Source organism: Periplaneta americana, chromosome 14 (genome assembly GCF_040183065.1).
Source record: "Periplaneta americana isolate PAMFEO1 chromosome 14, P.americana_PAMFEO1_priV1, whole genome shotgun sequence".
NCBI classification, from domain to species: Eukaryota; Metazoa; Arthropoda; class Insecta; order Blattodea; family Blattidae; genus Periplaneta; species Periplaneta americana.
This window is the reverse complement of record NC_091130.1, coordinates 14,942,222-15,045,773: the sequence shown is the minus strand read 5'-3', so window position 1 is coordinate 15,045,773 and position 103,552 is coordinate 14,942,222. Positions and strand designations below refer to the sequence as shown.

The 103,552-nt window shown below is 35.9% G+C and overlaps 1 protein-coding gene across 2 annotated transcripts; it reads left to right on the top strand.

Moving 5' to 3' along the window:
• Positions 1 to 13,766: 13,766 nt before the first annotated feature.
• LOC138713172 (methyl farnesoate epoxidase-like) lies at positions 13,767 to 93,145 on the top strand. 2 transcript variants are annotated; one of them, XM_069845042.1, is made up of 8 exons: positions 13,767 to 14,211; positions 53,700 to 53,954; positions 60,066 to 60,484; positions 76,637 to 76,751; positions 80,173 to 80,353; positions 81,771 to 81,888; positions 83,885 to 84,026; positions 88,801 to 93,145. In XM_069845042.1, exons 1-8 carry the CDS (start codon positions 14,088 to 14,090, stop codon positions 89,001 to 89,003), a joined length of 1,557 nt encoding a protein of 518 aa, XP_069701143.1. In that variant the 5' UTR covers positions 13,767 to 14,087; the 3' UTR covers positions 89,004 to 93,145. The 2 variants fall into 2 exon arrangements, with proteins under 2 accessions (XP_069701143.1, XP_069701144.1); XM_069845043.1 differs by lacking the exon at positions 13,767 to 14,211 and adding an exon at positions 36,813 to 36,993.
• Positions 93,146 to 103,552: the final 10,407 nt, after the last annotated feature.

The following is a 103,552-nucleotide window of genomic DNA, read 5'->3' as shown; positions in this document are numbered from 1 at the left end:
GGAAGCTATTTTGAGGTTCAATAAAAACGAATTTATATTGTGATTTTAATTTAGCACATCTACCTTCCTTAATTGTAAACAGAAAATTTACCATACCACTCCTATGAAATTAGTGTACGTAGTCTACGATTGTGTTACTTCGTCTCTTAAGTAGTAGATAAATACAATAATTCAGTACTCAACTGTAGTATTAAAATACAGACAAATAGAATGTGACGGGTGTCATACATGACATTATGTTTAATTATAATGTATAATTGCGAAAATAGGAATATACTAAGTTAAATATAGTAAACATAACCTATAACATGACATAACATACATATGTAGTGGCAGGGCATTGGAGACCACTAAAATTAGACAGAAAAGGGCAACTGGTACAGTAAACATAACCTATAATTTCAACGTATCTAAAGTATTCGTGCGGTGCAACTGAAAATTATTGAATCGTGCATAAATGAATATACAAGAATTTCGCAATATTTAATCGAAATGAAGGCAGGTATTACACATACGAACAACGTAATTTTCACACCAAAAATAATATTACACCTTAACTCGCAAAGAATTATGTCTGAAGTGTCCCCTCATCATTTTTTTAAATTTTATTAATGCAATTACACTGCATTTTAGAGAAATATATGTTACTGTTTATGCATTCCAATTAATTTATATGGTTGAAACGCCGCCCTTCGTGATCGGGTTAAGCGAGTCACATGGTCTGCCTTACGGCCTGTATTAGATCACGATGGCAGTGACACAGTCAATTGTTCCTAGTACTCACAGCGCTCCAAGAGGCTAGCAACTATCGTGAGAAATGCAACTCGTTGGCAAAAAATCATCCCAAGCTTCGTGACTGTATATAGTAGACTGTGGTATTAGTACATTGCTTCACAGCTAGAATATGAAACAAGTCAAAAAAACTTAATAAGCCTACTGCTATAAAGTCTTAATTTATAATAACAGTCTACTTGAAATACACACAGAAGATGTTTACAATATAGTCTACTAGTACAACACACAGTTTTAGTATCAATTTCATGAAGCGTTGTTGAATGTCATGAATTCACCTTCAGAATAGAAGGCGTGAGAAATTAGGTACTTCTTTAATTTGGCCCTAAATAATCTTATGTTTTGAGTTTAATTTTTATATCGATAGGGAGGCTATTAAAAATTTTTACTGCTATATAACTCATTCCTTGTAGATATGCATCCTGTGCCATCTTGTTGCCTCCTGTTGCCAAGGTGTTAAATGCATTCAATATAGTGGCTTCCTTCCCTGCCCAGTTTTTGTTTGACTTTCGTTCACATTTGATCTTATTCCTTTTCCATTCTTCTTCATTTCACTTTCTTTTTCCTTTCACTTCACCTTCAGAATGACTGCTTTCAGTAAACATCTCGCAGTCGGCCATTTCCCCAGAATCAGTTGACTGATGCGATGCGATAGTGTTGTGGAAATCAGAAACAGTCCAACTCCATGGAGTAAGTTGTTTTTTGATCTCCATGAAATATTTACTCGCTTGTAGATCACTAGATACCTTCGGATTTGGATGTTTTATGTTGTATATGGATAGCATGGTAGGTTTTAAATATTTTCCCATCATAAACGCAAAAATGACAAAAAAATGGAGTTAGGTGGGTTTTGACTTTCGTGATTCAATTTGCAATGAATCCCATGTCATATTATTTGCTTCTTTATTTCAAGGTAAGTGAATATAACCTAACCTCAGTGTTCGTTTAATTTCCAAGTTAATTAGATATAAACTGTAAGCGAAATTGATCATTACTGTAATAATAATAATAATAATAATAATAATAATAATAATAATAATAATAATAATAATAATAATAATAATAATAATGATAATGATAATAATAATAATAGTAATAATAATAATAGTAGTAATAGTAATAATAATAATAATAGTAATAATAATAGTAATAATAATAATAGTAATAATAATAATAGTAATAATAACAATATTATTATTATTATTATTATTATTATTATTATTATTATTATTATTATTATTATTTTCATCTGTAAATTAAGAAGGAAAATTTAATTTTTTTGATTGGTAAATGTTGGTACAGCATAATGGAATTTGAAAAAACAGACTGATTTGTAGGGACCGGATATTTATGTAATTACATATTATATTCCTTTTAACCTAACCGTATATAAATAACAAATCTTTGCGAATCTTGTAATTACCATTAATATATTAAAATTTGATATTACATAAATCTACATATTTAGGGATACTACTCATTTTTACTTCTCAAAAAAAAAAAAAAACTTCTGCCGGGGAAGTTTACTATTTGAAATACACAGATTTAAAAAACCTTTTTACCTACCTAAGAAAGGGTATATTTCGGGACGAAACATAATGTCCTCACCCCATACCGTCCACTGTAAATATGAGTGAACAAAAGGCAACCTTTCTCATACAAATACCTTGTATTGTAAAAAATCCCTCAGAAAGTAGCGTTGCCTTCATGCGGTGAAGTGGGACGAGGACGACATGATTTGTCTCGATCTATAAATTGTTCTGCACACGTCTTAACAAGCCTTCCCATGCCATTTGCAACCTTACCCACCCTCTTCCTAATCCTTCCAGAGAAAACCCGTGTCAAGTCTGACATGAGCCGCAATAAAGTAGACGACTTTAGAAAAGAAACTGTAAAGGAACAAACTGGAAAGATGTTGAAAGATTAAAATAAACAGCTTTTCAGGTTATTGCTTGACATTTTTACTTTAAATTTGGTAGACCTATACGGAAATGAGATTTTCCGAGTAATTAGAAAGTATGGTTCTCGGCTGGAATAATCCTACCCTTCTGAATAAGACAAGAATGCCACTTTTCAAACAACAGTTTGTAAATGCCTATTGTTTGAGGTTTAGTAGGTACGGTACTTTGTTTCTTACAGGGAGCAGCTAAAATGCATGTGTCCCACATCTCCTCTTATTTTCTCCTAATCCAGTAAAGCGAAACAGTGCTTGCAGTACTGTTGTGTCATTCATTTCAGTCAGTTCTCTAGTTTTAATACTTACAGTATAAAGTGCAAGTGAGTTTATCTACTGCTTTTAACTAACTAAAATGGCCCCTGTATCTTCAATCCTAACGACAAAAATAAAATCATGGATTGCAATGGACGAAGGTTTCACTACAGATGGAAAAATAGTAATGTGTCAAATGTGCGGTAAAAAAGTCGGGTGCTCTATGAAATCACAACTGGAGAGTTTTACCTATCATATACCTGCCAGATATTGTTATTAAATATTTTATGATTTTACATATTTTGGTACATATTCAGCTTATTTTTCTTACATAAATATGTACATATTTCACACCTTGATATTACATAAAAATCCGGACCCTATTGATTTGTTTCATCTTACAAGATACATTCGCGAAATGCCTGACTGATAGTGGTATAAAATCAAATACGATGGAAAGTTCAGCTGTAATCAGTGTTTATGGTACCAATTGTAGCTGCCCGTACTGGTAATTATAGAATCTTTATGAGCCTACTTAGATATTAATATATTAATGAATACGGAAGGAAACTCAGCTATAAATAATGATTATTCTCCAAATTTTAGCTGTTCTTGCATATAATTGAACATGTTTGTGGGTGTTGATGTAGAAATCCGTGAAGCACAAATGGTAAACGACAATAAGCACATTGGATGAATGATGCATTTCTGTAGTTGGGAGTTGGACAACCCGAATCTTGAGTGTCCCAGATAACATTGGTAGGAGCTTCAAAGGCATTGTATTTACCTGGAAAAGTAGCTTTCTTCCAGGCACGCTTAATCACGTTAGTGAACATAGGGGCACTGAACTGATTATAGATAAGCGCAAGGAGGTTGATGATAGCGTTAAGGCTCTGGAGGTCAACAACAATGTTGTCGAGTAAAGCTTTCTCACAAAAACGTTTGGTGAACGAGGTCAACAACAATGTTGTCGAGTAAAGCTTTCTCACAAAAACGTTTGGTGAACGAGGTCAACAACAATGTTGTCGAGTAAAGCTTTCTCACAAAAACGTTTGGTGAACGAGGTCAACAACAATGTTGTCGAGTAAAGCTTTCTCACAAAAACGTTTGGTGAACGAGGTCAATAACAATGTTGTCGAGTAAAGCTTTCTCACAAAAGCTTTTGGTGAACGAGGTCAACAACAATGTTGTCGAGTAAAGCTTTCTCACAAAAACGTTTGGTGAACGAGGTCAACAACAATGTTGTCGAGTAAAGCTTTCTCACAATAACGTTTGGTGAACGAGGTCAACAACAATGTTGTCGAGTAAAGCTTTCTCACAAAAACGTTTGGTGAACGAGGTCAACAACAATGTTGTCGAGTAAAGCTTTCTCACAAAAGCTTTTGGTGAACGAGGTCAACAACAATGTTGTCGAGTAAACTTTCTCACAAAAACGTTTGGTGAACGAGGTCAACAACAATGTTGTCGAGTAAAGCTTTCTCACAATAACGTTTGGTGAACGAGGTCAACAACAATGTTGTCGAGTAAAGCTTTCTCACAAAAACGTTTGGTGAACGAGGTCAACAACAATGTTGTCGAGTAAAGCTTTCTCACAAAAACGTATGGTGAACGAGGTCAACAACAATGTTGTCGAGTAAAGCTTTCTCACAAAAACGTTTGGTGAACGAGGTCAACAACAATGTTGTCGAGTAAAGCTTTCTCACAAAAACGTTTGGTGAACGAGGTCAACAACAATGTTGTCGAGTAAAGCTTTCTCACAAAAACGTTTGGTGAACGAGGTCAACAACAATGTTGTCGAGTAAAGCTTTCTCACAAAAACGTTTGGTGAACGAGGTCAACAACAATGTTGTCGAGTAAAGCTTTCTCACAAAAACGTTTGGTGAACGAGGTCAACAACAATGTTGTCGAGTAAACTTTCTCACAAAAACGTTTGGTGAACGAGGTCAACAACAATGTTGTCGTGTAAAGCTTTCTCACAAAAACGTTTGGTGAACGAGGTCAACAACAATGTTGTCGATTAAAGCTTTCTCACAAAAACGTTTGGTGAACGAGGTCAAAACAATGTTGTCGAGTAAAGCTTTCTCACAAAAACGTTTGGTGAACGAGGTCAATAACAATGTTGTCGAGTAAAGCTTTCTCACAAAAACGTTTGCTGAACGAGGTCAACAACAATGTTGTCGAGTAAAGCTTTCTCACAAAAACGTTTGGTGAACGAGGTCAATAACAATGTTGTCGAGTAAACTTTCTCACAAAAACGTTTGGTGAACGAGGTCAACAACAATGTTGTCGAGTAAACTTTCTCACAAAAACGTTTGGTGAACGAGGTCAATAACAATGTTGTCGAGTAAAGCTTTCTCACAAAAACGTTTGCTGAACGAGGTCAATAACAATGTTGTCGAGTAAACTTTCTCACAAAAACGTTTGGTGAACGAGGTCAACAACAATGTTGCCGAGTAAAGCTTTCTCACAAAAACGTTTGGTGAACGAGGTCAACAACAATGTTGTCGAGTAAAGCTTTCTCACAAAAACGTTTGGTGAACGAGGTCAACAACAATGTTGTCGAGTAAAGCTTTCTCACAAAAACGTTTGGTGAACGAGGTCAACAACAATGTTGTCGAGTAAAGCTTTCTCACAAAAACGTATGGTGAACGAGGTCAACAACAATGTTGTCGAGTAAAGCTTTCTCACAAAAACGTTTGGTGAACGAGGTCAAAACAATGTTGTCGAGTAAACTTTCTCACAAAAACGTTTGGTGAACGAGGTCAACAACAATGTTGTCGAGTAAAGCTTTCTCACAAAAACGTTTGGTGAACGAGGTCAACAACAATGTTGTCGAGTAAACTTTCTCACAAAAACGTTTGGTGAACGAGGTCAACAACAATGTTGTCGTGTAAAGCTTTCTCACAAAAACGTTTGGTGAACGAGGTCAACAACAATGTTGTCGTGTAAAGCTTTCTCACAAAAACGTTTGCTGAACGAGGTCAACAACAATGTTGTCGAGTAAAGCTTTCTCACAATAACGTTTGGTGAACGAGGTCAACAACAATGTTGTCGAGTAAAGCATTCTCACAAAAACGTTTGCTGAACGAGGTCAACAACAATGTTGTCGAGTAAAGCTTTCTCACAAAAACGTTTGGTGAACGAGGTCAACAACAATGTTGTCGAGTAAAGCTTTCTCACAAAAACGTTTGGTGAACGAGGTCAACAACAATGTTGTCGAGTAAAGCTTTCTCACAAAAACGTTTGCTGAACGAGGTCAACAACAATGTTGTCGAGTAAAGCTTTCTCACAAAAACGTTTGGTGAACGAGGTCAACAACAATGTTGTCGAGTAAAGCTTTCTCACAAAAACGTTTGGTGAACGAGGTCAACAACAATGTTGTCGAGTAAAGCTTTCTCACAAAAACGTTTGCTGAACGAGGTCAACAACAATGTTGTCGAGTAAAGCTTTCTCACAAAAACGTTTGCTGAACGAGGTCAACAACAATGTTGTCGAGTAAAGCTTTCTCACAAAAACGTTTGCTGAACGAGGTCAACAACAATGTTGTCGAGTAAAGCTTTCTCACAAAAACGTTTGGTGAACGAGGTCAACAACAATGTTGTCGAGTAAAGCTTTCTCACAAAAACGTTTGCTGAACGAGGTCAACAACAATGTTGTCGAGTAAAGCTTTCTCACAAAAACGTTTGGTGAACGAGGTCAACAACAATGTTGTCGAGTAAAGCTTTCTCACAAAAACGTATGGTGAACGAGGTCAACAACAATGTTGTCGAGTAAAGCTTTCTCACAAAAACGTTTGGTGAACGAGGTCAAAACAATGTTGTCGAGTAAACTTTCTCACAAAAACGTTTGGTGAACGAGGTCAACAACAATGTTGTCGAGTAAAGCTTTCTCACAAAAACGTTTGGTGAACGAGGTCAACAACAATGTTGTCGAGTAAACTTTCTCACAAAAACGTTTGGTGAACGAGGTCAACAACAATGTTGTCGTGTAAAGCTTTCTCACAAAAACGTTTGGTGAACGAGGTCAACAACAATGTTGTCGAATAAAGCTTCCTCACAAAAACGTTTGGTGAACGAGGTCAACAACAATGTTGTCGTGTAAAGCTTTCTCACAAAAACGTTTGGTGAACGAGGTCAATAACAATGTTGTCGAGTAAACTTTCTCACAAAAACGTTTGGTGAACGAGGTCAACAACAATGTTGTCGAGTAAAGCTTTCTCACAAAAACGTTTGGTGAACGAGGTCAACAACAATGTTGTCGAGTAAAGCTTTCTCATAAAAACGTTTGGTGAACGAGGTCAAAACAATGTTGTCGAGTAAAGCTTTCTCACAAAAACGTTTGGTGAACGAGGTCAATAACAATGTTGTCGAGTAAAGCTTTCTCACAAAAACGTTTGGTGAACGAGGTCAACAACAATGTTGTCGAATAAAGCTTCCTCACAAAAACGTTTGGTGAACGAGGTCAACAACAATGTTGTCGTGTAAAGCTTTCTCACAAAAACGTTTGGTGAACGAGGTCAACAACAATGTTGTCGAGTAAACTTTCTCACAAAAACGTTTGGTGAACGAGGTCAACAACAATGTTGTCGTGTAAAGCTTTCTCACAAAAACGTTTGGTGAACGAGGTCAACAACAATGTTGTCGAGTAAACTTTCTCACAAAAACGTTTGGTGAAAGAGGTCAACAACAATGTTGTCGAGTAAACTTTCTCACAAAAACGTTTGGTGAACGAGGTCAACAACAATGTTGTCGAGTAAACTTTCTCACAAAAACGTTTGGTGAACGAGGTCAACAACAATGTTGTCGAGTAAACTTTCTCACAAAAACGTTTGGTGAAAGAGGTCAACAACAATGTTGTCGAGTAAAGCTTTCTCACAAAAACATTTGGCGAACTTTTTCCATTGACGAAAAAAGTATACATCCAACGGTTGAACAAGGGAAGTTGCAACAGGTGGAGTGGTTGTTACCTGTATGTGTTTATCCGAAATTACAAACAGCAAATGCAATTGCAGAAATCTCAATCTCTGCTTGTGATCGAGAATGTTTGTAAGCTACAATGTGTGTAACTTTGCGTCTAACAATCTTGTGAACTGTCTTGAAATTCCAAACCCAGGTTGACCCATTTTGAGATCAAACACTATTTGGTACCCGTGTGCAACAGAACATGGTCCAACCTCCTAACATAATATATATAACTTGTTGAAAATCAGGCAAAGTGTAGGGCCAAACGAGTATTTTTGGACAATGCGGGATAACTGTCTCTTTCCCAATTTTGGAACAAAATGTCTGGTTCTTGATTCATTTTCATTCCATCAACAAAAGCTGTTCGTAATTCCGGATAAACACATACTGGTAAAAACCATTCCATCTGGTGCAACTTCCCTTGTTCAACCGTTGGATATACCTTTATTTATTTATTTTTTTTTCGTTTTTGTAAGAGAGTTTTACTCGATAACATCGATATTGACCTCCAGACGCGTAACGCTATCATCAACCTCCTTACACTTATCCATAATCAGTTCAGGGCCCCATATTCACTTACTTTCTTACTTACTTACTGGCTTTTAAGGAACCCGGAGGTTCATTGCCTCGCTCACATAAACCCGCCATTGGTCCCAATCCTGAGCAAGATTAATCCAGTCTCTATCATCATATCCCACCTCCCTCAAATCCATTTTAATATTATCTTCCCATCTACGTCTCGGCCTCCCTAAAAGTCTTTTTCCCTCCGGTCTCCCAACTAACACTCTATATGCATTTCTGGATTCGCCCATACGTGCCACATGCCCTGCCCATCTCAAACGCTGGATTTAATATTCCTAATTATGTCAGATGAAGAATACAATGCGTGCAGTTCTGTGTTGTGTAACTTCCTCCATTCTCCTGTAACTTCATTCCACTTAGCCCCAAATATTTTCCCAGGCACCTTATTCTCAAACACCCTTAACCTATGTTCCTCTCTCAAAGTGAGAGTCCAAGTTTCACAACCATAAAGAACAACCGGTAATATAACTGTTTTATAAATTCTAACTTTCAGATTTTTTGACAGCAGACTGGATGACAAAAGCTTCTGAACCGAACAATAACACGCATTTCTCATATTTATTCTGTGTTTAATTTCCTCCCGAGTATCATTTATATTTGTTACTGTTGCTCCAGGTACTTGAATTTTTCCAAATCTTCAAAGGATAAATTTCCAATTTTTAAATTTCCATTTCGTACAATATTTTCGTCACGAGACATAATCATATACTTTTTTCTTTTCGGGATTTACTTCCAAACCTATCTCTTTACTTGCTTCAAGTAAAATTCCCGTATTTTCCCAATCGCTTGTGGATTTTCTCCTAACATATTCACATCATCCGCATAAGCAAGAATCTGATGTAACCAGTTCAATTCCAAACCCTCTCAGTTATCCTGGACTTTCCTAATGGCATATTCTAGAGCAAAGTTAAAAAGTAAAGGTGATAGTGCATCTCCTTGCTTTAGCCCGTAGTGAATTGGATTAATCATGCTTGGAAGAAAGCTACTTTTTCAGTTAAATGTGATGCCTTTGAATCTCCTACCAATGTTATCTGGGACATTGAAGATTCGAGTTGCTCCACTCCTAACTGCAGAAATGCATCATTCATCCAATGTGCTTATTGCAGTTTACATTTCTGCTTAACGGATTTCTACATCAACACTTCAAACATGTTTATGTAAGGACAGCTAAAATTAATAGAATAATCAATATTTATAGCTGAGTTTTCTTCCGTATTCATTAATATACAAATATCTAACTAGGCTCATAAACATTCTATAATTACCAGTACGGGCAGCTACAATTGGTAGCCTACCGTAAACACTGATTACAGCTGTACTTTTCATCGTATTTGTTTTATACCATTATCAGTTAGGCACTTTGCGTATGTACCTTGTTAGAATAGTAGTTATTTATGGTACATGTGAGGTAAGCGTATCTTTATTGCGCGAGTGAAAAGATTTACGCAAGAAGCGTGAAGCGAGCTTGAATTACACGAGCGCAATGAAGATCACGCTCACAATAGTGCCGTACGTAATTTTATCCATGACCATAACAAAAAATTCTGTTTTATAAAAGAAAATATGTTGAAAATAAGTCCTCATATAAACCAGCGCCATCTTCAGTTACAAACCGGAGCATGAGTAAGTTTGGCAACGCTGAGTGGAGGCAGGCGGAGGCGAAATAAAGGCATGACGTTTGACGTTTTAGTGCTTTGATTTCGTTGTCACATGTACATTTTCGACATTAATTGATTCAAAACTAACTGCATATGATCAAGATTTAGTGCATTGATGTACTTAATTTATTACGGAATCCGAAATGGCATTTTATTTAATAATAATAATGCGCACAAATTGTGCATAATTGAGAGTCACTTAGATTTGAACAAAGTTAATGACTGATAGCTGCCGATTCCCAAAGACTAGGATATGGTATCTATCACATGTTTTGTTGCATAAGACACACACGCAGTTGTCATCTGGTTCGTGGAAAGACTGATTTCTGCATATCTTGTGGTGGTATCCATGAACCGCCAGCGATGTCACGAAGTGGCGGAGCTTCTGGTTCGTGTCTGACCAGGTCCGGTTTATCATGGCCTCCGTTATGTAGAAGTCCTCCCAGATGTCTTCCCTCTTCCTTTTCCTCTCGTCTAGTGCTTTCTTCCAGTTGGAAGTGGAGGGCAGATCGAGTTTTGTTCTGATTTCTCCTATCAAGAAGGTCTCTTGGGCGAGCACGTACACCAGCCTGGATAGAGTGTGTTTTGATACTCCTAATGCAGCCTTCAAGAAGCGAGCCTTCACGTTCTCCAGGGTATGGAGGTCTTTCGTGCGCAGTTTGTCCCAAGTTAGGTCTAGTCCGTATGTAAGTATGGGGACTATCTTGGTGGAAGATGATCATCGCTATTTTCAGAGATAGCTTGGTTAGTTCTCTGATGTCATGAATGGCTTTTGTGGCTGCTGTAGCTCTTTGCTTGGTGTGTACCCTGAATGAATTTGTTGTGGTCTGTAGTGTCAGTCCGAGGTATTTGACCTGGTTTACGGTTTGTAGAGGTTCTTGTTTCAGAAAGATTTTGTCTTCTTGGGATATCTTCCCCCCCTTTCCTGAATATCATGTGCTCGGTTTTCTGCACGTTTATCTCCAGCTCATTTTGGTCAGCCCAATTTTCCAGCGCGTAGGTTGCTTTTTGGAGTTCGCTCCTGTCATGAGATCCCAGTACCATGTCGTCGGCATAGATATAGATCTTGACCTCTGTAGATTCTTCTCTTATTGATTTTACGACGTCGTGGGTGGCGATGTTAAATAATAGAGGGATAATAATAATGGCATTTTATTTGAGTTTCAGAATACCGCGTAAGTACTTGTGTACAGCCACTTATAACTTACAAAAATTAAAATCAGACGTGTTTTTATTGATAGTACAAGGGAAAATAAATAAATAAATACTTAAAGAAATGTTACTTGTACCAAAAATAAATAAAATAACGACATACTTTCGGAATATCCTATTCCAATCAATTAACCATTATGTGGCTAGTAAATTGACAATGTTTTGTCGCTTTACGTTGTTTCACCTCTGACGTGAAACGTCTAGGATATCATATACATTGTAATTTCATGTGATTATCTGTTGTGCTTTTCTATAAATATTTCAGATGCCCAGGAAGCCAGTCCCCCCCCCTCACAAAATATAATTGTTTTAATACGAGTATATGTACTTTATAAAGTACAAAGTAAGCAAAGAAAATAATATTGATGTATTATCATCATCATCGGCAAGCTGATAACAATCAATAACTTAGGAATTACACGTCTTATCTTAAGGGGAGAGGATGATAGGGCCTATTTTTTGGTGAAAAATGAGTAAATTAAAAAAAAAAACCTTTAAAATGCTCTGTGATATGTGTGGAATGCACAGCATAATATTTTGTGGGTATTTGTGCCCTTATCGATCGGATGTTGAGACGCCATTGTTAAACTTCCTGCGTTATGGATTTTTAAATCACTCGCCCCATTTTATTGTTGTTTCCGGTAAATTAAATTTTCAAAAAAAAAAATCTTTAAAATACTCTTTGATATGTGTGGAATTCATTGCATAACACTTCATGGGTATTTGTGCCCTTATCGGATGTTGAGACGCCATTGTTAAACTTCCTGCGTTATGGATTTTTAAATCACTCGCCCCATTTTATTGTTGTTTCCAGTAAACTGAATTTCCAAAAAAAAAAAAAAAAAAAAAAAAAAATCTTTAAAATACTCTTTGATATGTGTGGAATGCATTGCATAACACTTCATGGGTATTTGTGCCCTTATCGGATGTTGAGGCGCCATTTTTAAACTTCCTGCGCTATGGATTTTTAAATCACACGCCCGCTTTTATTGGTTTCCAGTAACTTCATTTTTTTTTTGCTACATTGCCAGACAAAAATGGATATAATATCTGAACTATTAAAGATAGATGCATGAAATTTAGAACACACATTCTTTAGACTATTATGAAACTTTTATCTGTAACAGAATTTTGTTAATAGATTTCATTTTAAAACTACGTCCGTTTGTTTGCAAGAAAGGAATTAAGAAAAGTGTTATTAAATTTTAATTGTTTATTTTACAAACGTAGGGACTAATTTCAAAATTCTATTACAGGCAGATTGTAGAGCATGCTTTTGCAAGTACATTTCAAAACACTGGATCAATCTACCTTTAAAAATGGTTTAGATATATCGGTTTTAGTAAAATACTGCATTGGGTATATTTTTTTCAAATCTGGGCATCCAAATATATATTTTTTCAAAATATTTATTTTTGGTTGAGTTGCTACAGCTATGAGCTCTCTACATACAAAAAAAAATAATATTTTACACCAAATAGGAAAAAGTTTTAAAAAACACCATCCTCTCCCCTTAAATCTGTTCATGGATAAATTATTATTATGATCAAGATGCAAGACAAGCAACTCAGTGCGACCAAGCGTTGAGTCGTATCCAAAGTTGATAATAATAATTGAAGAGTCCACTGCAAGAATGATGGATGTCACTTTCTTGTCGAAAATGAACCAAGACTGTCAAAGCATAGCTTAAGACATATAGAATGTACGTACAGAGTTATATGGCATTAACACTGATAGTCATTGTCCAGTAATGATCGGAAAATCACAGTTAAGCTTTGAGCGCTAAGCATTTCAAACTTTCAATTGCTTCTCCTGCAAAATGTATTCCAAATGACATGCATCAGTCTTGCAGTGGACTCTTCAATTTTATGTATGGTATTCTCTATCTAGAATTCTACCCCCCCCCCCCCTCATCAGAAATCTTAATTCGCACCCTGTAAGTTATATATAAAATATTAAATACCTACGTACATAAGTGCATGGACATTTTTCAAACGAGATTAGTTGCCTCATTACGTTAACACTTAACAAAATAATTTTAACACAGCCCCCCCTCCCTAAGGTAATGTTCTCGCCCCACCTCTGCCGCCACAGATTAAAAATCCTGCTGCCGTCCCTTATGTAGATCTTTACCTTCATCTGCGATTCCTTCCATTTCAATGGATTTTTTTTTAAATAACATGTTTGAAACTAAAAGTAGCCAACAATAAATAGATGACTGGTTTCAGTACTTTCCGCGTGACGTAGCTGTGAGCTGGACACACTACGTCATTATATGATAACGTCGGAACCAAGTTCACTTGTTTTATAAGCCCACCTACATTTAGCTTTGTCAAGAGAAAGATAGCTATTGTCTCTGAATACGGATCCGGCAAGTTGCTGTATTTGTCCTAACTAGAAACTCAAGACGAAGTGAAGTTTAAGTGACGATCTTGATCACCGTCCTTTGCAGCCTTCATAGCTTCAAAGTGTTGTGTATTGCCTTTCTTTTGCTCATTCGCGAACCACAATTTGATAACCGCAGCTTTTAGCTTCCAATGCATCCTCAAATTTAAGTGTCAGCAGAAAGTCGACCCCGATGTCATTTGGTGACCCGTACGAATAGTGAGGTCGCACGCGAATTACTGACTTCGTTAGCGAAATAAAAGAGATTTTTGCGGACAGCTTCAGAATATGGCCTGCCATCTATATAACCACGCGGGCGCCATGTTGACGGCGCTGCTACTCACGACTCTGGTCGCGCTGTGCGTGGCCATCTACCTACAAAAAAACAGGAAGCCCACAAACTTCCCGCCAGGTCAGTTACGTAGGGCACTGTTCCGCAACAAGGGGCTACGTGGAACTGTTACGTGAGAAAGTACAGTTTGGTGAATTATTTGAATAAAAAAATCCGTAGCACTAAATTTGCGGAGCACTGCTCTATTCAACAAAGTTCAATTCATTTCTTTAGTTTTATGTATTTATCCATTTAATATGATTATTTAGTAAATTAATCCTTAGACCATAATTTTGAAATGACTATTACACTCTTACTACGTCATACTACTTTTGACCAAAAAAACGGTACGAAAGGACGTATTTCAACCAATCATGGCTGCTTATCGCACAATTTTATCGCGTCCCTAGCATTTGTTTAATTTTATCGCGTCCCTAGCATTTGTTTCTTTGTTTGCCAACATTTGAAACTGCGCTGGTCTGGACGTCAATATATATATATACATATATATATATATATATATATATATATATATATATATATATATATATACACTGGTCAAAAAAAGTTAAGCATATTTCCAGTTTACCCAATAATACCTGATATTTATGTTTCTTTTGGTTTTATGTGGCACGTTTATGTTTACGAATTCAAACTCTTTCATTTGTTTTATTCTGCATCACTAGGTAACGTCCAAATCACGGCTAGTAAACAAAGTCTGTAATTCGAGCGAAGTTCAATCAGTGTCGTTTTGCGTCATAGTGCTTCATAGTGCAGTACAATGGCTCGGAACACCCTTACAATGGCAGACCGCATCAAAATCATCACTTTGATGGAACAAAACATGAGACAAGTTGATGTTGCTAACATCCTTCATGTGAATCACAGTATTGTCTCCAGACTGTGGAGAAAGTTCCAGGAAACCCAGTCAGTAGCAGATCGACCTCGCGAGGGCCGTCCACGCAAAACAACACCAGGTCAGGACCGGTATGTAAGGTTATCTGCACGTAGGAACCCTTTAGCCTCAGCTACAACTCTGCGCCATGACCTACGCGAAGCCACTGGTGTTGTTGTAAGTAGCCAAACTGTGCGCAATAGACTTCATGACATAGGGTTGTATGCTCGAAGACCACTCAAGACTCCAGCACTCCGTCCACATCACAGGGGTGCTCGTGCAAGATGGGCTAGAGCACATGAGAACTGGACACGAGACCAATGGACCAGAACATTATTCCCAGACGAAGTGAGAATGGGCCTACACCCTGACAACAACTCTATTCGCGTATGGAGACGAACAGGGGAACGAAATCATCCCTCAATGACCGTGGAACGTCACTAACAGTTTGGTGGTTCAATCTTGTTTTGGGCAGGTGTCATGTTTGGCCGCCGCACAGCACTGGTTTCAATAGAGGGAAACATGACTGCTGCCGTGTATGAGAACAACATCCTCCAACCCATAGTAAGTGGTTTTGCAGAGACTGTAGGAGAAGGGTTCACTCTACAGGACGATAATGCTCGGCCTCATCGTGCTCATAGTGTGCAGCGGTCAGTGGCGTAGCATGAAATTTTGAGTAGGGGAAGCTAACTCAAGTTGTCTTTCATGCAATATGAGAAAACGTATTACAAAAATACAGTCTTAAAATAAATAGTAGTCAATGTCAAGTCAGCAGTCGAAGATTGGTTGGAACATCGCAAGTAACACCAATAAGGCATGACCTCAAATGATACGTAGTAAAATATGATTTCACGGTTTACACATATCTCTAACAAATAGACACGTATACGTATAACATTAGCTCACTCCCTGTCATACTTAGAGAAATCACAATATTAGTATCATTACGTAAGTATGCGTCTGTCTTTTGGTTGTGTCCTTCATTGACAGCAAGGGAGTCGGTCATTTGTTTTTTAAATCACACTTTTGTTCGTAAGTCAGTTTTGATAATACAATTGTCCTAAAAAAATTCAAGTAAATTGGTGTCAGGAACTGTTATTTCGCTCATTATTTATTATATTAGCCACAATGCACACTAACACTTCAACTGAACATAACTAGACGAAAAGGGATAACTCGGAAACTACTTATTTTAAATGGTAAAGCTAGCTTCTTTGCGAGCCTTGCGACTAGGGTAGCTTAGGAAGGGATGGAAAATCTGCGGGGTGGATTACACAGAAGAAACCGGTCTGCTTGGAAGCTGGTGTGTGCAGGCTTCTTGTTTCCTGCTGCATCACAAATCATCCTGAGCTGCCGCATCACAATATTTAATGCGTAAATATAAATTCTATTAAAATTGATAAATAATTTTCTTCATAAACTGCAGGTTTATTATGAAATTATTATTAACTGGGGAAGCTAAGCTTTTTAGCTTACATTGACGCTACGCCACTGGCAGCGGTATCTGGTAGAACATGGGATCGGAAGAATGGATTGGCCAGCATGCTCACCGGATATGAACTGCATAGAGCATGCATGGAGCTTTCTCAGGAGAGCCATTTCCAATCATCCACATCACCCATTAACGATTCAAGAACTCAGGAATGCTGCCTTGGAAGAATGGGACAATTTGCCTCAGGAGAGCTTAGATGCGTTGGTACTGAGTATGCCCCGTCGCATACAAGAGTGCCTCAGGGTTCGTGGAGGACCAACACGTTATTAAACAGGGTACTGAAAGCACCATTTCCTTTTCTTTGATGATGTATGAATTTCAACTTCCCTTATCTTTTCCGTTGTTTCCAAACAATGCAACTTTTTCATTTTATATTGAGTCCATTGTTAATAAATAGCGTACTTCTACTTTTAAGTTTATTCTGTGGAACCAAGAAACCCAATTATAATTTATCTATTTTATTTTAATTAATAAAAACCGTTATATGGCTAATTATGCTTAACTTTTTTTGACCAGTGTATATATATATATATATATATAAAATTACAAACCACTCCAGTCGATGCACAGCAGTTTCAAATATGACTCGCATTGGCATTCAAGAATAATAATTAATAAAAATCACTCATCATACCTATGCATCTTCTGAAATCCGATTTACAAATAAATGAAGAGCACCATTCGGAAATCCTGAATAAGTTGAATACACCATGTAGGCCTAAATCAACGAGTTCCACTTCTATTACGCACACGTCCAATATAACATCAATTGAACCACCAACCACATTCAAATTTGAAAATTGTACATTCAATAATTATTCCTTTTAAAATTATTCATTCGAAAATTCTGAATAAGTTGAATACACCATGTAGGCCTAAATCAACGAGTTCCACTTCTATTACGCACACGTCCAATATAAGATCAATTGAACCACCAACCACATATAAATTTGAAAATTGTACATTCAATAATTATGCCTTTTAAAATTATTCATGTTTATTTTTTATGTCATCGTCGTTAATTAAAACTTTTCTAACACTTGTGTATATTAGTTAGGTTATGTTATAGCTTCTGCTATATGATATTATGGATAGTCACGTATCAGAGATTGTTTAATATTAAGATTTATTGAAAATCATCTGTCAAGTGACGTTGATTACTGGGATTCGGATAATTGAAGTGGAATGTTGCATTTTAATAAAAATGAAACTGAATCAACAAAGCCTTCTTGACTAGTAACATTGCCATCGTGTATAATAGATCGAGAACTTCTCGACGAGAAGGCATTGCTCACTACTGCCATTTAGCATGCATCTAGCGTAATATTTGTAATGTTGAGATGGTACAATAATACATTTGAAGACAGTTGTATTTTCGTAAGTCAATTAATATTTTACTGTATTGGAGTACTTCGTTACTTCTAATCTTTATATTCTTTCTTCTAATCGTGTAATAGTCAATTAAATCCCACTCGAGTTTTGATTTTCTCTAGATAAATCAAAACGTCTAGTGAGATTACTGTTGATAATATTCAGTTTCAGAGTCGCAAAATACTGAATTATTTCATTATATTCTAATACAAATAAATGAAGAAGACAGTATCTCTTTATACTGATGAGTTTATGTAGACACATAGATGCACGACAATATTGGACATATTCGATTAATGTCCATTTTTCAGTGCCACACAAGTTGCAGCCAACTTAACTAACTCAACATTCTACGTAAATATTAATTTTTTAGTCGTAAATAATTTTCTGTAGTGCGTAGAACTGGGAGTCCTGGGTTCGATCCCCGGAGCCGGAGCGAATTTTTCTCCATTAATAACCAATGGTAACTCAATATCGCAATGAACTTGAACCCTTTCGGTTTCCGAACCAAGACCTTTCGAGAGCGGACTCACTGATTTTCTATGAACTGGACACCATACTTCTGCGGTAGTGAATATATTCGCGGATGAGAAAGAATGATGCAAGTTAGACAAAGGTTGCGTGGTTATAAAATAATTACTATACTCAAAGTGAAAAAAGCACCATCACCAGTTTTTATGGAGATTATATCTAATTTATCAGTCGATAGTCTGAAATTTCAAGGCTACCATATTGGAGTTATTACATTCGAATTAGAAGAGTAGCTAAAAATATTACATAATATATTTAAGTATTAATTTTTAATCCTACAATCATTTGTATTTTGAAACAACCTGAAAAAATAAGATGTCGAATAGAAATTTTGGATGTACCGTGTGTAAGTTTACTACTAAGTCCACAATTTGAGACATCTGGCCGACATCTGCGGCTCACCACTAGGATCCAGAATACAAAGCAGAGATTAAATTAAAAATAAAATACAATATGATTTGCGGAGAGAATACGGAACAATGATAAATTTAAAAATAAAGTGCAATTTGATTTCGGAGAAACATGAGGTGAAAGTACAATGAAGAGTAATAAAATGAAGTAAAAAAAAAAATATGTTACGTAGTATTGTACAAGTGATTGTGTAAAATATCCAATGATAAGTTTATTTACTGTAAACGAAAGATACAGTTTTTAGAAATAGGCCTTTATGTTTTCATTAAATAGCATGATAAATTTATCATTAAAGAGAAGTGTTATATTTTTTAATTAGTTTCTGTAAAGTATTGTCATCCAGTCTGCTTTAAAAAAAAACTGAAAGTTAGAATTCATAAAACAGTTATATTACCGGTTGTTCTGTATGGTAGTGACTTTCAGAGAGAAACAGAAGTTAAGAGTGTTTGAGAATAAGGTGCTTAGAAAAATATTTGGCGCTAAGAGGGATAAAGTTATAGGAGAATGGAGAAAGTTACACAACGCAGAACTGCACGCATTGTATTCTTCACCTGACATAATTAGGAACATTAAATCCAGACGTTTGAGATGGGCAGGGAATGTAGAACGTATTGGAGAATCCAGAAATGCTTATAGAGTGTTAGTTGGAAAGCCGGGGAGAAAAAGACCTTTGGAGAGGCCGAGACGTAAATGGGAGGATAATATTAAAATGAATTTGAGGAAGGTGGGATATGATGGTAGGGACTAGATTAATCTTGCTCAGGATAGGGACCGATGGCGGGCCTGTGTGAGGGCGGCAATGAACCTCCGGGTTAAAAGCCGTAAGTAAGTAATTAAGTAAGTATATCTAATTTATCAGTCGCTTGTTTGAAATTTCAAGGCTACCATATTGAAGTTATTAGATTCAAATTAGAAGTGTAGCTAAAGATATTACGTCATAATATATTTAAGTATTAATTTTTAATCCTACAATCACTTATATTTTGAAACAACCTGAAAAAATAAGATGTCGAATAGAAATTTTGGATGTACCGTGTAAGTTTAGAAAATGTTTTGTAAGTTTATTTCTTGTAAACGAAAGATACAATTTTTAGGACTACGCCATTATGATTTCACTAAATAGCATGATAAATTTATCATTAAACAGACGTCTTATTTTTTTAAATTATTTTCTGTGAAGTATTGTTAGTAGGTGTATTATAGTAAAAAAAAAGTCTGAAAATGTAAGGGTATATCTGCGGAATAAATTAATTGTTAAGCACTAAAAATAATAGAATTTGTAAAATTGTTGAGAACCGTAGAAGTGGGTAAAGTCAATCAGTGGGTGTAAAATCGATTATTTGCGATTTTTATTGAAAATTATATATTTTCTCAGTTACTTGTTAAAATTTCGTTATGCTGACTTCATTGCCTGACATTGCAAATGTAAGCGAGAGGGACAACAAAAAGCCTGCGAATGCCAACAATGGGAACACTGTGTTATTACCGTTGAAGTGAAAATTGTTTATTCTCAACTTTTTCTCTTAAATGAAAACAAAGTCTTACAAACTCTAAATTATAGTCAGCAGTGAAAGGAGACAGGAAGTATACGTAAGTACTTTTCGTTGAGATTGTATCCTGAAATAATAGTTTTGCAGTTCGTAAATGTTAGTATTGAAACTTATTATTTTAAGAAAACTTATACCTTCGTAGGGTTAAGTCGATCATGCCATCGACCTACTCGAAACAGATAGGACCTGCAGGAAGAATAAACTGTTCACCGAAATACCTCCAACTAACACTTATAAACAGAAAAGTGTCATAGTATAGCTTATATTGATGGGATAGTGTGGAAAGAGGAATACGAAATTATGGTGAATTTCTTGCGTAAGAGAAGCACTGCCAAAGGAACATATTTTGTACACCCCTCTGTACCTGACTATGGGAACAACGTAGTTTCTAAAGTAACATTAGGAGGGGAAGATTTCAAATAACATCTGATATAAACCTAAGCAATGTTGAATTGCATTTTAGATTATAATTGAAGCGTGGTACTTCAATGTAACTTTTGAATTCTTAAATCTTTGTTTGTTGGTATGTGAAGTATTAAAATGTGTTTTTATGTTTTATAAGTTGGCAATCATAGTCACGATTGTACAGTGGAGACCTATAGGCCTAATTGTATCGAATAGTATGATCACAGTAACAAAAGATACACTATATAATGCTATAGGCATATATTGAAGATTATTATTGTTTTTACACCCCTTATAACAAATAAAATAGGCCTATATGTAATACACTTAATTTGTTTTTTAAAAACATAAACAGTGATCGACTTTACTCCGCAATATTTTAAAATCGATCTTAAACTAAAAATTCAACGGTGATCGACTTTAACCTATTTAAGGAGGTAGCTTCGATCACAAGTCAAATAAAAAAAAACAGTTTTTTTATAGATTGTAGTTCAATTCTTGTAACGTGCTTTCATAATTGAAGGATATGACGACAAAATGCTATTTTCTGAGGAACTTCGCTCCATTGCATAACCTCAATATCATTAAAAAATTGCAAAAATTTTGATCGACTTTACCCTCTTCTACGGAAACTAATAGATTGGAAAACGAACGATACGGCGATCACTAACTTCCTCAAGATCTCGAATTCAACTGCTTTAGCTCCACACTGTTCCCTTCATACTTTTGACATTACGCGTGAATTTAAAGAGATGAAATAACTTACTATCCAAACCCAAGTTACCGCAAACCATATTATTTTACATATTATTATAGAACACAATTTATTTCCGCGATATAACCTTCGTGTGGCGGCTTCACATTATAACGAATAACTGGCGATAATATTACTTATCCACACTGACACAAAAGATTAAAATATACATGCAATAATTTCAAACCTCAAGGGACACTGGGACTAAGTTCTGAAACTTTTAAAGTTTTTGATTAATTTCTTTCAAATTCGGTGAGATTGTTGTGTCTGTACGTTTAAATAACAGTACCAAATTTCATCAAGTTTCTTTCATTAGTTGCTTAGATATTAATTTTCACGTATTTTAATGACATTGAATTATGCGTAAATTCAAAACATCCCTGATGGCTTCATAATTGTTTTTGCTTTTTAAAAATCTTCTGTGAAGAGAGCTGGTTCATGAGATAAAATTTTTCTTTAATTTTTAGAAGTTAAAAATTCATATCGTGAAAAGTTTTCAGTGAAGAGCTGATACCATGCACAGCTTTGTATTATATTGTATTGTATTTATTAACATTCCATGGTATTCATACATGCTTACAGCTAGAATATGGAACAAGTCAAAAAACTTAATACTATTATAAAATCTTAATTTACAGTCACAGTCTAGATGAAATATCTACAGAAGAGGTTTACAATATAGTCTACTAGTACAACACATAGTTTTAGTATCAATTTCATGAAGTGTTATTGAATGTCATGAATTCACCTACAGAATAGAAGGCGTGAGAAAGTAGGTACTTCTTTAATTTGGCCCTAAATAATCTTATGTTTTGAGTTTCATTTTTTATATCGATAGGGAGGCTATTAAAAATTTTTACTGCCATATAACGCACTCCTTTTTGATAGCATGATAGACTTGCCGATGGAGTATGAAAGTCATTTTTGACGTGTATTTATACTATGAACTGTTGAATTAGTTACAAAGTTTTCACGATTACATAAAAGGAAGATTATTAATGAAAAGATATACTGACAAGCCATGGGCATTATTTGTAGTTTTTTGAAAATAGTCCTACACGATTCCCTAGATTTGGCACCTACTATTATTCTAATTACTCTTTTTTGCAATAGAAATATCCCTGTTACCATCTGTGGAATTTCCCCAGAATATTATTCCAAAACTCATTACGGTACCGAGTGGAAGTATGCAAAGTATATTGTTTTTAAGGTGTTGATATTTACTATCTTTTGCATAGATCTAATAGCAAAACAAGCTGAATTTAGTTTGGGGGTAATTTCTTTAATATGATTTTTCCAATTTAACACATTATCGATTTTTAAGCCAAGAAATTTGGTTGTTGTTGTTTCTAATAGGGATCTATTGTTAATTATTGCGCTAGAAATTTTCGACGTTGAATTTGGACAGGATTTAAATTGAATTATGTTAGTTTTGTTACAATTTAATACCAATTTATTGACTGAGAACCAGTCACATATTTTGAAGAGAATTTCCTCTGTTGAAGATTGGAATGTGTTGGCGTTTTTGGCTGTAATTACTATACTTGTGTCATCTGCAAATAATATGGGTGACCTGTGTATTGTAATATGCCGAGTATTCTTGCAAAGTTTCATGTAAATCAGAGCAAAATGGAAGTCGCTAGGAACTTTATTATTGACCAAAAACTTAATTTTCAGAAAATGCAATTTTCAGTGGTTGTAGAATTTTAAAAATGGTCGCCAGTCCTTTAAAAGTAGTAGTCGGGGTTAAATATAGGACGGAATATTAAACAAATGTATAAGATAATTTTTTATGTAAAAAACAAAAATATTCAATTTTACTATTTTGGCCGATAATTCAGTTCTAGTGTCTCTTAATTTCCAACAGTGCACGATTACTCGAATATGAATAGCATGTTTTTGCCTGCTGGAGACCCGATTCCAAATAAAATTTACTGCATACAAATTAAAATTATCACTACAAAAGAATTTCCCTTCTTGAACTAAGTAGAAACGTTTTTTTTCCCCCCCCGGAGATAGTTGTACACCGAATGAACAAAGGTCAGATATTTATTTTTCTCGAACTTCGAAATTGTTTCTGTTATAATAATAATAATAATAATAATAATAATAATAATAATAATAAGCCACAGGCGTAGCTCAGTCGACTGAGGCGCTTTCTACTCAGAATTTCGCTTGGGCGTGGGTTCAATTCCCGTTTACACTAATTACCTGGTTGGGATTTTTCCGAGGTTTTCCCCATCCGTAAGGCGAAAGTTAGGTAATTTAATGGCAAATCCTCGGCCTCATCTCGCTAAATACCAGTCGCTGTCACCAATCCCATCGACGCTAAATAGCCGAGTAGTTGATACAGGTCGTTAAATAAGCAATTAAATCATGATAATAATAATAATAATAATAATAACTACAACAATAACAATAACAATCGTCTAAAGAGACTGACACAAAAATTTAATGTTTTCAAGATTAATGTCATAACGTCATAACTAGAGCCCGGATGTTTAGCCATTTACAACAGTTAAAATATGCGGGAAAAAAGGCAATAGAAACGTAAAAAAGGCACAATAAATTTTGAAAAAGGCATTATAAATTTTAAAAAGACATAATATATTTTAGCGATAAATTTAAATTATATCAACGTAACTCACATTTTTACTCCGTAGCTGACACGTGCTGACTTATAAAATACTGTACTTTTTTCGTGATTAACTATCATTTCACAAACCTTACATAACAAAACTGTTCCATCGGTTGAAAACACATGGGCACTAAATTCACTAACGTAAGCATGGAGTTTACTCTTCAATGATTTACTGAATTTAGGCATTCTAGCTAACTGATCTTTTATACCTTCTGTCACCCGACAATAACAGACTGTTCCTCACTCAAATTTCTTTTTTCTGCTATAATAAATACGTGTACCACAAAATTGTAACAGTAAGATTTGAAAATATAAAAGCAAACAATTGGAAACTCTACGTGCCAGCTCGTATGAGAACGGACTTCATATTTAAAATTATAAAGCTGATTGTTGGTATCGTGAAGACATGACAATATTATATTTGTAACTGTGGATTGTCGATCATTATTCATATTACACCAATAGTGTTAAAGCACGATTATTAGCAGATTAAGCACCGAAATAAATTACTTTTATTTACTATTTGAGTAAAGTGAGTCATTGTTTCATATATTTAAATTTCATACACATTACAATTAATTAGAAAATTGCAAATAAACAAGAAATATTACTTTAAAATGACAAAAAAGGCATTTATTATTGAATAAGTAAGAAAAAGGAAAACACCTTAAAAAGGCAAAATAAAAATTGGTCCTATCACTTTGATTAACTCCAAATCACATTTATATCTGTGCAAATAACGATTTACTTCCAACCAGAAAAAGAGGCATTTTTGCCAAACATCTGGGTTCTAGTCAAGTAACTTTTTTCAAGGAAATTACTTCTCTTAAATTCAAGCATAACTTGGTAATCCAACACAGAGTGGAACACCAAAAAATCTGATTCTGAGACTTTTTATAAAAGGATATATAATTATAACTGATGTTTCAATAATAATAATAATAATAATAATAATAATAATAATAATAATAATAATAATACAATAACAATGTCTTGTTTATTTACTTATTTACCACATCTAGTCTTTGTTGGGAGGTGTCTTCTAAATGGCTCAATGATTTTTGAAAGCCTATAGAGCATTTGGAAGTTTCCTAGTACCCGGTACTGGTCACATAAGCTGTGAAGTCAGCGATTGTTGTATAATCATAAAAGATGTATATTTTCCCTGGACCAAAAATATATTACAAACTGACTAGAATCACATCTAGTAACAAACTATTAAAATTCTTTTCAGAAAGGAGCCACTGTGTAACAGAGGTCTGCATAGGACGTTTTCGTTCGAGCGGCAAGTAGTTCATAGCATAATCCGATAGGTAGCGTACATGCATGATGGGTAAAATTTTCAGGGGCGATAAATCCTCGAACGGTATAAGCCGAGCGTTAGACATTCGTTCTTGTTAAAGTGATGAACTGTGTAGTAACATCATAGATGTTTATCATTTCGAAACTTTGCAGTGTTTAACTAACCTCTCCATAGTACAACTATAAAACTTGCTTTAAAATATAATATAAATGTTGGAGGTAAATGTTCCCCCCCCCCCACAGGAATGATTTTGTTTTTGCCACATCTGATAGATGTTATTCGATGTAAATGTAATTATTATAAACGGAGAACACAATCACGATAATGCAAGAACTGTATCAAGTTTTCTAGTATAATAATAATAATAATAATAATAATAATAATAATAATAATAATAATAATAATAATAATAATTAGTGTATCAATCTTTGCGTCTGTAACAGTTGTGCAGCATGATTATTCGTTTCATTATATTTTCTGTGACGTTATCTCTGTACTAATATTGTTACCGCTATATCAATAACATTTTGTCGCAGTATATAGGCGGAACACTATGTATGTACCTATCATATTATATATGTGGTAAATCAAATATTGAATAATTATTAATTAGCAATAATAACTGTATATCGAAGTTTTTCATACTATTTTATTTATAACTTCATGTTCCTGTTTTGGTATGTTCCATTGACTGTTCCATTGAACGTTTGTCATAAACGCAGAAAATAAAGCCTTATTTTTACCGTGTGAGCAAAACATATGTGTATCTTATCTGTCGCCTTCCATACAAAATAAGACATGTCGGTGAGATGACTTTGTACTGTGCTCCTATTTATTACGAGCGTATCACGACCGATCGTATCTCACTCGAGGGTGCGACACTCAACCGAGTTCAAGCGAGGGATTTAACTCCAATGCAGCACTCTGTAAATATAAAAGCGACCTATGTAATGAGTACCGTGTACTAGGAAACTACCCAGCATTTTCCTCCTCGACCTCTCGCACATTATCTTAGTAATTAGTAGATTAATATGAGGTCTAATGTTAAAATGTATTTTGTCTGACAACAGGAAATTCATTGCTTTGACTAAACAGTTTACGATTCACGAGACCTAACCTAAAAATGTATTTTGTTTGTTCACGTCAGTGGCGGCTCCTGTGTATTTCTTAAGACGAGGAAAGAAGTTAACAGCACGAAATGACACCTTCTTGAATGAAACATGCTACAAATTAGCCTACATGCATACATGTAAGACCAGGCAGTGTTGGGGGTTGGCCTTCCCTTCTGTATAGCAATAATCTGTTCTTGTAAACCGAGTTTCCTACATTTTCCAAAATATATTATGTTTTCATTTCCATTCATTGTTGAATAATTGCACAAATTAATAATTACGAGGAAATTCATAACCTCACAGCATTTTTCGCACACTCTACAGCATCACACGTGTTAGAAGAGACTATAGCTACTAACACGTAACCGGAACCGTTTTACGGAAGTGAGAACGGGAAATAATCTGAGGAAAGCGAGAACACTGCACCCATCCATGTGGTCTGTGTTGCCACATGTACATTTTACAAGTTCAGTATCACATACTTTTGAAGAATGTCAGTTCTTGTAAAGTCATACTACCATTATTGTTCAAAGCTGCCGGTGACCGTTTAATTTTTATGTTAAAAATGATGTAGTTTGGAGTAAGTACTTTCAATTTCAAATATATTTGTACAAAACTGACAACTTGGCTGCTGCCCTGTCTAGTAGACAATGAATGGAAGTGAATTTCAGGGGCCAAAAGATATGCGATACTAACGTAGAACTACTTCCTCTTTGTTTTATATAAACCCGACTTTAACTTTCAAATATCCTCGAAAGTTTCAAACCATGAATAGTAGCTTATATAAAGTGCAATGAATAATACTTTTTTATTTGTAATTAAAAAAATTACATGGTGTCTTTCATAGCTTTACGTTAGAACTGTTTTTGTTGTGTCTCCTCCTAGATGTGTTATAGTCCGGTTGAATGCAACATCGTTAGATGGTAGCGGTAGCGAGCTTGCTGCACGACCAGTCGGTTTCTATTTCCTGCCCAAGAGCTGTTCAGAGGAGGATCTCCTCCCTAGCCATTCATTTACTTGCTTTAAAACTCTGCTTCTTTTTCTGGCCTCTAGTGCGCTGTTGTCTATGTGTGTTAACTGCAGTAAAGGAGGAAAGGATTGACTTTCCTCCACACAAACAATCTCGCATCTTTCTCACAGTTTTCTAGCAGCACATGAGCGCACGTCGTTTAAAACTCGATCAACCGAGGTTTTCTTTTAGCTATGAACTTAAAAATTATCGAATCTTCCTCGAATTTCAAAGCATATATATTTTTTTTTGTATTTAATTTCAAAAGAAGAAAAATGTGAGAAGGACGTTCTTCCTTTCCCTCCCCCGAGGAATCGCCACTGGTTCACATGAAATGACTAGTACGAATCACGAAAACAGAATAGGCATATTTTTAAATGTATTATCCTACTTAAGATACAAACTCCTAAGATGCTACCGTGCTATTTCCTCTCGTGGACATTTTAATAAAAATCTGAATATCCGCACTAAGGTTCACTGCACATACAAGATTCATACAGTCATCCCCACCATGTCTCTGGATCATAACAGAATGGAGATTGGCCAGAATGATATTAAGGTACTGGATAGCCTGAGCGTAAGGCTGTTGTGTATGAGTGAAGAAATTTTGTTATTACTCTTCAACTTCTGAACTCGAACACACAATATTACAGGTATATTTTGATTTTTAGATTATCTTTCTACCTCATATACTTGATTTTATAAAGATTTTCAAACCTAAAAGAATTAATTATATTTAAGTTTAAAAATTCATGGGTAATTTAGAAACATTTTTCTCAGAAACTACTGGGACTAGGCGACTGAAATTTTGCGTATTTCTATTTCATATGGTACTAAAGAAGTATTGCCACTTTCACATAGTTATCAAAATTATTGTGGATTTTACAGCTAAAAAGTATGAAAAAATATAGACCTATAATTTTTTAATAATTTTTTCAGGATGAAAAATAATTTTTATGTTCGACCATGCCGAAATGTAGTAATTATACACCTGTTAGCAGTCCTTTAATGCATGTCATTAAAGTACACCTATTCATTAAAGATCAGGTTTTCGATTATTCTCGAATATGCAATCGAAAGACAAGTATCGAAACGTCACGGAGGCTGGAAATCCAATACTGTCGCAGAAGGTTATGTTCTGTTACTATAATAATTAGCGTTAATTGTAAATAATATTCAAATAAATTCCATTTGTCATCTCGTTTTTCAATGTCGAATTCAATTTCAAGGTTATATCAAGACTAATGTTTACCTTACTCTCTAGATTATATCAAAGTCGTCGACATTCGTTTCCTGGAAAAAATCAATACTTTCGCGTCTGCGCACATCTCACAATTTATGATGTAGGCTATTGCACTCACATAACAATAACATGAATACTTATGAATAATTTCAAGTTAGAAATATGGTCGAGCATAAAAAGTCGTATGAAACTTGCCTGTAATGGTAATTAAGACGCTCGTATGAAAATTATGAAACTCGCTTGCGCTCGTTTCATAAAAATCCTCGCGTCTTAATTACTACCATTATAGGCTCGTTGCATAATGTACTATTATCTATTGAAAGAATATTCATCGTGTGATGAAAATGGCAGCAAATATAATCAACTGCATTGGAAATATGCTTGAATTTTTAGGAACCTGTAGTGCAAAGAGTTTATGAGAAAAATGTTCCTAAAATACCTATGTTTTTAACTTAAATTTAGGCCTACTTGATATTTTCAAGATTTAATTTTTTTATATAAAATTAAGTAGGCCTATATGAGGTAGAAAGATAATCTAAAAACCGAAATACACCTGCAAATATTGTGTGTACGCTGTAAAATTTGTAAAAGATTCAAAAGTTGAGGAGTAATAGCAAAATTTCTTCACTCATACGCAACAGCCATACTTTCAGACTACCCAGTGTCCTTAATGCCAATGATGGGAAAACGGAAAAACTCAGACAAAACCCCAAACTGCATCTTGTCCGACACAAGCATCACTATGGCCTTGCCGATGAAATATACCGGGTCTGACCGACGTTCAAACACAGTATTATTGATCATTTATAAATTCTGTTTATACTAGCTGGGATTTGAACCCGGTTCTCCAGCGTGGAAAGCCGATTTTCTTTCTGTTCGGCAAACGGTTCCCCTTGGCTGTCTATAGTGACTAGGATCAGTGTTGCCAACAGGTGTTCGGATAATCCCGCTAGATGGCTTTCGAAAACCCGCGATTTTCTAACAAATATCTCTAGATTTTAATGTATACTTATTATTCAATAATAATAATAATAATAATAATAATAATAATAATAATAATAATAATAATAATAATAATAATAATAATAGTCAAGATAGAGCAACCGCCCGCCAATGTAACGAATATTGCACGCTATTATCATTGCCAATGTGGCGCTATAAAGCAATTTTGAACACTTTTATCACAGACACAACATAATTAAATTCTTATTGCACGATATATGTTACCGTTAAAACCCAAAAATTCGACAAAACCAGTTTCAACTAGTAAAAACTAGTTTTAAAATATAGATAGAAAGCGAATTTTCGTAAGATCTAGAATCAGTGTCAGGTCAGGTTTGTTTTTTTTTTTTAACCAAACAAAAACCTAAACAAACCAAACCTAACCTGACACTGATTCTAGATCATACGAAAACACACTTTCTGTCTATCTTTATTTGCTTAAACTAGTTTTTACTAGTTGAAACTGGTTTTGACGGGTTTCGGGTTTTAACGGTAACATACATAATATGGAATTATCACTACATTAACACATCCATTATTTCACAGAACACACACTGAACGAATTAAATGTAATTATGAAAGCCGCTTATAATGCTAATATGAATTTCATTTCAGAAACTTTAAAGATTAAAAACCGCTAGTATTCCCGCTAAGAGGGGATAATATAATTTTACCCGCGAGACGGTTATCCAAAAAAAAGCTAGATTTAGCGGGAAAACCGCTGAATTGGCAACACTGACTAGGATAACAGTCAATGAGAGTCGAACTGTCGCACTGTGGGCGCGGGCTGGAGGTGCTGAGTTGACAACACGTGGCGACACTGATAACCTCATGGACCATGTCCAACCAGCAGCGACCACATGTGTGGCGAGGAGACACGAGGCCGCCTGTAGTTATGCAATCCGAGTTTCCTGTTTATAGTTCAGATGAGATTCCAAAAGTGGGGGGCGCTCCGTCCTGAAAGTGCATGAGCAAATTTCGAGAAAGGAAGCATGTTGTTGTTTGGAATGCCTTCTTACGTAGTTTGACAAAACATATTTTGTAATCTATTCCTTGTTCTAGTTAGCTTACAAACGCGAAAAACTACATAAAAATATACTTTTTTACCTTCCCAATTTTATAACATGAAACGCTTGTGTGCTTTATATTCAAGAAATCTGGTTACTCTTTCCGATAATACGTCATACCAGCGCCCTACGTCACGCAAGCAATAAGAGCTTCGCTGTTCCACTCAGGCTGGAATATGTACACAAAATAGTGATATACGTTACAAGAGCGGTATGTTGACGGTTTCATGTTCGAGGAAAAGATTGAAAAAGCGAAACGTAGTTGAGCTTTTTAATTTCCGAGAACATGAAAACAAACATACCGCTCGTGTATCGTACATTATTTTGTGCGAAGATCGTTTATTATATACCTGAAAGACGAATATCTAATTAGTTGCAATGAAATCTCCATCTTGGTTTTTGTTTAATGACGGCAACTTCGGAAAACCAAAATATCTTTCTTCAACATCGTTGCTATAAAATGTTTTCTGTGTTTACTATACTCCAGCAGGCCGTGATATACGTCTGTCTTTTTTTCCTCCAGTCTATAAATGCGAACTTAAAACAAACGGTAAGGTTATGTAATGATTTATTTTTCATTTTAATATTTTAACAATATCATTTATATAACATATTGCAGTAATAACATCGGCATCTGGAATCTTGTTGATTTTTTCACGGCTTCCTTAATGTTACTTGTATCAGGAATGCAATAAGTTTCGTGGAGTAGTAGACTTTACTTAATTTTTGCAAATATTTAAAAACAATAATTAACATTGCAATTTAGGTGAAATTGCGTGGTAAATTGCGTGTTAAACGTCTCTAAAAATAATATGTTAAAAGCCTAAAGCAGTAAAATGAATGTCGCGCTTAAGCGGTAAGAAGAGGGAAATTGTTATGTGTGTTACGTTGGGAATACTGAATGTGGTATTTCACACTTACCGCGTATTGGTTCTGTGCGTAAAACAAGCAAATACGCACGATTTCGCACAAAATAACATATTATTAAATACCTTACTATAATAATACCGGACAGCTAGCAGTTTTACGTGCGAACGACGATGGTGCTGCTACCTACCTGCAGGGATGGAGATACTCGCGAAACAAGCTGTAATCAACTGCATGTATATTGTTGCTGGGCTAGTTAATTTGTTAATAGTTTTATGAATTAGTACTAGTGTTAAAATGTCAGGGAGTATATGTGCTGTTTATAATTGAAGACCGTTTTTGCAAAACTTGCTAACTGGAAAATTTGCAAAACTGAGATTTTGATGGATTCCTTAACATAAGGCAGGCCTCTACATGATGTTAAAGGCGTCTTAGTAAAATTTGATAATTCCTCTTCATTGTAGTGTGTCAAAGTGTGATCGTTTTTCCAAAACTTACTTTCTGCTATGTGAGAGTTACAGCAAAATTTTGCTTACTACAGTGTTTTGTCTCTCCTGTAAAATTTAGTTTTTTTTTTTTTTTTTTTTTTTTTTTAGCAAGTTTTGCAAAAACGGTCCTCAATTGTAACAATTGCAGCATTACAAATTGCTCCAAATCGTACTTTCGATTTCCGAGAGTTCATAAAACGTAAGTCAACAACATTCTTTAGTAGGCCTAATTCCTTCGTCATTGTGTTGATAGAAAATTACAAATTAGTTTTTTTTATTTAGACCTAATAAATAAATAGAAGTTAAAATGTATTGGATTTTAAGGTTTTATCAAATTACGTTTTATTGTTGTCCACATACCTTTACTAATTATTACAAGCATCAGATTACTATCAATTTTATCTTTGCAGTTGTCAGCAATGCGTATATAAAACATTACTGTAAATTCATTCCTAATATCAGATTGATTTTGTCTAGGTAAACCAAAGAAAAAATATGTAACAATTAATTACGGAAAGTAATATGAAGTATGCAATATTTCTCATAATATGCAGCTGTGATATAAGATAATAATTTTACATTAAATATTATTCGACATTTCTTAAGTGTTTCATATATAATTCCACATTAACAATAGTCAGAATCTCGCTATGTTAATATTTGTATATGTGGACGTAATTCCATCCCTCTGCGCTAGATGTCAGATCCGTGATTTTTCGCACTCACGCCAATGCTACTAGTATACAGCTGTCCGGTATTATTATAGTAAGGTATTTGATATTATCTCCTTTAGCGTGAATTCGTTCAAATACACTTCAGACAGCGCCTGGTTCTTCACAAGACTAGGGAAATAATGTTTATTTTGCACCCTAATTTTTCCTTGAATATAGGTATCTTATTTATAGATTAGTTATAATAACAATAGATCTATAAACTGACAGAAAAATCAACAAACAAGACAGAAAAACGAAGGAAAACAGAGTGGGGGTAATTTGTAAAGAGACGTCGTTGCACATCGGTCACTTTTACACAAAATCTCGAGTAGTTCTAGTATTTAAGCAATAATAAATGAAAGGTTCTTCTACTTACTGTTTATTATACTCTTACAGCATGCAGGTTCTATTTTATACATATTTTATTGCAATTTTCTATCCAAAGATCATTTAGAACAATGGATATTACTGATGTTATTATTTTCTGTATTTCTTAAAATAATGTTTATCTGCCATGTTAATTTTCATTTGTTTTCATTTACGTAAACAATAATGCACACTACTGCCAACACACAAAACATATATATCTTCGTACACAATCCACGCTATGTTCACGTTGGTTTCAAGTGATAAATCGAAGATGCTACATCACAGAAATGATTAATCGAAGTGCTACATCACAGAAGTGATTAATCGAAGATGCTACATCACAGAAGTGATTAATCGAAAGTGCTGCATCACAGAAGTGATTAATCGAAGGTGCTACATCACAGAAGTGATTAATCGAAGGTGCTACATCACAGAAGTGATTAATCGAAGGTGCTGCATCACGGAAGTGATTAATCGAAGTGCTACATCACAGAAGTGATTAATCGAAGTGCTACATCACAGAAGTGATTAATCGAAGATGCTACATCACAGAAGTGATTCATCGAAGTGCTACATCACAGAAGTGATTAATCGAAGGTGCTACATCACAGAAGTGATTAATCGAAGATGCTACATCACAGAAATGATTAATCGAAGTGCTACATCACAGAAATGATTAATCGAAGGTGCTACATCACATAAGTGATTAATCGAAGATGCCACATCACAGAAGTGATTAATCGAAGGTGCTACATCACAGAAGTGATTAATCGAAGTGCTACATCACAGAAGTGATTAATCGAAGGTGCTGCATCACAGAAGTGATTAATCGAAGTGCTACATCACAGAAGTGATTAATCGAAGTGCTACATCACAGAAGTGATTAATCGAAGATGCTACATCACAGAAGTGATTCATCGAAGTGCTACATCACAGAAGTGATTAATCGAAGGTGCTACATCACAGAAATGATTAATCGAAGATGCCACATCACAGAAGTGATTAATCGAAGTGCTACATCACAGAAGTGATTAATCGAAGGTGCTACATCACACAAGTGATTAATCGAAGGTGCTACATCACAGAAGTGATTAATCGAAGGTGCTACATCACAAAGTGATTAATCGAAGGTGCTACATCACAAAGTGATTAATCGAAGGTGCTACATCACAGAAGTGATTAATCGAAGATACTACATCACAGAGGTGAGTAATCGAAGATGCTACATCACATAAGTGATTAATCGAAGGTACTACATCACAGAAGTAATTAATCAAATATGCTTAAATTTTATAGGACCTGAAAGATCTAATTCATAGGATAGAACTTAAAATTGCCTATCTTGCTTGACATAATCTAAAAAGATCTAATTCGTTACACTTAGCCTATATACAGAGTGTCCCATAAGTCTAGAGCTTTATGGCCAAATCTCTTAAATACTGTTTCTTCTTGTTTTCAGGTGCGTCTGAAGCCAGACTGGTGTCATTAAGTATAGAGGAATGATACTGAAGCGATGGTGCTCGTTGCGTGAGGAAACTTGTCCGCTAGTCTGTTGACGTTCTGAGCAGTTTGTCTACCATGTCTCTCAGACTTTTTAATGAGATTTCCCACCCAGCTTTATTGTACTTTTGGAAGATTAAGAATATTTTCATTTTATTTATTTTTTGAAGGTAGTCTTATTCCAACCCTGTAATCGGCGCTCTTTCAGAGTGCAACCGATTTAATTCCAGGGTAAATTCCCTGTGACTGAGGCTGACAACAAACAGGATCGTTTGAATATCATTCCTCTTTACTTAACGACATCATCCTAGCTTCAAAAGTATCTGTAAAGAAAAAAAAAACAGTATTTCAGAGATTTGGCCTATGGTTTCAGACTTATGGGACCCTCTGTATATGTATTTTATTTATTTTAAAGTAACTGTGGAACTCGCTGAAATAGTATTTCCGTTCATTGCAGAGTAAGTGCCTTAATGTAGGCGACGTTCTTTGAAAGGAAAGCTCTACGATACTGCAACCATGGAGGGGACAACAGTTTGTAGAAATATCGAATTTTAAAAGGGGGCGCATGCCAGTTAGCCCTCACACGTGGCACAACCACGTGATCATGACATAGGCAAAGAATAGTCTATGTTCTCTCCACCCAAGGGCGATGCCATCTCAACGCCAGTCACTATACTACATTATCAGTGTTGCCAATTCAGCGGTTTTCCTGCTAAATCTAGCTTTTTTGGATAACCGTCCCGCGGAAAAAAATTAGTATGTTATCCCGCTTAGCGGGAATACTAGCGGATTTTAAGTTTTAAAGTTTCTGAAATGAAATTCATAATTACATTTAATTCGTTCAGTGTGTGTTTTGTGAAATAATGGATGTGTTAATGTAGTGATAATGCCATATATATGTTACTGTTAAAACCCGAAATCCATCAAAACCAGTTTTAACTAGTAAAAAACTAGTTTAAGCAAATAAAGATAGATAGAAAGTGAGTTTAGTTTGTTTAGGTTTTTGTTTGGTAAAAGCCTAAAAAAAAAAAAAAAACCTAAACAAAACAAACCAAACCAAACCTGTCATTGATCCTAGATATTACGAAAATTCGCTTTCTATCTAAATACATTTTAAAACTAATTTTTACAGTTGAAACTAGTTTTGTCGGACTTCGGGTTTTAACGGTAACATAGACAGTTCAATAAGAATTGAAGTATGTTGTGGCTGTGATAAAAGTGTTCAAAATTGTACCACATTGGGAATGATAAAAGTGAACAATATTCGTTATTTTGGCGGGTGGATGCTCTATCTTGTCCATTACTATTATTATTATTATTATTATTATTATTATTATTATTATTATTATTATTATTATTGAATAATAATAAGTACATCGTTATTGAATAATAATAAGTAAACATTAAAATTTAGAGATATTTGTTATAAAATCGCGGGTTTTTGAAAGCCATCTAGCGGGATTATATGAACAACTGATGGCAACACTGTACGTTACGCCGACGCTGTGTTTGGTTAATGCATGTAATGATGAATACTCTTGTTAAAATGAACAGTGACATTCGAATTATAGAGGAAAGCGGAAGAACGTAGAGAACTTTGACTTTTTCCATCACAAATACGACTTTGCTGTAGCCAGGATTCAAACCAGGGTCCACAGTCATTGTAAGCCAGTATTCTGCCAACGAATATGGCATGATACAACTTCAATAAAAAAATCAACAGAATACGAGATGCCATTAAAATCCAGTCTTGCTAATGACAGTTGTAGTTGATATGATTTCGCTAAACTAACTTAATTCACGACTGGTTGCGGTTCCAGCATTGTTGTGCACATGTACTGGAGGTCTCAGGGGTTACTTAATGTATCAGCAATTCTGCAGTTTATCCTAGCATGACCTCTGTGACAGAGTGTATAAGCTCTAACTGCTTAACTCGCATGTGAACTTTGCACTCAGTTTTCCCTATTTTCGTAACCCTAAACAATAAAAGAGCTCCCCTCAAACCGCGACATCACAAGTACGGAAACATCTTGTCGTGAGGGAGCAGCCATGTTGACCTTCATTCTACTCATCTCTACCTTCGTCCTGGTGGTCGCCACGTACATACAGAGATACGGCAAGCCCGCCAATTTCCCTCCAGGTTAGTCGGCATTTATTTTCACAACTGAAAGCTGTGTGTGTCAGTGGTGTAGCGTCAATGTAAGCTAAAAAGCTCAGCTTCCCCAGTTAATAATAATTTCATAATAAACCGGCAGTTTATGGAGAACAGTAATATACGTTACAAGAGCGGTATGTTGACGTTTTCATGTTCGAGGAAAAGATTGAAAAAGCGAAACGTAGTTGAGCTTTTTCAATTTCCGAGAACATGAAAACAAACATACCGCTCGTGTATCGTACATTATTTTGTGCGAAGATCGTTTATTACATACCTGAAAGACGAATTTCTAATTAGTTGCAATGAAATCTCCATCTTGGTTTCTGTTTAATGACGGCAACTTTAGAAAACAAAAATATCTATACTCCAGCAGGCCGTAATATACGTCTGTCTTTTTTTTCCCCCCCAGTCTATAAATGCGAACTTAAAACAAACGGTAAGGTTATGTAATGATTTATTTTTCATTTTAATATTTTAACAATATTATTTATATAACATATTGCAGTAATAACATCGGCATCTGGAGTCTTGTTGATTTTTTCACGGCTTCCTTAATGTTACTTGTATCAGGAATACAATAGATTTCGTGGAGTAGTAGACTTTACTTAATTTTTGCAAATATTTAAAAACAATAATTAACATTGCAATTTAAGTGAAATTGTAGTGGTAAGTTTGCAATTTATAATTATTACTATGTTAAACGTCTCTAAAAATAATATGTTAAAAGCCTAAAGCAGTAAAATGAATGTCGAGCTTAAGCGGTAAGAAGAGGGAAATTGTTATGTGTGTTACGTTGGGAATACTGAATGTGGTATTTCACACTTACCGCGTATTGGTTCTGTGCGGAAAACAAGCAAATACGCACGATCTCGCACAAAATTATTTATTAATTTTAATAGAAATTATATTTACGCGGTAAATATTGTGATGCGGCAGCTCAGGATGATTTGTGATGCAGCAGTAAACAAGAAGCCTGCACACACCAGCTTCCAAGCAAACTGGTTTGTTCAGTGTAATCCACCCCGCTGATTTTCCATCCCTTTCTAACTAAACTACACTGGTCGCAAGGCTCGCAAGAAGCTAGCTTTAACATTTAAAATAAGTAGTTTCCGAGTTATCCCTTTTCGTCAATTGTGTTCAGTTGAAGTGTTAGTGTGCATTGTGGCTGATATAATAAATAATGAGTGAAATAACACTTCCTGACACTAATTTACTTGAATTTTTTTAGGACAATTGTATTATCAAGACTGACTTACGAACAAAAGTGTGATTTAAAAAACAAATGACCGACTCCCTTGCTGTCAATGAAGGATACAACCAAAAGACAGACGCATACTTACGTAATGATACTAATATTGTGATTTCTCTAAGTATGACAGGGAGTGAGCTAATGTTATAAGTATACGTGTCTATTTGTTAAGAGATATGTGTAAACCGTGAAATCGTATTTTATTACGTATCATTTGAGGTCATGCCTTATTGGTGTTACTTACGATGTTCCAACCAATCTTCGACTGTTGACTTGACATTGACTACTATTTATTTTAAGACTGTATTTTTGTAATACGTTTTCTCATATTGCATGAAAGACAACTTGAGTTAGCTTCCCCTGCTCAAAATTTCATGCTACGCCACTGGTGTGTGCAGGGTTGCCAGATTGTACGATTTTCCCATATTCTTACCATTTTTTTACCTTAAAATATGTTTTCCGTAATTTGAGGGTTATTTACATTTCCCCCCTCTCCTAAAGTATAATTAGGTGAATGTTACTTATGTCCCGTCCACTATAGGAGACATAGGCCAGTTTTACACTAATCCTAAACGTATTTAGTATAACTTGTTGCTTGTGAGCCATCCCAAACCCCAACCTGCAGCCTAAGAGCGCCAGTCCTTATATATCCGTCAGTCAAGGCCTTCTGAAAAAATAAAAGCAATTGACAATAGATATCTCAGTCGTGACAACCTCGTAAAATATCCTATCAATTGAATAATCGATCTTGCTACGTACAACATAATTATATTATACTAGTGGCTTGTGCAGTAAATGCTGCTGCAAACTAAGTTCGTTAGACGTTCAAATAAAAATTTTTCAGATTTATTTTCAATGAAGAATACTTGTCTTTTTGATAGTTATTTGCTTCCATAATAATGAAACATACTCCCTCTGAATGGATTTTTTTAGGCCAAATACTTTTTCTTGAACCTATCCAACTTCAGTTTTTGAGTTTCAACGCGAAAACGCAAGTATCAATGTCAGGACGATACCAGTAGCTATTTCAGGTCATTATGGATTGTAGGCAAAAGTTAAAAAAATGTCAGGTTTGCTAAGCTGTCGAACAATAGCATTTTCGTATAGCTGCTGCATGTAGAACTTGAAATGTAGAGCGTAAAACCATTTTCTCCTACTAAGAGATCTTGCCGAAATGATCTGGAGACTACAAAATTTTCTAGGCCTCTTATTTTATCAGTAAGTAATACCTTTTTATCTTTCCTTAGGAACTGTAATTTTTGCGCTCTCTCGAGCCAATACTGAAGACAATGACACATATCAATATATACACTACACCGCCATTAAGTATATGAAAAAGACCCAACCCCACTAGGTTAATAAGTATAAAAATATTTGATTTTTAATAACAATATTATTATCTTACTTAAGTTTTGTAGTTATAGTATATAGCAGTCACTCAGTAAATTACCTATAGAAATGAAGATCTAAATTAAGATATTCTCTACATTTACTTACATAACCTCAAAACGTTTCACTTTCATGGCATCAATATAGTATCAATATTATGTACAATTAATGAAGAATAGACGCATCATGATATTAACTATAATAATATTTAATTTCTAATGATAATAATGTCATCAAACCACCTCAAGTTTTGTAGATTTGAATATCCAATACACAGCTGTACTCAGAAAATTATACACTGCAGAATCAGTTTTTAATAAGAAATTGAATTGAGCTCTAAATATGTCGGCAATCCTGCAGGTCATGGCCTTCGTGTAATAGCCTATTGTTTATTGTAGTGTGTGTTTTGTTCTGAAATTCAATCAAGTCGGCCGTGACTGACAACAGATGGATTTTGGAAAATAGGAAAATTATGTAGGAAAACTGACATTTCACTTTTCCGAAAGACTTTGGATGCCAGGCATGAAAATGAGGGGTCACTCATTAAAATCCGTTCAGCCGTTTTCCCGTAATTTCCATTACCAGTTCAAATTATATATATAGATTATTACCCATTTCAGCGAGTACTGACGACCACTGCAAAATACGACAATTTGGTCCAGGGAGCATTCTCTTTTGGCACAAGGATGATTTATGTAACATGTTTCTAAATTAGTATTTTAAACACCGGTACATTCTTTAATATAATTTGGTCCAGGGAGCATTCTCTTTTGGCCAAGGATGATTTATGTAACATGTTTCTAAATTAGTCTTTTAAATACCGATACATTCTTTAATATAATTTGGTCCAGGGAGCATTCTCTTTTGGCACAAGGATGATTTATGTAACATGTTTCTAAATTAGTCTTTTAAATACCGGTACATTCTTTAATATAATTTGGTCCAGGGAGCATTCTCTTTTGGCCAAGGATGATTTATGTAACATGTTTCTAAATTAGTATTTTAAATACCGGTACATTCTTTAATATAATTTGGTCCAGGGAGCATTCTCTTTTGGCCAAGGATGATTTACGTAACATGTTTCTAAATTAGTCTTTTAAATACCGGTACATTCTTTAATATAATTTGGTCCAGGGAGCATTCTCTTTTGGCCAAGGATGATTTATGTAACATGTTTCTAAATTAGTATTTTAAATACCGGTACATTCTTTAATATAATTTGGTCCAGGGAGCATTCTCTTTTGGCCAAGGATGATTTATGTAACATGTTTCTAAATTAGTCTTTTAAATACCGGTACATTCTTTAATATAATTTGGTCCAGGGAGCATTCTCTTTTGGCACAAGGATGATTTATGTAACATGTTTCTAAATTAGTATTTTAAACACCGGTACATTCTTTAATATAATTTGGTCCAGGGAGCATTCTCTTTTGGCCAAGGATGATTTATGTAACATGTTTCTAAATTAGTCTTTTAAATACCGGTACATTCTTTAATATAATTTGGTCCAGGGAGCATTCTCTTTTGGCCAAGGATGATTTATGTAACATGTTTCTAAATTAGTCTTTTAAATACCGGTACATTCTTTAATATAATTTGGTCCAGGGAGCATTCTCTTTTGGCCAAGGATGATTTATGTAACATGTTTCTAAATTAGTCTTTTAAATACCGGTACATTCTTTAATATAATTTGGTCCAGGGAGCATTCTCTTTTGGCACAAGGATGATTTATGTAACATGTTTCTAAATTAGTATTTTAAACACCGGTACATTCTTTAATATAATTTGGTCCAGGGAGCATTCTCTTTTGGCACAAGGATGATTTATGTAACATGTTTCTAAATTAGTATTTTAAACACCGGTACATTCTTTAATATAATTTGGTCCAGGGAGCATTCTCTTTTGGCACAAGGATGATTTATGTAACATGTTTCTAAATTAGTCTTTTAAATACCGGTACATTCTTTAATAAATCGCTGGAAAACAAACGTGAATATAGGCATGTGGAATGAGTATGAAATTAGTCTTATTTTTGGCGCATAATTTTTACGTAAATAACGACAAATAAAAACTAACATGCCACATATTTTAAGAAATACAGGAAATAAGCATGAATATTATTCACCATTCTTAATGATCTTGGGATAGAAAAAAAACGTATGGAATAGAAATTACATACAAATGTGCGTGTAATAAACAATAAGCAAACCATCTTCGATTAATCATTTCAAAACAACGTGAATATAGCGTGGATTGTGTAGGAAAATAATTTCTTATATGTTGCTCCCAATGTGCATCATTGTTAACTTATGAAAACAAATGAAATTTAACATGGCATATAAACGCTATTCGAAGAAAGATAGGAGATATTAAGTAATATTCATCGTTCTTAATGATCTTTGGATGGAAAATAACAATGAAATATGTATAAAACAGAAATTACATATAGGTGAGCATATAAAAAACAGTAAGTAGAGTCATATTTGATTAATAAGCTTAAATTACTCCAGGTTTAGTGTAAGAGTGGTCTATATCTAACGTTGTCTCCCAGCAAATTACTTAATTCATAAAAACAAAAAGAATCGTGTTAGAAGATTGAATTTGTGTATTTTCTCTGAAACTTTCCAAATATCTGTAGGCAGTCTTTTACATTAGATTGCCGAAAATTGGTTTATAGCGCAGCATTGGCAGTGATAAACGTGTGAAATATTCGTTCAGTGGGCGGTGGATACTCTACTTTGACCTATAATTATTTTCAACATGGAGTCTACTAGACATATATGCAGATATTTATTTTGACAATGCTATGAAGTTTAAGTGATCAGATGTACAAAACAGATCCTTGAGTGTTCTGTCGACTTGATAAAGGCGGAACTACAAATAGTCCTATTTCTGAATTTCAATCAATCATTAAGAAAATTTAGCTTTGAGAATAAAAATAAAACAGCATTACTTCAGGCTGCAAATCTTCTGTTGAATATGAGTGATGACAGCAATGTTTCATGTTTTCCTAGGTATGAACAGATTTATTGCACCAGTCTGGGTAATATAGGCTATATGTTGGCCTATATACATGTTTTGTAAATTCTGTAAATGTATTTAATAATGTTACAGTAAATGTCTCACCTTATACACTTAGACAATCAATAAATCATGCTACTAAATCCCTGGGAATCAGTGGCGGCTGGTGATTTGAAAATATGGTGGTGCACAATGGATATCGAAGAGAAGTTAAACATACTTTAAAGTTTAAAACCGTGTACACCTGAGGGCGTATACATATAAAGCTAATTTATATGCAATTAATAAGTAAAATGACTAAATACAAGCATACCTATTTATACAGAAAGTCAAAAAGTGGAAGCGGTCGTGGATGGAGCTCTCTATATTGCGATTTACCCTCATGAAAAACATTTGAGCACAGAATCGTCATCAGAATGCTACCAAGTACCAAGTGCAACGTTGTCCTTCATAAAATTCAAATACAGCTTTCGTAGGCTGGCGGGAGATAGCAGCACTTATTGTCACAACGACAACTCTTAGAACTTTAAAGCAAAATACAAGCTCCTTTACGTATTGTGCCGTTTGTGTGCATGCAGATTGAGAAAGTATTATGCGAATTATGCGACTGTTCGTTGCACAAGCCGAAAGAATATATTTTTCATGCTTATTACTTCGGACAAATGTCTAGTTGAAACAGATACTTTCCCAGTGAATTTAGTTTCTTCTGCACTGACGTTGGTGTCCATGTCAGGGAGTGCGACAAACCGTTCACAATGAGCGTATTCCGAATCTCACCGGTGAACAATCCGATGGCATCACGGTGTTCCGAATTCCACCGATGACGTCATTGATGCTCCACCGGTGTCGCACCGGTGCCATCAGCTTGCAGAGGTGGTGGCAGTCTCCATCAGCGCCATCAGTGAATCCGGTTGGTTCTTGTATAGGGCGGGAATTAGCAGACGAATGACATCGTGCACTGTTGTGCCATGGCGGTGTGTTCTGCTGTATTGTTTGTAATGAGCACAACGTAAAAACAATATGTTAATGGCTTATGAACGAACATGTCAACGGACCAGTTATTACTACCGGTTCAAGAAATAAATTGTTTATGCTCTCTTTTCTTTGAACGAGATGGCAGTACGGAAATTTCGCAAAATTTTGCTAGCGTAGCTCAGACAACAACTTATGCAGTCGCCATGACAGCCATCGATCCTTCCAGCAGTTTTGTTCCTACTTCGCTGCAGCGTGGCGTCATTGTTGTCCACCGGTCCGGTGAGATTCGGAATACGCTGAATGAGGAAAGCAGTAGACCACGCCTCTAACCCCCCTGTCCCCGCACTAGCCGAACATCTCTATAAACTACCTTCCCTAGGTTTTCAACATCTCTGCAAACCAAGAGGCTCGGGGGCTCCTGCAGACGTACAAAACAAGACGCCAGCTGCAAATAGTCATGAATGAAAATTGTAAAATAAAATTATATTTTTAATAGTAACGTCCACACCTGTGGAGTAACGGTCAGCGCGTCTGGCTGTGAAACCAGCTGGCCCGGGTTCGAATCCCGGTCGAGGCAAGTTACCTGGTTGAGGTTTTTTCCGGGGTTTTCCCTCAACCCAATACGAGCAAATGCTGGGTAACTTTCGGTGCTGGACCCCGGACTCATTTCACCGGCATTATCACCTTCATATCATTCAGACGCTAAATAACCTAGATGTTGATACAGCGTCGTAAAATAACCCAATAAAAAAATTTAATAGTAACAAAGCCGGGAGACTAGGAACATTACTGGGGGGTGTACAAACCTGCAACCCCTTTGAGAAGCCGCCACTGCTGAGAATTACCATGAGTTTACAGGCCGAATTCATAGTCAACAATAATTATCGTAAGGAGACCCTTAAGCAGTTGCTTAACTGAAAAATAAATTAAAATTATATACTTACAGGAATATTTCCGGAGTTTCTTAACTCCTTTCTCCTTCTGTAAAATGCTTTTTCGTCATTTTGTATAATTTTAGCTCTATAATATTTACTTCTGTATTTGTGCACGATAATAATGCCGATTTAACAATTTGTAGGCGCTGGAAAACAATTGAATGTATGATAGCGCTCACGTCTAGCCATGTTGTCATATTTCGTTCGATGTCAAGGGAATGCTCTGTGCATATGAAAGAGTAGCTTCTCTGCAATATGATCTAAAATAAGTGCTAAGGAAACGCTCATTACTTAAGCGTTTCCTCATTTTATAAGTGTCGACTATGAATTCGATTGTACATGTTCCTTTTTAGCCTATTTGTGAAAATCTTCCTTCGTTTCTTCAAACAAATCTGACAACCCTATGTGTGTGGGATATTTTCCGCTTAAGGATTTTCTGTTGCTTATTGATTTTGCCAAGTTTTATAATAATTGTACTGATATACACTGACTATAAATTTACCTGAAAATTGATCCCTTTTAAGCAATTTTTTCAGCTTATTCCTTTTGCTAAATTCTATAATAAAATTAAAACTCTTCTGAGACCCGTTGTCACCTACGACTGTTAAAGCTGGACTTTAACAAAAACACAAGAAAATAAGCTTAAAATATTTGAAAGATAAATATTAAAGAATTTGCCTGTATTTACTGGAAACCAAAATTATTGCTGCTAACATAGTAAGAAAATAACTGCCAGTTGTATTTGTCAGTATTCGAAATTCAAAATAAAGTTGGCAAAAGAAAATTCAACCTAACATCTAGAAAATCACTATAATCCACTAGAATATGCAGTAGGCCTAATGATTAGATTTCACCCTTAGGGTGTTAAGTATGCTGATCCAGATTATATATTCCATCCCAAATGTTACATTTAAGTTCACTTTGAAAATTGAGGGCTAACTTACATTTTTTATCACTTTACTGCATTTTTACGATGAAGTTTTCTTTCACTTCTCTTGAAATACTTGTTGCACAAACTTCCAACATGTTTAGCATTATGTATAGATGTGTGGCATGGTGTAAAGAAGGAAAAACCTCTAAAAATTTCACTGACCACCGGCAGCAGTTTCTTTCCCTTCGAACACTACCTCACAATCACAAAATTCAGTGGAAAACCACCGAAGTTGGCAACACTGCACATGAGTAAACACAAAAGAAAAAGATACGCGAAATAACGGAACTCTAATTTTAAATACAGTATATCTTAACGTTGAAACCCCTCTAATCTGGTTATGCAATCCTGTAAATTAGTTTTCCCAAAGTCGAGACGTAGTTAAAACGTTTTCCCACACCCGAAAATGGCATTTGTTATAATTGTGTTAGGTTCAATCCTAAATCATAATATTATATACCCCAGATAGGTCGGCCTTACAGGCTTTGACGTTAACAACTTTTGTCAGGTTTACTACGCTTCCATCTAGTTGTTACCTAAGGAGTCACGTCATAATTCCCATTTGAATTTCATTCATTTCTCGTGTTCGTTTACGGTGGACGGGTGGCGATCCTGGCGGTTGTTCTCTTCAAAGTGCAAACGGTTTTAACATAGCGATGACCCAGCGAATAGGGATTATAAAGAATGGACACTTCGCGTCGGTACCTTTGATGTAGCCGGACTGGTTTCAATGACCTTCAAGCCAGCTAGAGCGTGAGATTCTGCTTTCTCCCTAGAGTTGGCGCTGACATCACACCAGCTAGCAGTCGACAAAGCGGAAATATAACACATATAATTAATACATCTAGGTACATTATGTACTCAAATAAAATAAATTGGATCCATAAAATAATAAATCCGTCATTAACTGTAATGTCTAGACTCTAGAGTTCCTTTATAATGAGAGTTGAGACGTTGACCCCAACAACAATTAAAATATGTAATGATTTGAAAGCACTGAAAATGGAAAAAAACAAAACTCTTATGAGAAGTAAAACCATATACCTATATTATATTATATTATATACAAATATTAAACCAATTTGATACATAATTTTATAAATCTGAAATATAAAAAATTATTATAACTAGTTCGTCACTGAGAAATAAGGAAAATCTGTTAACTTGGATTTATTTGAAGCAAAGCAATAAGGTAGGCGATGTTTGAATTCTGTGTCTCAACTCTATTCTCAGTTCTTATCTTAGCCTATGCTCGATTACACTAACCTCTAGCGTTTGAAAGTAGAACCAAACGCTGGCGCACAGAGAAACAAAACACAGGAAAATTCGCTCAGTGTCCATTCTTTATAATCCCTATTCGCTGGATGACTTATCTAGGGTTCAGTAGATGTATTTTATTTTGTGAGCTTTATTTCTAAAACTCTCTGCACGGAAACAATATTTTTGTGATTACTTTCCCCATATTTTCGAAAACATTTTTAATGTGCTACATGGAAATCACGCTATCTTGTGCCAGAATGATAAACTTAAAAGACTGTTTGTTGTAAATCCAACGCTATGCACTATTATCTTCGCATATCATTCGTCATTAAAAGTTCTAATGCATTAATTTTCGAAGCGAAAGTTATGTAATAAAGCGTAGGCTACTTAATATGAATTTAATCTGAAAAGTCTTGCTCAGTGTTACACATGAATGTGATATTAACACTGCGCCATAAACAAAAACAGTTTAGTCAGCATTTCGTTACATCTCTAATCACAACGAAGTTCTATACGTCAACACACAAAACTGATGACGGTTATGAACATTTAATGATAATGATAATTGTTAAACAGCCAATAATATTATTCGTAATAAGCAAAAAGAATCTTCTGATTGAGGTTCTGGCTGATATGTATATCTATTATCAGGCAGTACATCTCACTTGACGGTATGTGTCAGAGGAAGAACAATATTGTTTGTATACATCTGAAGTCTGATTAGTAGAGATGGGTAAAAAATAACACAACAGTTATTTTGGAACAGTTCCGGTCTCGGAACTGTTGCAAAAATGAACAGTAGGTCGGAACCTCCTGTTCCGAAATAACAGTGTTCCGACTCCGAGCTGCTCACTTGTCCAGCTGTTGCGGGCTCGCAGTACCGCGTTGCACAAGGTATGTTCCGACTCCGAGATAACAGTCGGAACGTCGGAGCTTGTTCCGATGAACCAACGACAGCTGCAGTTACACTGTTCTCGTTGTTCTTTATGTTGTACTTGGAACTTCGTTGGATGAAGTTGGTACTTGAAACTCTCACGTGGTTGGAGGGGGGCGCATGGAAATTGAAATCCTTGCGGTGGCGCGAACTTTAATATCAACATTTGTAAGACTGGCCAATCATCTGTAATGTTATAGTAAGTATTTAATAATCTGTAATATTCATTCCCGCTTTATGGTTTATTTCACCATTAGTTGACTAATTCTGTTTTATAAACATTCTACAAAGTCATAAAGTACGCATACTATTATTAATTCATTGATCAGCTCATTCTATACAAAGGTTAAAGTCGTAAATGGTAATGAGTGGTTTAGTTACAATGTCTGTATGTTGTTTGTTGAGGTTAAGTCTGACAAGCACAAGTTTTTGTGCTATCTTCTCTGTTATCAAGGAACGACAAAAATGTTGTAGCATTATTTGTTGGAAACTACCCATATAAGTACTGATTTGGAGAGCGAGGTTTAATGCGAAGTTTAAATTACACTTTGGTAAAGATGCGAGTCCAACATTTTACTAACCCACTGCGGGGTTTCCAGGTTTCAGTACTGCCAATATATATCTTTTTTATTTATGAAATTGTAATATTTATTATTATTATTATTATTATTATTATTATTATTATTATTATTATTATTATTATTATAACTGTGCATTAAGAAAAGTAAAAATAAAAATTAATGATTTGTTTTTTTTTTTATTATGTAAGAGAGAGAACAGAAATTACATACCATATGTTTTAAATGTTATGTTATTTTTTTTAGTTGGCTACCATGTCTTTGTAACTTTATGTACGAAAACAAAGTGTTGTATTCTGTCCTTGTAGTCAACAGCTGTGTAATTACTAACATTAAGCTTTTGAGTTCCGTCCGCATGCACAGCAATTTTCCAAAATCGATTCGAATGTGCATTGCAGTGCCATCTATAGATAAGAATGTGTACTATGTCATGCCTATGAGTGCTCCAGTGTGAGCTGCATGGTGAAGAGGGAGGGTACTGTACCGTTCGTTTGAACGACTCAACGACTCCGACTCAACACCACTGGTGACTGTTATTTCGGAACTGTTATTTGGAACAGTATTTTTTCGGAACCGGAACCGTCGGAACTGTTCCGGGAAAAGAACAACTTCGCCCATCACTACTGACTAGTGTATTATCGCCGCGCCAGCCGGAGTAACGACCGGCGAGTCTTTGATATTTATAAGTCATTGTTTGTCGCTTGTGATTGTGGTTCTTTTAGTCCCACCACTCCAATCATATTCTACAAAAAACAGTTGCCGCCAATGGCAATCCAGGATCGCTTTATAACAGTATGCAATCGACAGGTCTGTTATTGTTGTTAACCTTTTCTTTGATCTGCCGGTCGTTACTCCGGGCGATGTATACAATGGAGGGGGGAAAGGAACTGGCCACTCTGCCCCATTATCTCCTGACCTAGTTGCCTCATAAGTGGTGCCATGTTGGTATCACTTGTGAGGTTTAGACCAACTTCGGACACATGACTGAACAACAACAAGCAAAAAGAGTTTAAAGATAATTACCAGTTCACGTCGTGAATTGTTTAGTACGCAATTCTAGCGTAATTTCATGTTTCTGTATTTATAAACAAAATGTCCTTCGGTTTTAATTTCAGAGGATAAAACTAAAACAATAGCAGAAAGTAGTAATACAAATTTCAAGAATAATAATATCGATGAACAACAAAATAATTAAACAGGTAGCAGGTTTAGTGTATTTTGAAAGTCATATTTCACAATAGAAAATGAAAAATACGTAGAAAGATAATACATAGTAGATTATATGTTATTTTCAAAATAAATTCTGGAAAAGAGACGAGGAAAGAAAATTATAAATTTATATTAAGGGAAGAAGGCACAGTTAATATGAGGTGATCGGAATGAGATAAAAACCACTGTCACCCATCGTTATATCAACAACGTTGTGGTCTTAAAAATGCAGTACCGGGTTTCAAACGACAGGGATATTATCCTAAAATTAGTATTTTGACATTTTTTATTTAGCAATAAGCAGGTACAGTAGTGGCAAAAAAAAACCGGACCGACCCTTGTAGCTGATACAAAAGAATCCTGTGCTGTGTATTGTGTCAAACTTTGGTAATTTCAATATGGATAGTGAAGCCAGAGGTATGTACTGCTATTTAAAGCAACAATACGCAGTTATCTTTGCCGAATAGAGGTAGAAATGTAATATTAATGCCAGATAAAAATAAAACTCTCAAAGTTTTTTCGTCTGTAAGTTTAAGGCACTGAAGAAAACAAAAGACAGTAAGAATCGAACAAATGCAATAAATTTAATTGTTACAATTAATTATACAAGATGTATGTGTTTTGTGGCTAGCAAAATTTGAATCTGTGACTGAAATCAGCTACAAGGGTCGGTCCGTTTTTTTTTTCCCCCACTTCTGTACATATTTAGGTAGACTTAATGCAACATTTTTTCTGAAAATATTGTACCATGATTTTCTATAGTTGATTAGATATTCTTAGATTAAAGAGTTAGCAACATTGAGGATAATGAACGAACGCGAGACTCGGCGAGACTATTAATTCGCACGTTGCGCCGAATTAACGGAGGTTCGCTTCGTCATTCGTTCCCTACGTGTGTACGCACCTACAGATGAAAGTTCGCTTCGTCATTCGTTCGCTACGAGTGTACGCGCTTACAGATGAAGGTTCGCTTCGTCATTCGTTCGCTAAGTGTGTAGGCCTACGCACTTACAGACGAAGTTTCGATTCGTCATTCGTTGGCTACGAGTATACACGCTTACAGATGAAGGTTCGCTTTGTCATTCGTTGATTGTTCGTTCGCTACGTGTGTACGCTTCGCCATTCGTTCGCTACGAGTGTACGCGCTTACAGATGAAGGTTCGCTTCGTCATTCGTTCGCTACGAGTGTACGTACTTACAGATGAAGGTTCGCTTCGTCATTCGTTCGCTAAGTGTGTAGGCCTACGCATTTACAGACGAAGTTTTGCTTCGTCATTCGTTCGCTACGAGTGTACGCACTTACAGATGGAGGCTCGCTTCGTCATTCGTTCGCTAAGTGTGTAGGCCTACGCACTTACAGACGAAGTTTTGCTTCGTCATTCGTTCGCTAAGTGTGTAGGCCTACGCATTTACAGACGAAGTTTTGCTTCGTCATTCGTTCGCTACGAGTGTACGCACTTACAGATGGAGGCTCGCTTCGTCATTCGTTCGCTAAGTGTGTAGGCCTACGCACTTACAGACGAAGTTTTGCTTCGTCATTCGTTCGCTAAGTGTGTAGGCCTACGCATTTACAGACGAAGTTTTGCTTCGTCATTCGTTCGCTAAGTGTGTAGGCCTACGCACTTACAGACGAAGTTTCGCTTCGTCATTCGTTCGCTAAGTGTGTAGGCCTACGCATTTACAGACGAAGTTTTGCTTCGTCATTCGTTCGCTACGAGTGTACGCACTTACAGATGGAGGCTCGCTTCGTCATTCGTTCGCTAAGTGTGTAGGCCTACGCACTTACAGACGAAGTTTTGCTTCGTCATTCGTTCGCTAAGTGTGTAGGCCTACGCATTTACAGACGAAGTTTTGCTTCGTCATTCGTTCGCTAAGTGTGTAGGCCTACGCACTTACAGACGAAGTTTCGCTTCGTCATTCGTTCGCTAAGTGTGTAGGCCTACGCATTTACAGACGAAGTTTTGCTTCGTCATTCGTTCGCTACGAGTGTACGCGCTTACAGATGGAGGCTCGCTTCGTCATTCGTTCGCTAAGTGTGTAGGCCTACGCACTTTACAGACGAAGTTTTGCTTCGTCATTCGTTCGCTACGAGTGTACGCACTTACAGACGAAGTTTCGCTTCGTCATTCGTTCGCTACGAGTGTACGCACTTACAGATGGAGGCTCGCTTCGTCATTCGTTCGCTAAGTGTGTAGGCCTACGCATTTACAGACGAAGTTTCGCTTCGTCATTCGTTCGCTACGAGTGTACGCACTTACAGATGGAGGCTCGCTTCGTCATTCGTTCGCTAAGTGTGTAGGCCTACGCACTTACAGACGAAGTTTCGCTTCGTCATTCGTTCGCTACGAGTGTACGCGCTTACAGATGAAGGTTCGCTTCGTCATTCGTTCGCTAAGTGTGTAGGCCTACGCACTTACAGACGAAGTTTCGCTTCGTCATTCGTTCGCTACGAGTGTACGCGCTTACAGATGAAGGTTCGCTTCGTCATTCGTTCGCTAAGTGTGTAGGCCTACGCACTTACAGACGAAGTTTCGCTTCGTCATTCGTTCGCTACGAGTGTACGCGCTTACAGATGAAGGTTCGCTTCGTCATTCGTTCGCTAAGTGTGTAGGCCTACGCACTTACAGACGAAGTTTCGCTTCGTCATTCGTTCGCTACGAGTGTACGCACTTACAGATGGAGGCTCGCTTCGTCATTCGTTCGCTAAGTGTGTAGGCCTACGCACTTACAGACGAAGTTTCGCTTCGTCATTCGTTCGCTACGAGTGTACGCGCTTACAGATGAAGGTTCGCTTCGTCATTCGTTCGCTAAGTGTGTAGGCCTACGCACTTACAGACGAAGTTTTGCTTCGTCATTCGTTCGCTACGAGTGTACGCACTTACAGACGAAGTTTCGCTTCGTCATTCGTTCGCTACGAGTGTACGCACTTACAGATGGAGGCTCGCTTCGTCATTCGTTCGCTAAGTGTGTAGGCCTACGCACTTTACAGACGAAGTTTTGCTTCGTCATTCGTTCGCTACGAGTGTACGCACTTACAGATGGAGGCTCGCTTTGTCATTCGTTGATTGTTCGTCCGCTACGTGTGTACGCTTCGCCATTCGTTCGCTACGAGTAGACGTACTTACAGATGGAGGCTCGCTTCGTCATTCGTTCGCTAAGTGTGTAGGCCTACGCATTTACAGACGAAGTTTCGCTTCGTCATTCGTTCGCTACGAGTGTACGCACTTACAGATGGAGGCTCGCTTCGTCATTCGTTCGCTAAGTGTGTAGGCCTACGCACTTACAGACGAAGTTTCGCTTCGTCATTCGTTCGCTACGAGTGTACGCGCTTACAGATGAAGGTTCGCTTCGTCATTCGTTCGCTAAGTGTGTAGGCCTACGCACTTACAGACGAAGTTTCGCTTCGTCATTCGTTCGCTACGAGTGTACGCGCTTACAGATGAAGGTTCGCTTCGTCATTCGTTCGCTAAGTGTGTAGGCCTACGCACTTACAGACGAAGTTTCGCTTCGTCATTCGTTCGCTACGAGTGTACGCGCTTACAGATGAAGGTTCGCTTCGTCATTCGTTCGCTAAGTGTGTAGGCCTACGCACTTACAGACGAAGTTTCGCTTCGTCATTCGTTCGCTACGAGTGTACGCACTTACAGATGGAGGCTCGCTTCGTCATTCGTTCGCTAAGTGTGTAGGCCTACGCACTTACAGACGAAGTTTCGCTTCGTCATTCGTTCGCTACGAGTGTACGCGCTTACAGATGAAGGTTCGCTTCGTCATTCGTTCGCTAAGTGTGTAGGCCTACGCACTTACAGACGAAGTTTCGCTTCGTCATTCGTTGGCTACGAGTAGACGCACTTACAGATGAAGGTTCGCTTCGTCATTCGTTCGCTAAGTGTGTAGGCCTACGCATTTACAGACGAAGTTTCGCTTCGTCATTCGTTGGCTACGAGTAGACGCACTTACAGATGAAGGTTCGCTTCGTCATGCGTTGATTGTTCGTTCGCTACGTGTGTACGCTTCATCATTCGTTCGCTAGAAGTGCAATTCTTGGTTGCTTGCTCTGTGGAATTCGTCTTAAAAATTCTACACTATTGGTCTTATGTGGATGATAAGGTGCAATAGTTTTCTGTTGTTTTCTGTATCGTAGTATTTTACATAAACTCCTCAAGGCAAGGAGACAAGAGTTTAATTTATAAACCGCACTGGCTTGTTGCAGGTCCAGCATGGCTGCCCGTCGTGGGCAGCGCGCCCTACTTGAAGAAGCTGTGCCGCGAGAAAGGCTACATGCATTCGGCCGTACAGTACATGACTGAACTGTACCAGTCCCCGGTGATCGGACTGAAGCTGGGCAACGAGCGCACCATCGTGGTGACGACGCACGAGGTGGTGCAGCAGGTGCACACGAGGGAGGAGTACGAGGGCCGCCCCTACAACTTCTTCATCAAGCTGCGCTCCATGGGCGCTCGCAGAGGTACAGCAGACATCTTCCAAACGGCTAGCTTTAGGTTATTTTATGCTCGACCATGCCGAAATGTAGTAATTATACACCTGGTAGCAGTCCTTTAATGCATGTCATTAAACTACACCTACTCATTAAAGTACAGGTGTTCAGCCAATGACAAGTCAGCTTACAGGTGTTCAGACAATGACAAGTCAGCTTTGTACCGTTATAAAACCGCAAGTATCGATTATTCTCGGATATGCAATCGAAAGAGAATTAGCGAAAAGTCACGGAGGCTGGAAATCCAATACTGTCGCAGAAGGTTATGTTCTGTTACTATAATAATTAGAGTTAATTGTAAATAATATTCAAATAAATTCAATTTGGCATCTCGTTTTTCAATTCTAAATCAATTTTCACGTTATACCAGAGTAGTGTTCATCTTATTATGTGCCAAGGTCAATGAAATTCGGCCTCGGAAAAAATCAATACTTTCGCGTCTGCGCACATCTCACAATTCAGGTCAGTTCGCACATAACCATAATTTTGAATACTTTCAAGTTAGAAATATGGTCGAGCATAAAAAGTCGTATGAAACTTGCCTATAATGGTAATTAAGACGCTCGTATGAAAATTATGAAACTCGCTTGCGCTCGTTTCATAAACAATCATACTTGCGTCTTAATTACTACCATTATAGGCTCGTTGCATAATGTACTATTATGTTTAACGTGTTGCAAATAGAGTGCTATTATGCGGTATTCCGCCTTTGACAGATGCGCCCCCGGCGAGCAACGGTGGTTCAATAAACTAATGGGCGGATATTAAAAGAATTCACGTATTACTGATAGGGTTGCCAACTATCCGGTATTTCACCGCCCCGGCCGGAAATTTTGGCTGGTCTCAACATAAGGCTGGTGGCAGGTATAGTGAGGAATATGTAAGAGTATTTTCTAAAAGTCTAATTTAGCCGTCTCTTCATTGTTGCCAACTAATACCAGATATCACCAAAGAGGGAAAAATCACAATGCTACGTACTGAAATAATAATAATAATAATAATAATAATAATAATAATAATAATAATAATAATAATAATAATAATAATAATAATAAAGTGTTAACAATAACAATGTCTTGCTTATTTACCATGTCTCATCTTTATGTTGGGAGCTGTTTCCTAAATGGTTTACTGTATTTATGAAATAGTATATTTTCCTTCTGGAGTCTCGCATATTATGTTGGTAATCAGAATTAGTATGATCTAATATTACAATTTATTTTGTATAGCAACATGGAATTTATTGGTTTGAGTAAAGAGTTCACGATTCATGAGACCTAACCTAAAAATGTATTTACTTACTTGCATTTTCATCAGTTTGCTTTACTGTAAACCGAAATCATTGCTGCCAACATAAGAGTTAGAAAATAACTGCCAGTTGTAGTATTTGTCAGTACCCGAAATTCGAAACGAAGTTGGTAAAAGAAAAGTCAACCTGAGAGCTAGAAAATCACTATAATCCACTAGCATATTTAGTAATAGTGGAAAAATGGTTAGGTTTCACCTTTAGGGTATTAAGTAAGCTGATCCGGACTATATTGACTTCCTATTGCCACTAATTGTGGCCGGTAATTTTATCAACTCAGTTTGAGAACTTGTGATGGAGTAGAAGGAGAACAAGAGGATCACAAGGCGAACAAGCTGAAGTTAAGGAGAACAAGGAGAATGCAAAGAGAACAAGGAAAACGCAAGGACAACACGGGGAAGATAAGGAGAACAAAGCGAATTAAAGGAATACAAGGAGTAGACAAGGAGTACAAGGGGAAGACAAGAAGATCATGGGGAATACAGGGAGAACATGGAGAAGACAGGCAGAACATAGAGAAGACAAGGAGAACAAGCGAACACGAGAATAAAGGAAACATAAGGAGGATAAGGATAACATAAAGAGAAACAGTATACAAGGATAATAATGGGAATACAAGAAGAACAAGAGCAATACAAGGAGAACAAAGGAAAGTCAAGGAAAACAAGGGGGAAGCCAAGGCTGACAAGGAGAAAATAAGGAGAACAAAGCGAAGACAAGGAATACAAGTGAAAACCAAGAAGAAAAGGGAAAACACAAGGATAACAAGGGGAACACAACAAGAACAACGCGAAGAGAAAGAGAACAAGGGGAAGACAAAGGTGACGAAGGCGGGGATTACATGTTTATGTTTATTTGACCGTGAACTTACCCTCTATACCTAAGACCTAATTCTGCATCAAAATATTTACATTTCTTAAAGCATGATAATAGCACTACTAGTAATAATAATAATAATAATAATAATAATAATAATAATAATAATAATAATAATAATAATAATAGTTGTACTGTGGTGTTTAGATAGCTTGACCGGTCATAACATTCTGCACAGTAAACCAGGCAAGTTCATTTAATAATGATATGGAAAAGAAGGGGTGCAATTCTGTAGAGTTTACTTCTTTTCCTTGTGAAAGTACGTAGTATACTAACTTCTGCAAAACATTAGTATCGTAATGGAACCAATAAAGACATTGTAGTTTACTTTATTGTGAGTGGAAGAGAGGAAAGAGAAGACTGCATTGTGTTGAGTACGAGTGTTTGGATAGCAGTGGGTGGAAAAACTGTGATCGCCCATGGAGTGCAGGTACGCGACCAATGTTTTTCAACATAGCTATAACTTAAGTCAACACGCATGCAGTTCTCTTCCTTACCCCTCCTGGCCCTCTGGATATGTTGAGAAACTGACTCACTACACATCATCCCCACTCAAATGCTCGCGCATTACACCGGCCAAGCTATCTAAACACAACAGTAGTAATGTATGTATTTATGCAAACATGCAAAGACCCTGTGGCAGTGGTATGACGTATTGCAGTGGCGTACGCAGAATTTTGTCAATGGGGGAGGGCAATTATTAAAATTATTTACAATTTACATTATCGGTATTTTAAATGTTGTATTATTATTATTGTTATTATTATTATTATTATTATTGTTATTATTATTGTTATTATTATTATTCTTATTATTATTATCTATCTTACTTTGTTATGATTAATGTAGACTATTATATTGTTTGTATTTTCATCTCATTCCCATTTTCCATCATTCATGCTCATCATCATTTGTTGTTTTGTTCTGTTCTGTATCGTGCTAAACTGTAATTGTCCTTGTGCTGTTGTTTTGCACGTTAATATTCTAAATAAATAAATAAATAATAAATAAATAAATAAATCTAAATAAATAAATTATTATTATTATTGTTGTTATTATTATTATTGTTATTATTATGCTAATTTGCATGGATTCAACTTGGATCCATTTAATGTGTAGTATATCTTTGAGTTTTAACTCACTGATCTAATTTTAATAATTATTTGTCCATATATTTCTTGTATTTGGTCTATTGATTCATGTAGACCATTCCATTATTTCAATTCTCATTGTACTAATTTTATAATTTTATAATTATTATTTGATCAATGATTGATGTAGACCATTATATTGTTTGTATTTCATCTCATTGCCATTTTCTATCATTCATTCTCATCATCATTTGTTGTTTTGTTCTGTTTTGTATCGTGCAAAACTGTAATTGGCCTTGTGCTGTTGTTTTTGCACGTTAATATTCTAAATAAATAAATAAATAAATAAATAAATAAATAAATAAATAAATAAATAAATAAATAAATAAATAAATAAATTATTGTTATTATTATCATTATTATTGTTGTTATTATTATTATTGTTATTATTGTTATTATTATTATTGTTATTATTATTGTTATTATTATTATTGTTGTTATTATTCTTATTATTATCATTATTATTATTATTGTTATTATTATTATTGTTATTATTATTTGTTATTATTATTATTAGTTATTATCATTATTATTATTATTATTATTATTATTATTATTATTATTATTATTGTTGTTATTATTCTTATTATTATCATTATCATTATTAGTTATTATTATTGTTATTATTATTATCATTATTAGTTATTATTATTGTTATTATTATTATCATTATTAGTTATTATCATCATTATTATTATTGTTATTATTATTATTATTATTATTGTTATTATTATTATTGTTATTATTATCATCATCATTATTATTATTATTATTATTGTTATTGTTATTATTATTGTTATTATTATTATTAGTTATTATTATTATTATCATTATTATTGTTATTATTATCATTATTATTATTATTATTATTATTATTATTATTATTATTATTATTATTATTATTATTAGTTGTTTTTCACAGGGGAATGTGAAACTAGTTCCTGGAAAAACGTTCGCGACTATATTATCACACTGTGGCTGCAAAGAAACGTTGCCAATGTAAAATTTTCACTAATCTAGCGAAAATCACTACGCCAATAAAAAAAAATTGTAAAATTGAGCTTTGCGGTCGCTTTTAGACATATCAAAGAACCCGGAACGATAATGTGAAGTTTATATTAAAAATGTGAATTATCAGATAGAGAAAACGTTAAACGAACGTTTAATAATGAAGTCAGAACTCTAATGAACGGGGTGAATACCGCTCTTAAAATGAATTTAAAATCGACAATGCACAACATATGCGCTGCAGAACTGTCAAAACAAACTCTTCAATATGTTTCACAACAAGTTAATTTCATATTGGACAGCTTTTACAAGGTCGGTACTAGGCGGTAGAGTCGACCTGGTTGGCGAGTTGGTATAGCGCTGGCCTTCTATGCCCGAGGTTGCGGGTTCGATCCCGGGCCAGGTCGATGGCATTTAAGTGTGCGTAAATGCGACAACACTTAAATGCGACAGGCTCATGTCAGTAGATTTACTGGCATGTAAAAGAGCTCCTGCGGGACAAAATTCCGGCACATCCGGCGACGCTGATATAACCTCTGCAGTTGCGAGCGTCGCTAAATACAACATAACAACTAAGCGGTAGGTCTTTATATAATAAAGATAGCATTGTTGTAATTCGAATGTGCCGCAGCACCAAGCACAGGGATTATATCGAAGGAGAGGTAGGAAGACTATTCTTTATGTCGATGTAGATTTTGTTACTCTGACAGTGAAAAATTAGTGAAGGGAAAACGAATATGGAGTAAAAAAAATAGTCAAATCTGAATATAATAATAATAATAATAATAATAATAATAATAATAATAATAATAATAATAATAATAATAATTCTTTATTTATACTGGCAGAGTTAAGGCCATAGGGCCTTCTCTTACACTCTACCAGGTCACAAAGTATACAAGCAGTTAAAATTTAACAAAAAGTTAAAGAACAGAATACTAACATATTACATCGGCCCCATCTAGCAGTATTCTTAAAGGTCTTCCTGGTCGACGATGTCCTCTAGGCTTATATTGCATCATAATTTTTGGTATTCTTGAATTTTCCATTCTTCTTACATGATCTAATAATAATAATAATAATAATAATAATAATAATAATAATAATAATAATAATAATAAAATCGACACTAAACAACATGAAAATAATACCACAATAGAAAAAAGAAAGTAAAATGCATTGGAATATATTGAAAGCAACTCATTTAGTACAAATGGTTAATATGGAAAAACGTAAGGAAGAATATATCAAAATGGAATGTAATAAAATAATAATAAAAAAGAAAAGAAATACGTAAATTAAATAAAATTCACGATAAAAAGGCTATGATAATAAATTCATCGGCTGATAAAGAGAACAAAAAGGGGAAAGGAAGGAAAAAGAAATATATAGCCTATATTTTTACAAAACTATGGCAGAGAAAAGGGCTTATAACTGAAAGGAATCTAATTCAAAAAGTGCAATTTTAATTTATTTTTGAAACTAGACAATGTCCGACAGTCTCTGACATGTTGTGGTAGAGAGTTCCAGAGTTGAGCTGCAGAAGAGTAGAAGGATGTTCTGTGTTTAGGAATGGAGAGTGTGATATGGTGTTGTGAGCGAGTATGTATTTCGTGATATGAGGACAAATGTTGAAAACGAGAAGCTAGGTGACTAGGGTTAGAGAATATGTAGTTTTTTTTTTCAAAAAGTTAAAGGGGGGTTTAAATCTGGTAACCTCCACATTGGCTCCTTCCGCAGGCATCACGTTCACGGAGGGCGAGGTGTGGCACGAGCAGCGCAGCTTCGCGGTGCGGCACCTCAAGCAGGTGGGCTACGGCAAGCAGCTGATGGAGGACATGATCCTCAAGGAGGTGCTGGACCTGCTGGACACGCTGGGGCGCCAGGGCAGCGGCGGGCGGCGCGAGGTCACGGTGGGGCGCTACGTCACGCCGTGCGTGCTCAACGTGCTGTGGGTGCTGGTGACGGGGGGGCGCTTCTCGTCGTGGGACGACCCCCGCCTGCAGCACCTCATGCAGCTCATGAGCCAGCGCGCCAAGGCCTTCGACATGTCCGGCGGCACGCTCAACCAGTTCCCCTGGCTGCGCTTCTTCGCGCCCGAGTGGAGCGGCTACAACCTCATCCTGCGCATCAACGCCCAGCTCAAGGACATCATCATGGTGCGCACTCATTCTTCACTTCACTATTCATCTGTTTCATTTCCATGTTTATTCCTTTCTTCTTCATCAGAGTGCTGCAATGGAGTTAAATCGCTCGCTTGAACTCGGTCGAATTTCGCACCCTCGAGTGAGATAAGATCGGTCGTGATACGCTCGTAATAAATAGAAGCACAGTACAAGGTCATCTCACCGGCATGACTTATTTTATTTTTTTATTTAATTGGGTCATTTTACGACGCTGTATCAACATGTAGGTTATTTAGCCTCTGAATGATATGAAGGTGATAATGCCGGTGAAATGAGTCCGGGATCCAGCACCGAAAGTTACCCAGCATTTGCTCGTATTGGGTTGAGGGAACACCCCGGAAAAAACCTCAGCCAGGTAACTTGCCCCGACCGGGATTCGAACCCGGGCCACCTGGTTTTGCGGCCAGACGCGCTGACCGTTACTTCACAGGTGTAAATCACTGTTTTTATGTACGAAATTCAGTAATACATTGTTATAAATTCGATGGAAGTCAAATACTTTAAATTCTGAATACAGCAGCTCTGAACAATAATCAAGAGGTTTATTAAGGCATATTTTTATTATTATTTTCTGTAGCAGACTTATTAGCATGAGGGAGGTACTATAAGCACTACCCCATCCTATAATGCCGTATTGTAATATAGCTTGTACTAATGTGAAGTAAATCAGTCGTAAAGTATGGACCAGAGTGCTGCATTGGAGTTAAATCGCTCGCTTGAACTCGGTCGAGTGTCGCACCCTCGAGTGAGATACGATCGGTCGTGATACGCTCGTAATAAATAGAAGTACAGCACAAGGTCACCTCACCGACATGTCTTATCTTGTATGGAAGGCGACAGATAAGATACACATATGTTTTGCTCACACGGTAAAAATAAGGCCTTATTTCTGCGTTTATGACAAACGTTTAATGGAACGTACCAAAACAGTAACATGAAGTTATAAATAAAATAGTATGAAAAACTTCGATATACAGTTATTATTGCTAATTAATAATTATTCAATATTTGATTTACCACATATATAATATGATAGGTCCATACCTAGTGTTCCGCCTATATACTGCGACAATGTAGAAACGTTTTACAAAATACTATTGATATAGCAGTAGATTAAAAACAATATTAGCACAGAGATAACGTCACAGAAAATATAATAAAACGAATAATCATGCTGCACAACTGTTACAGACGAAAAAGATTGATACACTAATTATTAGAGATTATTATTATACTAGAAAACTTGATACGGTTCTTGCATTATCGTGATTGTGTTCTCCGTTTATAATAATTACATTTACATCCAATAACATCTATCAGATGTGGCAAAAACAAAATCACTCCTGTGTGGGGAAAAAAAAAAAAAAAAAAAATTACCTACAACATTTATATTACATTTTAAAGCAAGTTTTGTAGTTGTACTATGGAGAGGTTAGTTAAACACTGCAAAGTTTTGAAATGATAAACATCTATGATGTTACTACACAGTTCATCACTATAACAAGAACGAATGTCTAACGCTCGGCTTATACCGTTCGAGGATTTATCGCTCGCGACAATTTTACCCATCATGCATGTGCGCTACCTATCGGATTATGCTATGAACTACTTGGCGCTCGAGCGAAAACGTCCGATGCAGACCTCTGTTCTTCATCGATCAGCATTTTTATTTGCATTTTATCTTCCAGTCATCTCCTTTCTTTTTCGTAACTAATGTCTTAACTTTTTGTTTGTACCTGCTTCCTCTGTTTATTATTTTTGAACATTCTTCCTGTTTTCACTTCTTTTCTACCTTTACTTAACTTTTTCTTAGTCGTTTATCCTTTTCTTGTTTCTCGGCTTTTTGTTATTATTCTCCGTCGTTTCTTTTTCTTATTCTTTCTTTGTTTTTTATTTAATATTTCTTGCTCCGTCTTCATATCTTTATTTTTCTTAACTTTATTTTGTTTCTCTGTTTATTTTCAGTAGAATTTTTTCATTTATATACTGTATGTTGGGAGAAAATCTATAAACTATTAGGCAAGACACAGGAATTTTACTTGAAGCAAGTAAACGGATAGGTTTGGAAGAAAATCCCGAAAAGACAAAACATATTATTATGTCTCGTGACCAGATCACACTAAGAAATGGAAATATAAAAATAGGAAATTTATCCTTTGAAAAGGTGGAAAAGTTCAAATATCTTGGAGCAACACTTAACAAAATATATAAATGACACTCGTGAGGAAATTAAACGCAGAATAAATATGAGAAATGTCTGTTATTATTAAGCTGAGAATATTTTCTCATCTAGTCTGCTCTTTAAAAAGCCGAAAGTTGGAATTTATAAAACAGTTATATTACCGGTTGTTCTGTATGGTTGTGAAACTTGGACTCTCACTTCAAGAGAGGAACAGAGGTTAAAGGTGTTTGAGAATAAGGTGCTTAGGAAAATATTTGGGGCTAAGAGGGATGAAGTTACAGGAGAATGGAGAAAGTTACACAACACAGAACTGCACGCTTTGTATTCTTCACATGACGTAACAAGGAACATTAAATTCAGACGTTTGAGATGGGCAGGGCATGTAGCACGTATGGGCGAATCCAGAAATGCATATAGAGTGTTAGTTGGGAGGCCGGAGAGAAAAATACCTTTGGAGAGGCCGAGACGTAGATGGGAGAATAATATAAAAATGGATTTAAGAGAGGTGGGATATGATGGTAGGGACTGGATTAATCTTGCTCAGGATAGGGATCGATGGTGGGTTTATGTGAGGGCAGCAATGAACCTTCGGATTCTCTAAAAGCCCTAAGTAAGGTAATAAGTATTTATTCGTAATTTTTCATATATTCTTACTCGTATTTTTTTTTTTACTGGACATTCTATGTGAAATCGGGCAGCAGAAAACCTTACAACTGTGTGATTCCTCGATTAAGTCCATTAGTTTTCTTGTTTTAATACGTTAAATTTATCGTAATTCCATAAAAAAAAATCTCCAGTTTAAAAGGGCATAAATTGGAAACGACTTGCAATAGACATTCTACCAAAAGTTCGTATTATAGCTGAGAATACGATTTTCATAACTATGCATGCACCATAATTTATATTAAATTTATATTATGGATTTCTCAAGGAAAACTGTTAAATGAAAATATCAACTAATTCCTTACTCTCTCTCTCTCTCTCTCTCTCTCTCTCTGAAGAAATTATATCAATTTTAATTTCGGTGTAGCATAAAGAAGTGCTCCTGTAAAAAAAAATAGTAATTTCGTTAAAATATATTAGCTACGCCCAAGTCCCGAGCCGAGTGATGGTGCGCGAGCGATTCGTTTTTGTGCACGTAACCAAAAATGTTCTTGCACTGCTAGCTTAAGGTTACCTTAATTTTTAGCAAGACCAAACAAGGAGAAAATTGAGTTAGCCCAACAAAAATAAAGCTGAAGATGCTGTGGCATAGATGCCATTGAAATATTTTTTATATAAATTTGGTTTCTGATTAACGAATGTACCGGAAAATAGATCAATTTCCTAACTTAATGAATATGTGTCGTTTAACATCTTACTGTAATTCATTAATGGTCTTCTTCTTCCCTTCAAGTATTAGGCCAAATAGCCTGTTACGATCTCACAGTTGAATTTTCAATCCAGCGCTTTTTTGGACGACCGAGAGATCTCTTCCCGTTTGGACGATAGTGGAGCATGGCTTTTGGGATTCTATCTCTATGCATGCGATGCAGATGATTTATCCAGTTGTTCTGATAATGTTTTACGTGATATATTACAGGTTCTAGTTGTAATTCTTCCATTACATCTTCATTGCGTTTGTGATCCCATTTCGTATATCCCGCTGTATATCTCATAAATTTCATTTCATTAGCCGTTATTCTGCTTTCGTCTTTCTTCCTCAATGTCCATGCCTCACTGCCGTAACAAAGTACAGGTCTCGCCAAGGTCTTGTAAAGGCGAATTCGAGTATGCCTTTGTACTAGGGAAGGTTTCATAATGGTGTAGATTATTCCCATTGTTTTGGTGTATTTAGAAATTTTCTGTGAAATGTCCATTTCATCGAAAAAAGATCATGTGTATCCGAGATGTGTAAAATAATTTATCCTTTCTAATATTTTTGAATCTAAACATATTTTGCTAGGCACAGGGTATTTTCCGCAGAAGGCCATAATTTTAGTTCTTTCTTTATTGATTTTCATATCATATTTAATTCCAATTTTGTTAAAATTAAAAATTTAACGTTGTAATTCATCTACTGAGGATGCCACCAGAGCTAAATCGTCAGCAAAAAGTAATCAATCTAGTTGTAAGTGTCTATTGAATTGTATATATCCAAGAGGCAATTGTTTCCATTCTCTAATTATATGATTCATATATATATATATATATATATATATATATATATATATATATATATATATATAATAAATAGCAACGGTGAAAGGCCGCAGCCTTGTCTTACTCCTCTCTCGCTCATTAATGGTGAGTTCATAAAATGAAATATGTTTCTGATTCTTGAGATATTATTTTTTTTCTAGATCTAACTGGAGAGAGATAAAATAGAATCAATTTTCTCTTTCTCTTCTTCATTGCCGTTTTCCTCTTCGCTTTTTTCTTTGTCTGTGTTGTGTACATTTATTATCGTTTCTCTGCATGTTTATTGTAGGCCTACGTATTTTCGTCCTTTTTCTTCCTCCTTTCCTCCTCTTATTTCTTTTTTCTTTCGTCTGTCCCTTCTCCATCTTTATTCTTCACATTATTCTCTCTTATTTTTTCCTATTACACCTTCTTCTAATTTTCTTCGTAGTCTCTTTTCTCTTTGTTTCCTCTTCTTTGTATCGTTTCTATTTTGTATTCTTTCACTCTTCCTTCATACTTTTTCTTAGTGTATTTATTTTCGTCATTTTCCTTCTATGTATTTTTCATCTTTATATTTCTGTTTTTCTTCGCCTCTTATTTCTTTATACAGGGTATATCTAAATTGGTGTCAAATATTTCGGGGATGTGTTCGTAACACAAAAACATTACATTACTAGTTCAATTATATTCAAGTGTTAAAAGTGGTGTACGCAAGATTCAAAATGTATTACAATAGGTTCATATGAACATTGGTCTCAAAATAATTTATTTCAGAGTTACAAGACAAAATTTAATGTTACAAAAATTGCTCGGAGCGGCTTCCTCCTGCTTCGATGTGTCCCCTAAACCTGCGTTACATGCTCTGGCGTACTCTGTTGAAAATTCCTGGAGTGTTTCGTATTTCGTGAAATCCATTTGGATACGCTCTCAGAATATCAACATTAAGTACAGGAGTAGCATAAACCAGGGACTTTAAATGTCCCCAGACGAAGAAATCCATTGGATTCAAATCAGGCGATCGAGCAGGCCATGCAATGAATCCCCTTCAACCAATACATCTTTGGGGAAATCGATCATTAAAAAAATTACGAACTGTCAGACTGAAATGAGCTGGAACAGCATCGTGTTAAAACACATTCGTTGGATGACGTCCAGAAGCACATCGTCAATTAAATGTTGCAAATCATTTCGTTCCGTTCACTCACAGAATACATTTTCTTCTGATTTCTTTGCTCTACAAAACACAAACAAACAAAAAACCATCAAACAATCAGCGGTCAATGAAGGGACAAATCCTTTAATAACTCCCTAACGAATGGTTTTCAGACCCATGTTCTTATTAACTTTTTAAAATGTTTTGATGTTAGGAACACGTCCCCGAAATATTTGACACCAATTTAGGTACACACTGTATAGCCTGCTATCAGTTCTCTTTGTTTTTTTCTTATAAAGTGAACATACGTTAATAATGAAGGTAGAATTATTATTCGTATTGCAGAAATTGAATGCCCACAGGATAGCGGGTGATAAAGGGGATGCAGACAATTGGCATTAGTAGCAGTAGCGATGTCAGTCCTACGTGCCTGCCACTTTTGCCATAAAGGAGAACGCCAGGTCTATATTGCGGCCGGAAGAATTACATCAATGGAGAAAATTCAGGACTCCATCGAGAATCGGACATGCGACCTTTCGGTTTTTAGCGCAACGTCTTAATCCTGACACTAAAATGCGCCCCACATTGATAATAGGCTAAAACAATACTGATAATACAGGGACATCATTTTATTTTTACTAACATTTCTAATATTAACCTGGCTATACCTTTGGATCAACGGTTGGGAACCGGAAACACCCCCTTCCACGACTGGAGTTCATGATACTGGCGTAATATACAAACAAATCACTTTACTAGGTATAGGAGGGAAGAAAAGTAGTTCATCCATTTACGTAAACTAGGAAATATCACGCTTTTGAGTTTGATAATTTTCATTAGGTTTTTGTTTAATCAAAATAAAGCACAGTATTAACAATAAGTGTTTTTACTCACGAACTGAGCTGTCCATGTGGATGTATTCATTATGCATTGTATATTATACTGTCTACAGCACATTAGCGTACAATATAGAGAATGAAGTTAAATTGAAAAATAATCATAATATGGATATTTAAACACATTTTTGAAAATGGTGGCCGTTCATTTCGATACAGGCTTCAGTTCTAATGTGTGTAATTCCAATTACTAGTTTCGTCCTTCGTACTAGTAACTCATGTTGAAATAATTCTGTACCTACTCTGTAAAAGAGTACCTTACGTACTGTAAATTCAATCTTCACTTCTGCCCGATCCAAAAAGATAAAATTACTCAGACATGCTATCTACTGTCCGTCCAAGTGGTTATGTCTCAGGATCGTAGAAAGGGGGAAAATCACGTGACAGTTAATTACTTAACGAGGCCCTTTTATTTAAGTTATTTTAAACAGTTGTATAATATTACGTAGACGTCCAATTCCTAACAGAAATTAATGTTCTCCGAAAAAAACTAAGACAGTCCAGCCACTAGCCTTTAGAGAGAGGCGAATAGAAGCAGGTGGGGGAAACTGGAATGTGACGTAGGCAAATGGACGACAGTACCTGTGCGAAAATGATGCAATATTGAAAGCTCTTTCGTCACTGGAAAATACGAACATATTTTTGGAACGTACTGTTTACTATGACCGTAAGGCTACTATGACTGTATATGCGGCCTTGGTTCTGTGTGGAGGACAGTTTGAACTTCATTAGTAGAAGGGGTGGGAGTGAAGTACATTAAAAAAAACTCAGGTACAATAAAAATTGAAGTAAAAATAAAATGATGTCTCTGTAAAATGGCAATGAAAACAGAAAGAATGTCCAGAATTCGCTTTTAGATCAAGCAACTCATAAAACTACTCAGTTGAAATTTAGATTCTCTTCTACGAGAAGTCCGTCAAGTAAGTGAGAGAGATGCGACTGCATCAGGAAAGATAATAAACCGATGCAGTAAAAGCGTTGAAAGTTTAATGTTTATATCCCCAGATTATTATGACTTTCTTATCACAACTGCAGCGAACTTAAGACAAGCATAATCTGACATTTTCTTGGCAATGCAATCTGGAAATCGTGCATCTAGTTGCAATGGGTTATCAGAATGTCACTGCTCTGATATGAGTCAGCCACTATCAAAAGGCACTTCTTGTGCTTCCTGTTACAGAAATACAAGACATCAAATAAAATGCAGGCTTCTGATTACACCTCTTAATAGCAGAACAACATTTAAATGCTTTCTGGACCGATGCATCACAAATGCTTTTATAAATTACCTCGTTTTGACACTTCTGATCCTGAGACAAGACTGGCGGCACCATTCTTGCGGCAATCTGTTCAAATCTTCGGTCAGTATCATCTACCAAGTTCTGTACGATATATTTAATTCTTCAGTAACCTCCCGGATAACACTGCCAAACGTCAATCAGAGAGAATTTTTTCGCGTACTTGTCGAATTTTTTCATCCGTACGAGATGTCGAGGATCATCTTCGATTGATTCCCATACATTATCTAAACCATTATATCCACGATTCGAGAATTAAAACAGAAAATCAACGTCCCGAATTTAAAAGAAAAGTTACAAATTAAACCAAATCATTTAACTCTATTAAATATAGGATATAATTTGAATTAAATAGAAGAATTACTGAAATCAGAAGTGAACACTGAAATAATGAAACAATTGCCTTTAGAGACATCCCTTGGATATGGAACAACAAGTTTTGATGGAGAAATCATTGCAATAAGTGAAAGTCTCAGAAATCTTCTATGCCATATCAATACATTTAAGAATGTAGATGATATAGTTTTGTGGACTTCCGGATCTCACAGACATAGAGACAAAATTCAAAATTCTGCTCTTAAAGCTCTAAATCAACTACATGAATGGAATACATCAAATTTGATGACACTCAATTCAGGAAAAAGTAACTACCAAATATTTTCACTGGGTAAAAAAGAAAGAGAATTCAATATCCAATATAATGGCCAACACCTCCCTAGGACTTATGAATCCAAATATCTTGGAGTTATTTTCGACAGTAAGTTAACATGGAACAACCATTTGAAATATACTTCTGAAAAAGCTCGTAAAAGATTCTCCCTTCTGAAAAGACTAGCAGGAAAGAAATGGGGTTGCTCTAGAAATACTTTGAACACTACACACAAAATGTTTATACAGCCAGTGCTGACGTACTGCGGAGAAATTTTAATTACTTCACCTTTGATAAACGAAATAGAACGTGTTCAAAACCAAGCTCTCAGGCTCATTACTGGTGGAATCAAAACAACTCCAATAGATTCTATGAGATTCCTCTCTAATATTAACAGCATCAAAATGATAACAGAAGAAAAAGCACTGATTCAATATGAAAAACTTATCAGATTACCAGGAAACAATTGGCATTCATACAGTCCTCTCTGTAGATTGAAAACTCAAAAAAGTTTCATATCCATGGTTCAAGAATTAAAACAGAAAATCAACGTCCCGAATTTAAAAGAAAACCTACAAATTAAACCAAACCCTTTAACTCTATTAAATATAGAGTATAATGTAAATCTAACACAAGAAATACTGAAATCAGAAGTAAACACCGAAATAATGAAACAATTGTATTTAGAGACAATTAATATTAGGTACCGTCCACAAAAATGGCTTCATTTATACACCGATGGATCCTTGATCTCCAGGGAACAAAGTGCAGGTGCAGGTGTTACGTGCTGTCTCTTCTCACTTTATAGATCTCTTGGATATGGAACAGCAAGTTTTGATGGAGAAATCATTGCAATAAGTGAAAGTCTCAGAAATCTTCTATACCACATCAATAAATTTAAGAATGCACTTATATTGTCAGACTCCAAAGCAGCTATTCTATCAATAGTCTCTAGACACATACCTTCATCTCAAACAGCAGAAATAATTAAAATGCTCTCTCAATTAATGACACTCAATAAAAGAATTGTATTCCAATGGATACCATCCCATTGTGGAATCCTGGGAAACGAGAATGCGGATGCTTTAGCAAAGAAGGGCAGCACTGCTACTTACAGACCTGTTACTAAATCTACGTATTACTCTGTGAAAAGATTTATTAAATCTTCATACTTAGACTTCAACAAATAAAAATTTGATAACACAATCTCAAGAGAAAAACACTGAACTCTCTGCATCATAATCCACAGTCAATTCCCGACTTTCCACGCAAATCGTCTGTAGCTGCATTTAGATTAGCAACAGGCCAACACTGTTTGGCCAAGCACCTGCACAGAATGGGAATATATCAGTCCCCTAACTGCCCATTGTGCAACTCAAACCAAGAAATGGATTCGGAACACCTCAAAATCTGTGCTTCAGTGGCTGACCATGACAATATCTTTGAAAAATATTGGAGTGCAAGAGGTCAAATGACTTTATTGTCAAACGCCTGGCATTAGAAAACAACAGCTCATTAACTAAACCGACTGTATCACACGCAAATATTTGCATGTCTCCATTAGTTCACTAAAAGCAGTACTTGACATTTCCAACATTTCTTTCACACTTTTGTTGTTTTTTAAGCAAAATTTAATGCCCACTCTTTGCTCCTGCGTGATGGCCATTGTTCACATGACAACGGACTGGGCAGGGCATAGTTGCGTCCCACGGTCAGATAAAATGCAGGAGATAAAAAAAGGTCCCTGTTTTGTGGGCATAGTTGCTCCCCGTTCCCATCAGGTAGAGAAAAGGGGATGGGATAGTTGCTCCCCGATGAAATACAGTAGGTAGAGAAAAAGACAGTACGGAAACTCGAGCCTCGTAATCAACCAACCTTATTGATGTCTTATGCGATTTAATATTCATTATCGATACCGTTAAGATGAACACCATGATGTTGGCAGTATTTTATTAACTGCTTTTCTACTGTTTATGCAATGATTATCGATAGCCTACCGTTAAAATGAACACCATGAAGTTGGCAGTACTTCATTAACTGACATATTCAAATGAGTGAGCCGTTGGAATATGGGGGCTTAGCAGTCTTTGACATTTTATTAATGATTTTCACACCGTCTGTGGCGTATAGTGAGGATAATTTAAAATTAATGTTAAGTTTAGTGAAAAGGGTAAATAGTTAATAATTCACAATGGTTCTAAGTTTCAATTTTCGAAACCCTGTACCGTAGGGTTAAGATATCGATGTACAAACCAAAAATGCAGTTCATTTATTGTGTGTGGTCGATAAAAAAGTGTTATTTTAAATAGTAAAATTGATCATATGCTAGGCCTATCTAATTTCAATGCAGCTATCACTGTAATATTTGTAAGTAATTTGTTTATATTATGACAATCACTTTCATGTGTACTATGCCCATCGGGGCGCAACTATGCCATGTCCATTCTGCTACATGATTTCTTCGGGGGGCAACTATGCCATGTCCCTTCTGTTACCCGATTTCTTCGGGGGGCAACTATGCCATGTCCATTCTGCTGCCTGATTTCTTCGGGGGGCAACTATGCCATGTCCCTTCTGTTACCTGATTTCTTCGGGGGGGGGCAACTATGCCATGTCCATTCTGCTGCCTGATTTCTTCGGGGGGCAACTACGCCATGTCCCTTCTGTTACCTGATTTCTTCGGGGGCAACTATGCCATATCCATTCTGCTGCCTGATTTCTTCGGGGGGCAACTACGCCATGTCCCTTCTGTTACTTGATTTCTTCGGGGGGCAACTATGCCATGTCCATTCTGCTGCCTGATTTCTTCGGGGCGCAACTATGCCATGTCCATTCTGCTACCTGATTTCTTCGGGGGGGGGCAACTATGCCATGTCCATTCTGCTACCTGATTTCTTCGGGGCGCAACTATGCCACGTCCATTCTGCTACCTGATTTCTTCGGGGCGCAACTATGCCACGTCCATTCTGCTACCTGATTTCTTCGGGGGGCAACTATGCCATGTCCATTCTGCTACCTGATTTCTTCGGGGCGCAACTATGCCACGTCCATTCTGCTACCTGATTTCTTCGGGGGGCAACTACGCCATGTCCATTCTGCTACCTGATTTCTTCGGGGCGCAATTATGCCATGTCCATTCTGCTACCTGATTTCTTCGGGGGGCAACTATGCCATGTCCCTTCTGTTACCTGATTTCTTCGGGTCGCAATTATGCCATGTCCCTTCTGTTACCTGATTTCTTCGGGGGGCAACTATGCCATGTCTCTTCTGCTACCTGATTTCTTCGGGGCGCAATTATGCCATGTCCATTCTGCTACCTGATTTCTTCGGGGGGCAACTATGCCATGTCCCTTCTGCTACCTGATTTCTTCGGGGCGCAACTATCCCATGCTCATTCTGCTACCTGATTTCTTCGGGGGGCAACTATGCCATGTCCCTTCTGCTACCTGATTTCTTCGGGGCGCAATTATGCCATGTCCATTCTGCTACCCGATTTCTTCGGGGGGCAACTATGCCATATCCCTTCTGCTACCTGATTTCTTCGGGGCGCAATTATGCCATGTCCATTCTGCTACCCGATTTCTTCGGGGGGCAACTATGCCATGTCCCTTCTGCTACCTGATTTCTTCGGGGCGCAACTATGCCATGTCCATTCTGCTACCCGATTTCTTCGGGGGGCAACTATGCCATGTCCCTTCTGCTACCTGATTTCTTCGGGGCGCAATTATGCCATGTCCATTCTGCTACCCGATTTCTTCGGGGGGCAACTATGCCATGTCCCTTCTGCTACCTGATTTCTTCGGGGCGCAATTATGCCATGTCCATTCTGCTACCCGATTTCTTCGGGGGGCAACTATGCCATGTCCCTTCTGCTACCTGATTTCTTCGGGGCGCAACTATGCCGTGCCTAGGCCTCCCAATTGACCGCGGGGCGCAACTATGCCATACCGAACGGCCTTGCAACTCACTGAAGACAAGAAAAGAATGCAGCCTATCTGTTTGTCCCAGGGTTGAAGTTTTAGCATCGCTGGTGAATGAAATCTTTCCATTACTAGTAGTAGAGTAACTGGAGCTCCGATTTATCCATTACAACACAGGAATGACTTAGTGCGCCTTGCAACTATCCTAAATAATTATTTTCGTGGTTGCAGATGGCAATTCACCATCGTCACCATCCAGGCAAGCCCTGGATCTAGTGATGTGTTACAATTTCAATAGATTCGTGATGGTGTAAACAACAAAAAAGAAAGGATAGAGGTGACTAGGGTGACCAACTCTCCTGTATTCAGTGGCGTCGCGTGACATTTTGACATAGGGATGCGATTTTTTAAATGGTTGAAATACAGTAGTCTGCTTTCGTTATATGTGGGAGTTGCGTTCCTGGAAATAGCCGCTTATTGATGAATGTTTGAGTTGAATTTTCAAATTTTCTTTATAATTTCCTTGTAGCATAATTTATAAGGATATTTACCGGGCCGAAGCCTGGCCGTGTTTACATAAAACAAGAAAGACGAAAGTGCATAGAACGAGACCGACTACACCGTTGATAAAACAGTAAATCAAAATAAGCTTCATAGTTTTCTTATAGATTTAGCAATATTTCTTCAGGTAACGAATTTCAAAACTGGCAAGAGATAAGATAATAACTGCCTCCCATTGGAGGTAGCTCAGAAGGACTCAGTATACTCTCCTACATGAATTTTACAATATTAAATGTTTACATAAATTTCGTAGAAAGAAAATTAAAATAAACATATATGAATATAAAGTGAATAAAAAAAATTAAACAGAGTGAATATGATGACTCAGAATTTGGCAAGAGCGTTTCAAAACTGAAGTTATGATGTCAGCAGTAAGTGTCTGTGGTAGTTCAAAAGTCTTCCTGAAGCTTTCAGAGAACTTGGGAATCACACCACGAGCTTCAATAAGAAGACCAATCACCTCAATGTCTTCAAGCTGGTATTTTGCTTTGAAGTAATCAACTGTTGGCAGATAAATGTTGATCTTTTCTTTATTTACATCCTCCGGCTAGCTACTCCCTGTTTCAATCCTTATGGTAGGATCAATTATATATCCTTTCTTGGTAGTCTGGGAATACGCTATGATGCCAATACGTCTAGAGGAGCCATTAGTAGCAAGGCAAAAAACTTCCTCTTCTACTGTCCAAGACATTTTTCTTAAAGCATGGCTATGATCAAGCAGACTCAAAACCTTCAATTTGGAATTTTCAGCAAACTTTTGAATAATAACAATTCTGATAACGTGCAGAATTTCATTGAACAACCGCCTATACCCATAAAATTTTCTTATCCTCTCCAGGAATTGCATCCAGCCGTGATCTTTCAGATTCAGGATAATTTTCAGCAGCAAAATCATCCATGCGTTCCCAAAATTCCTCAAAGTAATTTCTCAGTCATTGCTTGTACTCCTCGAAATTATGAATTTTTGTTTTACAAAAGGAACATCTGTTACTTTTTGAAACAGAATATCAGAGTGTGGAGATATAGCAGCCAATAATATTAGCAGAAAATAAAATCAAAATCCTTCAGTAAACTTAACAGCTTTCGTGAACAAGCGACAGTTTCGTGGTCCCATTCACAATCTTCATTATCCATTATTGATTCAAATAAGCATTCCAACTTTGATGATTTAGAGAAAAAAAAACTCGAAAATACAGTAAGACTAGTGGCTTGTGCAGCAAATGCTGCAAACTAAGTTCATTAGACGTTCAAATAAACATTTTTCAGATTTATTTTCAATGAAGAATACCAGACATTCTGAAAGTTATTTGCTTCCATAATAATGAAAGATACTCTCTCTCGAGCCAATAATGAAGAGAACCACGCATATAAATATCTACACCACACCGCCATTAAATATATGAAAAAGACCCAACCCCACTTAATTAATAACTATAAAAATATTTTAATTTTAATAATATGATTATCTTACGTAAGTTTTATAGCTTTCAGTAACATATACTATATAGCCGCCACTCAGTAAAATATAGAAATCAAAATCTAATTTAAGTTATCCTCTACATCTACTTATATAATCCCAAAATGTTTCACTTTCATATCATCAATATAGCATTAATATGTAGCCTATAATTAATGAAAAATAGTCACATCATGGCCTTAACTACAATAATATTTCATTTCTAATGGTAATAATGTCATGAAAACACCTCAAGTTTTGTAGTTATTAATATCCAATACACAGCTGTACCCAGAAAATTACACACTACAGAATCGAACCTGTAAATTATTTTTAGTAAGTTAAGTTTTTAATAACAAATTTAATTTGAGCTCTAAATATTCAGCTTTCTTGCAGATCATGGCCTTCGTGTAATATTGTTTACTGTAGTGTGTGTTTTGTTTTATTCTGAAATCCAATTAACTAGGTCTCAAAACTGACGACAGATGGATTTTGGAAAATAGGAAAATTATGTTGAAAAATTGCCATTTCACTGAAAACTACTATTTTTCTGAAAAACTTTGAGTTCCAAGCTTCAAAATGAGGGATCATCTATTAAAATCCGTTCAGCCGTTTTCCCGTAATTTCCTTTACCAGTTCAAATTATATATACAGGTTAGTGAAGATCACTTTTACTTGTGTAATAAAATTTGCAGAGTTAAGACGAGATTTAAAAAATCTGTACGGGTAGCGTACACAAAAATCGCTGACTTACAGTGGCTGCGAAATTTTGCATGTAAATCATTATGTTCTCCCGCCATCACAGCCGCTCCATCGTAGGTTTGAGCAGTAAGTTTATCGTAGCAATCAAAATTGTTAATGACTTCGAGAGCAAGTTCAAGGAGAGCATTTGCAGACCATCCATGCTGACGTCTGTTCTTTTTTAAACTCCTTCAATATCGCCATCTTCTGTTATATATCGCAGAATTGAAGATAACTGCGATTTCATGCTGTGTTAGAGCTCTCATTCAGAATTAAAGCTACGAACAGTGCTTTACAATTGAAAGGGTAGAAAATTTTTCAGGCGATTTAATGTATGAAGGATGGCGAAGATGGTCTTGAACGTGTGTGTGACTTGGACATTTCCTCTTGTTTTTGTGTTTTTTTTAAACCTCCTTGTTTGAAAAGTGGAATGACATGGTTTTATTCCAATATCTGGGAGGAGAGTTCTACATTTGACCAAATTAAATGTATAAATTTTGGACCAGTGAATTTAAAGTTTCATATTAATAAAATTCCATCCTTTTCTAAGATTTTAGTCCACACCTGTGGAGTAACGGTCAGCGCGTCTGGCTGCGAAACCAGGTGGCCCGGGTTCGAATCCCGGTCGGGGCAAGTTACCTGGTTGAGGTTTTTCCGGGGTTTTCCCTCAACCCAATACGAGCAAATGCTGGGTAACTTTCGGTGCTGGACCCCGGACTCATTTCACCGGCATTATCACCTTCATTTCATTCAGACGCTAAATAACCTGAGATGTTGATACAGCGTCGTAAAATAACCCAATTAAAAAAAAATTCTAAGGTTTTTTTTATTTTAATTTTCTTCGGAGTTGCTACTAATTCTGTTAGGTTATTACATCTTTTATACGTGAAGTTTTTGTCTTGTGACTATTATTTCTAAAAATAATCTAACCAGCTTTCTTTGCTGATTGACGATAGTTCAGAATAATTATTACTCTGAATTTAATTTTTAGTTCTTTAATATATTCTAGATGCTGGTCTGCTGACATCAGTTAATGCAATAAATATCATAAATAAACGTGAATTTGTGTTAATTGTTTACATAATATTTCTTTCGACTCTCCATAGGGATCAATCAACGAACACTTCAAGAGGTATGATCCCAACGTCACCAACGATCTAGTTGATGCTTATCTCCACGAAATGGAAGCGAGGAAACACCTCAGAACTTCGAACTTCACGCGTAAGTTATTTCATATGCAATTTCTGCTCAAATGATGCAATATGTCTAGTCATCTGCTGGGTCACGTGATCATGATAATTTATGATGAACATTTTTTTTTTTTCAAATTTAACACTTGTTTGCACGAAATGTGTAATTTATGTAGGGTAGAGTCGGGTAGTATCGGACATCGGGTAGTATCGGACAGTGCGTTTCTTTCATCTACCACCATATGGTAGTATCTGAATGACGTCGTTACGTTTCTCTATGCGACATCACAGAAACGTAACCATGTCAATCAGGTACTATCATCGTGTGGTAGATGAAAGAAACTCACTGTTCGATATTACCCGATGTCCGATACTACCCGACTCTCCTCTACTTTGATTCATTAAATTCAAATGTGCCCTCAGATTTTACCTAACATCCTTAATTCTTATAGGGCAAACTTGACTAATTTCGCGACATGGCTAATTTCGTGATATTTATTTTTAAATTTACCACGAAATTATACCAGCGACAAATGTAACTTTTATGGTATTGTATGAGTATAAATGACAGAAGATGTGCTATAACATAGATTTTGTTCACTACGTTTTTGCAGTGTCGTGAGCGGATTTTTTTTTATTTTTTATTTATTTATTTTTTATTTTTTGGAAATTACTTACTTGAAGAGTTGTGAGATCTATAGCTTTGAATTTATAAGTGAATATACCATCCGATTTCCTTTGTTAAAAGAGGAGTTTTTTTGCTGTGTTTTGTGGTCCAAATTGTTTTCAATATTGTTGTGTTTTGTGATAAGTACTGACATTGTATACTTCATGATGAAAAACATATGCCCATCAATGAACTGACTATGTAACAGAGTCTTATCTTGGGAGGTTATTTTCTCATTCCACAAGGCCATTTTTTTTTTCTTTAAATTTTTATATGCTATAACAACACTCTCTAGTGAAAGAAATATCCGCTAAACTGGAAAATTCCCACGGTATCTTTGAACCGTGCCGTTACGTTTAGCACCAAATTTAAGTAAATACACAATCTTGCCAACATAAGAACACGACGTTGGTGTGTGGCGTCATTGGAGGGAGAAATTTGTTTCTTTTCTCTCTCTACCTCCTTCGAACTGAACATTACTGAGAGATAGCACCACTGTTAGCTACAAGATATATTTGCGCAAATATATTGAAGTAGATTACGTGACCTATTACGTGACTTAGATGAGAGTCTCGAGACAAAACAGTTTTGCTATATTTCTTTTTTTTTATTAAATATTAAGCACAGGAACGCCATTTCGTAATTTTATTTAAGAAACAAGCCAAACAAATTATCTTTGCATCAAAAACGGATGCTCCCTGAACCAAATTATCGTATTTTATAATTGTTTGAATGCAACAGAAGCCAGAAGTCTTGCACTTGACTAATGCAGTGAATTATTTAAGAATATAGTCACGAATTTTACTACCGCCATTTCGATTGTGTTTTGTTTGGCACGGCTCGGTAAGGCCTGGTGACTAGTGGCCAGCGAGTAACATCGACTATCGACATTGCTCTGCCGTGGGTATTATCCAGTTGTTCCGAAATATCAAATGCATGAAACGTAAAATATTTGTGTGTGTATCCATAGCATCTCTGATATATTGTACATGTCGAGAATGTTGCAGATAGCAGATAATCTAATGTGAAAAGAAATACATTATAAATGATATGAAAGAGACAATTGATTGTGCCTTAAACAAATGAAAACTGCGCACAGAAAGTTAGTCTTTTTCCTGGCAAGTTCGACGAGAACCAGAAGCGACCAAAGCAGAAGTCAATGAGAATGACATTCTCAGTCTCTCAAGTGAGCTAGAGAAGTAGACAACGAAACAGCATCATCTTCAGGAGCCAAGCAAAGAAGATCTGTGCTTAAAGAAAAGCCTAATGATAACCGTATGATTTGTTGCGACCTTGCTCAGGAAATTTCTAGGACGGCAAGCATGGTGAAAGATGGATTCAGTGCGTCAGTTATGATCAATGGTTTCATGAAACATGTCAAGGCTTTTCAAAATACCGAAAGAACTTTAATTGTTTGGGTTGTAGGAATGAATCTGATCGAGGAATTTAAAATGAGACTGAATATGCCTAAATATTTTGAATTTAAAGACTATCACGAAAATATCCTTGTACAGTCAAAAAACCGGACCGACCGTTTTAGCTGATTTCATAGCCTTGTTCACTCCAGAGCACGATAGACTGGTAACTAAGACTTTCGTGGTTCGAATCCTGCCTGGGAAGGAAACTTTTTTTTGTTCCTTATTCAAATTTATTCCCAATACTTTTCGATTGCAGCGATATTTTACTACTTAATTAATTTATTATTCCCAGAACGTGAATTTTACCAGCAATCGAAAAGTATTGGGAATAAATTTGAATAAGGAAGAAAAAAAAAGTTTCCTTCCCATGCAGGATTAGAACCACGAAAGTCTTAGTTACCAGTCTATCGTGCTCTGGAGTGAACAAGGCTCTGAAATCAGCTACAAGGGTCGGTCCGGTTTTTTTTGCCACTACTGTACTATCACGAAATTATACCAGTCTTTCTATAATGCTATTTTTTTGTTTATATATATTGGTTGTTTGTAAATATTGTATAAATTTATTTGAGATAAAAATGTTGACATGTAACTTCCTGAAATCTAAAAATGTACGTAATTAAAAACACTATTTTTTTTTTTAATTTGAACCATATTTTTGTACCAAAACCTTAGTATCATGAAATTAGTCAAGTATTTCCTACTGATCAATCAATCAATCTTCTTAATGTATCCAGCTGATTACTGACAACATAAAGTCCACTATAGTCCACTGTCCTACAGATAAGTGATGCACTTTTTAGTTAAAGACATACCGACCAATGGTCTAGATTTGACATTCTTTTCGCCAAGTACAATATTATCAGAAGGGGCTAATCTTGTCAACGATCTTAGAATGACTCTCTCACTCGCACAGGTAAGAACAGCACTTTTATGCCCACACTGTAGACTTAATAAGTTCAAAATAACTCTGAAATGTCAACAGATGAATAACTTGTATTGGCTGCATTGCGCTTTCTATAGCAGCGGTTTCATGTTCTCAGAATTTCTTTTCGTTCACAATAGATATTCGTTACACGGTTAATCCAGACGACTGAACCTGGAGTAACAAACTATACAGTCACGAAGCTCAATACGTAGTAAATATGCATCCATAGATAGTTGCTCACCACTAGGATCGCTGTTATCGCCTCATTACAGACAATGCGAAATAGTACCGGCACAGTCTAGTGTTCCTAGCACCCTCACAACTCAAGCTTCGTGACTGTATATACTAGACTGTGATGGAATACCCAAAAGTCCCACCACGATTCTGATCAAGTGATCACAGTCACCACGAAAACCTGAAAACTCATATATTTGTTTTGCAGATGACCAGTTGATGCAAATCTGTATGGATTTCTTCATCGCGGGTGCTATCCCAATTGGTGCTACACTGGATTTCTTGGTATTAATGATGCTCCTACATCCTGACGTACAGCGCAAAGCTCAGAAAGAGATCGACGCTGTTGTGGGATGCGACAGATTACCTCAGCTTGCAGACAGAAACAAGTAAGTGTCACAACTTTGTGCAAAATAAGGAAAGATGAATTTATGTTTATTCTTTGACAAATTTAAGTTCCTTGTAATCATATTATGGCTTACATCCTATCTTGAAAATGAGACTTTTTTAATGTCCCAAAAATTAATTTTAGTCCTCCTAAGTGGTCCAATGATAATTCTATTCGTAATTATCTCCGAGGTTTGCGGGTTCAAATCCAGCCGAGGGAAATACACGTATTAAAGACCGATAACGATGTATGCAATGACATTGTTCGGAAGGGAAGTTAAGTGGAAGATTCCAAGTCATATAAGAACCCTGAATCTGGATAAGAGTGCCATCTATCGTTTGTTTCTTGTTTCGTGGACAGATGGATCTGTAGTTCTGTGAGATTTTTGCAGTCTCTGACGTCAAATCATTTAAGTAATGGTATGAGTGGATATTTCTACACAGTCGATGAAATTTGCTGAAATAACATAACTGGGTTATCAATCAATCAATCAATCTTCTTAATGTATCCAGCTGTTTGCTGACAACATAAAGTCCACTATAAGTCACTGTAGTCTATTCAGTTGTTGTTTTCACGAGAAATGAGGGGTATTTTGATTGGTGTTCATTATAGATGCCTGTTACTAGTAGCCAGAGTTGGGATGTAGTCAATATATACTGCAGGACTGTGTCTTCTGCAACTGGTACTGATGATTTTAATTTACTTCTTTTGTGGTTTATGGATGGACAGTATAGAAGAATGTGTTCCAGATCTTCATCATGATTATTACACCACAGACAAGTAGGATTATCAGAATGTGAAATCGGTGTAGGTACAATTGAGTGACAATGTGACCTGTTCTGGCTCTTGTTAAAAATGTTTGAACATGTCTGGGCAAGTTTTTGTACATTTCCAGGTCATTTGGTTTCTTCTGTACAGACTGTAAAATTTTTCCTTTGTCAGAAGAGAGCCAATTGTTGATCCATAGGTTTGTAAAATGAGACTTGACTGAAGCAAAAGCACTGGATATAGATATCATCTGAAGAGGTCTTGGTTGCAAATATATAACTGGGTTATCAATAAGATACAAAATTCCAACAGACTGACGTACATAGAGATTAATTATCTCTCATCCCAAATTTCATCTAATTCAAAAGTCTGTACAAAAATGGAAGTAACGGCTGCTACTTCCGCCGAGTACCTAAGAAAAGTTGTGAAAATGTACCTGTTCGTTTGAGGAAATGTCGTGCAAGTGCTAGAGCACATATAGAGTTGTAACTTTCGTACATGCAATGGCAATGTGTGAGCAAAAATGGGGGTTTCTATTGTGTAAACCTTTTGAGAAATAGGTGTTTAAAAACAGGGAGTGTCTTCTTACTCACCCTGTGGTTTAAATAAATACTGTAAACTTAATTTACTACGAGAAGTCCTATGTTTAGGTTACCCTACGTTGAAGCAGTGTTGATGGAGGTGCAGAGAATGTATGTCGTAACACCTGTTACTGGACCTCGGCGAGTAACGAAGGACACAATGCTCCACGGATACAACATTCCGAAGGTAACGAGATGCACTTCAACTCGTGACGTAGTTTTTTTTTAGGGATAATGTAAGATAAGTGTATGGTAAAACATGATAAACCACATTTTGTCATAAATAAGTTATTTAGGTTGCCGACTTTCTCATGAAATAGGCCTATTTATTCTATTAATATATTTAATTTTGTCTCAATAAGCAACAGATGCAGTGTTAAGGCCCATTCACAATGAAAGTTAAACATAACCGTAACATAAACACAGAAGTTTGCGCCCAGGCTACCAAATGGGATCATTCACAATGATTCGCATAAGCATTGACATAGACATTACCGTAAGACGTTAACATGAAAGTTTGCAAACTCCAAATTTTCATGCTTATGCTTACGTGATTTGCAAACAGAACACAATCGTGGAGCGCTGAAGTATACGACAGAATATGAGAAAATGGCGTCGTTGTTATGTTTCCATGGTTACCAAGTATGTTTGCTGTTATGTTTATGTTCCCATCGTGAATGATGGTATGACTTCTTGATTTTACTGTAACGTTGAGTTAACGCTTACGTTACGTTTAATTTTCTTTGTGAATGAGCCTTTACATCCATATTGTTGAGCTACCCATTCGCTTGCAGCATAAGGAAAACTTTGAAGCCCATTAATTTGAAAACAACTGAGACAGTTAAAGATGCAGAGAAGAAGAAAAACTTTTTTCGCTTATTTTGAAATATCCTATTCATTTAAGATATGAATCTAAAGACAGGTGTTTGAGGAATTAGTATCAATTCATGTCAAACAGACGATTTACACAAGTTACACTTAATTCCTTCACCGATATCTGATAGGTTTGAAGTGGAATGGCTGTTGTGCTAGGACAAGAAAATGAAACAAGACAACTGCAGTCCACATAATAATAATAATAATAATAATAATAATAATAATAATAATAATAATAATAATAAAGACTACTATATTCTTTTCATTTTCTGAATTTCAAAGTATGTCTAGGCCTATCTTTAAAAATGGCTTAGATATATCGGTTTTAGTAAAATCCTGCATTGGGTACTTTTTTTTCAAATCTGGGCCCCCAAATGTTTTTTTTTCAAAATATTTATATTTGGTTGAGTTCCTACGGCCATGGAGTCTCTTACTTACTTACTTACTTACTTACTTACTTACAAATGGCTTTTAAGGAACCCGAAGGTTCATTGCCGCCCTCACATAAGCCCGCCTATCCTGTGCAAGATTAATCCAGTCTCTATCATCATACCCCACCTCCCTCAAATCCATTTTTATATTATCCTCCCATCTACGTCTCGGCCTTCATGGAGTCTCTACATACAAAAAAAATTAATATTTTACTTCAAATAGGAAAAAAGTTAAAAAAAAATACCGTCCTCTTCCCTAATTGATAGTAAATATTATACTGTAGGCTTTCTTGGTTCGGTTTAATATTCTTCTTTTAACTCTATATCATTAAAGTAATTATAAATAAAATTTACAATTAAAAGTTCTAAAAATTTAAAAACATAACATTGTTATGTTATCTTACATATTTAATAATTTCCTTATGTCATTTTCTACTAGATCTTTATATAGTTATGTTCGTTATTATATTAAACAATTTTATATTTCATATTTTGTATAATTAAATGTTATAATCTACGTAATTTACTTGCATGGATCTTATCGTAAACATGAGAGATGTCACAGTTGTTGATTGTTTTCACCTTAAAAACATCAACAGATACTCGTATACAGTGTTCATTTAGCCTATAATATTTACATAAGAACTAGAAGATGTCCGAAATAGGGGAAAACGTTCGCCCTAATTAATAAATCATCAAATACATATCAATCATATATTAAAACATTAATATGAATAAATGACATTTAATGACGAAAACCATAATACAATTTCTTAAGTCAACTTGTAACTTACCGAGACCAGAAATGTCAATGAAAATAATTGCTGTGGTTTGTCAAGTTCATCCTACTACAGTAGCCTCTCTGTTGTGTGGCAGGACACCACAGTTCTCATCAGCCTGTGGTCAGTACACAGAGACCAGAAGCACTGGGGTGATCCTGACGTGTTCCGACCAGAGCGGTTCATAGACAAGAATGGAGAGCTTATTAAGGACGACTGGTTACTCAACTTCGGTGTAGGTAAGTCCACGTTTAAGTTGGTAGTTCCAAGACAGCGTCAAATTCAAAGTTACAGAACAATAGTGTAACTTGTAACTGATACCCCAAATTCACTGCATCATATCAAACTACAAGGTTCTTAATATATATGGCTACCGTAGCACGGGATCTGGTTGCCGGGCAACAGGACGAATATCAGCCGGTAAAATGCTGCCTACAACGGCGAAATCTACCACTTTGCATTTCAAAGCAACTCATAAATAGAGAAATTAAGATTTGGAGAAAGAAAGAAAAAATGAAAAACAAAAGAAGAAATAAAGGAATCATGAAATGTAGGAAAAAAGGAAAAAGGAAAAAATGAAAGCAGAAATAGGGAAATCAGGAAATGGAGAAATGAAGCAAAAATGAAAGATAAAAGAAGAAGCAGATCAAACGATAAATTGAGAAAGAAACGAAATACCAAAAATGAAAGAAGAATAAATAGACAAATCAAGAAATTCAGCAAGACAGGAAAAATTATAAGAAAAAAAATATAGAGCAATCAAGAGATGGAGAAAGAAATGAAGCACTGCAAAGAAAAGAAGAAATAGAGGAATCAAGAAATTGAAAATGAAACGACAAATGAAAAAAGGAACGAAGAGATAGAACAATCAAGAGATGGAGAAAGAAATGACGTACCGAAAAAGAAAAGGAGAAATAGAGAAATAAAAAATGCAGCAAGACAGGAGAAATAAAAAAAGAAAAGAAGAAATAGAGCAATCGAAAAATTGAGAAAGAAACAAGAAATGAAAAAAAGAAAAAAGAAATAGAGCAATCAAAAGATGGAGAAAGAAATGAAGCATCGAAAAAGAAAATAAGAAACAGAGCAATCAAGAAATGAAGAACCGAAAAAGAAAATAAGAAACAAAGCAATCAAGAAATGAAGCACCGAAAAAGAAAATAAGAAACAGAGCAATCAAGAAATGAAGCACCGAAAAAGAAAATAAGAAATAGAGCAGTCAAGAAATGAAGCACCGAAAAAGAAAATAAGAAATAGAGCAGTCAAGAAATGAAGCACCGAAAAAGAAAATAGGAAATAGAGCAGTCAAGAGATGATGAAAGAAATGAAGCACTGCAAAGAAAAGAAGAAATAGAGGAATCAAGAAACGGAAAATGAAACGACAAATGAAAAAAGGAACAAAGAGATAGAACAATCAAGAGATGGAGAAAGAAATGACGTACCGAAAAAGAAAAGGAGAAATAGAGAAATAAAAAATGCAGCAAGACAGGAGAAATAAAAAAGAAAAGAAGAAATAGAGCAACCGAAAAATTGAGAAAGAAACAAGAAATGAAAAAAGAAAAAAGAAATAGAGCAATCAAAAGATGGAGAAAGAAATGAAGCATCGAAAAAGAAAATAAGAAACAGAGCAATCAAGAAATGAAGAACCGAAAAAGAAAATAAGAAACAAAGCAATCAAGAAATGAAGCACCGAAAAAGAAAATAAGAAACAGAGCAATCAAGAAATGAAGCACCGAAAAAGAAAATAAGAAATAGAGCAATCAAGAAATGAAGCACCGAAAAAGAAAATAAAAAATAGAGCAGTCAAGAAATGAAGCACCGAAAAAGAAAATAGGAAATAGAGCAGTCAAGAGATGGTGAAAGAAATGAAGCACCGAAAAAGAAAATAAGAAATAGAGCAGTCAAGAAATGAAGCACCGAAAAAGAAAATAGGAAATAGAGCAGTCAAGAAATGAAGCACCGAAAAAGAAAATAAGAAATAGAGCAGTCAAGAAATGAAGCACCGAAAAAGAAAATAAGAAATAGAGCAGTCAAGAAATGAAGCACCGAAAAAGAAAATAGGAAATAGAGCAGTCAAGAGATGGTGAAAGAAATGAAGCACCGAAAAAGAAAATAAGAAATAGAGCAGTCAAGAAATGAAGCACCGAAAAAGAAAATAAGAAATAGAGCAGTCAAGAAATGAAGCACCGAAAAAGAAAATAAGAAATAGAGCAGTCAAGAAATGAAGCACCGAAAAAGAAAATAAGAAATAGAGCAGTCAAGAAATGAAGCACCGAAAAAGAAAATAAGAAATAGAGCAGTCAAGAAATGAATCACCGAAAAAGAAAATAGGAAATAGAGCAGTCAAGAAATGGTGAAAGAAATGAAGCACCGAAAAAGAAAATAAGAAATAGAGCAGTCAAGAGATGAAGCACCGAAAAAGAAAATAAGAAATAGAGCAGTCAAGAAATGAAGCACCGAAAAAGAAAATAAGAAATAGAGCAGTCAAGAAATGAATCACCGAAAAAGAAAATAGGAAATAGAGCAGTCAAGAGATGGTGAAAGAAATGAAGCACCGAAAAAGAAAATAAGAAATAGAGCAGTCAAGAAATGAAGCACCGAAAAAGAAAATAAGAAATAGAGCAGTCAAGAGATGAAGCACCGAAAAAGAAAATAAGAAATAGAGCAGTCAAGAGATGGAGAAAGAAATGAAGCACCGAAAAAGGAAAGAGGAAACAGAGAAAGACAAGAGAAATGAAAAATGAAAATAAGTAGAGCAATCAAGAAATGAAGAAAAAGGGGAAAAGTAGAAATAGAGTAATTAAGAAATCTAGAAAGAAAGGAAACGCCAAAAAAAGTAAAGAATATATAGGAAACTCAAGAAATTGAGCAAGAAAGGAGAAATGAAAAAAATAAAGTAAAAAATCTAGAAATCAAGAAATGGAGAAAGAAAGAACATGTGGAAAAAATGGGGAAAGAAAGATATAAATAAATGGAGAATGAAAGGCTAAAAAGGAAAAATAAAACAAGAAATGATTAAATAAATGAAGAAAGAAATCAAGGGTAAGAAGAACGCGTAAAGCGACTACGGGCCAGCGCAGCGACATTTCCTCAGGACGGATATGCCATATACGAGACAACTGAATATTTTATTGAGTGTGTGCTATAAAAGATATGAAGACTCTCAGATAATTCCATGGCGAAATCTTGGTACTCATATTACCATAATACCAAACTACTCGTACCAATTGCAACGACATTAAATATTCCATGTTGAATCTTTCGTACACTACTTTTAACACTTAAATGGCGATCTTACTCGTGTTAATGCGCCATAAGCCAACAACACTACAATGAAGAAGTGAACACAATCAAATACATAGCACAAGAAAATGGTTACAACCCAAACATAATAGACAACATCATAAGGAAGACAAAACAAAAACTCAAAAAAACACAAAAACACAACACAAACACAAGAACACAAGAAATACATCACACTAACATACGCAAACAAAAACACAAACAAGATCGCATCCTCATTCAGAAAACAGAAATACAACATAGCATACAGAACGGAAAACACACAAACAACACAAACAAATAAATACAATCACACAGGCGTATACAACTCACATGCAATAGTTGCGACAGTTTCTACCTTGGACAGACAGGCAGATCATTCCAAACTCGATATAAAGAACACATTAAAGCAATAACCAGAGGACACAATACATCTACAGATGCCGAACACATAACTATACTTGTTTTTTTGAAAGATGGGACATGACAGTTAAGCGGCCGAGCTTGGAACTACAATGCCATGTTGCCATTATGGACTACCACGCTGCCAGCTGATGGAAGGTCATTAAGATGGCTGACGTTAAAACATTCATTGTCAATTGACGTAAAGGTAAGAAAACAATACAAAAATCGACAGAGAATCAAAGACGAAACGTACCAATGCTAACACTGTGTGCACAATAAATGTCGCCAGAGAGCTATTAAGCACTCGCCACGTGGGAACGGTAAGTTTGGCAACTCAACCGTTGTTACCATAGCAACAGGCCTACCACGCTATATGACATTCAGTTGTTTTTCCGATCGCAACGCTCCCGTCATGTCCCATCTTAAAAAAAAAAAGTATAATGCTAACCACACATACAATAACATAAATACAGACATGGAAATCCTACACATACAACCCAAAAACCAAAAACTCAACACACTATTCTAAAAGCCAGGTTATGAACCGACTAAACAGGAAGTAGTTGGCAGGGCGAGAGGAAAGTGCGGGTTAGAGGGGTAGCCTGTGCAGCGATGACACGTTGAGTATGGCGGGGCGGAAGGGGGAAGGAGAACGTAGCTTTTCATTGGACCTCACGTTAAAATGTTGTCTGCTAACGAAAATCTGGCAACGGAATCACGGAGACAGTGTAGCCAAACTTCCCAGTTCATTTGCAATACCACGTGCATTACGAGTCGCATTTCGTACCAGCGTCATTAGCTTGTGCTTTCTTAAAACAGTAATTTTAATTACTAATATTGTGGATAGTTTATCGAGAACTGTATACAGTAGTTATTTTAAACATATCGGTGACAAACGCTGAACACGCTTTGAATCTCGCCCCACTATGCGACAACAGAGCTCAGAAAGAGAGAGACAGAACGTTGCTTCCGGTTTAGTCGGTTCATAACCTGGCTTTTAGTATAGAAGAATATGAAATATGCAGACACACTAAAACACACCCTGATCAAATTCTCAACACACAGATCAATTTCAGAACACACACACTATTTGACACCACTTTTCAACATTTTTCAACAATCGAACGCACCCACACAACAGGCAGCGAAGTTCGAGATGACGCCGAGATCTAGTAGGCTCTGAGGATGGTGTGAAGAAGCACCGAAACAGCTGTAAGCCGCACATGCTTACACAATTAACACGAGTAAGATCACCATTTAATCCATTATTGACATTAAATAATAGCAAATATATACAACGTCGTTAAAAACTTGACTATTTTGTTTCAGGAAAAAGGCGCTGTTTGGGAGAGGCTCTGGGTAGAGGCTGTGTGTTCCTCTTTTCTGCCGGCATCCTGCAGCGCTACGAGATCCTGCGCGTACCAGGCAAGGAATTGCCCTCTGCATTACCGATTCCAGGAATCACCATGTCGCCACCATCATACGACGTACTGCTACGACCTCGCTTCCTTGGCCAACCCATGAAATCATAACGATTCGCCGCCACACCTTACTGAATGCTCCCACACGAAGACAAGACACTGACGGATTTTCTTTATTGCTGAGATCATAGAGAATGGCACCATTACACTTTGTCTTGTAATTACTATTGATCACTTTACATTCTATGGCAAAAGAATGCATTCAACAAGTCGTACAGATAGGGTTATTTCAACCAGAGGTGTATTTCAGGTCTGACGGGCCCTGGCAACGCTAGGGTACTGTTTTTCGGGGCAGGGCATAGTTGCGCCCCACGGTCGGGTAAGATGCAACAGTTAAAAAAGGGTCCCTGTTTTGTGGGCATAGTTGCGCCCCGTTCCCATCAGGTAGAGAAAGAGACATGGCATAGTTGCGCCCCGATGAAATAGGTAGAGAAAAAAGACATTACGGAAACTCGAGCCTCATAATCAACCAACCTTATTAATTTCTTATTCGATTTAATATTCATTATGATACCGTTAAAATGAACACCATGAAGTTGGCAGTACTTGACATATTCAAATGAGTGAGCCGTTGGAATATGGGGCCTTAGCTGTCTTGACATTTTATTAGTGATCTTCACACCGTCTGTGGCGTATAGTGAGGTTAATTTAAATGGATTTTAAGTTTAGTGAAAAGGGTAAAGAGTTAATAATTTACAATGGTTCTAAGTTTCAATTTTCGAAACCCTCTACCGTAGGGTTAAGATATCGGTGTACAAACAAAAAATGCAGTTCCTTTATTGTGTGTGATCGATATAAAAAGGGTTATTTTAAATAGCAAAATTGGTCATATGCTAGGCCTACCTGATTTCAATGCAGCTATCACTGTAATATTTGTAAGTAATTTGTTTATATTATGACAATCACTTTCGTGTGTACTATGCCCATCGGGGCGCAACTATTCCATGTCCATTCTGCTACCTGATTTCTTCGGGGCGCAACTATGCCATGTCCATTCTGCTACCTGATTTCTTCGGGGCGCAACTATGCCATGTCCATTCTGCTACCTGATTTCTTCGGGGCGCAACTATGCCATGTTCCTTCTGCTACCTGATTTCTTCGGGGCGCAACTATGCCATGTCCATTCTGCTACCTGATTTCTTCGGGGCGCAACTATGCCATGTCCATTCTGCTACCTGATTTCTTCGGGGCGCAACTATGCCATGTCCATTCTGCTACCTGATTTCTTCGGGGCGCAACTATGCCATGTCCATTCTGCTACCTGATTTCTTCGGGGCGCAACTATGCCATGTCCCTTCTGCTACCTGATTTCTTCGGGGCGCAACTATGCCATGTCCATTCTGCTACCTGATTTCTTCGGGGCGCAACTATGCCATGCCTAGGCCTCCCAATTGACCGCGGTGCGCAACTATGCCATACCGGCGGCGCCAGGGTACTAACCTGAACTGGAAAAATTTCCCGCAACTTTGCAACTCCTTATGCTATTGTCAAGTTGCCGTAATGATTCATCTGTCACTGCAAAGACAATGAAACACTCAGCTACAGTTTGTGAAGTCAAATTAAAGAATAGTAATTTAAGATATAAGTTCGTGAAGTGGGTAGTATTTTGACAAGAGTGTAGGTTTGAGATACGAGGCTTGCCGAGTTTCTGAAATACACGACTGGCAAAATACAACTTCACGAATCTGTACCATAAAATGTTTTTTCTTCGATTGCCTCAAATCATTACTTCACGCACACTGCATTCACTACACGCACTGGTGTTGAAAAGGCTCACTTCACACACTGCGAACAGTGCGTGAAATTGCACTTCACGCACTATAGTACAAAAAATTTATTTCAGTTTTAAATTGTAAACCGGAGCATATTTATCATGAAATACAAATTGTAAAAAAAGTTTTGATTTTTTAATAATGTTGATTTTATTTTGTTTTTATGTACGGTAATTATTTTTTTATCAAACTAATATACATACGTTACTTAATGTGCGTCCATTTCAGTATCGTATTGTTGTCAATTTGTGTTTAAAATTTCATTCTTCTATCATTTATAGTTCCTGAGAAAATGGGGCATTTGCATAAAAATATCAAAATAAAATCAACATTACTTTAAAAATTCAAATCTCCTTTTTACAACTTGTCTTTCTTGATACCGTAAATCTGTGCCACTTTGCTTAGCAACCTTGTAGGCTATATTTATCCTTTAAAAATTTCACTACGATATCTCCAGCAGTGCCTGAGATAATGGGTCACTAAACAAGCAAATTAGGACAGTTAATTTCCACTTATCTGTAACAGAAGAGTGAATTACGGACCTTATTGATTTAAACTCGTTGTTTTAAAGGCGCATAACATTCAGTAATCGACAATATATAAAACGAAATGATAAACGAGTAAATATAATTATTAAAATAAAACCAATTTATCTTGATTAATTCATCTTCAGAGAAATACCCAAAAGTCCCTCGCCCGTACACTTGAATAGATAATGTTGCAAATTTCAGAAATGAAACAAAAGAACGAACTGAATAATATGATATCGGAAGCTTAACTTAATTTTTATTTTCTTCTTTTAATTTACAATGAGTTAAAAAAGCAACCCCAACCAGAACAAAAATAACTAACAAAACAAAAATAATATATAAACCTAAAACTTCTTTAAACATAAATACTACCTTTTTTAAAGATTCTAAATCCATTTCACTTATCTGCAAAAATAGCAAATTAATAATAATCATAAAACAAAAATTATTCCAAATAGATTCAGAATTAAAGCTAATAATATCCCACTCAATAAAATAAATTATATCATTAATAACAAAATAAAATCCTAAAAAACTAAAATAACTCTAAAAATAAATAAAAATTAAATCTAATAAAACAATTTGATATATAGGCTATATCATAGCCTAAGATAAAGAAATTATATCACTGACACCACAAATCAATATTTTATTAATTAATTATTAATTTACTACTTTTATTTGAGGACGGTAACACATTCCCTTTCCATTCAGTGTTTTGAAATTACGACAAAGCACATTCATAATAATATTAACGAAGGTTGCATGAAATATAATATAAGATGATAGGAGCGCCTCTAAGCATCTTAAAATGTACCACTGTGCTTCCTAAATTTGTAGGAATGATAGTCTCACTTCTTACCTAACTCTTGGGCAACTTTAATATTGTGGTAAAAACTGTAGGAGTAAAACTTGCATTGTCTCATGCCGAAAGGAATGTACTGATCAATGATTTCAATTTTAAAATATGTTTACGGTGAACGTGAATGATATTACATACCGGCACTACAGAAAATTTTAATTCCTATTAAAATACAGAGAATATAGAGGTTATAAAAGATAACAGTTTGATCAAATAATAAAAAACAAAATTACTTTCCTATTCAGGAAATAAAATCAATATTTACCTCCACAATAATACAAACAGAACAGATTAAAATGCTATAAAGATATTAACAGCGGGATAAATTCCATGTAAATAAATATAAATACGCTTATCTTGTGAACTTACTATTGGTATTTTAAAACATCAGAAAATTGATAACATATTATTGTTAATCCTAAACCCACTATGTTCATTAAGCGCATGAAAGTCCATTCACAAAGCTAATAAGAGAAATCCATTGTCTTTAACATCACATCTAATCCCACAAAATGGTGCAAAGTTGGTTATTTATAAAGTCAGTAACAGAAACCAGGTTTATGTCTCAGAACTGTATTTCAGATACAGTTTCATCTATGTTCCTAGATCTGTATTATTTTATTGTAAACAAATTTCAGATATAAATGCTTCTACTACAAGACAATTCCTATTTTCACATTAGCCTACAAATCGGAACTGGCTACGAGTTTCATTTTATAATAAAATTCATGGGCTTTCTGAATTAAAATAAAATGGGGCCTGTTGTCGATTGTGTTGTAATTCTAATAATGATTAAAATTTGAAAAATACAACAAATGATCATAAAGTACAATATGTTTTATGAAGATTTTCGCAGATATACTTGGGACAGGAAAGTTGCTATAACTTCATCTGAAATTTGCAATAATGAATACCCCTGCGACAATAGAAGACACCAGGACTACACGCTGCACACCAACTCCATACAATATCTATTATTGTTAACTGTAATATTAATAATTTATTGAAAATAAAATATTTAAAATGAAATCACATGTGTTCCTCATTGACATTTTATACAGGGCCATCATTTTATTTTTACTTGCATTTTTATTGTACCTGCATTTCTGAATGTACTTCACTCTCACCCCTTCACTAATGTCCTTGCTCCCGTCAGACACACAAACTTACGGCCGCTGTTGCATTCGAAGTCTTCAAGCAGTGAAGTAAACACTGCAGTGTATAGTGTGTTTCATGAATATGATTGCGTTTTCTATAGAAGAAAGAACCTATATTAATAATATCGTACCAAAAAATTATATTCAAGAAACGATAAATTCAATTTCAGAGAATATGCTTCAAAATGTTTTTAATAATATGCGTACTGAATTGAAGCCTGCATTGTAATGAACGGCAACCATTTTCAGCAACTTGTTTAAAAATTCAGATTAGCTTTGTTTGAATTGAGGTGGCTAGAAGCAAAGGAATGCTATTGACATTTGTAATAACATGAGTTAAGTGCATCCAGTGTAAGCTAAACTATCTAAAATTTTAGTGGCAAAGGGATATTTTAATCGCATCAAACATTAAAATTTAAATAAAAATTTCACCGATTTTACGAAAGCTTAAATATTTAAACCCCATTTTCTCAAAAGTAACTTAAGTGCACTTGCAGCCCTTTACTTATGACCCCCTGAATTTAAGTGCACTCTCTATATTCTATGTTAACACCAATAATTAATATGCTAAATAAAGTAGATATTACATAACGAACATAGCCGCCTGAAAAGTTGAGTTTTTGAAAATAAAATGTTACTACTCTACTGTATTTTGATAAATTCCGTAAAAGTGATGATCAAACTGAAAATCGTAATATCGTATTTCCCTACAACATAAATGGATACACTACTTTTCTCTCCTCCTATAGCTAGTAAAATGATTTGTTTACATATTGCACTAGTAACACCAAACTCCTGTAATGGAAGGGGGCAACAGTGTTTCCGAGTATAGCCAGGTTAATGTTAAAAATGTTGGTAAAAATAAAGTGATGTCCCTGTATAACCACAATACATATGCCAGCTATCGATACCAAGAGCGAGATATCGCGTTTTAGCTTTCATTTGTTCTCATATGAAACGTTTGCCAATTGATCAATTCCACATCTCTGTGTAAGCATACATTAAATCATGTTTACAGTCATTTTAGAAGAAAAATCATGATAAGAGCTCACCTTTCTGTCTGTCTGGTTGTCCATTGCTTGCTAATTAATTTTCTTAGAGGATCACTGGTTACCTCGAAATTAGATTTCGAAAGATTTCGTGTACTTTTTAATTTATATCTAAGCATAAACTGTCACAGTGCCTTCTATACTCTCATGCTGGTAAAAGTCTAGATGGCACTGGCAGTCACGATCCGATTTCCATTTATGTTTACATTCTCATTATCTGCAAACGCTGTGGACTACGACAAAACACGCACAACAGATATTAGGTCATAATGTGTAAAAACAAAACACGGTCAATGCATTATGTTATGTAACAGCTATAATAGGCTATTACGTAGCAAAGAAATCTAAGATAAAATACTAAAAGCAATTTCTATAACACAATAAATATACGAGTAAGTAGTTTAATATCAAAGACGGACATCTGTCGTCTCCATAGTTTTCATCTAGAGGCACTTTTTTGTTTCACAGTGTTCTTTGTAGTATTTTAAAACAATTTATTTTTATAAATGTAATGTTAGAATTTGCATATAGTTTCACCATAACTGAAAAAGCATGAAAATGTATATGCGTTACAAGAGCGGTATGTTGAAGTTTTCATGTTCGAGGAATAGTTTGAAAAAGCGAAACGTAGTTGAGCTTCTTTAATTTCCGAGAATTGAAAGAAAACATACCGCTCGTGTGTCGTACATTATTTTGTGCGAAGATCGTTTATTACATACCTGAAAGAGGAATTTCTAATTAGTTGCAATGAAATCTCCATCTTGGTTTCTGTTCAATGACGGCAAATTTGTAAAACAAAAATATCTATCTTCAACATTGTTGCTTCAAAATGTTTTCTGTGTTTACTATACTCCAGCAGGCCATGATGTACGTCTGTTTCCCCCCCCCCCCCAGTCTATAAATGCGAACTTAAAAACAAACGGTAAGGTTATGTAATGATTTTTGCAAATATTTAAAAACAATAATTAACAGTGCAATTTAGGTGAAATTGCAGTGGTAAGTTTCCAATTTATAATTATTACTATATTGAACGTCTCTAAAAATAATATGTTAAAAGCCTAAAATCAATATGTCACTTAAGCGGTAAGAAGAGGGAAATTGTTATGTGTGTTAGGTTGGGAATACTGAATGTGGAATTTTAGACTTTCCGCGGATTGGTTTTGTGCGGAAACCAAACAAATACGCACGATCTCGCACAAAATGTAATAGGAATCCACATTATCTCAATTTCATCTGAAGGTTAGATGTCCGCCTTTGATATTAAGATATATTGTGTAATATATTTTTGAAAAAAGAAAAAAAAACAATTGAATTGTATTAACGAGTTTCATTCAGAAAAGAATGTTCTGTTTTATCTCAACATTGAACAAAATTCACACTATTTTTTATAATTCGTTTATTTTGAAACGTAACATGAAGAAACACCGTTACAAATAAGAAAAAATATTATAAATAAAGGAACATTAGTCCAAAGCAGCGAATGTTTACTATATCTTGTTGAAAGCCATCGTGAGCACTATTCCGCACAAATAGTCTAAGAATGGAATTTTTAATAGGCTTAAAGTAGGAATCAAAGTTAAAGATAAAATATCAATTATACGACTCCATTGTTTCTAAATGAAAGGTCATTAAGATTATCAAAAAGCGAACCACAACTATTGAGGTCTTTCCATGTACAAGCCCACACAAATCAGAGCAGGTGCCAGTGTTTCTGCGATCTAATCTGACACTTGCAATATCAAATTAAAATGCACGAATACCTCATGTGCTGGTTTCTAGGTTACAATGGTTCCTGTAGCGTGCGTAGCAATATTACTTACGTCATTGCTCAGTATTGGATATACTCAACGCCCTCTTGTGAGTATGTGATGCGACTTAAAATAGACGTAGAGCAAAATATGATATATACTACTTTTGTTATTTTTTTTTTCGTTTGTTATTAAATAGTTCATACCAGTAACTTTCATGTTTAAGATATAATTTATTTGTGATATAGTAACGGAACTGAGTAAGGCAAAAAAATAGGTCGGTATATCAAACCGGCAGGGAAAGCATAAATAGGGACTCTTATTTGTAATCTTATAGGTTGGTGTTACAGTTTTAGGTATCTGACTAAAAACTTCCCCTATTTATAAAACATATAAATAATAAGATAACATGGAGTTTTATGACAACACAAGAACAAATCTAATCAGAATAGGCCACAACTCAGGGGTGGAATATTGGACATACTAGATTGCATTTTTAATCAGGGTGCGAATTGACAGGGGGATGCCGGGGATCATTCCCCCCTGGACAGTTTGGTATCTTCTGCTGAAATTATGTTAATTTGTCTCTGCCAGGGACAACATTTATCCCCTTTAAGTACCTAATTTATAGTTTCCGTACCTGATATGTTACCGTTCAGAATACCGCGTAATTATCTACTTTATGACGTTTTTAACCGTGTTGTTGTTATGGTGACTATGGAAATGGTCGTATTTCTTCGTTGTCATTTATTATAAATACAGTACGTATAGTTAAATATCGCATTCGCAACAATGAACAATGACGTCATGTTTATTTGTGTAATATTATAAGGTTATAATTATTATTAATTACAGTAAAACCCCTCGTAACCGGCACCGGCAATACCAAAACAACGGCACTTTTGACTGGGCCAAAAAAAAAAATCTGCCATACTACCACAGTCTGGGACTCAGTTTTGCCACATTACGAAGTTCACACGAACTTTCATTTTCAGTGAATATTCGAACCTAGAATTAGTGTATTGTTTGTGTTGTGTGATGTGCTTTAATAAGGAAAATCCATACAGTTTTTATGTTTATTCAGTTATGAGCAAGTGATAGAGAAATAAGCTCCATATGGCTGCAGTTTCAACATTTGACACCATGAAATACGAACTGTGTTTTGTATACACCAGTATTTATTCAATTATCTGGCAAAATCTCATTCGAAACTAGCCTGGTAACTTTGATGCCGGTTAAGAGGGATTCTACTGTATATGTATTTTTATTTAAACAGTTTATTTCTTCCTTTTCAAGCTTTGAGAATAATATCTAAATATTAACAGTACTCGCGAGGTGAAAATGGTTTGCAAATCAAGCTTTCAGGTATAACTCCCTGTAAAGTTGATTTGAATAATTTCGAGGGAAAAATTGTTCCGGTTTCGGGTATCGAACCCGGGACCTTTGGTTAAACTTAATGGTTTTATTATTTCATTTTTATAAACATAAGACATATTTTCACATGATTTCGCTTACTGGCAGTTTATCTCAGTTGAACCCACCTTCACAGGTTCGAGTCTCGTTCAGGTAAAACATAAAAATGAATTAAACTAATAAAATAACATACGATAGATACGAATGCAATACAACATAGAAATTAGGATGTAAATGATGGTAGAGGAATTATATCAGTAATAAAATAGACAAGGGTGAGAGAGTGGGGGATGAGAAAATAAAAAAAATGGGGGGGGGGGGTTCCAGGAGTGTGGGTATAGGATGAGAGAAAAGTAGTACAGGAGGACCGTTGTACTTTCTACCTAGTCTAATGAAGCTAACTCGATAGATGAACTCATTATGCATACTTTGCTAACACCATGCTTAAAAATCGCAAGTACACCTGTACCGGTATATGAATGCTACTTTTACTACTTGTACGATTAACACAAAGGAACAGTGAGCGATGTATACAATGGAAGGGGAAAGGAACTGGCCTCCCTACCCCATTATGTCCTGGCTTGGTTTCCTTATGAATGACGTCTTATGGTAGGGGTGTGATTTTATGGTGATTATTTTATCCTGATTCCGGTAATTAAAATGGTTTGTTTTCGGTGAATATTTCGTAAAAGAAACAAGCAATTTCGTGCATATTTCGCATCCTAAAGAAACTTAAAAAATTATAAAATAACATTTTTTTTAAATATTATATTATTGAAACAATCCTTGCAAACTAACACAAAATTGTCAGCATCGTTAATTAAATTCATAATTCAATTTCATCCGAGTGTGGCGACACTGTCTTTTCGATCACACGAAGGCAGTTTTTGGCGGGAAAGAGAAATGACCGTTGTCTGCTTGTGCTGCTCCCTGGAAGCAGTCCCTGAAACTATGCGTACATCGTTGCCAGATACCATAGGCCTACGTATTTAAAGCTGAACGATCAAATATGTAGAAATGTTCATGTACTCATGTAGGCTATTTATTTTATAACGAAGAAAATGTCCACTTTTTATGTGGAAAAAAGATAATTTTTCGTGCGATTTCTCCATTAAGCCTGTTTTTTGTTGAAAATATCGTGAGCATGAAGTAATTTCGTGAATTTATATCAATTTCGCTAAAATTCGTGGATATATTTCATTTAATTCTGGGCTTTCATTAAGGGATTTGCATTTCCCATGTATAAAATTAAGTTTTTAACACATTTCGCGTATATCGTGAATACCAGAAGTAACACCCCTACTTACTACTGGTGTCACTTATGAGGTCAAACCTGTCTTCGTAGAGTTGGGGCAGGTTTCTTCTGCGTATTTATTCTCTATTACCTATATTATTTTTACCACTGATGCAAAACATTATCTCGTCTATTCTGATTAGCTGTTGTAGTTTTGAAGTACCTAAAATGAGTGTACGCGTTAATGAGTTCTTAGGCTCATTCACAATGAAAATTAAACATAACGTGAGCGTTAACGTAAGAATGTAGCCTAAACGTTACAGTAAAACCAAGAAGTCATACCATCATTCACGATTGGGACATAAACATAACAGCAAACATACTTGGTAACCATGGAAACATAACAACGACGCCATTTCCTCATATTCTGTCGTATACTTCAGCGCTCCACGATTGTGTTTTGTTTGCAAATCACGTAAGCATAAGCATGAAAGTTTGGAGTTTGCAAACTTTCATGTTAACGTCTTACGGTAATGTTAATGTCAGTGTTTATGTGAATCATTGTGAATGATCCCATTTGGTAACCTGGCCGCAAACTTCTGTGTTTATGTTACGGTTACCGGTATGTTTAATTTTCATTATTCTTACAGCTCCATCCCAAGAAGACAGATTTAAATTTGGCACAAGACTGGATCAACTACCGAATATGTGAACCCAGCATCCTGGAATTGATTACCTGTGCGGTGTTGCCAGGCGTCTACAATCCAAATTTTGTGCTACAAGTGTGCAGCTTCTTTTCGTTCCCAGATCTCCGAGACGTGCTGGGTCCTGGGTTCAACTCAGCATGGTACCCAACGGCAGGGAAGCTGATGAAGGCTCTCCTTGTTGCAGCTCTCAACTCTTCGGTATTGAGTCAGTTTCCACAAATTCTCCAGAGTCTCATCTATTTTTCGAAGTTCATCACAATGAAGGGCGCCGGATCGCAACTTGTAGATCTCAAGAGAATCTCAGTGCCTATCGGAATCTTCCCTTCAGTCACATCGAAGTATGAATACTTGCCCATATTTCTAGACTTTATGAATTATATCGAGCCAGATAAGGCGAAAGCCAGACTTCTGAAATCAATTTTTACAGCACAAAATCTCAGCAAGTTCCTCAGACCGGATTTCGACGCTTCGTACTATAGTACGTATGGAGAACTGGTCAGTGGCATATTCTCTAATATCGACTTCAATCACGACTATCTAACCTGGATAGCGGATAAAGCTGATCATTATACGAGGAAAATTTCAAATTCGACTTTCGGTACGAGAAAGTTCAACCTGCAACTCTTGCACGAATTGAATATCCCTCCCACTAGCGAAAAACATGATCCCTTTATAAAGGAACTCATCTTCACATCAATTCATCCATACTACCATAACATAACTAGAAATCTTGAAGAGCGCCTCAACGATGGCGAAATTCTTGGATCTTTAGACGACTTTGATTTAAGACAATACCACACCAAGGGAATACTTCTGAAAGGTATACTCTCTGCTTATGTAATGGGTCTTTCGGATCGAAATCAATTTCTACAGAATCACCAAATTGTTTTTCTGGCAGATCAGGTACGTCTGGACTTTGGGGGAGCAGAACTAGTAGAACCAGACCTGTTGGCAGCACTGTTAGGCATTCGACACGAACTATACCTCCCAGAATGCAGAGACCATGCCCATCTCTTGCTGGATGGCCTACAGTACCCGGTTTCTTTCTCTGTATTGCCTCTCTGCAGGTTTTTGAATGAAGTGGACGCTGAGAAGCTATTCGGACATTCATTTGACTTGTCAGAGTTTGAACACAGTGGTAAGCTGTTGAGGATCTTACTCAGGAAAGTTGAAGGGAAAGATCCTAAATTGTTTGAGACTCTTTCACGTTACAGGAGCAAAATACGAGAGTAAGTTCTCTTGCCCGTGGATACGAGTTTTGGATGGTGAATTTTATTTAATGGAAGAAGTGTTGCAGGCCTCACATTATTAGATAAACAAAAAAGTGAAGATATACGCAATAGATTACAGATATATAATCTTTATGAGCGGGTACAAGCACAAAAAAAAAAAAAAAACTGGTACGAACACATCGAACGTATGGAATATTATAGACTTACTAAAATCCTTCTCAATTACAAAAACCTATTGGTAGGAGAAGCGTTGGAATATCTAGAACCCGCTGGATAGATACATCATCCTTTGAAGTCGGAACAGGCCTTAAGGCCTATACCCTGAAGTTGAAGGAAGAATATTATACACACTGCCTCCATACATCGTTGCCATTGGCGCCCTATTTCACCTTCATCTTGCTCATGTCGATATGTAATTAATTAAATAGTATTAAATACGGTACTGTATTAGAAAGTATGTCCTCTTAACCCCCACATATCTTCTCCAATATTTTGAATTGGATGAAACCAGGTGAAAACTCGTCCAACTAGCAGTTTATACTTGTCTCCTGATCGTCTGTTTAATTTTCAGGAACAAGTCATTCAATGAGCTAATATATTAAAACTAATGGGTACAATTTTAGTAACTCTATATATGAAAAATGAATAAGTAACCTGAATATCATTAATTTACAAATCACTCATGTAACAGTAATATACGTTACAAGAGCGGTATGTTGACGTTTTCACGTTCGAGGAAAAGATTGAAAAAGCGAAACGTAGTTGAGCTCTTTTAATTTCCGAGAACATGAAAACAAACATACCGCTCGTGTATTGTACATTATTTTGTGCGAAGATCGTTTATTACATACCTGAAAGACGAATTTCTAATTAGTTGCAATGAAATCTCCATGTTGGTTTCTGTTTAATGACGGCAACTTCGGAAAACCAAAATATCTTTCTTCAACATTGTTGCTGTAAAATATTTTCTGTGTTTACTATACTCCAGCAGGCCGTGATATACGTCTGTCTTTTTTTCCCCCCCTAATCTATAAATGCGAACTTAAAACAAACGGTAAGGTTATGTAATGATTTATTTTTCATTTTAATATTTTAACAATATTATTTATATAACATATTGCAGTAATAACATCGGCATCTGGAATCTTGTTGATTTTTTCACGGCTTCCTTAATGTTACTTGTATCAGGAATCCAATAAGTTTCGTGGAGTAATAGACTTTACTTAATTTTTGCAAATATTTAAAAACAATAATTAACATTGCAATTTAGGTGAAATTGCAGTGGTAAGTTTCCAATTTATAATTATTACTATGTTAAACGCCTCTAAAAATAATATGTTAAAAGCCTAAAGCAGTAAAATGAATGTCGCGCTTAAGCGGTAAGAAGAGGGAAATTGTTATGTGTGTTAGGTTGGGAATACTGAATGTGGTATTTCACACTTACCGCGTATTGGTTCTGTGCGGAAAACAAGCAAATACGCACGATCTCGCACAAAAAAAAATGTTGCAATCAGAAGATGAAACTACAAATATGCTACATTCCTAAAGAAATTGGTACCACAATTGAAGTACTTTCTCTTACCTAAATAATTTGCAGACCAACTTTAACAGATAGTAGAGGAATATTGGAAACTGGAATGGACAACGTATGTTTTATAATATAGGAACGTACCATTAGGAATTCATTCTGTGTCACCCCAATTGAACGAACCTTGTTTTTTCAACAAGGATTTCAGACTAATGTAGTATATTCCAACTTACTACATATTTAGACTTCAACAAACAAAATTCGATAATACAATCTCAAGGAAGAAAATGGAACTCTCTGCATCATAATCCAGAGTTAATTCCCGATTTACCGCGAAAATCGTCTGTAGCTGCATTTAGATTGACAACAGGCCATGACTGTTTGGCCAAACACCTGCATAGAATTGGAATATATCAGTCCCCTAACTGCCCATTGTGCAACTCAAACCAAGAAATGGATTCGGAACACCTCAAAATCTGTGCTTCAGTGGCTGACCATGATAATATCTTTGAAAAATATTGGAGTGCAAGAGGTCAAATGACTTTATTGTCAAATGTCTGGCATTAGAAAACAACATATTCCAACTTGCATTAAAGTGATTATGAAGTAAAATAAAAACAAGGTTACGTTAATAAATTCGAATTACAAATTCCAGTCATTTGTGAGCAGGATTAATGATTGTTGTAATGTGGTGTTTGAAAGTTCAGTTATTGTCAAATTCTATATTACCTAAATTTAGCTATTAACTTAATTAGACAATAAACTAAACACATGCACACACACGTATCTGCTTGCAAGTTCCTACAGACGCGCATTCAGAAGCGAAAGTGATGAAGTCAACTTGATCATGTGTCGGGAAAGTGGACACAAAAGTTGACGAGTCGGCAACTCAAATTCTGCTTGACCGCCAAGTCACAACTTGACTGTCTCGACCATATCGCACGGGGAAAGTTGAAGGAAAATCGAATTGCTTCAAGCACTTGACTCTTGTATACTAGCCCCGTCTGAATCAGGCTTAAGGTTAAAATTATGTCCACCAGTTAGGTTGATTCTGCAGTGTTTTGTTGTTAGTTATTGTTTAATTGTTACCGACATACCAACTTTAATTACCGGTACTTATTAGAAATAATAAAATGGTACTTACCATTACATCAGACGATTGAAGTCTTCACTCTCTGCTCTTAACGTGTGTCAGCTGTTGAAAAGATTGTGGGAAAACTGCGTGAAGTTCATTTTGTAATCAATGTCTTATGTTGTCAAAATTTTTCCTCTGTCAAAACAGAATTGGACCTATGTCTTTGTATACTTTTTGTCTACAACAATATCGTATGTAATTTTCACTCAATTAAAAACTATTTGTGGTGATAG

Coding starts and splice junctions, on each gene's coding strand:
- LOC138713172 (XM_069845042.1), top strand. CDS start 14,088: ATGGCCTGCCATCTATATAACCACGCGGGCGCCATGTTGACGGCGCTG. Junction 81,889..83,884: donor ACGGATACAACATTCCGAAG/GTAACGAGATGC, acceptor GTTGTGTGGCAG/GACACCACAGTTCTCATCAG. Junction 84,027..88,800: donor GTTACTCAACTTCGGTGTAG/GTAAGTCCACGT, acceptor ATTTTGTTTCAG/GAAAAAGGCGCTGTTTGGGA.